This window comes from Tachypleus tridentatus, chromosome 13 (genome assembly GCF_004210375.1).
Source record: "Tachypleus tridentatus isolate NWPU-2018 chromosome 13, ASM421037v1, whole genome shotgun sequence".
NCBI classification, from domain to species: Eukaryota; Metazoa; Arthropoda; class Merostomata; order Xiphosura; family Limulidae; genus Tachypleus; species Tachypleus tridentatus.
The window spans coordinates 84,026,189-84,134,423 of record NC_134837.1 but is presented as its reverse complement, the minus strand read 5'-3'; the positions used below and the strand labels follow the sequence as shown (position 1 = coordinate 84,134,423).

The window sequence follows — 108,235 nt, the reverse complement described above, 5'->3', positions numbered from 1 at the left end:
TTGGTTTGGTTTTTGGAATTTCGCACAAAGCTACTCGAGGGCTATCTGTGCTAGCCGTCCCTAATTTAGCAGTGTAAGACTAGAGGGAAGGCAGCTAGTCATCACCACCCACCGCCAACTCTTGGGCTATTCTTTTACCAACGAACAGTGGGATTGACCGTAACATTATAACGCCCCTACGGCTGAAAAGGCGAGCATGTTTGGTGCGACGGGGATTCGAACCCGCGACCCTCAGATTACGAAGCGCACGCCTTAACACGTTAGGCCAGAATAAAATGGGAGCGAAATACGATGAAACATACAGAGCTATAGTAGGTTTGAGAACTAATTGACATCAGCTACTTGTTTAATGAAATGAAACGACGTTTCGGTTTTGAAATTACAGCTTTCTTCCACTGAACAACTTGCGCATCAGATAACTCAATACATAAAGATCGAATAGTATAAATTCAAGAATTCTACGATCACACCTACATTGTGAAGAAAAATGTATATATACATACATGCGCGAAAAAAATTAATTTCTCTAATTTGATAACTCTTCTTTTCAATAAAAACATTTCATATTATCTTCTTTATCATTTGCCTAAATAAAATGTTTTTATTTTGCAACTTAGTTCTCATTTCCTCTTTTAACATATCAGATCCCTTCTAACTCTTCTTTCTTCAAAATAACACAATATGAAAGTATTAACTTTTTCTCCTATGACAACCCCTTCATCCAAGACAACATTGTTGTAACCCTCTTCTAAACTCTTTCCAACAATTCAACGTCCTTCCAAAGACAATAATCCCAGGCCTGAACACAATACTCCAAATGTGGCTTAACCCATCAAACATACAATATTATTATAACCACTTTATTCTTATATTCAATATTTCTGTAGATACAACCTAAAATCCTATTTGCCATACTAGCAACAGCACATTGCTTGGAAGTTGGATGTCTCTAGAGATTGATCAGCTATTACGCCAAGATTATTTTCTTTCATGGCACTCTTAACCTGTTCAGTGCCGTAGACGAGATAACTCGTCCAAGCCGATCGGTAACACAGTGCCACGGAGAAGTTAATTCGTTCTAAATAATACCTAACCTTAACGCTAGATGTCAGCACCATACATGCATTAGACCTACACACAAATTGTTTAACTTTCGATCCAAAATGGCGTCACGAAAAAAGTTACAAAATGAAGAAGGATTTGAGTTGTATTGTAGCAGCTGAAATACTTGGCAGTTAACAGGTTAAAGTAATTTCCATAAAAATTATACTTATAATGCAAATTATGTTAACCCACATGTACTATCTTGCAATTAAAATCAATTTGCCATTTATCTGCCCAACTCACTAAATGAGCTAAACCCTTTGGTAAATAAACAGCATCCTCTTCACAACAAACAATACACAAGACCGCAATATCATTTGCAAATTTAAGTAATTTATTGACCATTCTTTCACCTGTGTCATTGATGTTAACCAAAAAGAGCTAAGGTCCTAAAATTATGGGTTCGATTCCCCACTTTGTACATATCAGATAACCGAATGTGGCTTTGTTCTAAAACAAACAACATTATTATGCTTATGTTTTATTGAAAGTCTGATAAGAATAAACTTAAATGTAAAAACCTACCACAATACGAAAGAAAGTTCAGGTTTCATAAGTTTGTTGTGAATTTCGCGCAAAGCTACACGAGCTGTGCTACCCGTCCATAATTTAGCAGTCAAAGGCTTGAGAAAAGGCAGCTAGTCATCATCACCCGCCGTCAACGAATAATGAGATTGATCATCACATTATAACACACCCTCAGCTGAAAGTGCGAGCATGTTTAGTGAAACAGAGATTCGAACCCACGACAAGCAGAATGCAAGTCGAACGCTCTAACCACGCTTTATAACGTGGTAAAACTAACATTGATATTTAAGTAGTCTTACACTGCTAAATTAGGGAAGACTAGCACAGATAGCCCTCGTGTAGCTTTGCGCGAAATTCAAACCAAATCAAACCAATATAATGCTAAAAACTAGGTTTGATACTAGTGATTAGAACAGTACTGACAGCCTATTATATAGCTTTGTGCTTAGCCTAAAGCAGCAAACAAAACTGTTAGCTCCCTCTTTATATATCTATTGTTTCGACCATTAAAAATTTGACCCATAGACACAGAGCTTGAAATAAGATGTTAGGAAATAACTGAAGATAGAACTTTATAGTTAAGGAAGAAGAAGAATAAACTTCAGTTGATGCCATAAACCAATTTTAACTACAACAACGGATAAACAGATAACTAAAAGTTTATTGTTGGTATTATATTTAAAATACTGTCATGATATTGTTTGGACACGTTTTTTTATGTTTGCCCTAAAACATGTCGATAACAATGTTAATAGTTGTATAAGAAAAACTTAACAAAATTATCTTTAAATACACTTATTAAATAAATATCAGAATGTTTACATGATATACCAGGTACAGCGGCATCATTGGACAAATAAGGGTGCAGACGACAGACATTCAGCAAAGTTTTGTCATGTCTTCCGATGGTGAGCTTAAGTGGCTTATATCACAAGAGTTCAGGATTTGATGTACAACGTGGGCTGAACGCAAAAAGCCAACTGCACAGATTTGCTCTGCAACAAAAACATAAAAATAAAATAAAGTTCATATATATATGTGTGTGTATACAAAGAGGTAAGTTTCTTTATTCAAATAAAAATCATTTTTATCAGTACAATAGTAATAATAATAAACATACTGCCACAAAATAAAGTGAAATATAACCCCACTGTTTACGAGAAAAAATATTTGATGATTAGTTTTACGTTTCACAACTAGGGTGTAAAAAAGCTTATATCATCACGTTTCACTGCGAGCTTCACATCTCAACAGCACGTAAAATGACGTAATGAAATGGATATCGCAGAATAAGATTTTATAAACGGGAAAAAAAAAAAACAACTGCAAACAATAGATATTGAATATGAACTTTATGATTTTTAAGCCAAAAATAATATTTGCAAGGACACATATATAAATCTTTGAATATAAGTTCACTACCCTCTATAGGATAAAGTATTGTTTACTTGGCAAAAGAGAATAGACATATACTTGTATTCGTGTGTATATATTTGCAATGGCGAATGCTTTCACATGAAAAAGCAACCGCTAATGATTGAAACTGTGTAAAATACAAATGCGAACGCTCTAAAATAATGCTTCATCTAAAGTAGCTTTACTTAACCCAGCTAGATGTTTTTTTGTGAAGTATCAGATTTATAAACAGTATTGTCGAAATTCGCTTTGAACAGTTACGTTACAGACTGACTGATGAAGAAACACTTATAAATATAGCCACGTGGTTAGGACGCTTGACTTGCAATCTAAGGGTCATGGGTTCGAATCTTTGTCCCACCAAATATGTTCGCCCTTTCAACTGGGACCGGAGTGCTAGGTGGTTAAGGCACTCGACTCCTAATTCGAGGGCCGCAGGTTCGAATCCCCGTCACAACAAATATGCTCGCCCTTTCAGCCGTAGGGGTGTTATAATGTGATGATCAATCTCACTATTCGTTAGTAAAATAGTAGTCCAAGAGTTGGCGGTGGGTAGTAATGACTAGCTGCCTTCCATCTAGTCTTACACTACAAAATTAGGGACGGCTAGCACAGATAGCCCTCGTGTAGCTTTATACAAAATTCAGGAACAAACAAACCCTTTCAACTGAGGGTTTGTTATATAGTGATGGTCAATCTCATTATTCGTTGGTAAAATAGTAGTCCAAAAGTTGACGGCAGGTGGTAATAATTAGCTGCTTTCCCTCTAGTCTTTCACTGGTACCAGTGCGCGAAATTCAAAACTCTTGAATATATTCAGTCGTTTTCATTCTGTTTTCCTTTGTGTAAAATATAAAGGTTAGAGCCCGTAAATAATTGTTTTAATACAGATTTAGCATCTCGAGTGATTTTACTAATTAACAATTTTGAATGTTCAAAAACTAACATTCAACGGAAAATAAGTAATTTATAAATGTGTTTCTGCTGTTGTATGATATGAATAAAAAACACTTGTTCTGCGCAGTTTGGTTTGAATTTCGCGCAAAGCTACTCAAAGCTATGTGCGTCAGTCGTCCCTAATTTAGCAGTGTAAGACTGGAAGGTAGCTAGTCATCACCACCCACCGCCAATTCTTGGGCTCTCTTTGACCAACGAATGATTGGATTGAGCGTAACTTTATATCGCCCCCAGAATTTAAAGGGCGAGCGTGTTTGGTGTGATGGGGATTCGAACCCGCGACCCTCGGACTAAGAGTCGAGTGCCTTAACCACCTGGTCATTGCGGCGCCTGCGCAGTTTGAGCTCGGTAACATGCAAATAGCCTGTTACGTTGTTCTGTACAAGCTCTTGTGGTAATATCACAAAACACATGTTTCTGTTGTGTTTTTACAAACAATATTATCTATTTTTTATAACACAGAAGCAACTGTTTATGAATATTCGGTTATTTATTCGCCAGAATGACACCGTTTGTGCATCATGGACTAACCTCAAAAGCTGAAAACCTCCAGTTAAAGATAAATATTTTACTTAGGAAAATGAACTAATTTCGCTGTTGAGTTTATTGTGATATTCGTATCAAACATTATAGCGAAATTCTGTTATATAAATATATTTAATTGTGGCACTTTTATGTAAATTATCGTTACTGTAAGTTTTAAATATGTATAGAAGTACAAAAGGCCTTTGTTTTACACTGCTGAATCAATGGTTACAAGTAAAGAAAAACTTTTTAAAAAAGGAAGTGATTGTAGGGATGGCTAATATAAATCCTTCAAAACCAATAGAAACAAGGTAGTAAGGATGATACTTTCATTAACCCTACATTAGATTGATATTAGCCATCCCTAAATTTACTTTTTTGTGCGTTTTTCCCTTACTTTTTTGCTTGTTTTCTGATGCAGTATTTCAATAGACATAACAAGGTTCCATTTTTAACCAAGTTTCAAATACAGTGAATTTCCATTTGTAATATTTATAGTTTATCAATTATTGTCTTGTAATTCCTGTTCACCCTGTTCTTAAGTTTTTTAAAGATACATCAAATGTCTGTAAAAAAAACTAACTTTAAGGGGCTAATGAAAATACCTTTTACACTACAATTATGTTCGTTTGTTTTTTCTATGATATATGCAGACATTTCCAGAACTTTTGACATTATATATACATTGTTAGAAAAGAATAAACTCTACAGTATTGTAAAGTTCTGATGACCTATTGAGGAGATATTTAAAATACTATTTTCATGAACAATCCGAGCTATCCCTATACAGCCACTGCTACGCCTGCCTGATCTCCACTGTTGGGTTTGAGGGTAAACAATCTCTACCCCATAGTCTGGGGAGAAAATTAATATTTCACATTCTTACCGACACTGGTATTTTTGAATAGCTTATGAAAAGTTCTAATTTTGTCATTTTTTAGCCTTCTCACTATTTTCTGTAGACGTCTATTCCTGTAATCCAAGCATATTTCATCGCAATAAATATTATGAAATAAACCCCCATAAAACAGTCCATAATGTTTATTAAAATTATACAAAGCTAAAGGAAAGAAATTCGGTAATTTTCTTGGGATTTTTAAATGAGATTCGGACAAATAGGAGTAACTGATTCTGCCGGTTTGGTAATGGCATTACATTGATTGGTGAAAGGAAAAGTCGATATTTGGTCGCAGACTAACTGCATGCGCAGTTTTCTGCTTCAAACCAATTCATACCGGTTACGGTTCTATTATCTAAAGGTTATGGCATAACACGTGTTAAGGATTTCAAAAATAATTTATGATCTAGTTAAAATTGTTGCTCAAGTTTAATGAAAAAGAAAAGAATGTTGCTGAACAAACATTAACTTTTCGCGTTCCTCGCATGTACGATGCGTTCGACAAAGTAATAAATGTCGGATTGCAATGGTTCTGTTTAATACACACATCGGGTTTGCTTCAGTCGACGCTGTTCGTCGAGAAACAAAGTAGAGACAACAGAAAATCGACTTTTGAGACGTGTACAAGCTACGCGGAGCTTAAAAACAGAATATCATGCTACTGTTGGAAAGGGTATTGAAGACCATACGGAAATGTTGGAGAACAATAATCCTTTTTGCGACACCACTAGTGTTGTTACCCCTTTTGATGGTGGTTGACATGAAGGTAAGTGGACGATGTTGAAAACCTCAGTTGGAACAGCTTTTTCTCCTTCTATTTCGTGTTGCTCAGCGTACAACATTAACTCATAATTTCTACAACGTAATTATTCCTCATATTGTGTTAGTTTCGTTAGCAGCGTCGCTATTAAAATGCACCATTCAAAGAAATAAACATTACCAGGATTCTAAGATAATATTGAAAATAAGTTAAGGTAATCTTGCAATAATCGCTTGATTAAAATCTGAAGTTTTTGGTGTGTAAATAATCACGCTTGTACATATTACAAACATGGTCATAAAGAATAAATAGTAATTACTGCCATTATTAGGAATAATCTGACAACTTAATGAGATTTTCTTGTAATTTACTGTAGGGTTAATGGAAAGAAGTTTAGCCATATACTCGAATTATCGTGAATAGTGAACGATATCTAATCTGTTACTATTAGTCCATCAATAAAAAAGAAAAAAAGGCTGTAAAAATTGGTACCACGAATCACTCTATGGACAATTAAAATAGGTTATTTAACATTATTTCTGTGTTGAATTTACAGTAAAAAGATTGTAACGGTAGCATGTCATTCTCGCAGGTTAATGAGCGTGGTTCTTAAATCGTGGTCTGTTTCACTTCGACAACTCATCGATGTGAAAGTTGATTTACATGTAATTAAAAAGCATGCGATTGCATTATTATTATTTACGATTTCCTTAAATTCACAAAATTGTGTTATTATTTGGAAAGTGTAGCTGTTTAGTGAAAAATGTGGAAAGAGAATACGGACACTTGGTTATCAGGCTCAAATAGAATTAATTAATTAAAAACTTAGTTTATATAATGTATTTTGTAAAATGTAAAACGTCTTTTAAAATTGAGGAATTAAAAGCTGTAGGGTTAGTGATGATAACACGTTTATCAATCACAAATGTGGTGGTAAATAAAGTACTTTGACTCAAACAGTTGGGCTTACTAAAACCTTGGACAGTAATACATCTAATATTATTGGCTTTCTAAAAACTTGGACAGTAATACATCCAATATTATTGGCTTACTAAAACCTTGGACAGTAATACATCCAATATTATTGGCTTACTAAAACCTTGGACAGTAATACATCCAATATTATTGGCTTACTAAAACCTTGGACAGTAATACATCCAATATTATTGGCTTACTAAAACCTTGGACAGTAGTACATCTAATATTATTGACTTGCTACAACCTTGGACAGTAGTACATCTAATATTATTGACTTGCTACAACCTTGGACAGAGTCCATCTAATATTACTAGGTTGTAAAAACCGTGGGCAATGGTACATCTAACATTGTTAGCTTGTTAAAACTTTGGACAATACGATGTAACTAGTTATACAATGAAACAAAAATCAAAATATGTCGTTTGTTTTTAAACATTTCTACCACTTTATATTTATTGCGAAGTGAAAATCTATCTACCCTTGAAAAAAGCCAAATGAAGCGCAAACCAGTTTAAGCTACAAGTCAAGATATAAAATATGACCTAGGCAAGAGTGCAGCTATGATTATTACGTTTCGGGATATTCAGTTGTTTGTATATACTAATTTTATAAAATTGTAAACTCCAATAATTCTTGATGACTAAAAACCCACTTGAAATAAAAATGTAAGATGACCTTGGAAAGTCGAAACGTTGTTCTCTCCTTATCATTAAAAATGCTAATACCTATACCAGCCGTTCTGAGATACATACATTCAATAGTTGCTTAGGAAAGATGAGACACTTAAATAATTACCGGAGATGAACTTTGACTTTCATGAAAATAATTTTTACCACTAACCATTAAGTCGTTCTAAGGTCACACTTGTACACATGTAGTAATCGACCTCACAACTAAGTTTGACACTGTTTACTGAGGTTTAGTTAAATAAATATTTAGACGATATTAGAGAAGATTTGTGTCTTTAATTCTTTCAGGTTTACAGTTGACTTGTACAGTAAATAAACTAAGCAGTGACCTTTTGATATTTATTGAAGAAGTACATAGATATATATTATTGTTATGCCTTTTTTTTCTCTCTTGTTCAAGCTACAGAACGAAACCTAATATAAAATTTGTAGTCTATTCAGTTCATTCAAGTCACCCCTCGAAGAATTTTTGATGATATGAATCAGTCTTTCTATATTTATTCTAGTCTTTAGAAAAGAAAATGTAAAATAAAAAAATCACTCCAAGCTAAAATTAAATAAATCTCGTTTAGTAAACCATATATGTGTGTAAGGGGAGCTAAACTATTAATCTTGAAATTTGGCTTTACAAGTGTTCTATACATGGTTACATTTATTTCATTTGTTTCAAGCTCAACATTTTAATAAATATCCACAATACCTCTATTCGTAGCTACACGATCTGCAGATGTCTTCAAGGTTTTATCAACTTTAAGCCCTATATTATTCTCTATCTCTCTCACACCACGCAAGAGCTCAGAGAAAACAGATACTTTCAAAAAGTTCCTTTCCCCGAAATAAATAACTTTACACCATTTCCTAGCATTGTTTTGGTCTGACCATAAGAAACATTTTTGATAAGAGAAATATTCTGCATAGAATACATTTTTTTTCAACTTTTTATTATCATCAGCAAATTTGGCAATAATACCGTTCAAAATTATAAGACAGTGACATATAAAGATGAAAAATAAAAGCCCCCAAACAAATATTTTTTATGAAGAGTGGCTTTTACCACATCCTCCCATTTCGAAAAGTGTTTAATTATTTCCGTCCTGTGTTTTCTGCGAAGAAGACAATTTTTATCATTTACTAAATTTTCATCGAATTCACAAAATTAACCTGTCTTTTAAGGTTCTTTTATCATAGGTTTTCTAGACGTTTTATTCGTAAAACTGATAATACAGGACGAACTAGAAAGCCGCTAGTTTCCCGATTACTACTTTGATGTTTTCTTTAAAATAATAATAATAATACAAACCAAATTATGAAATATCTGATCATAGGAAAGTTATTATAATTAAAAAAAAAAGAGAGTTAAAAACAGAAGTTAAACTTGTTAACTCTTCTCTGTTTAAAGGTTATAAATTAAATTTCGTAAAAATTAGGAGTCTAACACTAGAAGTTTCCCAAGCTGCTTCTTCATTTAATGTAAATAGTTTAAGGGAAAATCCGTCTTATCTTTAAATAAATTAGTGAATTTAAAAATCTACTGTGCTTACTCAGCATTCATTTTCTTTTTTGTTGTTGTGTAACTGTCTCCCTTCATAATAAAGTACCATTTGACATCCCATAAAGGGTTTTCACTGTATATAACTTTATGGTTAACACATTAAAGTGAACACAATACTGAGCGTTGGTTGATCGATAATCTTGACACTCTGGAACTATTTATGGAATTTTTAATCATATTTTGGCTGACTTGAATATTTTCTTTTACGGTTACGTTACTTGGAAGTTTGGTTTTTGTTTTTGAAATTCGTACAAAGCTACTGGAGGGCTATCTGCGCTATCCGTCCTTAATTTAGCAGTGTAAGACTAGAGAGAAGGGCAGCTAGTCATCACCACCCACCGCCACTCTTTTATCAACGCACAGTGAGATTGACCATCACATTATAACACCCCCACGGCTGACAGGACGAGCATGTTTGTTGTGACCTGGATTCGAACCCGCAACCCTCGGATTACGAGTCGAGTGCCTTAACTACCTGGCCATGCCGAGCTTGCTTGGAAGTGCTACTAGACTTATGTAGATGTTTTAATAATTTGTAAAACTTCTATCTTCTGAAAGATATAGGGTAACACATCTACGAGATGTAATTTAGGTATATGTTCTACATGTAAACTTGATTAAAAGCTGCGTTAGTCTTCTAGAAAAATACTACAGTTTTATTTTTAGTTTGGTCTGTAACTGTTAACGTTTTCATGCGCAATCTAAAAACAAGAATGATCGTGTTTAAATGAAATATTCTAATGCGTGACGTTTCTTGGAGATTTGTTTCAGTAAACCAGCTTCTGCTGTTAATTTTTAAAAAAGGGTCAATCTGTACAATGTAGGTATTCGAGCTTGTTAGTGTTATTTGTTATTGAACGTATTAAAGATTATTCAATTCGATATTTTTACATTCGTTCACTTGAGGTTTTGACTTTTGGTTAATTTCCTCCTTGTGATACAAGAACAATAAACCTCACGATTTGTAAGCATCTAAATTACGAACTTTCAAAGTGTTTTGTGAAGCTTTTGAAGAAAGAACATTATTTTGATGAGACCCCTTTGATGTTTACTTCAAACTCTCTATTGTAAAATATTCTATTCAAGTCATTTTGATGTGGATAATGTTTAAGATTTTGGTACAGTATGTTGTTGGTGGCTTTAATGTTGTAAAGCTACACAGGAGGTATCCCTAGCTCTTGTCTACTGCGAAAAATCGAGCCCCGGATATTAGCATCGTAAGTCCATGAACTGAACACTGACTCCTGGATGGGGGGGGGACGTTCAGTGTGATTGTAGATTCCTGAGAGGGAGAATCAGTTCAATGGTGAACTTGACCTTCTCTGGTCCAAAACATGGAACCAATCGCGATGATGAAGAAGATATAGCCACAGATTTCGTGTTAAATGTTTTCCTTCTAAGATGATTCTTTGTCATTTTCATTCTTTAGGACTTCTGCTTCATAATATTGTAGTATGGCCTGCTACAGCAATAAAAATAACAAATGTAAAAAGAGCAAAAATCTGCTGATCCTGGGAGGGGAGGAGATCGAAGGTGTGCGTGATTTTCCAAAATTCAATAAAATCAGATCTAAAAATTCGACACAGTGGATGGTCGCAGTCGTAATGTATGAAAGAAAAGTGAACACGTAACAGCCCTAGTAAATGGATAAAAACAAGTGATATAATACTTCGTTCTGTATATTCCTGTTAGCGTCCTCTCGTTATATAATAATACTCTTCGAGATAACTATTATTTACTGATTATAGTTTGACTAGAAATCAGAATCGCTTCATTGTGATGAGTAATAATATTTTTACAGACTATCAAAAACGGAATTATCGATTTTTTTGTTTCCGTTTTAAATAGTATGTTGTCTGTGTTGACTTTGTATTAAACATTTACTTAAACATTTCCCTAGTTTGTGTTCGCTGTGTCTCCCACCACACACACACACACACACACACACACAGAAAGGCTCAGTGGAAAGTAAAATCTGAAGGCGTGTGGGCACAATAGAGATAATCCATTATAAAGTTGTGTACTTAAGAACGAACAAACGGGTGGATTAACACTGGTAGTGCTCACCAGCCATGGAAGAACTCTAGTGTTGTATCTTACAGGAATCTAGACAAGTGGACGGGAAAAAATAATTTATTGTCAGGGTCTCTTGATAATTTATTCAGTTTGTACTTTATTATTTTCAGTGCTCCTTGGTAATTTGTTCAATTTAGACTTGCGTAGTTTCAACTTGTATCAGAATTCCTTGATAATTCAATCACTTTGTGCATACGAATTTTCAACTTTTTTCAGCGTTTCTTGATAATTCAGGTTGTGCTTATTTTAATTTGTTACTTGAGCTTATTGACACAGTAAATCAGTTTGTGTGTTAAGTGTATCTTGACTTAAAGTCCTCTCGTAAAATAATTTTTACTTCGATATTTTTGTTACATTAACGCCACCTACGTGTAACACCTTTATTAAAGCTCACAGGTTATTTTTTTTCCCAAAATAAACAGTTAAGTGCACGAGAAAAAGGAGAAAAAATAGAATAGTTATAAAGTATTCGAACTGTCATGCGGAGGTTAAAATGTTTCATTGTCACTTCCCTCTGTTTTCAGCCGCTACATTACGGTTCATGGAACGACTCTGAGTTTGTTTCTTTGTTGTTTTCTTAAGTGCAAACTTTTACTTCATAGCTCTGTCATCTCTTAACCGATTTGGGGTCTGATTGAAATGTTGGATTCGGAAGGTTAAACACTTTCGATTGATATATTTAATTATACCGAAAGTTTCATAGATTAATTTATTCCAATCTTGCCTAAAATTATTTCAATTTTAGGGTAGATTGATAGAAACCTTTATGAGTAATAAAATTGAATCGGGTACACATACGTGCCTACTACGCTTGGTATTGGTAGCACATAAAAATACAGCTAATAAAAAGAAGAAAAGGATCTCGTAGATTTATTTATTCTAATCCTGGCCAAAATGATTTTAAGGTCCTGCGACTTAAAGGTTTCCCTTTAGTTTTCAGAAGAAACTATTCTTAGTATACGTGGTTTACCAGATTAATGTTACTTAATGATACGTGTTTTGGTGGAAAAGCAAAATTTTGTCAAGTGTTCACGAAATACATTTAACAAAATTTTTAACTGGAATGTTGGCATTACTAAAAACTGGTTCTGCTGGTACTAGCTGTTGTTTATAACGCTGTAAATCAGGTTTTGATACCCTCGATGTAAAAACGCAGATAGTCTACTGTGTAGTTTTTGTATTTAACAACAACAAAAATTAACCGTTGTTCTGTGGCCATAAACGTTATTTTGTGGAATTCTGTTTTGACCTCATTTTTCTGTGGTTAAAATCCTACATCTTTCATTCTATCCTAGTGACTTTAGATAAAATCAATATTTGTAGAAGAAGCTATTCGGAAATGCCAGTACCATGGATGGAGGCGAATAGAACACAATCTAGAAGTAACTGGAACTGTGCCAACACGTTTTCTCATTTATACTGCTTTTTGTTTCCTTTTAAATATATAGTGGTTTCGAAATTAAAATTTAATTTCGATAAAAACAAATTCATTATAACGCAATGATTACAATGGATTTGAATATACATCTAACTTTTCGTTAGTTTCAACCATTACTGAAAATAGGCTGGTTTTCTTTTATATTTTGGAATAGATTTATATTACCACAAATATATGAAGTGGACCCAGGATGGCCAGGCAGTTAGAGCGCTCGACTTGTTACCTGAGGGTCGCAGGCTTGAATCCCCGTCACCTCAAACATGCCCATCCTTTCAGCCGTGGGGACGATATAATGTAACGGTCAATCCCACCATTCATTAGTTAAAGAATAGCCCAAGAGTTGACGATGGGTACTGATAACTATCTGTCTTCCCTCTAGACTTACACTACTAAATTAGGAACGACTAGCGCAGACAGTCCTCATTTATCGTTCCGCGAAATTAAAAATCAAACAAACAACAACAAACACAAGAAACAAAATATCGCTAAACAAAAAAAAACTAAGCAGAGCTGGCTATTGAAGTTGGAAAAAAAAGAAACTAAACTAGATAGGAATGGGAGTGGATATATCATTTAATCATAATCTGAGGGACTCGGGTTCGAATTCCCGTCACACCAGACATGCTCGCCCTTTCAGCCGTGGGGACGTTATAATATGACGGTCAATCTCACTATTCGTTGGTAAAAGAGTAGTCCAAGAGTTGGCGGTGAGTGGTGATGACTAGCTGCCTTCCCTCTAGTCTTACACTGCTAAACTAGGGATGGCTAGCGCAGATAGCCGTCGTGCAACTTTGCACGAAATTCAAAATAAAACAAAACCAATCGAATTGTTTTTTGGTTTAGTTTTTCGAAAGGACGTATTCGCCAAAGCCCTTGTTTCTTACACGTAGATACTTCACTGATAATTAACTATAAAGAGTGAAGATTGGAGCAACGTGCTTTATTTCTCCAACCGTTCAGTTCTTTTTAGTAAAAAAAAATGAAATAGTGAATATATGTAATAAAGCGCCAAATTATCGCTTACAATCCATCGTTAAAAGCATTTTTAAATTTTGTTATTAGCTGTTTTACCTTATAATGAACAAAAGTTGATGAGTTACAACTGCTCAACTATAATTTAGCATGGCTAAATAAATGTAGTTAAATTATTATTTTAACGTTGAGTATGGATAAATATATAAAAATAATTGTTTATTGGTCTTATTTACTACCTCTTCCTGTAAAGAGATCAAACATATATAAATATATGTCGAAAAAGGCATTATATGAGAAAAAGACTTAGGTTAACATGTTGCTTATTCTATAATATACAAGCTAAGATAAGCTCCTTTGTTCGGGTTATGAACTTTAAAAAATATGGGGGTAGATGTTGTGATAAATAGCAATAAAATTACAACATTCACACAATTTATTTATAACATATTACAGCATTGATTACCTCATCAAACGTCCTGCATGAACTTTAAGAACTCAGTGCATATACATTGCTGGCCAAAATCTTAAGGCCAATGAACATAAAGAAAAAAATATGCATTTTGCGTTGTTTGACTCAACCACTTATTTGAGTAGAGATTTGAAAGATGAAAGTAAGAAAAGGGAAAATAAAAACAAAACTTTTTTAGCATTTAATAGGGAAAATGTGAACACTATGAAATTAACCTAAATACTAGTTGGTCGAAAGTTTAAGACCATACTGAAACGAAGCGTTAATCGGTAAACAAGTAACGAAACTTGGTCAGTTGTGCTCAAGCATTAGCGTTGTTAACATCTCCCACTGACATCTCCTCTGTTACATTGGGTAAAAACATGACAAAGGCTAAAAAGGTGACAGATTTTGAACGTGGCAGTATTGTCGAGCTACAAAAGCAAGGTCTCTCTCAATGTGCCATCGTTGGTGAGACTGGGTGAAGTAAAACTGCTGTTGAAAATTTCTTAAAAGACCCTGAGGAACACGGAACGAGAATTTCAAGTGGTCGGCCCAAGAAAATTTCGCCGGCGTTGAGCAGGAGGATTCGACGAGTTCTCCGGCAAGACACCAGTCGATCGTCGAACCAGATTAAATTTTGAATTTATTTACAACATATGGAACAGTACAAAAGGTATGACAAAAGAAAAAAAAACATGAAATATGTTTTTTGTTTTGTTTTGTTTTAATTTCGCACAAAGCTACTCGAAGGCTATCTGTGCTAGCCGTCCCTAATTTAGTAGTGTAAGACTAGAGAGAAGGCAGCTAGTCATCACCACCCACCGCCAACTCTTGGGCTACTCTTTTACCAACGAATAGTGGGATTGACCGTAACATTATAACGCCCCCACGGCTGGAAGGGCGAGCATGTTTGGCGCGACCGGGATGCAAACCCGCCACCCTCAGATTACGAGTCGCACGCCTCAACACGCTTGGCCATGCCGGTCCCATGAAATATGTAAAAACGTTAAATATATACAAGTGGAAAAAACAAATATATACAAAAAACACATGAAATATAGAAAAAAAACATGAAATATATACAAAAACCCATTAAAGATATACAAAAAACAAAAAACTTTTAATTATATACAAAAACCTTAAATAAATAATAGAGAAAACAATAAAAACCAAGAAGCGAGTGTGGAGACACGGCAACTCAGAATCCAATCTCCACCCGACCCCCCACCATCGCACAAAATGGCGAGACGTCCAGCCGCCAGAGATGGTAAAAGGTCCCGGAACCCAGTCGCTGATAGTCTGCCTCAAGGCAGAGTAACTGCTTATACCTGGCCCTACCCAGCATCGAAAAGTACGACACTGGCGCCTGCTCGAAAACCAATTTGTTTCGAGTAAGCCAGATGACGTACTCAAAGATGGTTATAGTATACTGAAAGGAAAAGGCTAGATGGCCGGGAACAGGGACCAGTACATGATACAGTATGGTCTCCGCCGAGAGTGGCGGAACCCGGAAAAGGCGAGCAACCCTTTCCCAGATCTCTGCCGACGTCGGACAGAGGACCAACCTGTGCAAGACAGACTCCACCTGGGTGTGACACACTAGACACAACTCAGTCGCACCAGAGTTCCACAGTTATGAACGCTCCCTCACTGGCAGGATGTTATGCACAATGCACCAGTTGAAAGGCTGGAGGTAACTATCAACATGGTGCAGCGCGACGTGGCCCCAAACAACGTTCCATGGCAGAGCAGGGTGGTGTTGCTCGATCCTGTGGGTACATTCGGGAACCAGCAGGCGGTAGAGGGAACGGGAGGCGTCGGTATATCGGCAGACACGGTACAACACTGCTGGATCACCGCAGCAGCGTCGACGCACCAAGAAGGATGGTCAAAACACATATGTGTCTCAGGCCCAAAGGAACACCAAAGAGCCAGCACCCTGTGCCAACCAAGAATCTCGTGAGGTGACAACAGAGGTGACCCTCCAAAGACAGAGAGTAAAAGGGAGTAGACATAAGAAGGGGACACTGGGTCCGGAAACATGGGATGCCCAGACCACCCATGCGAGGCGGCAGCGTCAAGAAGAGCCTAGACACTGCCTCAGGCTTGCTATTCCACAGGAAGGCAAAGACATGGTATTTGATGGCTCGTGCAGTGCAGTCATCCAGAGGAAGGACAGCCCCCAGGTAGCAGACCAAGGGAAGGATCCTCCTCCTCGCCACCTCTGCCCTGTCAAACAGGTTAACAGGGCAGTAGCAGTAATCGTGCACTACCGAACCAACATGCTGAACCACCTTCTCCCAAGCAGTCCCAGGGCCCGCGAGAAAACGCACCCCGAAGCAAGTGATCATGGAGGGGTCGAATCCAGACTAAATGGGGAGTCAGCAGACGACGCTCATTTGCCAAATCCCCGTACATGAGACTTTGGAACATTCAGCTGGGCAGCACTGGCCCGAGAGTAAAGATGGGCGATGGTCAGCATTGAACCTAACGATGTGAAGTTCTCAAGGAACAGGCTCACATCGTCTGCATGCCACACACCGAGACCGAGTGGTACAGATGGGAGAGCAGGCACTCGATAACCAATGCATAAAGCAAAGGGGACAATGGGAAGCACTGACGAACCCCCTGTAAGATGGGAAAGGAAGACGTCAGGTACCCATTAATCAAGAGCCTGCTCGAAGCAGTCGCGTACAAGGCTTGCACGTACTGGACAAAAACTGGAGGAAGGCCACACCTCCTCAGAATGAACCACAGAAAGCCATGGTGAACTCGATCAAAAGCTTTGCTCTGATCGAGGGACACAAAGACAGCAGGGATATCCCGATCTGTGATGTAGTGGAACAGGTTCCTGAGAAGCACCAGATTTTGTTGGACACTTCTGCCTTGCACGCCACACGTTTGAGTGCAGTGAACCAAGGAAGGCAAAATCGCACCCAAACGGGCACACAGGACCTGAGAAATAATTTTTGCATCCACGTTCAGGAGAGAAATGGGCCGCCACGAGGAAAGATTTCCAGGCTGGCTGAAATCCTTACAGATAAGTGTAATTAGCCCATCCATCGTTCCCGGCGGCAGAGACCAAGTAGTCAGACAGTCGTTAAAAAGTCTGACGAAAGAGGATCCAATAACATGCCACACGTGGCTGTAAAATTCCACCGGCAGCTCATCCGACCCAAGACACTTTCCAAGTGGCATGGACCGAATAGTCGACCAACACTCACCCAAGCTGATGGGTTGCACCAGCTGATCGTGAAAGGAAGGATCGAGGGAGGTCAACAACCGAGTAATGTCATCCCACAACCCATCGTCCACGGGTGAAACCGAAAATAAACGGCAGTAATAGCCGACGCACGCGTCTAGAATGTCAGAGATGTCAGATGACGATTGACCATCGGCACGATAAGGATATCCCACCAGAGACATTTTCTGCACGACATAGTGGAGGAGGTTCAATCATGACTTGTGATGCATTCTCCTTCCATGGAACAGTGGAGCTTCAGGTTAAACAGGGGCGTCAAACAGAAGCTGGCTACATTAGCATGTTGGAGAGAGCATCCTTATTGACTGAAGGCCCTCGCTTGTGTGAAAATGACTGGATCGTTTAGCAGGATAACGCTGCAATCCACAATGCCTGCAAGACAAAGGACTTTTTCTTGGCGAATAACGTGATTCTTTTGGACCATCCAGCGTGTTCACCCGAACTGAACCCCATTGAAAATGTTTGGGGGTGGATGGCAAGGGAAGTCTATAGAAATGGCCGTCAATTTTAAACAGTGCATGATCTTCACCACTTGGAATAACATTCTAACCAGCCTTCTGCAAACGCTTATATCGACCATGCCAAAGCGAATGTTTGAAGTTATTCACAATGATGGCCGTGCAATTCACTACTGACACCTCTTGTTGGGCATTTCCTAACCTGTTTAGGACTTCTTTTTTGGTGAAAAGCTTAAGATCAGCTAGTTTTGAGGATAATTTCATAGTGTTCATATTTTCTTTATTAAATGCTAAAAAAGCTTTTTATTTTTATTTTCCCTTTTCTTATTTTTATCTTTCGAAGCTCTACTTAAATACGTGGTTGAGTCTAACAATGCAAAATGCATATTTTTTCTTTATATTCATTGGCCTTAAGATTTTGGCCAGCAGTGTATATCGCCCTTCACTGCCTGCAGACAGTTGTGGGAAGGTGACTGGTCTCCCAAGTTCAAATAAGAAAAAGATAAACGTAAAAAGACGAAAAATAAAAAAATAAATAAATAATGTTCTGTATAAGCTTTAAGATCTCAATACACATATTCTTAAAACATGATATTCAAAGTACCATAGCGAGGGTGGTTTTATAGGAAGAGATAGTGCCAAATGTAATGGAGGTAGAGGTGCTTCAAGCTATCCACTTTCAACATACAGTTTTTAATGTCCTTCCACAGTGTTTCGAGTGATTAATTAATTGGCTGTCATTGGCTGCAGAAGTCTTTTACGAGCCAAAGTTGAAAGGTCACGGGTCAAAATAGGAAGTGGGTATAACTCAAGAAGTAGCTCTTCATGTCAACTTTACGGCAGCTGCTTGAGTAGAAATGTCAGCTGAGTTTAGGTAGAACTGGGGATTGTGGCAGTCATTTTTTCATTGCATTCCTTCATAGAGAGTGTTAATGCACTCTTTGAATATACAAGACATTGATGTACCATCCTTCTCACACTGTGTGTATGTGTTATAGAAAAATGAATAAAGCACTTTTGTTTTTTTATACGGAGTTGGAACCATCTATGAATTTAATTAACATACGTCAAATATAATAAATGGTGAATGACACCAATAATGGGGACAGGAGAGTTGTAAACTCTCGAATAATATGCCCCTTGTTTCAAACTATCGTCCTACAGGTAAACAAACACGCGTATAATTAATTGTTCTTTACATATATGTATACATGTACTATGCCATAATTATTGTTTAAAATGACCCGCTAGGTCGAATTTTAACAGTGTATCATAACGCTTTTCTTGTGTTACTGGTGTTGCCATAACACTATGAATCTACATTTTACTTACATTATTGGGTATTTGTTGGCCATGTTAAACTACAAGCCTAATTATTTCACTTGTGGATAGTTGGTTTCTGCTTTAACTCTTTACATGCCTAACATTATCATCCAAATCTGTATTTTTTCTGTTTGTTCTTTCGTATTTTTAGTACATTAAAGTAAGTCAATTGTTGTTTATGTTTTACAGTATTTAAAACAACTTGGGTTTAATATCAAGTTATGCGATATTCAGAAGACTGATCAAAACCTTGCTTAGATTCAAACTAAAAATAATTGAAGTTAAATACTAATAGAAAGAATCACTGAGTTGAAAAGGTAAAAACAAAAAAGAAACGTGAAGTTGTTATTTATGCCTTTAAAAAAGGTAACAAAGACATTGCTTCAATCTGTTCTGTATAGTACTTAATAGAGATTAATCTTAAGAAAGGACAGACCAAAATGCCAATGTACGTGATGTTAAGTATTTACAAATGACTAAGTTGTTAGTATTTTGAGTAATAATTGAAGTCATTTTTAAATCAAACAACATTGTGTCAGCGCCGTCTTAGTTTCTCATTGTTCACAGTCATGTATTTATAACGTCATAGGCTCTTCAAGATCACACGTGTTGTAGTTTTAAACCGCCGAGTTTGCGCACAATGATTTGAAAAAATAGTATTGAGGATATTAACAAAGCATCAATTTAAGCTTTTAACTATCGCTTTAAGTAACTGAGCATAGTTTTTACTTGAAATAAAACAAGATCAAGTTTCTTCTATGTGTAGAATACCATTATTAATACAGTTTTACTTCAGAGTTTATTATTCCTTGTCAGCAACTATAGTATGAAGGGGTTTCATCCTAAATATGTACACCTATGTTTGTTTGTTTTTTTACGAAATAGGAAAACACCTAAGATAACATATTCTCACTATTGGTCATGTGAAATCTAGAAAAAAATTCTTAAGGTACCATTTTTTTTAGTATATCTGATAACTTTCTCAAAAAAAGTAACTTTTTTATTACAATAATCTTGAAACGCCTACAGCAGTTTGAAAGGACACAAGAACAAACTGTGCAAATATAAACCTAGTTCCAAATGTGCCAACTTTCACCTTTCTCTAAATATTTTTATACGCCTTAAAAACTGATAATATTTATATAACATCCATAATTTTCTCGAACGAACTCTCCTTTACATCAGAAACATGAAATTTACACATCATGAGACGTAAACGTACGCAAGAGGTGAAACCTCCTGTTTTTATGATGTAAAAAATTATGCTTGTATAGTTATAGCACAGCTGCTTATTGTATTCAACTTTTATACATAGTATACATTCTTTTGAAGAAACATTGGTATTTTTTGGCTTGAAATTGTCGCATACTCCCATACTTCTAGTTGTAATTTTAGGTAACAACAAGGAGCCAAAATGAGGGGTTGAGTAAATAATGTCCACAGTATATCCAGCCTTGTTTTGTTTTATCTACTATCCCTATTGACAAATTTTTAAATTTTTACTTATGCTGTAAGAATTAAAATGCGTCGTTTTGTTTAGTTGATTACCCACCCTAGCTGTTAACGATAATTTCGGCCATAAACCCAATAATATGCCAGGAGGTTTTGCCAGCCGAGGATATTTTAGTCCTAAATACAAGTCCTAAGTTAGCAATGAAAATCGGTCTTTATAATAAATCTCTGACAGTAAGTTTAAAAAATTATAATAAATTAACGTAATTATATTCGATATAGTAAGTAGCACACCAATACTGTTAGTAAGAACAACAACAAATAAACAAAATGCCTTACCCTACTTAAGAACCACACAAGACGAGTCGAAAATTAAAAGTTTAAATGCTTACTTTATTTCATTGCCAAGCCCATGATATCCAAATTGGGTGGCTTTGTTTTGCACACTTGATCATGCATTCCAACATGTAAGGGTAGCATAAAATACAACAGAATTGGCATTATTTGTATCATTACTGGGGGAAGAGGGCGCTACAGTCCGACTGTATATTTTACCATTGCCATTTCATGAGACAATTTCGTGGGTTCAGTTCATTTTACACAGATGTCTGTCTAATAATAATATATTGAATTACGTAACACCTAAGAGCTGGCTACTGTATGGATAATTTAATACTATCACCTGGAAACCATAAACTATTACTGACGATGCTGCACTTTATTTTTATCATCTACATATGGATAAACCTAGGGTAGAGGTTTATTGTTTATAACTTCACTTGTTAAAAACACTCGTGATATCATAACATATTATTTAATTTAACGGTTAAAGTGAAATTACAAGCAATATATTTCAACACAGAAATGCTACTAAAATTATATAATAGTGGCAAGATATTTTATGATAACCCTGGTACTATTTCGTTTTCCCTTTCGATTTCTCTTTAAAAATTGGCAGTGCTTAATTTTAATCTACTCGTCAGAAATGTAAAATTAGTTTTCAAGCAATAACCGAAAAGCAGGTTTTTACCAAAACCAGCAGTTCCTCAAAATCAATCAAATCTATAAAACCTCGATTTCTGTATGCGTTGACACTTTAAAGCTTGATGTGTTTTTTATTGTCTTTTCATATTGAATTTAATTCACTGTCTTTCAATTATAGTACAAGGAACTGTCTTTAATAACTGATTTTTTTCAGTGTGAAATGATTTAAATAATTTGTTTATCTGACTAAATTTCATTCAATGTCAATAAATACTCGGTTTGTTTGTTTTTTGAATTTTCGCGCAAAGCCACTTAAAGATTATTTATAAGTGATAGACTATATAGGAAGCAGCTAATAAACACTACTCATTGGCAACTGTTTGGTTACTCTTTATTAAAGAAAGCTGGGATTGACTGTAATATTATAACTCCTCCACTACTGAAAGGGCGAGCATGTTTGGTGAAGAGATTCGACTCCGCAGATTTCGAATCGGGTGCCCAAACCACAAAGTGATGCCAATACGTAATCGGAACAAATCGTATTTGGTATTTCATTGTTTGCATCTTCACAGCTGTGTCACCAAATAAGCCTTTCCGGGATTCTAATGCTAAATCGTAATTTCTTAGAAAGGGGGAACATCGCATATACACGTTTCTATGTATAACTTCTTGTAAAACAGCTAATTTTGTTGTTGAATATTTATGTTCTAAATAAAATAAAGCTTCAATTTGCACTTTTACGATCAAGTCTGATATTGGGTTAAGACAACACATACAACCATTATTACTATTATGGTATACTCTTATAATTGCCCACCGTAACTAATTATTACACCTGAGAGCGTATAACACTAAAAGTCGAATTTCGATATTCGCCATGAGAACAGCACAATTAACCAATTGTGTAACTTCGTCCTAAGAACAAGAAGTTATTATATATTTATTATGTAACTAGCTTTAGTATCCGTCCTGTGGATGGGTGAAATAAAAACTCGTTTCTAATAAAGAATAGAAAATTATGCTTCAATTTTTTTCTTAAGAGATTATACATTAAAATTAAATTGGTTCTTCTGTTACAAACACCTAGAAACGAGAACTCTTGTGAATTGGTTGAAATACAGCAGTACCACTTTACATTTACTTTGGTTTTTTGCCATTTGGGTACCAATCATATTCTATGGCCTGCATCACACATTTTTTGAATGAATGGTTTTTGAATCGTGTTTGTTCACATCACTTGACCATTTACAACCCCAACCATTTAGTATACACACACACAGCTTATCTTAATAAACATGAAATATTTAATGTTTCAGTCTAAAACCTTTAAAAGAAACTCATCAGCTTACCTATCACGTATCCTCATTATTCTGTAGAATAGCATAAAAAAGAACAGATCTTTGTTCCTTTATAAGGTTATATATATATTAAAGTATGAAGAAATTTGTCCTTCTTTCAAAATCTAAACATTTCACTGTTCACTTAATGAAATATGGCAAGTTAGTTATTTATTGACATTGTGAAAGAGAATCATATGAGTGATTGACCTTAATAATGTTTGTCAGGAGTTTGGACAGGATCTTTGTAAGCAATTAGTCGCAAGGATACGCGAAACCATTTTTAATTACTAGTAATAACAGACTTTCCAAGACTCCTAACTTTAAAAAAATCAGTGGTTAAAAAATTGCAGCAGAATACTAGATAACTGTTTGCACCGCAAACTGCTCATAAAATTAGTTTAACTACGTATTGTAAAATAAAATTTCGAACTTTTTAAATAAATGTGATTAGGCCTATAATTTTAAAAAAAAGTAAATTTTAAGTGTCCTCTGACTCAGCGGTAACTTTGGTGGCTTATGGCACTACAATTCAGAGCTCGTGGTCTGCAACAAGAACAACCATGATAGCTGACTGTGTAGCTTTACGTTTGTTTTTTTGTTTATTGTCAACCACAAAGTTACACAGTGGGCTATCTGTGCTGTTCTCCACGGGTATCAAAGTCCAGTTTTTAGCGGTATAAAATTTTAGACTTATCGCCTTGTGCCTAAAAATCAACAAATAAATCTGAAAATAACAGTTAATGTATTACCTTGAACGTCCAACGAGTTTATTCATTACAGTGTATAAAATGTTTTGACCGAAAAGCAAGTTTGTTTCTTTCATGTTGAGATTAAGGTGCTATGTTCATGGTAAAACGCAGTTAAACAAATACAGACAGCGTATAAAACATACAATAAATTGTCAGAGTTTTGCAAATTCATTCAGCTTTTTCCAATTAAAAAAGGAGTATTCTGTGTGAAAACAAAATTATATTTTGTTCTAAGTTTTAGGTTTCAATTTGAAGGTGTATATCACGTATGCGTATTTTCATTCCACGTGACTTGCTAAAACGATTTAGGCCATCACTACCTCGCAGATGTTACATTTCTGCTTGGCGTTGTAGTGGGTTTAAGCTCGATTTCTGCAGAAAATTCACGATTCCTAAAACTTCTGTTACTAAACAAGCACTTTTCTATTTCCTGCTTATCAACTTTTGATAAACAAATGATTTTGAAACGCCAGTTTAAAATGAAACAATGGTTTCAAGTTGCAGTATTAATTTCTACTCCACTCCTACTTTTACCTTTTCTACTCGTCGTCAACACAAAGGTAAGTCAAAAGTGTAAAAAACCAAAACATTTGAAATCATAAGTCACATTTTGGTGCATTTTATACTGCTTAAACATACACATAAATTAAAAGCTCTTATTCTATTTGTAATTAAAGGTGAACCTTCCAATAGTACGTGAGTTATTGGAAGTCTTTATCTGTCATATAACCATAATGTTATCCAAATTAATTTAATGTAATCATTAAAATTGTAAAATTTATCTCAAAAGCAAAAACATCCACGATAATAATACCATTACAGCAAAGCTGTGATTAATATATCGCCTAACAGTTCTTGAAAAAATCTACTAAAACGAAAAGTTTACTACTACTATTCAACTATTATTTCCTGGTTGGATTGTTGTTCTCTTTGGGGAATCAGTGTTTCGTGGGGGTTTAATTTATCTACCAATACAAATTACCTGATAAAAGTGTATGTGGTAATATGAAATTACAGTTTTACCACTTAACCGACTTAAAGATAATTTTGGTCAAATAAACACAACATGTTTGATGTTTTTATGTCCGAACACAAGATATGTTTGAATATAAAAATTTAAAATTTTTTGTTATATTTTCAAGATACAAAATTATTTTAACGATACGAGAACTCTGTTTGTCAACTGTAAACAAACTCTATTATCGTTTTGTCCGACAAATTCTGTAACCATCAACAGTTTAGAAAATAAAACTACTAATCTTTATTTTGGCCTGTATTACATTCTTTACAGTAATGCTTCTGCTTATAATTACAGGCTGATATTCAACGAAGTTGAATTTTCAAAATAGCGGGTGCTGTGTTATAGGCCATGTTAAAATTTCAAGTCATGAAGCATTTATTTAAGACTGATCAATGGTGACCATGAATGACAATTCGTTAGAATTTTATGACAAACCCCTTGTCAACAAGTTGTTACTAAAAATAATTCGCGCTGTCGGAAAAGTATCTGTAGTAGTAATGATTTAGTTAAAAGTAACTTTCGTAGTTGATGATTTCCATTACTTATTGTTAATAATTTTTCATAGAAGTGTGTCACATTTTAAGAACTGCAAATCTCGGAGTGTCCCTGTCTCGTGACTGAAACATGGCATCCAAAACAAATTGTGGAAATAGAATTTCACGTTAATCTTTCATGTACCGCCAGTCAGTGTCAGAACTTAATAACTACATGTAGACTGAACTAGCAGTAGCGAATGGTCCACGAGTACATATGGTATCACTCACTGAGGTATAGAATATCGATGAAATTCACCTAAGTTTACTAACCTTGTTATTATTCTCTCTCCACATAAGTATGACTCTTGTTGCGTTTTTCCATGGCTCGTTACCGCTTCCAAACATTACCAAACTTGTCGTTTCAAACGGTAACAAGAGAGAATCCTCAACAGCCGCGGCATTTGAAATTCTTTTAGACAGGAGTAGAGTACATTAATTAAAGATACCTTTGTTTCCTTTTTACTTGTTATATTTTGTACACAAGCAATGCCAATCATGAGATGAGCGTATACCCGATTTAACTGTGGTACTTATAAGGATCTCTACCAACTTACTCTGAAATGAAAGTTCTTTTAAGATTAGTATAAATTAAACTGTGAGAACTTTTGCATGTTCAAATACATCAATCGAAAGAATTCAACCTTCTGAATGGAAAACTGTAATTAGTTCTCAAATCGATCAGGAGATAACGGAGCTATGAGCTAAAAGTCTGTAGTTGGAAAAACAAAAAACTCAAGCCGTTCTATGAGCCGCTCATGCGCGGCTCAAAAGCAAACAAAGTTTGTATAATATCATTTATGTTTGTAAAAAAATAAATAAATAAATGCAATAAACAGTTTATCACAAAACAGGTGCTCTAGTGGTCAAAATATATTTGAAAAACAAAACAACGACTAAGTATTTCAAAATTCGAATTATTGTCACAAAGATGGTTTTACGTTTTATAGATTACATAGCAGCGACGTTGCAGAACTTTATCCGACGATTTCTAAAAATTTAAGGTAAAGGGAAAAGTAAGATTTTTACTAATGTAAAAGGTATCTTGATGTTCTAACGGATTTATTATTATGGATTTATTTTACTATCTGTTTGTTTCAGTTTAATATTTATTTAGAAATGCATATAACTTAGTGTTAAATGTGTATTGTGAAAGTCACGCTTTTTCTCTAAATTTGTAGAAAATTCTCGAGCGTACGAATCAACAACATATGTTTTACATTGTTGCCTACTGAACTTTCGAGAACTTCACCTAAAGATAATAAATCGACGCGCCAGGTGGCACAATAATAATATTGTTAGCTGGTTAAAGTCAGTATACTATAAACCTCGAAAGCTATAACTGTGATAAACGCTTATTACTCACAAAACTACAGGTATTTTACCAGAAACGTTTATAGATTTCGAACTTTACAGACTTCAGTAAATTAAATTTAGATGTTAGTATTAAATATTTCCGTCGGGAAAAAACACACGTGTGAAAAATAGAGCCAGTTAGCAGTCTCGTCAGTGAAGTTTATCTGTGTATCAACATAAAATAAATTTGCGCCTCGTGAACCGTCAATAAACTCTTCCAGGCCTGATAGAAGACTCAGTATTGTTTTAAGTTTGTAAAACTCTTTTTGTGTAAACCACTATTTGTAATAACCGTTATTCTAAATTATATTGTTGTTTGTATGTTAGAATTTATTTTTGTGTGCATCAATCTTATTGACAAATATCATAAATTTCATACATGCCTACATCTAATTAACGTCTGAATTCAAATTAACATTTCTGGCTATTCGAAATTGTAATATCTAATGTACGTAACAATGTCAACTAAACGGTTTACAGCAAATTACACAGTTAGGAAAAAGTTTAATGTAAAAAATACAATAACCGAATACAATCTAACCTATTTAAAATAAAAGCCCATGTGTCATGTCACGACGCGCTTGATTTCTCAAATTATTATAATAAAAGCCACCCAAAATGTATTTATCTAGATAGAACAATTCGATTACTGTCTGCAAAATATGATTTGGGTGACGGGGTGTAAGGGATCACTGAAACCTTATAAGTGAAGCGAGTGTTGGTAGAATAATCCTAAAGTGGTAATGTTGGATCATCTAGTCTAGCGGAAAATGCATTAAGTTTATCATTAAACGAAAAATATCGATTGAATTTTAAACGTGTTTTGTTTGTTTTTTTGAATTTCGCACAAAGTTACACGAGGGCTATCTACGCTAGCCGTCCCTAATTTAGCAGTGTAAGACTAGAGGAAAGGCAACTAGTCATCAACATCCACCGCCAACTCTTGGGCTACACTTTTACCAACGAATAGTGGGATTGACCGTCACATTATAACGCCCCTACGGCTGAAAAGGCGAGCATGTTTGGTGCGACGGGGATTCGAACCCGAGACCCTCAGATTACGAGTCGAACGCCTTAACCCACCTGGTCATGCCGGGCCAATTTTTTAAAAACTTAAATAGTTTTTAAATTTAGCTATTAAGGGTTTCAATAATAATAGTTTTAAATTATGTATATTTTTAATCAACGGACACTATAAATTAAGAAATCAAAAAATATTTTTCCAATTTGTTGTAATATATTTCATTTCATACTTTCAATACATAAACTAATAATATTAGGTTATACTTTTGTTGCTAAGCAACATGACGCAAAAGCGATTGTTGGAACGTGCTTTTCTATATATTAGAAGTCATTAATCTAACTTATTTTTACCAATGATTATTCTATGGTTACGCCACGAATTCATTTCATGAATTATCTTAATTTTTATCGGATCACAAAAGACCTCCACCGATGTTCGACTTCTCTGAACTGCACTTTTCTGCCTCTTTGTTGATAGTTTGATTTCACAAAATTTATTTATTTCTCTTAGCTTTGAAATGTGAAGTTATGGTATAGTATGGGTTAGGACGGTAGTACTTGTCCCGTCATTTTTGACGCGCTGTACGCTAGTTCTTATATAATAATGAGAAAGAATATAAGTAGAAAGACAAGTATAAATAATCGAATATATCAAAACCCATTCACTTCCGTGAAAACTTTAGTTTTTTAACCACGTATATAAATTTTTTTCTTTAAATTTTTTGTTAGCGCGTATGCAACAACTACGTAAATACAAGTAAGAGACGTTGCAACTCGTAAAAATTAAGCTAGCGATGCTTCAATAAAAACTATTCTCTGTACGACATAATTATGTTTAATAAACTATGTAATATAAATTTCATGAAGTACTTATTTTTTGTTTACATGCGATATTTGTCCCTAATTTTAAAGTAAAAGACTAGATGAAAAACAGCTAGTTGTCATTACCACCGCCAGGTCTTCAGCTACTCGTTACCAAAAAATAATGTAATTAATCGTAACATTATAACTCCCCCAAAGCTGAAAGAATGAGAGTGTTTGATGACGGGATTTTAACCCAAGACGCTCAGATTGCCAATGGAGTACCCTAACTACTATGTCATGCCAGGCATCCAATAAATGTATAAACAACATCAGGTCACACTTTATAAGTTTCACATCATAACTTTAGTTTATTTGTCTTAAATTAACATCTTAATCTAATCTTCTTTTCTTATTTATTTTCACTCAAAAACATATGAAGCAGTACAAAACTATAAGTTTTTTTTTTTTTACACAATCAAACATAACTCTCTTTGGGTGAATTTACAGGTCATTTTCTATCTTTTCAATGCAGGATGTAGTGGGAGCTTACAAAATATATGTTTTGTTAGCCTAATAAGAAAAAACAAACATGTTCTACTTTACAGTGATGTTTTTTTTTTAATTATACATGTATCAAAATATAACTTTAATAGACTGATAATACATTATAAACTTTATTTTTCTATGACATCAGAACCGGAATTGGTTAAATGATCATTTAACTAGAAAGTGAGATGAGTAAAAATGCTGATGTGTTGTGTTTACAATAAAACGTTCTTCAAGTCTTGTAAGGTTTGAACGAGTAAAACACAAACAGTTAATAAAATCTCAATTAACCATCCATACTTCTAGTTTTAAAATATTTCCATAATAAATATTTGCCTTTAAAGCTCGCCACCCGCTAGTACAGCGGGTAAGTCTACGGATTTACAACGCTAAAATCAGGGGTTCGACTCCTCTCGGTGAGCTCAGCAGATAGCCCGATGTGGCTTTGCTATAAGAAAAACACACAAGACTAGTATCCTTATTTTAGTGACTCAATATACCTCTTGTTTCCAGACGTAGATACTTCTTTGTTATATTGTATACTAATGTCTGAGATACATGAGATACGCCTTAAAGATCGCTTTCACATTAGTCGGTGAACATAATTTCCATTTGTATACGTTCACTTTTATGTTCTATGGTTCATGTTTCGCATGGTGTTAAAAGATATTTAGAAAAGAATATAACATAATTTCCATCTGCGTCAAACCCTCAAGGAAAAAAATTTTGGTTTGGTTTGTTTTGAATTTCGCGCAAAGCTACACGAGGGTTATCTGCACTAGCCGTCCCTAATTTAACAATGTAAGACTAGACTCTAGAGGGAAGGCAGCTAGTCATCACTACCCACCGCCAACTCTTGGGCTACAGGAAAAAAAAATACTAACTCATAAAAGCAAAAAAAAAAGTGTCAAAATCTTTTGGGGTGAAAATAGAATTAAAAATAATGAAACGGTAAAGTGCTCAAAATGTAATTCATGTCTCTTGATGGCTGCTGTAACTGTTTAAGTTGTTTCGTTATTATACAGAACATTGTAATTTTAAAATTCCGAATGATATGATTGATCAAGTGATGTACAATAGAAACATCACCAAATATTTTATTACAAAAAAAAAACACAAGTACAAATTATGACTGGCTAATGTGGATAAAAAATGGCAAGGTTATTATTCAAAAAATGTTCGGCGTCTTTTGCTTAATAATTGCTACAAATAACCCCTCTAGTAATGTATGCTGGCTCGGCATGGTTAGGGCACTCGACTCCATAATCTGAGGGTCACAGGTTCGGATCCCTGTCACACTAAACATACACCCTTTCAATCGTTGGTACATTATAATGTTACGGTCAATTCCACTATTCGTTGGTAAAGAAGTAGAGTAGCCCAAGGTGCCTTCCCTCTAGTATAAATTAGGGACGGCTAGTGCAGGTAACCCTCGTGTAGCTTTGCACGATATTCAATAAACAAACAAACAAGTAACGTGCAGACTTTTCCTTATGAGTTTATAATCTAAATATGCATATGTGTGTAAGTATATATACTTACATGCATATATGTTTGCATTGAGGTTCAAATATATTCTACTATCTGGCATATAATATTTACGTCATTTTTTTTTTTTTCAAATAACAAAGCATAATGGAACAATAATAATAAAACTGACTCCGTTTCATATTAGGTGTCATCTTACGTTAAAACAATCAGTTAATGTCACTCAATATAATGTATTGAAATACATGCCAGTCTCTTTAATTTTTTAATATTCTTAAAAAAAGCGCAATAATTAATTTTCACGAATCTGTCGCCAGAGGTGAGAGTTTGTTTTCACCTATGTGTGTTTGTATCTATGAATGTGTGTCTGTTAACAAGATTTATCGAAAACGACTGAATGGATTTGAACGAAAATTTGTATACATTTTGGCTACGCTCCAGTTTAAAAGTGATTAGCTTATGGAGTATCAAGGTCAGAGAAAATTAAAAAAAAATCTCAATTTGTTAAAGGAGAACCCGTTTTTACACTATTTTTTCACTGTAACTCAATCGAAAATGATATGATCTTGATGAAACGTGGTGGACGTTTGTATAATATTGTTCTTCACTGTCCTACCAGCCAAAAATGGCCCGTGTTCATTGACAACAACAGACATAAGAATACATTTTCATATGTTTTGAAAGCCGAATATGATCGATGCTGCGTGGCGAAAGTATGCGCTCTACCAAGTAGCCCTCTAGTTTTTAATCGTTTCATATGTAACTCTTTAAATAGTTTTTAGTTAATGTTATTCTTTGTTTAAGTTTATTCTTTGTGGAACTTCCGCGTAAAAAGACCCGGCATAGGTAGATGGTTAAGGAGTTCGACTCGTAATCTGAGGGTCGCGGGTTCGAATCCCCGTTACACCCAAAATGCTCGCCCTTTCAGCCGTAGGAGCATTATAATGTTACGGTCAATCTCACTATTTATTGGTAAAAGAGTAGCCCAAGAGTTGGCGGTGAATGGTGATGACTAGCTGCCTTTCTTCAAGTCTTACACTGATAAATTAGGGACGGCTAGCACAGATATCCCTCGTGTAGCTTTGCGCGACATCCAAAACAAACCCAAGCCAACCTAGTAAAAAATTGCGCTTTACAAAACTCTGGACTTTTCCTTTCCACAAAAAAAATTATCTTGGTTTACCAGGAGTCAAATATTTCATCTTCTTAATACCGTTTTCATTACGACTAAAATAATTTGAATGGAAATAATCTACTATCCATGGTTTTTAATTTACAAGTGAATATAAGGACAATGTTTCTGATTCTGGAATTGGTTTGTTATAGCTCTTAATGAACTTGATTTAAAACCCACTCATTATTTATGAGAGTATTACAGATATGAAAAGCAACCGTAACCTAAGAGCAGCATATGACAACGAGAAAGGTACATGAAGTAAAGCTATATACTTTAAATTCCGGGCCCATTATCCATATCGTATTTTAACACTAAAATCAGATAAAGCATGAACCACGTGGCTGTAGTAAGTGTCAATTGACAGAGAAGACTGATTCGAAATGTCTTTCCAACGTTGTTGTTTATCAATTACACTTAACGATTTACCAACACGTCTATTAATTCCACACCTAAAACATTTTTTTAAACTAAATTGTAGCTTGTTTGAAAATATCATATACGTGAAAGGTCAGAAATTGATTTCTGATTCATCTTGGACACGTTCTTTACAGATGCTATGTACAAAAATCTGCCATCTGTTTTTGAAGTAGATGAGAACAAAGAAAACGAGTTATAAAGTATTGCTTTCTCACTGCAGATGTAAAAAGCAAACTACAAATATATGCAAAAGAAGTTTAGTCAACGAGCTAACATTAGTCTGTTGTCTTATCACTTGGAACTTAAAACTTGGAATGCCAAGCTTTCTACTTTTTACTCTTTAATTGATGACCTGCTCACTGAAAATGTTTTTAGGCAATAAATTAGGGTTTAGAAAACCAGCAAAAAAATAGTTTGACTTAATCTATGCAGCTTTAATAGCAATTTCATTGAACAATTCCTACGCGGTGTAAAATATATGATTTAAACAATTTTTTCTTACTTTATTTTACATGTTGTATTCTTGTGATATATGTGTTGGATTAGAATAACTTGGCATCATTTTACGTTATTGTAATCTCCGAACAACTTCTGAACTCTAGAAATAACGGAAAGTTATCCATAAAAAGGGCATAACAATAAGAAGGCTTGCATAGCAATTAGTGTGTGTGTGTTTTTTTCTTATAGCAAAGCCACATCGGGTTATCTGCTGAGCCCCCCGAGGGGAATCGAACCCCTGATTTTAGCGTTGTAAATCTGTACACATACCGCTGTACTAGCGGAGGGCACGTAGTAATGCAAAACAATTATAAATAAATTAGATTCTCGAGTTTTTCTTTTATATTTTTCAACATTTATCGTAATATTTTTAAGTATAATTGATTATTATTTGAATCAATTATTTATTACAAGTTTAGAATTAGCAGTAGTTGAATCTTATTATACAGTATAAAGCTGTTAATAATTTACGAAAAGTGCTTTGATGAATTAATTTTGAAAAAAATAATTGATGAAAAAATTGCATTAATGTCAACAATTATGTGTATGTATACACATATAAAACTGTTTACGAAATTGAGTACACAGCCAATGTTATTTGTTCATTTACTGATTTCTCATAATTTACTGTATAATTGTTATAATCAGGTTTATATAACAATTTACTCATGTGTTGTCATGATGTTTAGCTTGCATGTTCGAATAATAATTCGTCCATGGATCAAGCAAAGCTGTTTTTTATTTTTTGAATAACCTTTTTTTATATGGATTTTACTTCCTTTGGCTATATCTGTTGAAAACAAGATTAGTATTATTCATGACAGTAATTACATTTTTTCAAGCAGCTAAAACAGATACTTAACTGGATTCGAACTCCTGTTTTTGCTTACCGACATAACGAATGTCACACGCCTCCTTTCCCTTATAATTTTCATTTAATTGCATTTGTCAGAATGATCATAAAATTAGAGTGAACTGTATTAGATAACGTAATTAAATAAATTACTATATTGTCTTCCAATGGAACAGCGATAGATCTATAGACTTACAACGCTAAAATCTGAGGTACGATTCCTTGTGGTAGACACAGAAGATAGCCCAGTGTGGCTTTTCTCAGAAACAATCAATCAAAATTCAACATATGCGTCGTGATATATTGAAACAGTTCATTGAAACTTGTATACTTTATTTCAATCTTTAAAAAAATGTCCTCATGCGAGTAAATTCCAACTGAACTAAGCGAACAAAGTGAAACTTCAGTAGCAGTTCTAAGTAACTAAATATAATATTATCTAGCTTGCTCAGTTGATATAGTTAAACTTGTAGGTTGCTTGATAAAATAAAAATGTAACCATATAGTGAAATTCTTCATACCAGTGTAAACCTAGAAACGTTTTCAGAGACTTATAGATATGGCCTTATAGGCAAGTTTTTGACACTGCTATTGGCAGTGACGTGCAAATGATAGTGGCTGTGGGGACTCAATCCCCTGCCTTCCTGCACTTGTGTCCTCAAAGTGTCCTTTTCTCTATGTCAAAAAAACAAAGTCAACAATTGCTTGCTGCTAGTTACTGAGGAGAGGGTAGCTTTCAGAATTAAAATGAAATGCACACAGAGACTTGCAGGTCTTTATAGCTCAAAAAACAAAACATTTGTATGCTATTAAATACATATATAATTCGTTGTTTATATTTAAATAGTAAAAATGTTTATAAGACCAAATGAATGGGAATAAAAGAGGATATGTTTGCTCATGTGGTTTTTTTTTTACCATATGTCAGTGTATCTTAACCATTTTTGCATCACGGACCCTTTGAGAATCTAAGTTGAAATCTCTAGAACCCTCCCCAAAAAAAATATACATAGAACATACGCGCACACATACACACAAAATAATGAAGGAGAAAATGGATTTTTCTTGATGACGAGAAACCGACTTGAAATAAAAATGTATCTCAGAACGGCTGATATAGGTATTAACACTTTTTCTGATAAGGAGAGAACAACGTTTCGACCATTTTAGGTCATCTTCAGGTTTAGAAAATGGATTTTTGCCACAGGTTCATGAACCCCATGAAGTTCTTCCATGGACCACCGGTTAAGAATCCGCACCCTAGGTGTACCAAAGATAGCCAACAATTCCCGTAGTCTCCTCCAATACTGCCCTTCTCGTTAAAACAAAACACACAAAAAACTTGTTTCACGTTGCTTAAAAAGTTCCCTATTTGTCAATACGTCCCTGTATATTACTGATATAACACGATGACTATCTGTGTTAGCCGTCCCTAATTTAGCAATGTAAGACTAGAGGGAAAACAGTTAGTTACCACCACCCACCGTCAACCTTTGGGCTACTCTTTTACCAACGAATGGGGGGATTGACCGTCACATTATAACACCCCACGACTGAAAAAGCGAGCATGTTTGGTGCGCTGGGGGATTCGAACCCGCGCCCCTCAAATTACGAGTCGAGCACCTTAACCACCTGACCATGCCGGGCTGATAGTGAATATTGAAACATATTTTATAGTTTTTCCTAACATGAAAAGCAACACTTGAGTATTTACAACATTTATGAACTACATGTTGTATGTTAAATTATCTTGCTTTTCATCGATTATGTTCACGATGGCATTAAAATAAAGTTTTTTTATGGGATACTATTTCTGAAAAACTAATTTAGAGACTTATAATGCAGTTTTATATTTTAAATTACCCATAAAAATTATATTTCTTGTATCTGAATATTGCAGGAGGCTAGGTGTGCCTATGTAGTAATATTGATGGCTGTCTACTGGATGACAGAGCCTCTCCCCCTAGCGGTGACAGCATTACTTCCTGTGGCATTGTTTCCGCTTCTACAAGTAATAACAACTGATAAAGCATGCTATCCATATCTTCAGGTAAGTTCCCGACAACTCTGAATGCATTCTGCGACGGCCTGCAATGTGCGACAGTATAAATATATGTATTTTCAGTAATATGTTTATAGATTGATAGAGGTCGCAGTACTATACGTGAAGTATATATAAATTTTCCAAGAATGAATGAACCGTAACTTTTCTTCAAAATACTCGAGTTCCTTGAGGATGCATATATGTATTCTGTTGTCAATGGCAGCTTAGCTGACAAGAGTTTCAAAAGCTAAAAGAAAACGTATTTACCATACTTCTTTCTTTGGACAAGCCAAGAACGTCAGCGTAATGGAGTGACTCAAAAAGTACCATCACATGCAAACGTGCTTGCACGCGCGTGCACACACATTTCAACATCTGAAGCTTACACTTGGTATTAAGTAGTGATCCTAAAAGATCGCATGAAACTGTATAAGACAATCTAAACATATTTTCCATAATACCTCATAATGAACAAATCTTTCCTGGTATTCCTCTTACCTTTTTAAACTAATACTAAGTTCGCTCAAAAGCAGGTCAATTGTTAGCAGAAAAACTCAATTTTTCCAAATGTACCAGTCAAAAAAACTAATATAAGGTCAATGATGGGTCTACCTCTCTAGACGAAAGTCTGTTAGTTACCTAGTGAATTTAACATTTTGGTCACTAATATTCAACAGACCAATGAAACACAAAGAGCTTTAGAATGGTAACAACTAAAACATTTACATTCCTAAAGTAGTGTTTACTTGAAGACATTGTCAGGTATCTCGAAAATAAAGTATAGAATAAGAAACAAGTTTTGTAAAAAAAATTAATGAAATAACTTTGAAGAAAGAGCTTCCTTATCATAAAACAGTTGAAAGAATTATGTAACTTTTGTTATACTCAAATTGACGTGAAAGTTATTTTGAAACACAATATCAGACTAAAGAAATCCGCTACAAAGCGCGTGTAGGCCCTGAATGGCCAAGTGGGTTAAGGCGTTCAACAGGTAATCTGAGGGTCGCGGGTTCGAATCTCCGTCGCACTAAACATGCTCGCTTTTTCAATTGTGGGAGCGTTATAAAATTTCGGGCAAAGCTACACGAGAGCTATCTGTACTAGCCGTCCCTAATTTAGCAGTGTAAGAATGGAGGAAATGACAGTTAATCATTATCACCCACCGCCAACTGGTTTCGTTTGAAGCTACTCTTTACATAACTGACGTCAAACAACGAATAGTAGTTTTGGATGTGAACTTTCTGCGTCCAACAAACCATTCTTTCAATCTTTCCGTTCATAAAAACAATTTATTCAAGCTCTGGACTACAGAGCAGCTTCAAGAGAGCAAATATTTAATTTGCCAAGGATCAGAAAGGCATTGAATCATTCAACAGGCATATTAATCCATTCTCCAATCAAACCTACTTTCATTTCCTTCGGGAACGTCAAGATATAGTTAAAGATTGACTTGTAATGGTTAACGGTTTGGAGCTTATCAGTCTCCAAGAAGTTTCCGTAGTGCAGACTAGTCTTTAAGTATAAGTAAGACGAACGACTTCTTTGTGCCTTGCATGTTCATTGGGAAGTAGAAAAATAACCCTTAAAATTATTATAATATATTCCTTATTTCTATCTTCCGCAAAAGTTCCACTACAATTAACTTGAAACTTATTATTGAGTTGTGTGATTTAACTACCTTGCTGTTTAGTGCCTTGTTTACTCACCAGGGCTATAGTTATTGCATTATAAGGTTTTTTTAGACTATTTTGGGTTATTTGCTAATGACCAAGCCCATATTAAAAAAACGTAGCCCATACAATGGTGAATTGGGCACTTCTTTGTGACCTTTTACAATTATACAAAATACTTGTGTACATGCGTTTTACACTTTCGTAACTAAAATTTCCAGATTACTCACTTTTATTTTTAAAAAATCAGTTTACAATATGAGAAATCAAAGTAAAGAAATCTAAGTAGTTATTTCTTGATTTGTAGCTTGTTTTCGTGTCATTTATGTAAAGTACTTCACATTTAAAAGCGAACGTGAAATAAATATGAACATTTTAAATAAAATCTTTCTCATTATTTTGTATTACCTAGTGACGGCAGTAAAATTGAGATTTGTTGTTGTTGTTGTTGACAACAAGAACAATGAGGTTGCTTCAAAGATAAACACCCAACAGTAATAAGTAAGTTTTGTGAGTTGTTTTTAATAAGTGAATTGTTTAGAAAATCATTTTCAATAGGAGACTGACATAGCATGTCCACGTGGTTAGGGCTCTCTACTCAGAATCTGAGGGTCGTGGGTTCGAATCTCCGTCACATCAAACATACTCGCCTTTTCAGTCGTGAGGTCGTTATAATGTTACGGTCAGTCCCACTAGTCGTTGTTAAAAAAAGAATAGCCCAAGAGTTGGCAACAGTGGGTAGTGATGACTAACTGTCTTCCCTCTAATTTTTTTACTATTAAATAAGGGACTGCTAGCGCAGATGCCCCTCGTGTAGCTTTACGTGAAATTTAAACCAATATGTTAATTATGTCGGAATTTTTATTTTTTTAACAAACAAATTGTTTCGGAGATTCTTATTTCAGTACGAATAAAATATTTCGGAAATATGTTTAGACTTTCTTTGATACTAAAATGTTTTACAGTATTTTCCTGTTTCGATATGCGGCATGCTTAAATAAGTAAAATCGATTAATGTGAAAATATATTTTTAGAATGCGTTACTGTTTTCTATAGTTTGGGCTGTATCATTAAACATTTTAAAAGAAATTAGAACCCACTAGTCTCATCCAGCATCAGATTCTTGGTTGATTTTCATTACGATTTTTAGTTTTATGTAGATTATCCACGTTTATGAAGTCTGTGTCGATAAGATTTTATAATAGAATTTTTAAAGGAAAACGTAGCAACTTTACTCAGTGTTCCAAAATTAGATGTTACAAATCCTGAAGAATATTAAGTTATGAATCTTGAAAACTTTTAAGAGCCAATATTAGCTACTTTTCTCTTTGTGTCAAGCCTAAATTGGTTTATGTCCCATCAGGGTGCATTTAAATCAACAATAATAATACCTGTAACGTTAAGTGTCCTTTACATAACATCATTTTAGCGTCTACTAACTAGCAAACAACACACTACTGTGTAGAAGTGCGAGTGGTTAAAATAGGTAACTCCTTCAGGCGGTCTGGTACCTTCTTCGGGGTTAATAGTACCATTTTAGGAGCTACCATATGATATAAATAAACTAGCAAATACTTCCTCTGCACGTCTTTGCAACTCTATGAAACTAAGATTTATTATTAATTCTCTCTCCATTTGAATTACTCTCGAAGATTGTAAAAATACTTTTTCTATCCACAACATCGGTATATTGCAAGCCAAATATTTTAACGTCTCTTAGAAAGCAAAAAATAGACTTCAGAGTAAGCCGTACTTCTATTTTCAGTGGTCACAAAAATTAAATACGCCTTTAATTATATGGATAATTTCACCTTTTAATTTATTCATAGAAGTGTGCTTGATCCCTGCTATGTGCTTTGTTTTTTTTTTAATTTTCCGCAAAGCTAGCCGTCCGTGATTTATCAGTATAAGACTAGAAGGAAGATAGCTAGTCATCACTACCCACCGCCAACTCTTGGGCTACTCTTTTACCAAAAAATAGTGGAATTGACCGTCACATTATAAAGCTCCCGCGGCGAGGATGTTTAGTCTGACGGAGATTCAAACTCGCGACCCTCAAATTACGAGTCGAGTGCCCTAACCACTTGGTCATTCCCGGCCTATGTGTGTTTTAGAATATCTCTTTTAACTATAATGGTTCCGGGTATGGCGAAAGGTGAGCGCGCTCAGACTGTGAATCATAAGATTCATGGTTCGCGAATCGTTAGTGCAAAATAGCATCTCGTTCTTTGAGCATGACTGAGTAATAAAAGCGAAACTCAAATCCCATTATTCTATCATAGAAATAGTTGGCGGTGGGTACTTTTGATTACCTTGTTATCCATCTAGTTTACAATTTCAAAATTTTGTATATTTGTCAGAACGTATAAAATAATAATTTATTACAATGAGACATTTAAATCATACGGCCCGGCATGGCCAGGTGGTTAAAACACTCGACTCGTAATCCGAGAGTCGCGGGTTCGAATCCCCGTCGCACCAAACATGCTAGCCCTTTCAGCTGTGGGGGCGTTATAATGTAACTGTCAATCCCACTATTCGTTTGCAAAAAAGTAGCTCAAGATTTGGCGGTGGGTGATGATGACTAACTGCTTTCCCTCTAGTTTTACACTGCAAAATTAGGGACGGCTAGCACATATAGCCCTCGTGTAGCTTTTCGCGAAATTTAAAACAAATCAAATCCAAGTCATATAACCAAAAATGGAAAAATCACTTAAAAGTGTTTAAACTATAATACAATATCTCATATGTTGTGGTTTAAATGGTTTTGTTTGATTTATTCCATAAAAAATTTGAATTATATTATTTCTATCGGATATTTTCAGGAAACGAATATGCTCTTCATTGGAAGTTTGATTGTGGCCCTGGCGGTGGAGTGTTGTAATCTACATAGAAGAATAGCGTTGCGTGTATTGGTTTGGGTTGGAACAGATCCGAAGTGGTGAGTGAAATAGTGTCATTTTTAAAAGGGTGAAGGTTACATTTTACTAGCATTTCGGAAAACTTTGATTTGGTCCAGTGGTGGCCGTAAAGCATTGCTGTACTATCACGATTTTTACTGTTTACAGTAATGCACTCATAAGAAAACGTTAGCAGTGAGAGTAGATTATGTGCTAACATAATTACTACTTAAATTTTACAAATGATAATCGAACTAACCTATGACATTTTCATGTTGTTTGAAATAGAAGAAATACGTTATATATATTGAAATACTACTTGGAGAGCAGTAATAAAATACATTTCTGTAACTATTCCTGTTTTTCACACATCTTTTTTTAATTAAATAAAAAAGTAAAAAAACAATAATGTGATGTTATAAATCAGTTACTCTACTGATTTTGACACAACCAGTATGCTTACAATAACTGACCTCAACCTCAAGGTACTGTCTTTGCAAAGAAACGTCATTTAAATTGACGTCACGTTATAAAATAACTCAGTTATTTTTATATATAATGAGCAGAGTTTTACACTGAGGCTAATTGAATTATTATATATCTAAAAGAGCAAAACATCTTGAATCACATCATCATAAAGTATTTAAATATTGCTTTAAAGTAGACGTTCTCTCAGATATTTGGATCCTTAAATTACTTTGTAAAGTGAGCTGACTTCATCCGCCATATGCTACATCTCACACGGTTAATAATGCTACATTTCATAAACTTTACAAGACCAGTAATAACATCACTTGGATCTGGATTATTAGGGAGCAAACTCCGTACTTAATTTATATAGCTTTAGAGTTATAAAATGTTATTCTAAACATTTTGCCATGTACTAAACCCTCAACAGAAAATAGTTGGACTCCTACACATACATACACACACACACAGATTATAAAATAATGATAGTAGTATACTCTTACTGGTATAAGAGACTAAAATATTAATTGTTTAAACTATTTTCAAATAGCAAATCCAAACTCGTGTACATGTATTTTAAAACGCAAATAAAGTCATTTCAAACATACATATATGCACATAGATTATGAAAATATAAGGTATACACATAAAAGTCTCGTGAACAAGGGATAATTTCTTACTTGAGATTCATCGTGATTGTTAGGGATTATTTAATATAGTCTCTAGTACTTAGTATTGATCAGTTCAAGTCAGGTCTTACAGTATGTCAAAAAATGTTTAAGTTAAACAAGGAACGTTTTCTATCTAAACAAATATTTCTTGCCTAATTTACTTTTATCCTCTTTACTATCTATCCATTTAACCTCTTTAACTTTCTATGATATGTACAAAAATAAGGCTTTGAAAATTACATTTCAAAATTAAAGTCATCACTAGAAGACGCAATACAGAAGGAAAAAATCAACTCGGAGGTAATTCATTACAATTTTCTATAGCCCTCTGTCGAATTATATTTTTCTAATTAAATTTAACAATCGGGAAGTTTGAAGGCTTATAATACTAAAAACTGGATTTCGACATCCGTGGGAAACACAACATAGATAGACAATTATATATGTAAAAACGGCTGGTTTGAGTTGAGAAAAAATATTCTCAATCCAAACCAGTCGTTCTTACATATATATTTTTCTCTACAAGTGACTTTTCTCATCATCACTGATTATAGATAGACAATTCTATAATTTTGCGCTTAACTACAAAACAAACAGTTTACGATAGCTAAGTGTTTAAAATAAAATTCCTTTGAAACTGTTGCATTTAAAATGACTTTTAACCAACAGTTATAATATCTAACTCATAAGCACACAAATACAGTTTCTCTTTAGGAAAAATTTGATTAAGATCTGTGATTATAATTTGTACCACAGTGTTGCCTTTGGTTTCCAAAACTGTAATTTAAACCATGGCTACCAACTACCCAAAAATCTTTTTCAGCTGCCCTGCAGACGATTTGAAAACCGGAAATATTTCGATCATTTACATTTACAGCTAGATATACGTGTATCGGACATGTTAACACCATAAAAATCTTTTATACGCACCACTTATAGCATCAGTTGAGTCAGGAAAATAAATATTGCAAAAGGTTCTTCATCCGTATTTTCTTTCAAGTTCAGCACAAAGCTACACGGTGGGCTATATGTACTTTGTCTACCAAAAGTATCGAAACCCGATTTCTAGCATTGTAAATCCGCAGACTGTGCCACTAGGGAACGTTTACCCGGATGTAATTTTATTAGATAATAATTTGTTTGCGAATGTTGTGAAATCGAGTTGATTTTGCGTTATGAAATTCAAGCTAAACCTATATTTCAGGTTAATGTTGGGATTTATGCTAACCACAATGTTCCTTGCCATGTGGATCTGTAACACTGCGACTACCGCCATGATGATGCCAATTGTAGATGCTGTCCTGGTTGAGATTTGTGGGAATGATGAGGAAACACCATGTGTACAAACAGTGCAGGTTCCTCCAGGTAAAAAACAGCATTTTATTTTTATTATTATTATTATTGGAAAAGCTATTGTGCCATGTATATTTAATTTTCTAAATTAGTTTTTATTACAACGTATAATTTGTGGACACGAACAACTTAACTCTCTTAGCTTCTTGGTGAAATTGCTGTCTTAAGAATGTAATTATTAAAAAGTAGAAAAAATAACCCCAATCGTGTACGGGTTTTTGGTTTCAGTCAGCTATTAATTCGCATTGGGCTTATTTAAAGTTCTCATGATTAAGTAATTAAAAGGCCCTGTTAAACAGTAATCATTTGCAATTATGTCTCCAAACGCGGAGATAGTTATTTTTTTAAATAAGAGTTCAGTAATCAAAAATCAGTTGTTGTTGGTTGTTAAATATCTTAGATGGAGGAGAAAGGACTTAGAGCTTGAAAAGTATCTAAGTAAATTAATAATTGGTTATAGACCCTGGTAGTTCAATCAATTAACTTTATCAAATACTCATAATCATAAAACATCAAGAGCACGGCTAGTCTCCAGATAAAACGTAACAATGCTATCGAAAGAGTAATTACTTCCGTATCTAACTGGAATAATAATAATAACCTCTGACAAGAGATCGGATGTTGTTTTTTAGAGAGATTTTTATTTAAGAAGTTGAGGCTGTGTATTGTTTCACCGTGAACAACGTATTTCGTAAGAGTGTTGCCTTTGTTGAATATCTCTCGTGGAATCCTGACCCTCATATAATAATTATAATTCCAAATAAGAGAAGAACTTTCACCTTAGTTTTGGAAATCATTACAAGTATATTTTTAATGGTTTGGTTTGTTTTAGAATTTCGCGCAGAGCTACACAAGGGCTATTTGCACTAGCCATTCCTAATTTAGCAGTGTAAGACTAGAGGGAAGGTAGCTAGCCATCACTACCCACCTCCAACTCTTGGGCTACTCTTTACCCATGAATAGTGGGATTGACTTTATAACGCCTCCATGGCTGAAAGGACAAGTATGTTTGGTGTGACGGAGAATTCGAACCCGCGACCCTCGAATTACGAGTCAAGTGCCTTAACCACCTGGCCATGCCGGACCTATATTTTTAATGGAAAACTATTAAATTAATGTTTGTATAATTAATAATTTGTATTATGTATTTGCTTTCAACTCTTAGCTGGCCCGGCATAGCCACTCGGATGAGGCACTCGACTCGTAATCCGAGGGTCGCGGGTTCGAATTCCTGTCAGACCAAATATGCTAACCCTTTCAGCCGTGGGTGCGTTATAATGTGACGGTCAATCCCACTGTTCATTGATAAAAGAGTAGCTCAAGAGTTGGCGGTTGATGGTGATTACTAGCTGCCTTCCCTCTACTCTTACACTACTAAATTATGGACGGCTAGCGCAAATAGTCCTCGAGTCGCTTTGCGCGAAATTCTAAAACAAACCAAATCTCAGCTAACTTTCATACAATATTTAACAGAAGTAGTTTTTTTTTAAAATGATGTTTAGTGTCATAACTTGCTTATAAATGCTTTTCGAATGTACCTTCAATACAAATCTTTTTAAAATCATTAATTTTCAAATATATAAATCTTCAGTATTATCAATAATAAAACTTTAAGGTCACTTTTTTATTTATTTTTTTATTTGTATCAATGTCTTGTTGTCTTTTTTTAATTATTTTTAAAACGAGTTTTTCATGTTAGTTTGTTTGCACATCTTCCTATTCCCTAGTGGATAAACTATAAATTTACTGACTTACAACAGTAAAATTCGAGGTCCGTTTCTCGCAGATAAGCCACTGTTGTTTTGCTCTAAAATAAATAACAATGTAAGCAGCATATGTAACGTAGTTTACCAGTAACGACAGTTTAATATGTTTACCTGATGAACCTTATTTATGGATCAATAATTTTAATTTGATTTTCTACTTTTTGTGTGTTGTTATAAGGCATTGCTAAGATTAAAAAATGGAAGAACGTATGCTTATTACAATCGAAAGTGTAATAACTGGAAAGTCCCTTTGTGTTAAGTGGCAACTTTACCAAATTACAAAACTAAAATATGGGGTTCGGTTTCACGAGCTTGACAGAGTGCAGATCGCCCACTGTGTAGACTTACACTACTAAAACAACAGCAATAAGTTTTTATTGATTACGTAATAAAGAGTGTGTCAGTGACTAATAAAAAAAAATTTGGTGACTCTATTCAAGCAAGAGAGTAATCGCGTCTGGTGCGAGAATACGCGTCAATAGAATCAGAGACGACATTTTACACAATCGTGGAGCACAAAACTTTTGGCTTTTCTACAAACATTTACTGTACATCTGTTGACTGTCTTTGTCATAGAAAATACATTAAGCCATTTGCAAAATTTGTTTCTAAACTTCACGTTTTCGAGGGCGAGTAAAAATGCTCTGCTTGTATACAAATTTTAAAAGTCGTTTCGCTTGTATTTGCACACTTATTGGTTTGTTGTTTTGCTGTCGATTGTCAACAATCATACACGATCACGTATTTCGCAGACGAGGTTGATAGAAACGAGTAAAAGGAGAATTAAAAATTTCCTTTCTTTGACCTTTAAATTTTAAATAAATAATATTGTGACGTAATTTCCTCGGAAATCCTGAAACGATTTAATTAAACCTTTTGTGAAAGATGGAAAAAAGAAAATGTTAAAACACGACGAGAAAGTTAAATATCGTATAGATTTTTGTTTGCTAAGATATTCGTTTTTGACAGATACAAAGGTAATGTACAATAGCTTAATTTTCTGTTATTGTATTTAAATAAAGTTATTAACTGTTTTTAGTTGTCGAAAACGAAAATAAAATTGGCGACATTGTAAAAGTGATCAAACACGGAGAAGAAGCTGATCAGGGAAAAGAACCCTCCTGCATCATGTAAGTTTTAAAAAACTCCTCTCATCCAATCATGTGTAAAATGTTTCTTCTTGTTAGGTACTGAACAAAGTAAAACATTTATGTAGCTTACATTCCGTAGCCTGTACCTAGAACGTTTTTTAATGTAAAAAGAAAATTTTTCTATTCATGTATCCATTATCTCGGAGTACCAGAGATAAACGACTTTATAACGCCAGAATACTGGTTTAATTTAATTAGACACTCGACGTTTCGCTTTACAGCTTCTTCAAGAGTGTTCGCTAAAACACAAACCAAAACTGACAATAGAAAGTAGTTTTTTAAATGTCTGAGTTAAAACAACATTTTAGTATTATGAGGTCATTTATTTCTAATATTAATATATCTTCTACACACTAATATGCACTATAGAAATTAAATAATTATCTCCAAGTAGTGGTGGATCTACTAACAAATAAATAAATCTATGTTAAAAAAGCAAAAGCATAAGAACAAAGACAATTTTTATTTAACTACAAATACCTAACATGTTTCCTATAAACACAGGAATTTTGAATATGCCACTCCTGATGAAATTTTGAGCATTCACTTTTTGGTACTTAATATCTTTAAGTATTAATATTTGTTTAATATTAAGTTCACTTTTCATAAATTTATCAATCATTTATAAAAGTTTTTCAACTTAGAGACTGCTTGGTTCTTTAACACTATAGTATTGTATGCCGTGAAATTTTACCTTTCTTGTCGTCATTATGTGCCGTTCTGTTGGTCATCTTTCTGATTTGAAAAGCAACAGGATAATAATGCATTAATCCAACAAAGTTGTTGAATCTTTCCAATCAGGTGGCCCCATATGGCCAAGTACTTATGGTGTAAAGTTGTTGAATCTTTCAAATCAGATGGCCCCATATGGCCAAGTGCTTATGGTGTTTCACTTCCAATTCCCGTTCCACCAAACATGCTCCCCCTTTCAGCCATGTGACGTCAATTTGCTCAAGAACTAGCAATGGGAGAAGTTGACTAACTGTTTTCCCTATAATCTTTCACCCCTAAATTAGTGACGACTAGTTTTGCGTGAACTTCAAAAACGAACATACTTTCCAGAAGGAGTGAAAAAAATTATATATTTCACCAGAATTACTTCAGAATATCACACGTAGAATTACTCTGACTAAAGAGGTACAATTTGAACGATGATGGAATTTGGCGACACATCAGTATTATATGTTTCTTTAGTACACTAATTCTAAAAAGTGTTTACTAGATGTCGATTTATAAAAAATAACACATTTGTAATAAAACATCATACCTTTGGTGTATTGTATTTAATCATTCGATCAGGGCAAGCTACCTAATTAGAAAGAAACTAAAAATCAAATTGGTGATGAGTATGGCTAACCAAATATACTTTTCTTGCGTTCTTTATCACTCTTAAGGACATCTTCTGAAACACCATGATTTGTGCATGTTCTGTTTCTATAGACTGCCAATAAGGTCGTAATTTTTATATTCTTGTTTGTTTGTTTTTGGAATTTCGCACAAAGCTACTCGAGGGCTATCTGTGTTAGCCATCCCTAATTTAGCAGTGTAAGACTAGAGGGTAGGCAGCAAGTCATCACCACCCACCGCCAACTCTTGGGCTACTCTTTTACCAACGAATAGTGGGATTGACCGTCACATTATACGCCCCCACGGCTGGGAGGGCGAGCATGTTTAGCGCGACGCGGGTGCGAACCCGCGACCCTCGGATTACGAGTCGCACGCCTTACGCGCTTGGTCATGCCAGGCCATATGTATATTCTTACATTTATGCATACCTTTACAGCTGAATAATTCTAATGGATAAATTAATAGTTTAAACGTTACATATATTTCAAGCCCCCTATAAATATAGGGTGACTATGATGAGTAAAAGACATTTGAGAAAACCCTATATATTGTTTCATTGGATAATTATACAGCAAAGAATGTATATTAATTCATGTATTCATTCACTATTAGCAATCACCATATTACTTGGTCTCTAGTTTTTTCTTTCTATTTTCAATTATTGACAAATGTTAGGTATTCTATAGATAAATAAATCAAGTATAAACAGTTGTACCAAAATAACAGATAATTTAAAAGTTTGTTTATGCTTTGGTTTGTTTTGAATTTCGTGTAAAGCTATACGATGGCTATCTGTGCTAGCCGTCCCTAATTTAGCAGTGTAAGACTAGAGGGATGGCAGCTAGTTATCACCACCCACCACCAACTCTTGGGCTACTCTTTTACCAACGAATAGCGAGGTTGACCGTAACATTATAACGACCCCACGGCCGAAAGGGCGAACACGTTTGGTGTGACGGGGATTCAAACTCGCGACCCTCGAATTACGAGTCGACCGCCTTAACCATCTGGCCATGCCGGACCTTGTTAATGGTCATAAGTTTCTAAAAGTGGGGAAAATTGGGTTTTGATTAATTAACAGACCACTTTAATTTTTAAGAAATTTCCAATAGCTATAAAACGTATTTTGAAATGAATAAATGTTTTGTAAGAACTCTAATAAAGTTTATAATCAAAACATGTTATTTATGCGTCAAATGCGCGTGTCAAATATGGCGTAGGTTATTTTTAATTAATAATTAAATTATATCACGCTCTCTTCCCTCACCGATTATGAGATTCACGTGAAGTGACACGTTGGAGATCTGAAAACACTTTTTAGTGGAACATTGTTTGATGTGATACTGTTGAATGTATTGTTTGTTTGTTTGTTTGTTTGGAATTCGCACAAAGCTACTCGAGGGCTATCTGTACTAGCCGTCCCTAATTTAGCAGTGTAAGACTAGAGGGAAGGCAGCTAGTCATCACCACCCACCGCCAACTGTTGGGCTACTCTTTCATCAACGAATAGTGGGATTGGCCGTAACATTATAACGCCCCCACGACTGGGAGGGCGAGCATGTTTGCTGTTGAATGTAAATAATAAAAGGAGATTAAAGATAATGAAATTCCTTCCTGTGCTGTCTTCAGCTTTATAATTAGTAAAAGAAAAGGGGATACATTTCACGAGTAAGCTGACATAGTCACATAAACAATTAAAATTTCTGTAACCAAACCGAAAATAGAAACTGTTGGCCTAACTTAGACTTTTACTCCACAGACAGCACAACCACACACACCATTCACTTGCGACGAAGATCATGTATTATCATGCAGAAAAATACATCCAGTAAATTTTGTAAACTCTACATTTTTCAACTTTTAAATAAATTTGTTGAACTGTAAATACGTTTCACCCACTAAAAATATATATATATGTTTCTGAAAACTGGAAATAACCAATGATTTCAAACTCTTTACGAGGATACCGTCTCTAACATTGAGAGTCCTTTGTTTTGAATTTCGCGCAAAGCTACTCAAGGACTGTCTACGCGAGAGTTCTTTGGCAGTAATAGTATCCTACTGATGTAAACAAGATAGTTCGAATTTCGTTATTCTTGTAAACTATGAATACAAAGCAATATATTTTAGGTAATACTACTGCTGTTTTTGTTGTAGCAATTTAGTACTGACTATTTCATTTTAGTAACAATGAATTTGTTTATATACTATTTTCAATTTAAAAATACTATTGCTTATAGCGGCTTTAGTTTTACTAAGGTTTCTCAGTTACACACCAGCAGTGTTATTGTTAGTCACCGACTTACTGTTAGCCTTGAGTTTGATATTTGAGTCTTGAGATTTAAAATAGTCCAACATGGATTCGAATTACATCACATCATGTTTTAATTCAATATTGACGGAAAAATCTTACTTGTTGCGATTAGAACGCTAGGCACTCATATTACAAGCGCTCGCTTCAGCGTTCGCTACTACAATTAGCGTTTATAATTTTGGAATCCCCACTCTCAGCAGCAAATAATGTCGAAATAAAGATTAATTTAAAAGCCATTTCGAAACCGGCTTTCCATTTTCGACAGTCAAGCTTTGTAAAAGTGTACACACTGAACTTCACCTTTTAGAGTTACAACACTTTAAAAAAAAAGAGAGAGAGAGAATATACATGCATCAAAATGTATTTTGTTTTGTTTTTCTAACTCGAAAATAATAGGGGATGCTGAAAAGTTTGAAATTCTTTTGGAAAACTTCAATGCTCTAGTGTCAAAAGCGGTAAAGCTGGTAAATGAAATTGTGATGATCTAACTGACAGGTTCATAATATTCAGGACAAAGCCAAAAAATTACTGTTTTAATTTGGGGAAACAGTAATAAGACTGGATATTTTATGCATAATACGCAAAGTTTGTAAACAAAAAGTACTACAGAGTTTTAGTTTCGTTTTTGCTGTTTTTATTTCGGATACAAAACCACCATATTAATTGATTAATTCTAAAAACAAGATGTTAAATCTTCAGAGCCATCATGGTAGCGCAGCGGTAAGTTTGAGAGCATATAATGCTAAAAATCGGATTTCGACACTCGGAGTAGCTGTTGCATAGATAGCCTATTGTGCAGTTTTTTTCTTAACAACAAATAAATAAAAACAAAGCTTCACAAATAAGTTTATTACAGAGAACCTTCAAGAGCATTTTAATCTTAACACTCAAACTTGTTTATCTCCGCTAGGACAGCGGTAAGTCTTTTGGATTTACAACGCTAAAATCAGGGGTCCGATTCCCCTCGATGGACACGACGAATATCTCGATGTGGCTTTACTATAAGAAAAACACAAACTTGTTTATAAGGGCTATTTTATAGTAGAATCAAGAAAATACATTTTAATTTATCAGTAAGTTGCTGCTAAAATTGAACAGTATGAAATTCATTATACCTTCAATAATTTTTATTAAAATATATCAATACATTTTGCTCGGTATTTAAAAGCGCTCGTGACACCGTTGTTGTTTTTCTAATTTTTTAATAATCATGAAATTTTCTATTGATTACTGAGAAAAAAAGTGTTTATGAATCTCGTAATTATACAGCATGTGTAATAAGTAAAATTAATTCAAATAAAAATAACAGTTACGATTATAAAAGTAAATAATTGGTGTTAAAATAAATAAATTAAAATTATTTTTTTATCCTTACCCTAAACATGTAATTTTAAATAACTTGAATAAATCTCATTGTATTTACTTTTCACTTACTTAATCTGGTTTATTAATCTAGTTATTATAATTGAAATTTGATATATTAGCGCCAAGACCACTACTGTGTTTGTCGTTAATCATTTGGCCGAATGAAGCTTAGTCCGTCGTATTGCCGAAAGACTTTATCGGCTCTGAATATGGCAAATGTTGTGTGGTTAGTAAATCAACATACATTTCTCTTTACGTTCACTCAGTTTCTTAACATTAGGAATATTGTAATTTGGTTTTATTTACGTTATCCAGTATTTCCAACGGACTTCCTAAAGAGCCAGAGAGAGAGACGGTATTATTAACAGAAAATGTAAATCCTGTGAATAAACGAAAAGAACGGAAAACTTTCAGAAAAATTCTTTTCATCAGTGTAGCATTTGCCGCTAACATAGGTGGAACTGCGACATTGACAAGTGCGGGCCCAAATCTTGTACTAAAATTTGTTGTGGAAGAGTGAGTATAAGCTGTAAAGATGTTTTTCTTATTGTTTGTTTTTATTTTCATTTTTTTAGGTCTATTAGTTTTAGTAATTGTTTGTCTAATGTTAAGAGTTAATAATGAGTAGAGATTAAATACTTTGTATAATTTTATTAAAATTGTGTCAATAATTTGTAAACCTAAGCAAAACCTTAAACTTGTAGAAGATAGATCTATATTATAGTTTGTGCTTGACTGGTTTAAACGTATACTAGAAAAATAAATTAGAAGTATTTAAGTTAAATTCTAAAACGTTAACGTTTTTACAATTATCTCACTATTATTACATGTGTAATACATATTCTTCACAACTACAGTGTAAGTCTAAGATGCAGTTTTTTTAGTAGGTTTTAGGTCAGGCCTATAACCAGAATGTACGAGAAGTTACAATAGTTGAGTAACATTATGTAAGTTTTCAAGAGATAATTCAAAATAGTTTTGCCCGAAAAGGTTAAGTTTTAAGATTGTCTATAACTTGTATGATTGTTGTTACTGGTAGAATTTGTTCTCGACAAAGTAAACTGAGTATTTGGAGATGTTTTTCAAAACGTAGGTCAGCCACTAACGGGTCAGGAATGAATGCTGGTATATTATTCACTTTTTTTTTAACTCCACTGCTAAAGCAATCCCAGATAAGAGAGTAAAAGCAGTTAACTCTGTTTTGGATAACCATGTTTTAATTAATATTTAGAAAATTATAGATGTGGTGTAAAACTCAAATTTATACCCGATCCTTTAACCGTCAGTTCTAGTCATAACATAATGCATAATATAAAAAATTAGTCTACAGTAAATTCCGTTCCGAAACACTGAAAACTGTAGTCGCAACTGGCTCTCATATTTGAAACCAGTTAATTTGTTTTTCAACTCTGTCAAAAACGAGATACTATAATCATATAGGTTTAATAAGTACATAAACAAACAGATTATTATTGATAACAGTTTCAAACTAAAATTCCATATTACGCAAAACGCCGAAGACTATAAATATTCAGTGGCGGCGCCAAAATGAGCCAAGCCCCTCTCAGCCCCTCAATATTGTTGCCTACATATATTCATAAAATATGGAAAACACAATCGTCGTTATTGCTTAACAATTAACATCAAAGAGACATAGGTCTGAAGAACTCAACGTCTTCATTAAGACGGAAATATGTGTCATGGGTCCCATAGCAACGTACTGAATTCACTGAAACTCATGAGCTGTATTGCCGCTCCCTGTGTAATGCCATTCTATCTTGAGCTTTGACGAAGATTAGACAACCACGTTGATTTCAAGTTACAACAGATCATCATGGATTTTACTTGATAAACCAAAGGTTTCATTTATCTTTTATTGAAAAGTAAAACATAGCATGCGTGTATAAGTGTATTGTGTATAGGTCAAAACTATGAAGCATTTAGCCGGTGTTGTGTCCTCTGTGAGATCATTTTGCATTGTGTATCAGCCATCCAAAATTGTGCTGATGATTGTGGTATACACTTAAAATTGTGACTTACAATCCAATTAATGTTATACTTATGATTAGGTCATAACCATACATGTTAACTGACCAAACAATATTTCTAAACAATTCTAGAATGAATTTTGAAACTGTCATTAGGCTATTTAGAAGTGCCTAATTTAATGTACTGTAGTAGTTACATTATTGTAACAGGTGCTTGTCACACTTATGATAATAAGAACAATATCACAATCACAGTTTGGCCTGTATGAATAATGTGAACTTATGAAGAAACCAGCCTTTCTGTGAAGGTCAACTGCAATTTAGACATTTTGTTTTGGTGATACTATGACCATTCAATATCCAGGCTGCGGGTTTGATTTGTTTGATCGCGAGATTCCCGCTTCGAACGTCTTAAGCGTACGATCACCGAGCCGCTGACCATGGTGTACGCTCTGCGTACGGCTAACGATCGGCTCAGCCCGATCGAGATCCAGATGCCAGCCGCACGCCACCCACCCACCCCCTGCTCACTCCCATTAGCTCCCCACAGTTTTACAACATGCCCTATCAAAGCTGTGTTTGTGTTCCTTAATTAGCCCTGTAATTTTACATTATCACTACCCTCTAATTAAGTACTTGTGCTATATGGTTAAAGATTAACACTTTCTCTAACAGTATTTCACGGATATGTTCTGGATTTTCATGTGCTATTAATATAATTTGGTGATTTCAATGCCGCAAAACAGTTGTTCGTAATGTTGAACTATGTTTAGCTGTTATTTGTTGCTTATTCATGAATTGACCCAATAGTATATATGTTATATCATTTTCCTTAGATTTCAATGTTTAAAATGAATATCATTTGTAAGCCCTAATGCCAATATAAGGAGAGAAATTCCCATTCGTTTCACATAAACTAACACAACTTGGAAGTAAAAAGTGATAATAGCAGTCAGCCGACTCGGGGGTCACTTTGACGTTCTTGCGCTCAGTATAAAAGGGAATTATGTTTGTTTACGCGGCTCTCGCTCTCTCTGGTACTCGGCCTCACACTGGAACACACACTCAGTTTGGATTAATAAAAGGAAATCAAAATCAGCGACTCGTTTTCAAACAAGGACTCCAACACACAAGACAAGAGTCAGGCATCACCCACCAAAACATAAACCGGTCATACTACACATAGGGTTGATTATGCAACACTACCTGTTACCCAAGAAGAGGCAGCAAGTAGATGGTTCTACAAACACATGTGGTGCAAGTAAGGAGGACAGTGGTGATTGTGATGGTGAGAATGTGGATACGACTAGTGCGGGACCCCAGCTGCAAGAGGGCACCACACACACCCAGGATGAAAAACTACCACCAGGACCCAAGGACCTGAGCCAGCTTCTAGTTAGTGGTCCTACCTGTCCAGACTTAAAGAGATACCCGGCCACAGAATACAGCAGCCACTCTAGGTCATTCAATAAGAATTGGCGTGATCAGCACTCTTGGTTGGAGTACTCTGTGACCCAAGATGCTGCTTTGCATGTCATCTTTTCAGTCACACACATTTCAATAAAACTGAGAAGTCCTTCACCCATGAAGGCTTGCAGAACTGGAAGAAGGCGACCACATCACTGAAGTCTCATGATAATACTGCAGGACGCAAGTTTGCCATGCAAGCTTGGGCAGAGTTTAAATTGCAGAAAACAAAGGGTGCAAGGATTCAACATGCTCTCGATGCAAGCCATGCTAAAACTGTGGAGGAAAACCGATATTACATAAGAGCCATGATAGATTTATTGCTCTACACAGCCTGCCAGGATGAAGCCAAGAAAGGTCACAGAGAAAGTAGTCAGTCAGATAACTGGGGCAATTTCCTGGAACTTCTTGACATGATTTCCAGATATGATGAAATCGTGAAGAAGAAGCTGAGTGGTCCTGGCAATGCCAAGTACACGCACCATGATATCCAAAACGAACTGCTTGACATCACAGGTGGAATGATCAGGAAGGATATCAGCAAACAGGTCATGGAAGCTGAGCATTTTGCTCTAATGGTGGATGAAACAAAGGATGTGAGCAAACAAGAACAGCTGTCCATTGTGGTAAGGTACCTCCACCAACAGAGCCTTCACGAGGAGTTCATGGACTTCACAGCTGCTGAAGGTCTGGATGCAGATTCATTGCTCAAGAAAATCATGGAGACTGGCTAAATGTGGTATTGACCATAATGCCTGCATTGGCAAGTGCTATGACGGAGCTGCAGTCATGTCAGGGCACATCAGTGGCGTACAGGAGAGTCAGGAGAGAGATGTCTCAGGCTGTGTATGTCCACTGCTATGCACACAGGCTCAACCTTGTGTTAGTTGATTGTGTGCACAACGTCCAGGCTGCAGCAGAGTTCTTTGTGACAATTCAGAAGCTGTACAAATTCTTCTCTACATCGGTTGTGCATGAAGAATTTCTAAAGGTACAGAAAGAGCTTGAACCCGTGGACCAGTACATATAGTTGAAGCGACTGTCAGACAAAAGATGGGCCTACCAACATGCTGCTTGTCTGGCTGTGAAAAGAATCCTCCCTGCCATTGTGACAACCATAAAGTGTATTGTGGAGGGGGACAATGAATCAAAGGGCCTGTGCATCCTCCTGGATCAGCAGTTTGTAACCATCTAGTGGCCATAGAAAAACTACTGCTGATGACAAAACAGCTATCAGACCACCTCCAGTCACCTGACCTGCAGCTGGCCTCTGCAGAGGACCTAGTACAAACTGTCATCTCTGGTCTCTCAGAAATGAGAACTGAAGCAGTATGGAAAGACTTGGAAGAGTCTGCTGAGGATATATGTAAGAAAGTGGGAATATGCACTGAGACGGTGCATCAAGGTGGACAGCGATCTGTCCCCAGTTGTCCAGACGAATTCATAATCACGTCTAGAACTGGCCAAAGAGATGAACCAACACCAGATGCCAGGAGACGCACCTTCTATGCCATCATAGACAGCATGCTCAACGAGTTGAATAGAAGATTCTCCTTTGATGCCTGCGGTGTTCTGATGGGTGCAACTGCATTGAATCCCAAACACTCCATATTTCTGGAAAAGCAAGCACACTTAGGAATGGCAGCAAACTATGGTGTGGCAGAGGATGACCTTGCAGTGGAGGTCCACCAGTTGAACCGGTTAATTGCCAGGAAGAAAGACAAGGGGCAGGATGTATACACACCATTGGAGCTTGCAACCATGCTGGAGCCATACAAGGATGCCTTCATGGACCTCCACAAACTTGTATGCATCGCTGTGAGACTGTCTGTCATTTCAGCTGCCTGTGAGAGAAGTTTCTCATGTCTGAAGCTTCTCAAGATATACTTGCGCAACAGCAGTGGTAACAACCACACCAGCAACCTTGCTGTCGTATCAGTAAACTTCAGGAGGGCAAAACAACTCGATATTGATACTGTTATAGACACATTTGCTGCCAATCACCAGAACAGGCGCATTGTTTTGAAGTAATATTGACTATAAACACAATATGGTGAAAGATAGTTAGCCTGATAGTGATCTTACTTTTCCTCAGAGTGTATTAACTTCACATGGGATAATTCGTTTCTGCTATGTAAACTATGTCTTTATGTTATATTTCTTTTGATTTGTAGCTTTACTCTTAATGGTATATTTAATGTTCAATCTAAGCTAATCTTGATTTTCTTTATTATTATTTATTACCTTGGGTAGAATTTAGGTGAGCTTCCTCTTTTGCATATACGCATATTTTCATAAACAGATTATTTCTAATTTGTAATAATAAATTATTAATCAGAGTATGAGTTTCTAATGAAAACTGCATTGAAAATGTAGTTCAAAATAACACACCTTTCTGAAATGTACCTTGGTATTTACATTATTATAATTTACCATTTATACTTCATGTTGATGGCATTTTGGGAAGCCATCAATTATACGAAAGATCAGTTTGTCTTATAAAAGGTACGTTAAATACTTTTCGCCCAGTTGTGGCAGAAACTCGGAAGAATTTCATTATTATCGTCAGACACACTGTTCACAGACTGTATGAACTGATAGACAAATGCGTAATACTGTTAAAATAATCTTAACCCTACTTACTACTACTGTGCCCTCCATAATAAAAAGTCAAACTCATAAGTCTCGGAATTTTACACTCAAACTACTTGCAGTCACCGTTAAAAAAAACAGCTCGTTAAATAATTTTACGCAGAGAAATACGTCGACTAAAACTAATATTGTAACTACTGTACTTAATCATACCATAACAAATGCAAAAAGGTCCATGCTGAATTATGGACTTAAATTTGTCCTCACTGGACCAAACATCAGTGAATTTTGTCCAAATGGATCGTGAATTATTTTTCGACCCTAAAGGTTCCAAGCGTATTTTCATACAAGTAATTTAAGTTAAAAACCAATAAACACTTACCTTAGGAACACGATATAAACAACACCAACCTACAAGGTAAAATCACACAAAATCAGTGCCACTAAAAACCCCTTGTACAACTTGCATTCTCAGTGGGTCATTTCAACCACTTTATTATATAGGTAAATGTAGTTTTGAAATAAACAAACTTTGAAGAACATGGTGTTATCAAACCATCAGATAAAAGAAAATCTGTGGTCGTGTGATGTAAGGATCTTTACCTCCAGGAAGCTTCACATCACTTGAGAGACTTACTATCATACAACCCGTTTTGAGACTTCCTGCTACAGAAATATCATGAAATCATTACCAACAATGTCAATGAACTAATTGGTGCTGAGGGACTATTTACATCTGCTAAAAATTTGATATTACCAATTACCGACTCTGTAACAGGTGTTTCCTGCTTAGTGCCAAAAATTCATAACTTTAACAATCCTGGTGAACCCGTTATGTTCACCAACAAAATTTATCACTCCAGTTATTTAGAATGAATAATGGCTCCCATCATCCACTCATTCCATACTTGTATTAAGGATACTTATTGTGCCATTATACTCTTCAACACAGTTACTTCTAACACCAAACTAGACTCGGTCTTTCTATTTACTATAGATATCAAATTATTGTATACTGTATTTTACAACTTTGAGACATTTTTTTACAAACGTCCCGAATTTCACTCCCCCTGACACTTTTATTCGTTTAGCAAAACTAGTTTAAAATGCAAGGGGTTATGTTTTGATAATGAATCCCGTAAGCACGTTAGCAGTATGGCTATAGGGACTAAAATGGGACAAAATTTTGTAAACGTTTTTGTTGTATATATCACAGAACACATATTTACAAAGTATGATGGTCCCTTACCCTTCATGTACAAGAGATGTATGAATGGCGTCGTTTGAATCTTCACAGTCAAATTCCTAAACCAGAATCATTTATTCATTACGTAAATAACTTCCATCCTTCACTAGCCTACGAATATAGCATCTTTCAATCAAATATCAGTTAGTGTTCATTATAAGCCTAAATACGTACACAAAGGTTCACATTTTAATTCCAACCACTGAATATACAAAAAAAGAACATCCCAAAATCCCAATTCATTAGGATACAGAAATTGTGTAGTGAACCTGATGAATTCAGTGACTGCTTAACAGAATTTGAATGACTTTTCCATGATCCTGAAAGAAACTGTAACTCTGTTGTAAATTAAGACCACAACTCCTCTTCATCGGTCATGTATCAAACCACCTCTTATCTTTGTGTACCACATAAACAACAAACAGTTTAAAGACATTATTCTAAATACTTTTCACATTTTAAAGGAATGTAGCATCCCTAAATGTATATTTTGCAAGACTCCTTCCATAATTCCTTACTGTTACGATATCAATATTGGAGGGAAAGTGATCATTTTCCTTTCATTTTGAGAGATACCGGCCGCAATCGATGCCACCTGACCCGCGTGCCATGATTGAAGCTGGACCAGGCTAACTGGCACTCTTTCAGAAACTTTTCTCTCAGAACTTGATACTACTGTCATCTGTAAGCCATTGATAGATGAATGTGTGTCAGCAGTGACTGACTGTATTGTCCAAGTAGCTACTAAGTATATTCTTAAAACTTCGACGCATTTTCCACAGTATCCTCGTCCGTAGGAGAATCCTGCCTGTCATATGGCACGGAAGGCTCAAAAACGGGCCTGGGATACCTTGCTTAGGCATCCCATACTTTTAAACTGCATTGCTTTTCAGCAGACCTGTGTACATGCTCGGTGAGACATGAAACCCAGAAAGGCTTTTAAGATTAAGTACACAACTAGCATCTCCTCTACCACCAACTTCAAAGTATATAGGACAATATTTGGAAAGTCAGTGAGCAGTATAGTTCTGCCCCCTTTCGCTCTTGCTCTCCGATGGTCAGAAAGTTGCTGATTTCCAGAGAATCACTGATACTCTCGGCAAAAGCCTTTCTCGTGCATCTAGCACTTCTGCTTCATTCCCCCACCTCCTTAGCCATCAAGACTCGGGCAGAACGATCGTCTCTTTCCTTTTATGCTTATCGTCTTTGTGACTGTAATTGCCCCTTTACACTGGTGGAGCTCAAACTTGCTCTTCACCGATCTGACAGCACATCAGTTGGACATAATGTTATTCACTACGAGATGCTGTGCCATCTCTTTTCTCCTCTCTGATTGTTTTTAACAGGATCTGACAGGACAATGATTTTCCTGATGCTTAACGTCAGGCTATTATCTTCTCTTTTTAACAAGCCCGAGAAGAATCCTAAGATTTCTTCAAACTGCCGTCCAGTTACTTTGATGAGCTATCTCTGTAAGATATTAGAGAGGTTGGTTAATACTCGTCTTGTTTGGTTCTTCAAGTCAAACTACTTCCTCTCAGCCACCCAGTGTGAATTTTGACGACAGTGGACCACCTGATTCGACTTGAAACGTCAATCAAGGAAGCCTTTCTCAAGTGACATCATCTTATTTCTGTTGTGTTTTTTACCTTAAGAAGGCTTATGATACTACGTGTTGGTATGGCATTTTGCGAGGTCTCCACTCGTGGGTTGCGTGGCGATTTGCCCATCTTCATCGAAGCTTCTCTAATGAGCCGGCGATTTCACGTTTGTGTGGGTTAGACACTTTCCCATAAGAACTTGGAGTACTTCAGGGCTGTATCTTGAGTGTCACACTTTTCATTATAAAGATTAATGCCATTACTGGACAACACTCCCCTGCAGTTGAAAACAGACTTTATGTCGTATCAATCATCAAGCATGAGGTCTATTGAGCAGCAGCTACAGACAGCCCTCAATTATTTACTGAAGTAGACCATAACAAACGGATTTACCTTTTCTCTCTCACTTTAAAACTATTTGCATGCACTTTTGCCATTAATGGGGTATTAACCAAAGCTTGGTCTCTGTGAAGTTGTATTTTCTGTAGTCTCCGAGGCAAAGTTCTTGGGGCTTGTACTTGACAATAAGACGACTTTCACTCCACACATCAAGTAGATAATCGTCAAGTGTACAAGGGTACTGAACATCCTCCGTATCCTCCACTCCACACATCAAGTAGATAATCGTCAAGTGTACAAGGGTACTGAACATCCCCCGTATCCTCTCTTGCACCTCTTGGAGAGAGAATCGATTTTCTATGTTAAAGATCTATCGTGTCCTCATTTGATCAAAATGACTGTGGGTCTGTGGTCCAGAACCTCAGCCTTAAAAATGTTGGACCCTATTCACCATCTGAGGCTTCGGCTCTGCACGGGGATTTCTGCACTTCTCCATTCCAATGTGTACACTGAGTTTCATGAGTCTCCTCTACACCTCCGCAGTTTCCAAATGTCATTACTGTATGCGCCAAAACTTCGATCCTTACCACAGCATCCCACCTGGTGTTGTTTTCCTTCCTCAGTGGGCCATACTTTTTCAGAATAGACGGTCTGCCATTGTTCCTTTTCGACTTCGTATCCACGCATAACAAGGTTTTCCCGATAAAACCTGCTATTGGACTTTGGCCGTTTTATTTCCGTAAAGATCGGAAGAAGGAAATTGTCATAACTAGGTTATGCAATGGTCACAGGTTTTTTTTTAACTCATCGCTTTCTTTTACCTGGGACTGATTCACTAATGTGTAGTCTGTGTGGCACTCAAGTCACAATAGTCCACATTTTACTGTCATGCCATCGATACGACCGTAAGTGGTGGCACCATATTAGACGTGTTTTTCGCTATGGATTTACCTCTGACGTTGAACAATGTCACTGGCGATGGTGACACTGCCCACCTTACAAATGTTTTTAATTTTTAACGGCCATTGAATGTTTTAATTTTATTTAAGTTTTTATTTGACGTTGGACCTCTGTTTTTAACTTAATTTCCTTTGACACTTTATAATACTTTTACTGTTATTTTATATTTCACCGGTTGTTTTACACAGATAGCCTAGTTGCTTTGCTTCACAAAACGCCAAATGAAAACAACATCAATATTGAAAACCGTAATTCGCTGCAACCGTCAAGAACCCACTTCAACAAACACAAATGCTACTGTAAGTAGATATCCTTATAATGGAAGTTTATGCACATGTGGAAAATTAAACATAGGAGAAACCAGCATGGTAACAGCAGAACGTAACCAAGAACATTTTGCAGATAATAATTTGTGACACAGGTGAACCACTGGCTCGACCCTTTAATTTTCACAATTGTACTTTTGAAAAATTTAAAACTTGTTCGTTAGATGATTGTTTATTTTGGAATTTCGCGCAAAGCTACACGAGGACTATCTGCGCTAGCCATCCCTAATTTAGCAGTATAAGACTAGAGGGAAGGCAGCTAGTCATCACCACTCACCGCCAACTCTTGGGCTACTCTTAGCAACGAATAGTGGGATTGATCGCACTTTATAACGCTCCCACGGTTGAAAGGGCGAGCATGTTTGGTGCGAAGGAGATTCTAACCCGCGACCCTCAGATTACGAATCGAACGCCTTGACCCACCTGGCCATGTCGAGCGTTGTTCGTTAGAAGGCCCCTGCAAACAAACATATTTGGTAAATGAACGTTTTAGTTTTTTAATGTTATGTCCTTTTGTTTTATCTTCTCATAAAAATTGTGTATTTATCAAATCAGTTTTTATTTCTTTTTTTTTATAACTTGCATCATATATTTTTACCAAATTATCAGATTTGTTTTTTTTTAAACACTGTAATACGTATGTATATTTGTGTGTGTGTGTATCTTTTTATTGTTTGAAAGCATTGTTATAGATATTTATTTGTTATATTTGATTTAGAACATTTTCGTTTCTGAATTTACTGTCCGCCTAAAGATACCTGAAGGTCAATATATCTACAACAGTATTATAAATATATGCATGTATATACACTTGTAGTTGGTCTATTGTTGTCTTCAATCGTTTAATCAACAGCATATTTATTTTAATTATAAATACGGGCCTGGCATAAAACTAAATGTACTGCTTTCTCTGTCCATTTACAACAACTGTGGTGTACCAAGGTGTTTGTATTTTTCGATATTTTATTAAAAAAAAAAAAAGTGTTCCTAGAACCTCCATATGTGTTGAAAATTATTTAAACTTTTTATGAGACAGTGAATGATCAGTTTAGAACTACAATAAATCACTACTAAAGATTAATTTTATTTTAACAAAATGCTTTTCTTTATCACAAGAGCTGAAATATATGAAAGTTGTAGTTGATAATGACTATCACGTTAATTTACTTTTAGGAACAGTTTTATTTCACAGTTACTGGAAGAAATATTTCATAATTTTCAGAATATACCAATTCGGGGAAGCACTGTAATAGAAAACTGATTAATTTGTAGGATGAACAGTACTTTGCTTTTTTACTCCTTGGAGTTTGTTTGTACATTATAACTAAGTACGCTGTTCTTATAGAGCTAGCTTTATTACAAGTCAAATTTTTAAACATCTGGACTTCGTCTCAGAAAGTTAAATTCTCATAAGTTGTATTAGTAATCACGTATTCAGAATAACTGTTTTCCAACCAAATAGGGCTCTCTGACCAAAGTAATTTGTGTTGTAATACTTGACTCATTTAAGAAATTAATAGGTAATTTTTTTATTTTATAAGTTTTACTTTAGATCATTTATTATGATGTTAAGATAACAAAACTTGCAGCCAACTGAAAGAAATAAAAATTAATGGCTATGACACACTTTAAATATATTATTTTTATTTCTCCTTGTGAAACCTACACAAAGTATTATACTATTTCGAACAGGATGATGAATATTTGATAGAAATGTTTAACTAATTTTGTTTTTCCACAGGTTATATCATGGCAAGCCATCTGTGGACTATGCCAACTGGTTACTATTTGCAGCCCCAGCTGCTATTGTTAGTGTTTTGTTATCATATGCAGCCTTCCAAGTTCTTTATTTTCGTAAAAAGTGAGTTTCAACACTTCCTCCTATGTATGTGAAGCACTAGGTATAATTAGTTTCCCTTTATGAGTTCTCTGTCTATATACGTACATATATGGTGTTTTATAATATACACTACTACTTAAGCACTATTTTTGTTAACTCAGTAAACAGCAGTATTTTACCTTGATTTTTGAACTATTCATATGGAAGTAGGTTATATATTTGCTGGCAATATTTTACATAGCTAACATTTTATATTTCAGAAATATCCTTTTGAAAGAAACTAATAATGATCATAGTGGCACAGGTGATACATTTTCTCCAGCAAGTACTTTAGGGCTGTTAAAATATAAAATGTTAAGTTGTTCCTTTATGTGCTAAACTACTATATTTAATGGTGGCTTTTTGTTTATTCTATCTGAATAATTTACTTAAAGATCATACCCATCAGGAAGGTATCAATATACATTTAATTAAGCATAAAATATAATTATTTTTACCATAATCCCAAAAATTATAAACCTCAATTACAGATTTTAGGGATGAGAAATATATTCTCAGAGAACAAGCTTTCCTTATTTATGATCCGCAAGGAAAACATTGAATTAATTACTTCAAAAGACAAGCAGTTTTTTTTCAAAGCATATAAGATTATGTCGTAAAACAAAACAAAAAGTATTTTACTATTTTTAAGCTAAAATAACCAAGAAAGTTTCTGTTGATTAGCAAACTACATATTTAATGCTCAGCTTCACCAGGTTTGATTAGCTCTAAAGCCTATTAACAGAAGCTGCACAGAACTGATACTTAGCAGCCTCATTTCCATGTGTGAACATCATGGCTTCCAAATGCTTGGTATGTCAAAGTGAACCAGTTAAAAAGAAACATTAATTGAAAGTTAATGTTATATTCTCTGACACTGTGCATTAGTGTAATACACTGTTACCATTTTACTAACTTTTTGGCAAAAGTACAATGGTCTAAGATGTTGATGAATGATCTCAAATGATAGCACTAATATAGAAAGTGAGCAGATGAAGTCAAAACTTTAAACAGACATCCATCATCTTTACATTTATGACATACAGTTTATTTATAAACAATGTGCAGTCAGCAGCTTGAATGCGTTAGTTCATTATAATGGTAGTTTTCGTGAATTATGCGAGAACAAAATAAATTTAAAACATATTTTGCCGTCATGTGATTAACGAAAGTCATGCTCATTTAAATAGTTTTCCAGAACAAAATCTTATGACCTTATACGAGCAAGTTGGCCATGACCTGTAAACATAAGTCACTAAATCAAATACAGTTAGGCCACATGGAACTTTTTTTTTTAATGAAAATTAATTACACACACAAACAACACAGAAGTACATTACCTGCATATGGTTTTATTATAGGAAAATTACAATACTATACCTAAGAGTGATTCAATCCATATTATTCTCTGGGTTAAATTAACTTTTGTGTGGGTCATTGTGAACATTAAGGTTCCCTAAATGTTTACTATTATGTACATGATCTACATTTATTCCTCACTACCTAAGTCTAATGTCATTTAAAAATTGATGCCCACTGATTTATTTCTTACAATTAGCATACAGCAACACTGGGGCACATTTCTTCATGAAATTTCCAGGGCCTAATATTTTGTGATAAGACACAAAATTGATGTATAAGAAATAAAAATAAGTCATAACCCAAACTGTTTGAATTCACTGGCACTTCATAGATTGAGAAGGTTTTGATGTTTGTCTGTTGTTTCATGATTACATTTAGCAGTTTAAAAGTATTTTATATTGTAACTTTGTTTTGTATAAATCTAAACTTGGTATCATTATGAGATAAACCACTGACTACTTCAGATTACTCTTCTTACAGTTGTGGAAACCAGTCCAAACAAAATGAGGCTGCAAGGAAAATCATCAGGAATAAATATGAAGAACTTGGACCAATGACGTAAGTTTAAAAAGAAAAATTCCTAAAAACATTACCTCAAATCATTGGGATTTTGTTTTGGGAAATTAGAAAAATTTGATGTTCTTTGATAAGATAGTTTTGAATTGTATATGTACAAAGTTTTGAGGATCATTTAAAGTTTATTTATTTTGAAATTTTTCTTGTTATGCAAAAGTCACAGTGAAATAGTATGAGTTCTGAAAATGAAAGTTCTCTAGCAAATGCTAGAGTTAACCTTTTCACTCACTTGGATTGGAACTTGAACCAAATAAAAACAAAAATACATATTATTATCATGAAAACTTTTGAACCCACTGTCCTGAAACCAAACATGAGAATGGGTTTTGTTTGTTAGAGAGGTATAATGTAGTTGTTAAAAGTGAATTACTACTAATGAGTTAAACCTTTATTTCAGTTAGTAGAGCACTAGCCTAATATGTGACAACTTTCTGGCTAAAACCTGAATAATGTGAAATAAAAATTGTAAGAATAAATTAATATATTGATGCAATATCATTCATTATAGCATTCCTTTTAAACACAAATCAGTTTTTATTCATTCTAGCTATTATTCATGAAAAATTAAATTTAAAAACTTGTATTAACTGAGTATAGATACTGATATTTTTTCTCTTTAATTTTTCAACATTTTCTGTGTTTTTCTTATTACTGCATTCTATTCTGATCTACTTTTAATGCACTATTTGAAATCTGTTTATGAAACTTTTCCCTAAAAACATAGTTTGTGAAGCTAGGTTAGTTTTATTAATTTATCTTAATAAACTTCCCAATATATTAAGAAGCTTTTCAGTTAACTGAGTTTCAAACTTTAAAGTATATTCAGTTGATATTTTGGGAAATTTGATTTGATAAAAGTTACTTTCAATTTTGATATTGAGAAAAGTTGAACTAAAACATTTATCAAATTGAATAAAATATTTCCATGTTATAATTTGCATATCAATTTCTTTTCTTCTTGTTTAGATTCCATGAAGGAGCTGTTTTAGTTCTGTTTATTTTGTTAGTTTGTTTATGGATGTTCAGAGACCCCCACTTTGCCAGAGGATGGGCCACTTATTTTGGAGATTAGTATGTTTTAGTTTTTATTTCAAACTACATATAAAATAGTGTCTAGCAATTAAAATGTAGATATTTTTAAAAATGTATTTGCTTTTCTTCAGTTAGAATTTGTTCATACAAAACTAAGTAAAATTTATCAATCTATCATAAAAACGTTTCAAAAGTTTAAAATTACAGGAAAACCTTTTCTTAAATTTAAAGTTTCAAATATGCATTAATGTTCATTAGTTTTATCTTAAATAAAAAAGAATTGATGATTTCCTAGGTCATAACTTAAAACATCAAAGATTTATATCTAAAAGTAATGTATTTTAAAAAGAAAGTTATATTTAAAATAAATATTAATATGATACATTATTCACAAATGAAGTTGGGGGAACTGAGACAATTGTATATTTTATCTTTTTAGATACTAATTTTATTATAAAACTTTTTTTAATTACTTATGTCATATAATATTTGTTGATTACAGCAAGCCAAAAGATGCCACTGTTGTTATGTTAATAGTGTTACTTCTGTTCATAATACCTGCCCAACCATTTAAATCTGGTCTCAGTCCTGCCTTAGTAACATGGCCTGTAATTCAACAGAGAATACCCTGGGGAGTGGTTCTTCTGAGAGGAGGAGGCTTCTCAATGGCAGAGGCAACTAGTGTATGGATATTTTTTTCAGTATTTCTTGTCACTGGTGGTGTCATTTCACATTAATTCAGTGTGGATTGCAATTTTGCATGTTAGGTATTACTATTTCAGATAACAGGAAATCTGGATTTTAATTTAGTAGTTAACTGAATGTTACTATGTATTATGTTATTTGCCAACAAAATTAATACACACAATTTTCTTTTTTAACTCAAATATATTTTAATATACAAACAATATAACTTATAATAATGGTTATTACTAATAGTTATTACAAATGATGGTTTATATACGAGTTTTACAAACTTGCACACAATACTGATTCTTATATCCAGTCTAGAACTGAATATTTTACTGGTGACCCAAGTCCATAAAGAGCAAATTAATTCTGAGTTGATGTTCTCGCACCTTATTTAAGCTACCTAGCTAGCTATCACTTGTTGATTGGCATCACACTGCTTTCAAGTTCACTTCTTACTGATGAAGATATTTAAAGTCCTTGTAGAAATGATGTTTGAAATAATTCACTGAAGTTGAATGGTTTGTAACGTTCCTGGTCAAATTTTGTAGTTTTCCAATAAATAAATGTTAATCACAATTATAGCTTTCTAGTCCTATAGCTGTCTAGTAATAATACCATTTGTCTCTCGACTTGTCAGTTTTTATACACCATTCACACAAGACTAGAGCATTCATCAAAGTTTGCTTGGCAACAATACTGTCAATCACTAGTATTACATACACGCCTAATACATTGTTGATTCTTATGCTCAAGAACCTTCTACAAATTTCAAAAATTTCTGCAACACACAGTCAAGAATATGCATAACACCTAAAAAAGAAAACTGTACAAAAACAAATGTAGAAATTAAAATAAATGTACAACAGTAAACCTGTTACATATAAAATCTAATCCCAAACAGTTTTGCACTTTCTTGAAGACGATAAAAAAAAATAATTAGTAATAAAGTTTAAAACCTATTACTATGAAAATGTCTACTGATTAAATTAAATATTAAGTAAAAAAATATAGAATGTAGTTTATAAAACTTCATGTAATTGATTTTTTTTCTGAGACCATATTTAATGTGTCATATAAATGTGTACAATAAAATACGCTGTATATTAAATTTTGCAAGGGATCCACCCATTGATTCAGAATGTACACATAATGATATATAAACTTAGTTGTAATGTTAAATAATATTCCATATACTAATTAATACTGTAATCTGTATAACGAAAATCAATTTTATACATTCCATAGGAATCAGGCTTGTCTCGATGGTTAGGGCATCAACTAGCAACTTTGCAGTTTTTATCCATTGAAGGTGTCATTGTGGTAATTTCTGTTTTGACAGCCTTCCTCACAGAATTTGCCAGCAATTCTGCAACTGCAACCATCTTGCTTCCAGTAGTTGCAGAACTAGTAAGTTGTTGATATTATTTAAAACATAAAAACTAGGAATACAACAAAAGATGATTTTACATCCACAGAAATCAACATTATGTACATAAACTGCTTGTTTTCTCCAATAGTGAATGTATTTTATTTGAAAACAAAAATCTGTTAACTTCAATTTAGAAAATGTATAAATTTAGTTATTTTTGTCATACTTAAGTGAGGTATTTTGTTACCCTTCCAGAGGATTTTGTGAAATTTTTATTTTCTAGTTTTCTCTAAAGCATATGATTCAAATCTTTAAAATTATTCTGAGAGAAAATATTTTTGTTTTGCTAATTTTATTTCCAATATACTTCTCATTATGTAAGCTAGAAAATAGATTAACAATAGGCATGTTGCAAGAAAGTTCTGAAATCAATAGTAAATTATTTAATATTTTGTTACATTACTTCTACAAATTCTAAATTGTTTTACAAAGGTAACTGATTTTATTTGTAGTTTGCAGTGAAGATAATTCTTAAACTGTTAAGTACAAAAGTTTTAAAGAAAAAAAAATCTGCAAAATTCATTATTAGCCTAAAAGAAATATCTGATTTTATGACACTTGTTAAACCAAGAAGCCTATTTTATTCAAAAGTTTCATAATTAATCGGGTATTAGAGAAGAGTCACAGTCAGGTATTCTAGCCAAAAAATTAAATTTCCTAAGAACAACCAACACAGAAATAGAAAACAAGTATTTAAAGTTTTGTTAACTCTTGAGTATACATTGTAAACAAGATGCAAAACTGTTAATTATTCTAAAGTAGCATAACCATTTTGTGTTGTATAAGAAGGTAATAAATGTTGTGTAGCATTTCTTCATGTGTTTCTGCATGCCAATCATCAATTTAATGGAACAAGCAAAAGGAAAAGCTTGTATACTAAACACCATAGAAAATAATTTTGGAAATATTATCATTGACATTATCAAAGCCAGATATGGCACACTGGTCAGTGTGCTAGGACTATGGACATGAACGTTTTATGCTTATCCATATCCCAATGGCTTAGAAATAAGTCTAAAGGCTCCCAATACTAAAAACTGAGTTTTGATATCTGTGATGAGCATAGCACATATACCCTTTCATGCAGCTTTGTGCTTAACAACAAAGAAACACAGACCACTGTCACAAAACTCACTGTAGGTTATGGTTAAATCCCTTTATTTAGTTAGACAAGTGTAGTCTACAAGTTGACTGTCTTCCCTGTTGTGTATATCAGTTGAAAATTACAGACTTCTGTGTACATGTAGCTCTTGGGATAGTTACTTTGTGTGAAAACTCTAAAAAGAAACTGTGCAGATGAATCAATAATTGTATTTATTGACCTACTTTGTTTGAGAATTTCAAATGTAATCCAACACTTTTTTCTTATTCTTTATAGGGAACAACCTTAGAAGTCAATCCCTTATTCCTGATGATTCCAACAACCTTAGCATGTTCGTGTGCCTTTATGCTTCCAGTTGCAACCCCAGCTAATGCTATAGTGTTTACACATGCCCAGTTAAAGGCAGGGGACATGGTGAGTATCAAAATTATTTTGTGTACAATTATTCTTATCAGAATTAAGTTATCTTGCATTATGACCATAAAAAATATTTTATTTCACTTAAACTTAATAGCTTTGACAGCTTGCAACTTTACTACTTTTCTATATGTTTACATGAAAGTGCAGTTTTATGAGAAACAACTTTAAGTAAACTGAAATCAGCTACAATAATTAACAAACCTGCATGATTTATTGATTTTGAAATTTTCTAAAAGAAAAAAACAATATTTAATGTTTATAAGTGTCCTTCATAATTTGATCTTGCTAAACCCTTTCAGCATGGTTGGCGACCACAGTCAACTAGAAGGCTCAGTGTGGCAGGCAACCTTCCTTTATTCCTGTTATTCTTATGTATTGAATTTAACATATATAGCATTGGGTACAGTCACTGAATATTTCAGGGACTTTTAAGTTATTGCTGAGATATCATGCTTTTAGTATTGATACCGTAATTAGTTGAAGTATCAAACATATATATTCAGTGCCATGCCAAACATTCAAAGTTGTTATTCAGTGCTGAAAGGGTTAATGCTGTACACACTAACATTGTTCTTCCCATACTAACATTATTAAATTACTAAATGATAAAATATTCACCCTTCTGGTGAATTCCTAGAATTTACAGCTATTTAAATTTTTTGAGCCTGTTTTTCATTTCATAAAATTCTTTTACTCTCAAAATGAGAGCACTTTTATGTTATGGATATTTATTACTGATTACCTCTGCTACCAAAGGTGAATGGAGGTTTATGTTTTATCCCTACATGTGCATTTGTCAGCAAGGTTTTTCAGAAATAGCTGAATGGATTTGCACTATGATTGAACTTATTTGTTTTCTAAAAATCCAGCCACATCACATACACACCCTTACCCTCATCTACACAAGTAGTAAGCCTTTCAAAGAATTTCAGAAGATTTGACAGGCAAGATTTCTAGCATAGGAAATGAAGTTGAATAAGAAAAAATAAAAGAATCTGGTTAATAGACAACATTGAGAAGTCAGAAAAATTAAATGTTCACTTGTGATAGAGATTAATACACAAGACATCAAGTGAGAAATTAATACCACAGAGAATCATTATTCTTTAAAAATTTAACTGTGTTGAAATTTCCTAATCAAAGTTACGTTTTTGCTGTTCTTGATGAGAACGTATGTTTCTCGACTTCCTCAGCTCTGATAAAGGACTTAACATTATGACTGTTGTGTTTCAAAAGTAATTCAAAATGCAGAAATCCATAGAAAATACAGTTCAATCAACTTTTAATACTGCATAAAAATAAGCATGGAGGTTCAAGATGTGTACAGAATGGTGAACATTCCTTCAATAATTTTTCTCAAGAGTGTATTGAACTGTTTCTCTGCTCATGTAGAAATTGCATGTTTCATGTTCAGGATATCTTATACTCTTTATGTAAGATTACTGAGTTAGGTACTGACTTAGCTTGTATAAGAATTCTCTAAACCTCATGTATTCATTTAGCTATTTGCAACTTCCCAGTAAGTAGATCTAGACCAACCTCAGAAAGTTTCAGTACAAGCTGTTAGGTTTAACTGCCATTACATTTTTCTGAAACCATGAATTTATTTTTAAGCAAGCAAAGTGTCTTTTTAGACATATTTTCTGTTAATAATCATTTCTATAGATATCTCAATATCTGAACTTGGTAAGTTTAAAATGTTCATATAACTCGCTTTTACTTTCAGTGGTAGCATCATGAAAGTTGAATTTCATAAGAAATGAAACAATGAAAAAAATAGTAATAAATGGGCATTATGTCAAACTAATAGTACCGTTAACTACATCTTCCTTTACTGGCACATAATGGGTTTCACGATAATAGTATTTCAAAATACAATGTCGTATGAGATTGCCTCTGAAACCTTTCACTTAGTTAAATGTTAATTTTGCTGATAAAGATAGCATGTGTATTTTAGATATATCTTGTTGAACTTAGCTGTATATAAAAATGTTTTCTTCCAGTCTATTCATTAAAAAGTAGTTCTAAATAAAGTTTTTCATTCACATCTTTTTAAATAATTCAAGGTCTATTTTATTAAACATTTATTGAGAAATAAAAAACATTATACAATATTTGATAGAATAAGCTTTAATGGAAGAAAACTGTGGTGTTTAATATACAACAAAAGGTAACTTTATGAAATTTAAGAAAATCAGTATATTTATTGTCTAATAATAAATTTTACTTAAATTTCAGATGCCACCTGGTTTGGTAGTTAAGATCCTAACCATTGGAGTGATGCTACTGAACGTAAATACCTTGGGAAGAGTTGTTTACAACTTGAACATTTTTCCAGAATGGGCTCACCAGAATCTGGAATCTCAGCTTTCAAATATAACTATGTATGAAGTTAACAATTCAACTAAAATGATCCCTGATGTAATTTAAGTTTGTTTTTGTATGTATCACTGAAGTTGTGAGTAATGTACTGAAATATACTTCTTACTAAAGAGTCAGTCAGACATTGTAACTGATATGTTTGAGGCTATTATCTCTGTCAATATTACTTTTAGAAATACAAATCCAGCCACAGTTTGTTTTTAATTTTAACTTATGGAATGAAAGTCTTCTAATGCTTTTCTAGCCTTTAGACAAGTGTATTATGGTATTGGTATATCAGTGTTATATATGTCAACTTCTTCCTTTTTGTCATTCGTTTACAACTTGTAATTTGTATATAAGTGAGCTAGTTTGGAAAGCAACTTTCAGTGTCAATCATACTTGTTAGTGCCATATACTGGGATGCTTTTAACATAAATCTTTCAGTCAAGTTTAATATACTTCATATGTCAATTTAGAATGTATCAACCAATTTTAAATATTACTCAATTTGTATTTGTTCTTCCAGATTTTATGAGTAAAATAATGTAAACATTCTTTTACTCCTGGTTTTTGCCAATCTTAACTCTTTTGCTATTGATTTGGTGGATTGCACTCACATTGTAACCCCAAAGTGACCACTAGTTTCAATAGTGTAACTTGTAACATGTTTTTTTATTGTTGTGAAATTCAAAGCTTTTAATAAACATTACATCTTTGAGACAAAGAAATTTTTATAACAGATTTGTCTGTAAATACATGGAGTCAGTATTTACTACTCCAAATGCAGAGTGATTTTCATGTCAAAATTAAAAATACTTCATCTGACAATTTTCAAATGTTATTAATGTAACCTCTTAAGTCTTCCAAATTGAATGTTTTTCTTATTAGAAAGACTTATTTCCTCTACCCTCACTCTATAAAAGATCAACCAGGTGACTGACTGCATAACCATAAAACTTTGAAAGTTAAAAAATGCAAAATAAAATGAATAGTACTGTCCTTTTTAACATCAACCACAAAGTTTCAAAGCACTTCTCTTGAGAGTTCCTACTTTTAATCTTTTCACATCTATTTCCTATTTATTTTACTGTGAGCAACTAATAGAAACCTACTGAATATAAAAGCAAATGCTAGAAGTGAGATAAAATGTTACATACACCACAAAGTCTGGAGCCAATCCAGTAAATTGTGTAGCTATTTGGAACAAGTGCTTGTGACTGTGTATATACATTAACATTACTTATGGATAAATATTAAATGTTTTCTTTAAATGTAGAGCAATATAGAAAAACAATCATTTCTAGTACTTACTATGTTAGAAAATGAATTTGTACACACTTGTCATATGCCTCATTTACTCTCTCTCACATAAAGAAGACAATTTTTATTTTTTTCAAAGCTGCATTTTAGAAAGCTAAAACATTATCATTTTGCCACATTGGCATATATAAAACCACTAATTTATCTGGCTTTCTAACTAAGCTGTATGTGGGTTAAAACCTGTAATTTCTGTTCTGAACAATGACTTAGTCAACAGACTTCAATATTTCCAGAGAAATTACAAATGACAGTTGGAAATTTATGTAGTTTAGAATAAGTTATTTCTTTTGGTATATATATAGGGCTACACTGGGAGGTTTATAAAATATCTCGGCAAGTCAAAAAGATGCAAGTTTTTTATTTTTGCTTAGAAATGTCTGGAATTTGAGTTTTCAATTACTTAATTAAAATGAGTTTGTATGGTAGATGTAATAAAATAATTTGAGCAACAAGACAAGACACTTCACACAACAGAAAAAGCAAATTTAGTTTTTCCTTTCAAATTAAGAAATCAAAACATAAAACTTGAATTATAAGCTTTATGTGCCAGTTTTAATGATGTACGATGATAAAGTCTAATCAAATTTTGAAAATAAACATTATGAGATGCATCATTTTTCCTCTCACTAGCAAAAGAGTTAATGTGCAAGACCTGTGAAACCAGAAACTTATTTTATCCAACCTCACTGCACTAGTAAATAGTAATATGAAATAATTTGAAAAGTTAAAGCTGGATTTGTTTTAAACATCTTGCCAATAATATTACCTGTAGTATTTATCTAGAATGATGATTCAGTTTTTAAAAGGCAACTATTCATTAACTTAAATTCCATTCTGTGAATAACTAATATTAATTTTGTAGTATTAATGTATGTCATGAGAATTCTAAAATAAATATTAATCCATTTGTGTTAATAAAACTTCCCTCCTCCTACTGTTGAAATGTATCTTCCTGACAAGTGTTTAGCAATAAATGTTGAATTATCAATTTAAGTGTTTACAGAACCCTTTCAAATTTTAAATACAATTTTAGCATTTTGCCACAAAATAAAAATACTTCACTTCTTTGCTTACTCGACTAACACTTTTATTTACACACACACACACAAAATAAAAAACTTCACAAGTAGATATATACATAACTAATTATAAGATGATAAATGTGTATCACATTTTTTTAAATGATGCAAAATATTACAAATGATTTTTTTTAAAATGGATCTTCACAAAAGAACCTGTCTAAAATATCTCTCTTCAGAGGTAAACAAAGAAAAGTGCAGTTTTCAGAATTCTCTGGAGAAACTTCATTATCTACTAGAAGTTGAAATATTCAAGTTTGCCTGTTCTTGATCATTTATAACCTCTGTAACCACTTGCACTATCTTTATGAAAATTTATAGTCAGTTCGTCAATGCTTGACTTCTGTAGTACGCACGATTAGTTCTTTTATAGATTCCCAATTAACGTTATATTTGTTTCTTTCATTTTAAAGAACAAACAACAGTAATTACCAGTTACTTTGAGTTCATTTTTACATGCATTTTCTGCATGTAAGTTTGCTTATAAACCACTGAAAAATTTTTAACTTAGTGTACGACAAACTTCATGTTGTTCTTCAGAGAGCATACTAAAAGTTGGGCCACTGTGTTATTTAAAATTCTAAACCCTAACAATAATAAACAAGTGCATAATTTATAAAAACTGAATTTAATATGAAATTCTGACAAAAGTTTAGCTAATTGCTTGGAAATTCCACCACTTTTCTGCTCACTTTATTCTGTTTTTGAAGATAATTCCTTGACTAAAGGCAGAGATTAAACAAAACAATGAATTTCCACCTAATATACTAGTCAGCTTCTCCCAAAACCTTCAGCACACAGTCCATATCATTTATCATCTAATCCCAAGCAATGTAGTTGAACTAGGTTTTATTTGGTGTTTATTTCAAATGAAGAGGTAAGTAAAATATAAAGACTGTAATTAATTCAATATATTGTATTTTTTTTAAACCATGAGAATGCTTATTCAAATGTATGTGTATATATCTTCAGTTATATATCAATATATCTGATAAATGGAACCAAACTTAATTTTTTGAACTTATATAGGATCTGACTTATCTGTTATTGCATTTTCATGTTCCACTTGAAACAATCTTATGATTCTGAGTTACACTGGAGTAACTCTTCATGTAACTGCTGAAGTAATAAGTCAGGGAGATGATCAAACTGGAAAAGGCAAAAGAATGCCCCAATAAACATCAAGAAAAAAATTAACACTTTGTGAGTAACATTCATTAAAGGACAGTTTGCTCAAATATAACTACCTTACAAAAACACTGCTGTTGCAAAGTCTGACGTTTTATTGGTATCAAATAACTTTTGTATATCTTCTAGACGTAAAAGACTGAAAATACTCATTCAGATGTTACTTACTTTTCAAAACACCACAGAACAGATGGCAAAATCCAAATATTTTAAAACATTTATGAGCAATATAAACTATGAAGTTATTTAATTAAATTTCACTGTTTCTTTAAAATGAGAAGCTGCAAACTCAGTCAATTTCAGGCTAAAGTAAGACTGCTGCATCTCGATAGCAAAAGACAAAATACTAACCTTATTGTTAAGAGCAAAAAGACATTGCATCATGAAGAGGATAAGAGCTCATAGTTCTTGATACTACTGCAGAGATAAACAATTCTTGCTTACAAAATCCACTTAAAAATCTTTCTCTTCCTTGATGCAGTATGTTATCTAGTAGAATGAAATCATTAAGTTTTAACTTCTCAATCCACACTCATGCAAACTACTCATAATATTTTCAATGCTCATACATCTAGATATTTATCTAGTAACAATTACCTGTTACTTAAATATATACATATTTTGTAAGGACAATTTACTGGACAACTTCTATTCAATTACATATAGCGCTAGTAAAGATATAATTAAATCCTGTTCTTAATTAGTTGCTACTAATTCTGTTATTTCAAACAAGGGAAAACCTCAACAGCCATAGGATTTGGAATTCTTTCAGGCAGGATTAGAGTAAATTAATGTACAAGACCTTTTATTACCTGTATTTTTGTATGCCAGCAATACCAAGCATGCAGCACATATATTTGATTCAATTTTATTACTCTTCAAGATCACTACTACCCTACTCTTAAAATGAAATTATCTTAGGCAGGATTTGAATGAATATCTTGGAGTGTGGTTAAATACATCAGGTAAAAGTCCAAAACTAACTAGATCTCAAATCAGTCAAGAGATGATGGAGCTATGAGTTAACAGTTTGTATTTGAAAAACTCAGCCATTCTGTGAGCATTCTCCTACATTGAAAATAAACTTCTGCTGTTACAGTAGCTTTTCCCAATTCTACTGCCTTCTATATGCACAAATTTTCACTCACCACTAGATACCATAAATCACTTGCATAATAACATGCCACACAACTCTTGGCACAACTGACTCCCTCTATATAGCTTAGTCCATCTTCACTTCAGATTGAGCAACAGAAAAAGGAAAAGAACTTTGAAATTTAGTTGGGAGGCCAAGAGACCACTCCCTGAGGAGGATATTATTGGGTCATGATAAATATACTGCACCCAAATTCAGGACACCCAGTATATGATACACCAATAAGTGAATGTATTGGCTATTGCACCAAAACAGGAGGTCCAACATTTTGGCTATTGCACCAAAACAGGAGGTCCAACATTTTGACCAATAACCCAAAATCTCTTGCACATCCAGATACACACCCCCAATCAAAAAAAAGAGAAGCATCTGTGAATAAGTGCACCCCTAAATGAGGAGGCAGAACAGACCTTGAGATTCCACTGGCCTAGTAGTCCCAAGAACCCTCTTGCTGGATGAAGGATGAGTTGTTGGAATGGAACACAACCAACTGATCTTTGGAGGTGGAATGTGAAGGAGCTAAGAGCAGCCAATTGTCCTTATAATGGAGAAAAGAACCAAATCCTGACAGCCCAAACACAAGAAATCAGAGTTGGTAGCAATCCCAAAAGACTGACATGCAGAGGTGATTCATCAATAGACCTGAAAATAATCTCCCTGTTCTATGGTACCTTGTGGATGAAAATCCATAACCACTTTAGAAAGAGAAGGATGTGAAATAGGAAAACAGCAGAGGAGGAGAACCAAAAGAAAAAAAAAAATCCCTTTAAAAAGAACCCAAAGATTGACAATAAAAACCTGCAACATAAAACAATTTGAGGAAAGACATCACCCAGGTACTGGAATCAGAACCTTGCAGATGCAGAAGAGAATCCAACTGTTAAGAGTCAAAAAAAGGAAAAGTATACCTATGGTTAGATACAGCATGGTAATCCATATGATGTGTGCATCGAGGCATAGTGACCCCAGAACCTAAGTGGTCTATAAACCTAATGACATGAGCCCCAATATCTGATGTGGTGGGTGAGAACAAGATGTTGGCCCAAAAGTATCTCACTTATTGAAAAAAAAAGAAAAAAAAGGAGGAAAACAGACAAATGTAACATACCTGGTTAATTAACTCCAAGAAAGAAGAAAGTTTGGGTGCTTCTCATGGACCTAAACATGACCATCTGACAAAGGGGAAATGGGGGATAAAAGGTTGTTGAAATCCACATGTTCAGGTAACCCTAAACAAGATACAAGAGTAAATCCATAGACAAAACAGAAGCTTACATGAAGGTTGTCAACTCCTGACAAACCAAAGTTGTAACAATCCCTGCAGACATTGCTTTTAGTGAGATTAATTGTAGAAGAAATAGCAGCAGCTGAAGTTGTAATATGAAACACAGAATCCATTTCAATTGAGAGTGAAAGTAAATAAGTCCAAACAGAAAGCTCCAAAGAATTATTTATTATAATAAAAGACACATAATGCTGCCATGTACAAACTAAAATTTAAGTACACAATTGTAGAATTTATAAAAACCCTAAGATCTCATGAAAAAAAAAAACTTGTTGAAAATTCCAGAAAGGAAAACATAATCAAAAAACACAACTGAACACCATGAATGACAATCAAGAAGTAAAATCATGTGGCAAGTTGTGCTAGTAGTTGCGTCATGTTCCTATTGGTGGAGGGTTATAGCATGCTCATTTCATGCTGTCACACAGCTGCTTCACATGAAAATATGAGGGTAGGAGAGAGTTTTTAAGGCTAGTGACAAACAAGAACTTTCACATACAGAGAAAAGCACAAGTCAGAAAAAATATTGTGTAAATGGGAGTAAAATATTCTATTGGAGTACAATATTTCATCAAAATAGTCATTAAATAAAACTGCATTCTTTTAGCTTTTACTTAAATTATTGAAATCTTAAGTCACTTCTACAAACAAACAGTGTTAACTCAAAAATAACTTTACAGGCAATAGAAAAACTACACAAATTGAACCAGTTGCATGGTTCTGTTCACATATTAAAAGTCAATCTTTTATATATGTATAAATCATAAAATAATTTTTACAGACATAGTACAACTACTTTAAAAAAGAAAAACATTCACAAGATTTCCACTACAAAAATATTTTGGAAGAATTTGTACTGATATTAATGATAAAAATGCTTTGTGTTATATATGTGGAGAATATTCATTTTGCCCTGAAGAAGCTGAAAGTATGTTTGCAATAAAAAATAATTTAAGTTTCACCTGTAAATAATTGTTCATTAGATTACAAAAGCATGATACTCATTACTTGTAATATTTAAAGACAAACAAACAACAGCTACTATCTAATTTATGACAACTCAACAGTACACAGAATTTAGGATATTTATGCACATGGGTGAAAATGTGTGTAGATCGCTTATTACTAATACTTTAAGAAATATTAAAAATCCAATTAATTAATACTCTAACTACTATTAATACTCAATAGGTGGCTCTGTGTTTCTTCAGTAATTCTGAAAAGTAAATAGAAATGTCAGTCAAGTTTAATATTAAATATAAGAAACAGTCTACCTCATTTTCCTGTTCCACTTTTATTTCTTTCAGACCCAGTCTTGACCTCAGGTCAGAGTTTTCATTTTCTAGAAGCATCAATTTCCGTTTTAATATTTCATTTTCTGACAATAATGACAGTTTCTGTGAGAAAATACAAATACTTTGAAATACTGAATAATGCAGAAATAAGGGGATTCTTAAAGAGTTACACACTTGCATGTATAAAAATAAAAATACAATAACAAAGTATAACTTCCACTACTGCTTTCTTATTAGTTATGTTACAGCTGATTATTTCTTTGAAAATATAAAAATAGAAAGTATGTAAACAAACTTAAGGTTTTCCTTTCACATAAAACCTATTCAACACCACAACAAGCAAAAAACAAACAATACTGTCTGAAAATAATTTTAAATTCCTCACTTTCAATGAAATACTATACAGTTTGTTTTGAGTTTTGTGCAAAGCTACATAGCTATCTGCACTAGCCATCCATAATTTAGCAGTGAAAGACTAGAGAAAAGACAGCTAACCATCACTACCAACCACCAACTCTTGGACTACTCTTTTACCAACAAATAATAGGATTGATTGTAACATTATAATGCCCCAGCAGCTGAAAAGGCAAACATGTTGGGGGGGGGAAGATTTCAACCCATGACCCTCAGATTGAAAGTCAAGCACCCTAACCAACTAGCTATGCTGGGTCATACTATACAGAAAAGATTAAAAAATGCTGAGTACACTTAGCTTTTGTTTATCAGTTTAATTTTATAATGTCATCACATGAAAATTTTTAGATAATTATTTTTAAAAAATGGGGAAACAGTACCTCTTCCTCCAAAACTTTGACATGTAATTCTAGCTTATCCAATTTTGCTTTCTTCCTGTCTCTGGCAGACTGAGCTGCAACTCTGTTTTGTAATTTTCTGTAAAAAGGAATTAATTTTTCTATCACATATAACACAATACCATACCAGTATGATAGATACAGAATATAAAATGTTTTTTTTCAAAATAAATTAACCTGTTATTTTAGTTTTTTGTTACTTGTAACAAAGTTACTTGAAAGAAAAATTATGAAATACACAAAACATTATTTTACATTCTAAAAAAAAGAGTATATTTCAGAAAACAGTTTATACATTCTCCAAATTACAATATCTTTTAAACATACAATGAAGTCCCATATTAACTAAGATATATCATAATACAGAGTGTTCAGAAAGTCACTGTGCACTTATATATTTATTAATAGGCATGTTTCAATATAGAATACAGGAGGTAAATATGAATGACAATTATAAACAATGTTGAAAGTTACCCCCGTTGGCATCAATACAGGTCTGGATCCTTCTTATTTTGTTTCCAAACACTGCTATCAGTTGCTGGCTTGAAACAGACAATAAAATATGATTACAAAACTGCACAGTGACTTTCTGAACACCCTGTTTTATGTTTTGGGACAACAAGAAACCTACTGGTCTATCTCAGCTGTCCCACCTGTTAAATTAAATTACTATATATTTTTCAAAAATCTTAAAACTAGTCCTCATCATTCATATACTTATCCAGCTCTCTCTTAAACTCACTTAAATTTACTGCCTCCACAACATCTAAAGGCAATCATTCAAGAGGCCAATCACGTTGAAAGAAAAATATATCTCAGCTAACATTTACATTTATGTCCCCTAGTCCTCGTATTCTGGTCATTAAAAGTATGAAAAAAAGGATGCATCAACACTACAGATTCCCTTTATAGTCTTAAAGAATTCAATCAGATCCCCTCTAAATCATCTTTTTTCAAAACAAAACAGTTTCAGATTTTAATCTTTCCTGGTATGACAAATCCTCAATCCAGGGCACCATTCTAGTAGCCCTTTCTAACAACTCAATGTTCTTCCTAAGCTAAGGAGCCCAAGACTAAAAACAGTACTATAAATATGGCCTAGCCAGAAACTTATACAAAGAAATTATAACATTTTCAGACTTTTATTCAATATTTCTGTTAAAACAACCAAAAATCCTATTTTCCCTACCACTAGCCACTGCTAAAGTTTTACATTGGGATTATTTTATGGCACTCTTAAGGTTATTCCTATCCAAGTTATTTTTATAATTCAAATTATGATAACTCACTTGCATTTATTATAAAGTTGCAATTTTCCTATTCAGAAAATGTACTTCCAATTAACATCTACACCCCTGTGCAAATTAATGGAAACAAGATGGAAAATTACAATTTTTTTCAATTTTTTGTGTTTTATTTCTGAGAATCCAAAATTATTCACAAATTAATACATGATATGACAGCCTTTATTTTTCAAAAGATCATTAATCCACTTTGGCATCGAGTCCACAAGTTGACTGCAATCTTTACTAATTTTTGGATTGCGGTACCACACCTCAATTATGGCCTCAATTAGCTTATCTTTCATAGTACAGTCCTTTCCGTGAAGTCTTTCTTTACAAATCACTCAAAGATTTTCAATAGGATTTAAGTCTGGAGAGTTTCCAGGCCAGTCCAGCACCTTTATTCGCATTGTACTCATAAAATTCTTCACAAGTTTCGATGTGTGGCATGGAGCCAGATCCTGCTGAAAAATGCCAGATCCAACTGGAAATCTCTTTTTCAATTCTGGAACGACTCTTCTCTGCAAAACTTTGATGTTCTGTGGTCCTCGCATCATACCTTCTACGATACGTAAGCCTCTGGTGCCATCGCAGCTGAAAAAGCCCCAAAACATCTTCTTCAAGGGATGTTTATGAACTGATCAATGCAAGATTCTCAAAGTTTCTCAACTGGAGATCTGAGAACATGCAAATTTCTTTGACACTCTATGAAGAAATGAGTCTCGTCACTGAATAACACCTTCCTTCACTGTTCTTGCATCCAGTTCTTGTATTTCAGACCCCATTGATACCATTTTTTCTTCATTGAGTTGGTAAGAAGTTGTTTTTTGATTGGTCTCCTTGCCCTTCTAATACAATAGGGCTGGCATGGCCAAGCATGTTAAGTTGTGCAACTCATAATCTGATGCAATTTCGAATGATGTAATAAAATAATTTCGTCATATATCCTAAAATAGACCGTACTGCAAAAGACAGCTAATGATGACATCTGTGTGAAAAATGACTATTAAAGAAAATCAGAGAGTTCAATGAGCCTACACAGGTCACCATGCTAAAAATATTGTAAAATGACCATTTGTTTCAATTAATTTGCACAAGGGTGTACCTCCTCTAACATAATTATTCTCATTCAGTGCTGCCCTCTATATGCAAAAACAAAATTTTGCACATGCCATATGCCTTAAATCTCCCATTTAATGGAACTGACTGATTGTCATGCAAATTATCATACAACAACCCTCCACAAATAAAATTATGACATACTCTTTTGATTATTCAATTTACCAAAATATCACTCCATTGTAAGGGAAAAACTGGAAACACTGGTTTTAGTGAAGGGTGTTATGAAGTAAGTACCTAACAGAAAGACATTTTCAGTAAAGGAAAATTATAACTTTCGATACAGCACTTTACCTCTTCTTACATAAGTAGTTATAATCCCACACTGACTAAGTGAAGGGACCAGTGCAAGTGAAATAAAAATGCACCCTTTGAAAGCATTAAAAAGACACTTCCCAAAGGGAAATCTCTGGAATTGAAAATCAGATGTGGGAAAACACAAAACTTCTAAACAAGGTATACTCTTTGCCCATCATAGAAAGATGTTGCATACATGAGTAGAGAAATGGAGGAGTACATCCAAGTGGGAGAGAACTATGGCAAGATACAGATCCAAACCATACAAGTTCATGAATATTAATGACAGAAAATATAAAATTAGATAATATTAAAAAAAAATGTGCCCCAAGGTGTAAAGTGACTAGGATGTGACAGACCATACACAGCAAGTCAACTGCAACCATGATGCTAGGAACTGAAAACCACATTGGGGTAGGATGATGATCACATTGTTGGTAAGTTAACTACAATCCAAAACCTGACCATTGGAAATTGGCATCAATGTGGAGGTAGGAAAGAAGACACCATCTTTACCTCAAGTTCATAAGATCAGAGGGTATCTCATACCTCCCCCTCGCACACACACAAATGATAATGTGAAAAAATGATTGATCAATCCAGGAATCTTACATCTGGCATCAAAAGAACATGTTTGTGTAAACTATCTCAGGCTGATTTGAAATTGACAGGAACCTACCCAAGCACAGTAACAGCCTTGGAATAAGACAATCAAGGGATAGCAAAGGAGAAAAACCATAGTAATCTGCAAGTACCTCCACCATGATCTAAAACATGGATGGAGTAACAAGAGTGTAAACGAGTGAGGAAATGTCTGTAATACACGTGCAAGGTCTTATGTTTAAGTGGTTCAGCTGTAAATCTAAAACCCAGCTAAAATCAAACAGGGTTGTTCAACCCAAAATAGAATAAGATGTAAACTACAGCACCTTGGACTGGTTTAAGTGTTCAGGTGTGAAAGGGATAAGACCTATCAACAGAAGACCATTATCCTGAAGCCTCCTACTGAGCGAATCAACTTTGGAGAAGAGCATCGGGAGAAGAGAAACAATTCAAAATACGTGGAAGCAGTAAACCCAATGTCATAGGGAGCAGAGGAAGAGTAAGAGGAAAATTCAAATTAAAGACTTGAATGCACACTGAATAACAGAAAACACCTCCAAGTGTATTTGAAGAAAAGTGGAGATGATGTTTAAAAATGCATATCCCAAATAGACTGGAATGTGAGATGCGTAACAGGAAAATGGTATCCAACTACCCGAGACATCTGTGGAAGGAGTAGAAGAGTATGTCAAGACTACTCAGTTTGGAAAGAAGAAATGGAAACTAGATGTCCAATGAATAGTGCTGGTAAAATCCACCATATGTGTAAGTCTGATAAAATGTAGACTACTGTACAAAAGATATGGAATCATAACATGTCCAGACATCAAAGCTCAAAACTGATACCTAATCACTTGGTGAAAAAAAACAAAGATAAAAACATGTACTGTAGGTATAAAATCAAAGGCATATAAGAACAGGGAAGACCAAGAAGAGATTAAGATGGAACAGATTGCTCCAGAACACTAATAAGCATCCAGCAAACAAGAGAATGAAGGAAACCCATAGTGAAGACAGGTAAAGGATGTGCAGGTGCCAAACATACCAAGTGAATAAAGGTGACAATATTTCAGAGTGAAACAAATGAGCAACTAAAAAAAATGTAATATGGCATTGCAGATACCCTACAGTATGTCCAGGAGTAGCCTCAAAAACATACCAGTAGAGAAAAAGAACTAACTGTAATACCCTATTGGCAGCAGATAGTAAACAGAAGTGCCTCACCCTAAAAGATCCTAAAAGCAAAGAAGCCACTTGAAGGAGGAGGTATCCCATGAAAATTCTCAAACATAAGTAGAACACCAAAGAAAGGAGGTGGAAAGTAAACCATAACTATAGGGTGTAAATAGGATAAAACAAAGCTAAAAACCTTGGTAATTGATAACATAGATGGGATTAACCAAGATGCAAATGAAAAATTCATAAATAAAAACTGCCAGATGGTAAACTAAAGCAAAAAGAATTAAAGCCTTTATTGGGTGAAGCTTGTAAGTATCCACTCTCAAAATAGAGATGAATGTACTCATGAAATAATGTCATGAGAGTGGAAATATACAGTGAAAGGTGTCTAAAATAATAACTGAAATAGGCTTAGCATACTATGCAGTAAAGACATGGAAAGGAATCCATGAGCAAGTTGAGTAAAACTGACAAAATACAAGTCATCTGAAAATGGGTTCAGCCATTAAAGAAGGGAAAGCATTACTTAGGTGTAAACATTAAAGGGTGGACCCTGACTTATTGTCTCTCTAAAACAAATTAATGATAAGAAGTATAAATTATAAATTAAATGATGTCAATTGTAAGGAGTATAAGCTATAAACAACAATGAAAATGAAACATTCAGTATAGCGAACAAATGTTAGGACCCACGTAGTAAAATAAACACATGTACATGATGCTGTGTTGAAGAAAAGATATTTACCTTATTATTACCCAACCCTTAAATAGGACCACAGGTAAATTAAAATTAAGACTTATCAACTTATTCAATACAGGCTCAGACCCTGGGACCAATCTCAACCATTTTGTGCTTGCTATAGTTTCTTGCTATAACTTTTAAAATAGTAATAAACTGTTTACAGAATTTGACAGATTATCAGATTACAATGTCTTCATACATAACAGATTTTTTAAAATTAAGTATTAAGGTTTCTTTAAGCAATGTTTTTCTTGTGCCTTTTTTTCATTTTGTACGTTGGATATGCAGCATGCTAAATAATTTTCATTTTGAGATTAAAAATACTTTTATACAGTAAAAAATTTTTAAATTTCATGTGCAAAATCCTTATAATGTCCAATTAGTTATTAAACATTTCTCAAGAAAAACTTTATACTTTATCTATTATTTCCACTAACAAATCTCTGTACGAGTTCAGTCAATTTGACCAATTCTGTAACCACTATAAAAAAAATTAGGAAATAAATATAAATGCCTTTTTTATTCTAGAATATCTGCAAATTATAGCAAGAAAACATAAATGTTCAGACTAAATAACTTAAATCTTATAACATTATACATTTATATATATTATTTTTAATTATATTGACCTTTCAGCCATGCCTGGCTAACAATGCAGAAGTTACAACATAGCACATGTGCACTCATGTTGCTGTATCCAATAATATAAACCTTACCAGGTCTTTACAAAGTGACCTGGCTTTGTTTTAGTGGACTAGTATTCTATAACATACACTTCAGATCTCACATATAAGCTTGTGTATTTTAATACATTATATATGTACACAGTTTACTAGTATTTACAAGCAAGCTCTTAAACATTTTTTTTAAAACATAAAACAGTAAATAAAAACAAAAAGTAAACAATTATGTCTTCTAGTCAAAACCTTTGTATTTGGTTGCTGCTTGCCATAGCTTGCCAAGCCTTAAGATATTTCACACATGGAGTATAAGAGCTTTTTTTTTAAAGATTTTGTATATATATATTTGAATAACCAAAGAATAATAAATTATTATATCAATACCATAGAAATCCATTATAATTTATCAAGTTTAGTAACTAAGCTGCATTTGGATCTAAAACAACATCTTGAACAAGCTAAAAAAAAAAACTCTTGAAGAGAGTACAAACTAAATGTCATAACACAAGAAATGCCAATCGAGAAATTATAGTCCAGCAGAATTGGACATGCATCAAAAAATATTTTGCACTCTTATTGGTGGAGTGTTGTATTGATTTGCATATGAATTGCAAGGTAATCAGTCAATTCCAAACAAATGGGAGAATCAAGGCTTGTGGCATACACAAAAAAGTTTATATAGAAGGCAGCACTGAATAATAGCTATTTGTGTAACCAGAGGTAATGTACCATATCATAAACCCACATTCCATTTATTTGTCCAACTCAATGATTTAAAACAATTTCTAAAGTATCAGCAAAGTAACATAGCTAGTAACATCCAAGACCTTAATACCATCTGCAAATTTAAGTTATTTATTGACCATTCCTTCATCTATGTCACTAATGCAAGTCAAAGAACATTAATCCAGTTTGAGTGAACTTTTACATGGCACCTTGTCAAATGCTATCTGAAGATTCAGATACATCAAATCTGCACCTTTACCCTAATCTACATAAGCAGTAACTGTTTCATAGAATATCAAAAGATCTGAAAGACAAGATTTTTGCCTTAGTGAAACCATGTTGACTACCAAATAAAATTTTAAACTTTGTTTTATGACTTCACAAAGCAAAAATGGAATGACATTATTAACTTCCAATCCTTTGGCACCTGCCCACTGTACAAAACAAAAAAATGTGTCTTGCATATCTAATCCTTTACCTCCTTCAAAATCCTTGAAGAATGTTATCTGACCCAGGAGTCTTATTTTTTAAACTTATCAGTTTTTTTAAAAAGCTCAGAATTAATGTAATCATGTCATCTGACCCTGCCTCTATCTATCAACTGTTCAAGATTAGGAATACTTTCTAAATCTTCACAAAAAAAAAATAGGACTTAATAACCCAGCCCTTTTGATAATCATCAGATACTAGCTCCCGTTATCAACCCTCAAGGATCCTACCTTACATTTTATTTATCCTTAATGCACTTAAAGAAATCCTTACATTTAACTTTTCAGCCAATCTTTCTTCATACATTCTTTCTGATGCCCCAATTTCCTGTTTAACCAACTTTCCTGATCTTCTATAATCTTTTAATTTTTCCATCATCCCAGTAATTTTAAGTTTACTAAAACAGTGATAAATTTCTTTAACCCTTAAACAGTGGCCATCATCAACTGATGTTACTACCTACAACATTCCTACTATTTAAAGGTTAATCTCTCTCTCTTATACCCCTCTTTGAGCCAACCTCCTCTTTCAGTTGCAGCCACCATTTTCTTTCTATAGTGAATGTTCATTGAATATTTAAAAATTGATCCTTAAAGATTTTTCACATCTAATCTCCAAATAACTCAGCTGCTCAATTCATACCAGACAATTCTTGCTGCTTCCCTTCAAAACTTGCTTTTTTGAAATTTATAACCAAATTATTGTTCCTTATCTCCATATGCAGCAAAACATTGAACCTAATAAAACAATAATCACTTACAAATAGGTGTTCCCCAATTTCCACTCTCTTGATAATTTCTATATTTGATGTTAACAATAAATCCAAAATAATAATGTTTCTAGTAGCTTCCCTAACTAATTGGTGAAGAAAACCATCTTGGACAGTTTCCAAAAACCTTCCTCCATGGTTTCACTTCAACATTTTCCAATCTACTTACTTGAAATTAAAATCACCCATAATTGTGATCTTATTAACAGATGAAATATTTTACCTCACTGTACATTTTTTCACTAATATCTTTAGTATCACCTGGTAGTCTATAATAAATTCCCACTAAAAACATTTTTGCTTTATATCTCTTACACAAACCCATTATCTTCGATATCCTCAACTTCAACAGGGTGTACCTCACATTTTACATACAAGGCCACTCCTCCCCTCTCTTTAGTATTATTTCTCTATTAAATAACCTATAACCCTGTATTTCAAAGAAATTTCTGTCATCAAAATCATCTATATGTAACCACATTTCAGTTATTCCAATAACATTAAAGTCCTCAATTCTTACCAGTGCCCTAAAGCCATGCTTTCTTATACTTCCAGCATTACAATAGTAACAATTAAGCCTATCTTTATAAATACTTCTGTGTTATGGGATTCAGTTACAGCTTGTGTTTTAGGGAAATGCTCTGAAGTACCTGAAAAGCTAACTGTTGAGTGTCCAATTAAATAGCAATTCGTTGTTATAAGGTACTTTATTTCTAGTATCACTTGCAAGATAAATATTTATATCACATAAGTTATTTAACCCTATTTAACTATATACTATAAACTATAGCATATGAACAGCATCTACCTGAAATTACCTGAAAAGCTAACTGTTGAGTGTCCAATTAAATAGCAATTCGGTGTTATAAGGTACTTTATTTCTAGTATCACTTGCAAGATAAATATTTATATCACATAAGTTATTTAACCCTATTTAACTATATACTATAAACTATAGCATATGAACAGCATCTAGCAGCGCTGATATGACTAACAGTAACAGTAAAACTTAAAATAGTAAAAAGTCAAAGACTGGTAGGATACATTACCTTCTTTTAATTTTTTGTTCTAAGGTAAGATGGTCAAGGCGATCTCTTTTCTTAACAGTTACATCCACAGCTGATTGGCTCTTTTCTTCAGAGTCCTGGCCTAATACGACTTCTGTTTCAAGAGTTATTTCATTTTTCGAAACAGACGTTCCAGGAAGAGTGGTAACACTACAACATAAGCCTAACGAACTTAAGGCACTAATATTTGGAGACGTTATTACGTGGGAAGATTTTTTTAATACCTTTGGGGCAATTTGACCTACAGCATCTGCTATCACAACAGCCATTTCTGAACATATTATTGAAAATATCTAATTTCAGGTTAAAATTTTAGCTTTAACTTAAACTGTAAATTAAAGCTAAGCATAATAACGTGAAATAGGGTAGTGAAACTAGATTATAACTTACGGTACAGTTACTTATAAATATAAATATTTTGATTTATTATGATACAACATCTTTTCGACGTTAGTATTACTACATATTAATCATAGTGGTATAAAAGGAAAAGATTGACCTCTGGAAACTACATACACAATTTTTTTTACAATTAAACACTGATATCAACTGCTGAACCATCACAGTAAGTGAAACATTTTTCAGGGGGATATATTACGACCTTTCAACGATTTACACATGTAAACATTTCATTGGTTGGTACACGGACGTCACTAGCTCATACTGGTGGAATCTTCTTGTCGTCCTTTTGTTATACTTTATACGCATTACCTAGAATTCCTTAAAACTTTTTTCCTGATTTCTCTAAAAAAAAATCCTACAACTGAAGTGTTATATGCATGTATTAAACTAAATAATCTGGATGTATTAACTCTGTGTATGCACAAACACGCTGTAGATTTAGCTATATACGTACAGATTTCTTCAATGTCTTTATATGTTTAGGGCCTGGCATGGCCTAGCGCGTTAAGGCGTGCGCTTCGTAATCTGAGGGTCGCGGGTTCGCGCCCGAGTCGCGACAAACATGCTCGCCCTCCCAGCCGTGGGGGCGTTATAATGTTACGGTCAATCCCACATTTCGTTGGTAAAAGAGTAGCCCAAGAGTTGGTGGTGATGACTATCTGCCTTCCCTCTAGTCTTACACTGCTAAATTAGGGACGGCTAGCACAGATAGCCCTCGAGTAGCTTTGTGCGAAATTCCAAAAACCAGCCTTTACATGTTTTACCATGTTGATTTAGGTCAATTTATTCTGCCATGTATATGTTTTCTACGTATAACACAAACATAAAAAATCCATTTTCTTCACATAAAAGATTCTTCAGTGGTACAAGATTGTTTGTTTGTTCTTTTGAATTTCTCGCAAAGCTACACGAAGGATATCTGCGCTAGCCGTGCCTAATTTAGCAGTGTAAGATTAGAAGGAAGTCAGTTAGTCATCACCATCCACCGTCAACTCTTGGGCTACTCTTTTACCAACGAATAATGGGACTGATCGTCACATTAATACGTCCTCACGGCTGAAAGGGCGAGCATGTTTGGTGTGACGGGAATTCGAACCCGCAACCCTCAGATTACGAGTCGAGCGTTCTAACCGTTTGGTCATTCCGAGCCTCAGTGATGTAACCCAAATTGCTCTGAAGTCAGTATGTGTTGTTTCGGACAGTGAAAACGAATTGTTTGTCCACCAGGATTATATACGAACAACCATTAAAATAGCCATTCACTTCTATGGCAAAGATGACCAGATGAATATTCAAATTTCTTATAAATTATTTCACAAGCTGATAATCTTACTTTTGCAACTGTTTTTTGTTGGGTTTTTTTACATTCATATTTTATTTTCGGCTAACAATTAATATTATATTTTGAACACGAATAACATTTTGAGTCAGATACTAGCTTTTAGTGCAAAATCATATCCACTAACACAAAATGCATGTTTATATTTTAGCCATTTTACATGTAGTAATTTAATGATTTCATTCTTATAATTTTCTAATATTTTCTAAACAAAATTCATCTTATTTCTTTTAATAAAGCTATAAAATAGCTAGCCCTCTCTAATTTCAAAGTGGTAGAATAGAAGGAATACAGCTAAGCAACACCATCCACTACCTACTGGTGGACAAATCTTGTTTGAGTAAATAGTGTAAATAACTGCCACTCTTTCAATGACCCAAAGTGCACAGTACAATTTTTGCTCTCTAACGGGACGTGAACCTTAGTTCCACTGTTTGGCGCACTAACCACTGAGCTATGCTCAATCCAAACATTTTAAGAGCGGAGACTTTTGTAAGCCATTTCATTTACTTGGTAATGACATATGATGACAATTTGGTCATTGATGACTTTGAGGCATCTATTTCTTGCAGCATCTTCCTTTCTGTCGTTATCATAAGGTTTAATGTAGTATGTGATTTATTACACTGTCAAATATCCTAAGAAGTGCTAACTGATATATTGTACAACTTATAAATCACAAATATTCTTCTTTGTAATTAAACTAATATTACTTGTTTGGATATATTTCATTGGGAAATGTCTCCCTGGTAAATCAACCATACATTTACACTTGTTCAATGCTAAACTTTCGGGTTCAAATATTCACAGTGGACAAAGTACGAATAATTCACTGAATATATCTGAATTTCTACATAATTGTTTGTATGTTAAATAAAATTTAGAATTGTCCAAGGAACTTTGGTTCACTTTAAATTACTACTGCAGACAAATATATAAAATTTTAGCTTGGGAGTGAAAACAATGGACTGTTTATGTGCAGTGCGAAAAAGAGATGGTAACTTCCGTAATTTGCATTTGGTATTCTGCAAAGTACTATGGACACAATCTAATGTTCTTACTTTCTACTGCAGTGGTAGGACCAATGTGTGAAGCACACTTCCCTGCTAAGAAAAGAATGCACTGATTCATTCTTAAGTGATCTATTCAAGTGTGGATGTTGTATTAGCACTAAAGGTATGTTCACTGGAGTGGCGAGAGTGCACACTCTATTAGTATCCTTGATCTGAAATAACAGGATTTAATCTTTTAATATTTTTAAATCATCTTCACATTATGACTCTCATTGACATAAGAGTGTTAATATGATTTGAATGTGCAAGGTAGTAATATTATGTAACATGAACAGAAATAAGTATCTCTAATCAGATGAGATTTCAAAAATCAGTTTAGTGGTAGTTTGAAACAGTATCAGACCACCATAAAGGTAATTTCAGCAATTTTGATAGTTAAACAGAATAAAGAAATACGTCTTAAAGGCAAAAACTAAATCATTTTGTATTTAATAACGCTTAACCCCATTTGATTCACTTTATTCTGCATCAACAAACTCTTTTCTAGCTTCTTCCCCCATGTTATTCAGTTTCTAACTAGAATAATTACTGGTACGATAAAAAAAGGAAAGATATGTCAATAACTAATCTCAATGTTGGTGTTACGACATTGTATTACGACCTAGAAAGTATAAAAGACTTTCCAGAGCACCTGAAGTATCTAGCTGAGAGTTGTTCAAATAATATTAACTTGAAAGAGATATGTACTAAATGAATTACTCAAGGGGTTTGTTGAGATGTTTGTAGGACTGTGCAGCAGATTAGGTCGAACAACAATCATACGTTATCACACAGGTACAGGAAACACTTGCTATGTAAACTTTCTTAAAAAATCAGAGATATATCAAATGGTGAAAATGCGCATTTGTTAGATGACATAATAATATTATACAACACAGTGAATGCTTGGTCGTATCAGAGATGATTGTAGACTTTTCCTCTTCCGCAAAGAAATACATGTCTAAACTTATTGGAAAGTACCCATTCATTTGGTACAGTAGATCTGGGTTCTGAATAATGACAAGTAGAGCTGTATGATGAAAAGAAGCTTAAGATTGTTTTTAACTTTTGAGAATTCCATGTCATTCCAGTCGGTCTATGTAACATTCCTAGAAGTTTTGAGTGTTTAATATTTCTTCACTACCTTTTATTAGTCAAGTGATGAAACACCAGTATACAAGTGGTTTAACGACTCGTATTATCGGCTGATATGACGAATTCCAAAATGCACTGAGTAAACTGCAATGGGAGAGATGACTTTCTATATCAGGGGTGTACAACATTTTTCGTCGGTGGGCCATATAACCAACTTCATCAATCAAGCGGGGCCACTTAAAAAACAAGCTTATTCGTGTACATGCACAATAAATTAAAAAAATTCTCAAAATGCAAGCAATAATATTTTATATTTTTGCATGAGTGATCATTTTAGTGCGACACTTGAAATTTAGAGTCCTTGCAGAGCTTGTCAATATCAGCTTTGACAGAAGTGGTTGCCACTCTTAACTGACTGGTCAAATGTTCATCAGTCAGCTGACTTCTACATTTGGTTTTGATGAGCTTCATTTTGGAGAAAAATTGCTCACAGCAGTAGGTGCTACCAAAAAGGGAGGCAATTCTTTGTGCATGACGGGACAAATTGGGAAACTTTTCACGTATACAGAGTTTGTAAAAGTCTAGCAAACTGTTTTCAGAGAATTTCCTTTTAGTGTCCATGTCAGCCTGCAGTTCAATGAGTTCCATTTGGCAATCATCAGGACTGTCTTCCACTGCCAAATCAAAAGGTTGAGCAAACAATTTCAATCTAATTTCAGTTTGTCTGAAATCTGGAAATCTGTTTGCAAACTCATCACGCAGCTTTTGTACACTGGTTCCATATTTGTTGCAATCCAGATTAGGAAATTCCAGTTTCCTGGTTGCAAGACATGTAAAATGGGTCAATATGGCTCTTCTCAACTGAACCTGGAAAAGTTCCAATTTCTTCTCAAAAGCACAAATATGCTCAAACAACTTATTCACAAGTTGACTTTTCCCTTGTAGTTTTAAGTTTAAATCAGACAGATGCTGTGTAATGTCTGTGAGGAATGCTAAGTCATTCAGCCAGTTCTCATTGCTCAAGAAGTCCACATTCTGACGTTTGCTCTCCATGAAGAACTTAATCTCCTCTCGCAGATTCCAGAATCTCTTCAAAGTAGCAGCTCTATTAAGCCAACGTACAGAAGAGAAGTACAAAACATCTGAATACTCACTGTCCAGCTCATCTAAAAAAGTTTTAAATTGTCGATGATTTAATCCTCGTGTTCGAATATAATTTACGCATTGGACGACATTTTTCATGACTTCTGCAAAATCCAGAACTTTGGTGCACAAGCTCTCTTGGTGAATAATGCAATGGCTTACAACTACGTCTTGTGCTCCAATTGCAGTTAGAAATTTCTTGGTGAATCCATTTGTCCTACCTGTCATGAAAGGAGCACCATCTGTTGTAACACCACATAATTTATAAGGATTCAGTTCAAACTTTTCTACAACCTTAAGCACTTGTTCACAAATATCCTGTCCTGTGGTTGTGGAGGAAAGGCTTGCCATATCTAAAACTCTTCGAAAACATCAAAGCCTGCAGTAACAGCTCTGATGAAAATGACAAGTTGGGATGTGTCATTGATATCAGTGCTTTCATCCAAAGCCAGACTGAAAGCTTCACACGAATTCAATCTCTCTTTCAAAGTTTCTTTGATGTCCTCTGAAAGATCTTTTGTCCTGCGTGAGACAGTAAAGCGGGAAAGGCTAGTTTGCTCCACCAAATATTTTTTCTCTGGACATGCATATTCTGTGAATATTGTTAAACAATTTTAATAAATTCTCCATCACTGAAAGGCTTTCCCTTTTCTGCCATACATTCACAAAGCTTAAAACTCAGTTTTGTCACCAGTTCTGAATTTTTCTTGAAAGTGGTAAAAACACCTTGTTGCTTTTCAATGGATGTTTTAAATGTTCAATTTTGTCCTTTCGTGCCTGACCAACAATTTCATCAAACTGGGAGGAGTGCTTAGTTGCGTAATGTCGCTTAATATTGTACTCTTTCATGACTGCAATTGTAGTTTGACAGACGAGGCAGACAACACCTTGATTATGTGGGACAACAAGATATTTTGTGCACCATTCACTGTTGAATAACCTTCCCTCATCATCAATTTTCGTTTCTTAACTGTTGACATTTTACTAGCCCTGAAATCAAAACAAAATTATTCTCACGAAAATAGCAAAGTAGAAAAAACATAGAATTTATTTACACATGGAACCTCTTATGGACAGAAACACATGTTTCTAAATTGGCATCCCGATCATAGCCTTCCGGTACTTAAATTAATTGAGAATAGCAAAATACAGTGTGAACTCGCCTATTCGCGGTTCGCCATTCGCGGCCCCGCATATTCGCGGGTTATGCGCGAACTGCGTTTTTGTAGGTCACAGAGACTGAAAGGGCTTTTCGAGGAGATTTCTGTTGTATTTACTCAATCAAGCCGTTTTATCAATTGTCGTCTTCACCAAACAAGATTGGACTGCTATTGGCTGACTGCCTCAGCTTCCCAACAACGCAAACGGCAAAGCACAGCCCGGTAACGCACGGTACAATTTAGTGAAATACATAACAGTATGCAATATTGCTACATTATTACTGCATCAATGAGTATAAGTATCATTAGTGTTTGGGAAGCATTTCATATAGTATATAATCGCATACATATACGTTTTAAAACTGCGTCCAATATTCGCGGTTTTCGCTATTCGCGGAGGGTAAAGAACGTAACCCCGCGAATAACGAGGTCACACTGTACATAGAATCAGATGCATCTGAAAGCAAAAATTTTAATAAATTCAGTAAAGTCACAACAATATGCTAAATAATAATCAATTTACCTTCAATCTCTTGTAGTAACTGTAAAGGTAATAAAATTTTCACCAATAATGAATGACGGACAGCAGAGGTTAGGGAAAATTGTCGCCAGCGGGCGAAGGCGAGGTTCAGGACATGACGTTGAGTCGTAGACAATAGTGCTAGTGCACGTCACCTATTCATGCCCTAAGGAGGCCGACCAATCGAATTCGGCCTGCTCCTCTCTAGCAAAGATAATTTTAGAAGTTTGTCGAGTCGAGGCCTGGGAATCCCGTAGGATCGATGCTTTTAAAAATATTCCATTTGCGTTGGATTACAGATCAGGCCACATGGTTAGATTACACCAACTAGGGCCACACTAAATGGCTTGGCGGGCCGGGTTGTGGCCCGCGGGCCGCCTGTTGCACACCCCTGTTCTATATATACGTAACAAACTTGTCTTTTAATTACTTGTTTCCAGCCGAAGTTGAGAACCGAAGACTGGTATTTCAGTGTATGAAGAAAATTCTGTTTATGCATGTGAAAGTCCTGTTTATCACTCAATAGTCAGTAAAGATAGTGTAAAGTAAGTGTATTGATGAAAAACCAGTCTATACCTTTCAACTAATTAGCAATTAGTGTTATTCGAAGTTTTGTTTTGTATTATAGATTATTTGTGGCCATGTTTTGGAAGATAACCACACCACTGTTTTGCACTAAGGTTGATGCACACTTCGTATGAGAATAAGAATGTTAAGCTGCATTCCAGTTTCTGAAGTACATTTTGATTTATTCCACTCATTGTCGATATTGTTACCAGTGATAAGGCAATTGGCACAGTTTTGTAACAGACACAGAGGGGCCAAGTACATTATCATTAGTGTCATTTGTACATTGAGTATTTCTCAATTTTGATACTAGTTTGGTTTTTGAATTTCGTACAAATTACACGAATTTCAACACTGTGACAGAAAAAGAATTACATACAACTGTAGTATTGTATCAAATATAACCACTATTATTTGTGTGAAGGAAGGAATTCACCATTCATTTGGACCATACATTATTGATATGATTAATGAACTTTAAAAACTCAATAGGTATAATTACACTTTTGCTTGTCATCCTACAAAAGTTCAACTTTATTGTATGTTGCCAACTTAGTCAGTGGTAAAGAAATACTAATGGATTATCCAGCTAACCTTAAAGATCATGTTTATTCATTGACTGTTCAGATCCTGAGTACCATACAATGACTAAAACTAAAGCAGTGGAAGTGATACTAACCCATTCAAAAAGTGATAATTCTGCATTTGTTATGCACATTCTAGATCAGCAATCAGGAACTTTGGAAAAACAACTGAAGCATCCAGACATAGTTTGGATGATTCCTAGCATTCCCATCAAAAACTTACAAATGCAGCACTGATGTATGCAAAATCTAGTAAATGTATAGTCAGTTATGTCATGCCAGCATGACATTATACTGCACAATCATCATCACACACCAAAACATAGTGGCAAACCCGTGATACAGCTAATGTCCCCCAGAGTTCAGAGGCAGGGAATTTTCTAAGCTTTGAATAGTTGTTTGTTTTTTTACTTTCGCGCAAAGCTACACGATGGCTATTTGTGCTAGCTGTCCCTAATTTTGCAGTGTAAGACTAGAGGGAAGGCAGCTAGTCATCATTACCCACCACCAACTTTTAGGCCACTATTTTACCCATGAATAGTGGGATTTACTATCACATTATAACGACCCCACGGCTGGTGTCACGGGGATTCGAACCCACAACCCTCAGATTACGAGTCGAGTACCTTAACCACCTGGCCAGCTTTGAATAATATCAGGTTCTGAAAACACCAGGAAGTATCACAAACTATTGTCAATGTGTGGAAGCCGTTTCTGGTCACATTCGGGTAAAGATGCTATGTAATTATGAAGACATTATACTCAATGTTCTTCTCAGAAAAACCTCAGTTAGAGAGAAGTTGTCTTCCCTCTTGAGAGAACTGCCCCGAATATAGCTGTTCTTCTGCTCAAACTTCAGCAGGGTAATCAAAATGTGATAGTTATTATCAAGTACTTCGCCAAGAGGGCTGAAGATTATCCATTTAGTTGACATGCTTTTGCAGTTTATCATAGATGTGTTGGAATGAATTCACACTTTGGCGCACGTGGAGTCAGTTGATTATTATACAATTAGGACATTTGACCGATAGCAAAAATTGTAACTGGGAGGGCAGTGTGGACATTATTATTCAACTATCAAGTGGTGAAACATAGATAGGACATTTTATGATAATCGTTCGATCTATTTATTTGAGTTGTAGTGAAATTTCTGTAGAGCAGACCACGCAAGACTTACTAAAGACATAGCTAGGGCATCCGATATTGTTAATTGAAAGACCTAGGGAAATTTGCAATTGTAATCAAATGTTAATGACAACCGAAGATTCTATCAAATAAGTTGAAAGAGCTTTGCAATCATTTTTTTACCGATCATTCGGGTTAATTTTAGTTCATATGTTGGAAAAAAATTGCCAATGAAGCAACCAAAATATTAATAACCAAATTGTTCAACTATTATTTTGCATCAGCTAACTACAGTCTTTGAGCTTATTGCCATGTTGCAAAATATTAAGTACACATTTTCAATTTCTTTCTCGCAAGCTGAAATGGGAGAAAGAAGAAACAATCGATTTGACCAAGCTAAACTATGGACTTGAAATGTGTTGCAAAATAAAAGTTGTCAAATATTCATGAAAAAAGAACCTTGGACATAACCTGTGAAGAACAACTAATACTGTCTGCATATCAGTGATAGTGGAGAGGATTCTCACGTAAAGTGATTCTAGCTAGGCAAATGTGTAAGTTTAAATAATTGTGTTCGGGGGTGCTAAATGTAATCTGATACCACTTAGTTGGAAAGTTGTTTACTCAAGACAAATCATACATGATGAAAAACTGTATGCACAGGTAATCTTTCTCGTAACATTTTACGTTATTTGACAAGTCCTCGATCACTGGGCATCAATCACAAAAGAAAGACAAGTCCACCCTAATTGCTGGACCAATCACTCGATGAAATTTACAACTAAAGCAAGAAAGAAATTATATCGAGTCCAATTCTACACTAAAAATATACATTTTATTTAATATAATGACTTATAAAGAATGAAAAACAATAACATTAATTACTAATTAATAACCCCATAAACATTACTTACTTAACTTTATAGACTTTTGCATTGTGCATCATATTTCTATCTGGCAATATTATTAGTGCAAGGAGAGTAGTAATTATAACTTACATGTAGTTAGTGTATGGAAGTTTTGTACGCAAAGATAATTATAATCAGCCATTTTCCAAAAACGGGAAAGTGTTGAGCCAACACAGACCTGGAATCGGCACTTTATTAAAAAATGCTTAATAAAAAGTGGTAAGTTGCCACACAATCCGTATGAGTGAAAGTCTTGCAAGATGCCATATCTCCATGTTGTATCATAAGCTTTCTCTAAATTAAAAATAAAAACAAGATGTTGTCGTTTCAAAAAGGCTTCTCTGACTGATGTTTCAAAGCAAATTAAGTGGTCTATTGTGGAGCGTTGTTTTCGGAACTTACACTGAGTGGATGAGAGAATGTTGTTTGATTCAAGGAACCAAAGAAGACAAGCATTAATCATCCTCTGTGAGGTCTTACTGAGACACCTCGTCAAAGCAATTGGGTGGTAATTCAAAGAAATCTTTAGATCCTTCCCAGGTTTAAAAATAGGGAGTACAATAGCTTGGCACCAAGCATCATGAAAGACATTCTCCTGCCATATCTGGTTAAAGACAGCCAGGAGAATAGTAAAAGAGGCAGGAAAAAGGTGGCATAGCATCTCAATGTATATCATCAGGTCTAACTGATGTATTGCCAGACCGATAAAGAGCAAATTTGAGTTCCACCAGTATAGGAGGGCAATTGTAGTCATAGGGATGATCAGTCGAAAAGGAAAGAGGCAGATGTTCAACTCGTGTTTTAATAGCTAAGAAGGAAGGAGATGAGTTTGAAGAGCTAGATACACGAGAGAAACATTCACCATAAGTATTAGCAATGCTCTGAGCATCAGCAACTTCATGGCCATTGAATATTTAAGATAGTGACTGAGGACGTGAACAAACGGTTTGTTTACTTTTTGGGGGTGTCAAAAGAGGAAGACCCCATGAAAACACCTGGGCTCGAATAAGGTGAAGTTGGGCAATGACTGGAAGATGTGGTAGGGACAGAGATAGAAGTAGATACTGTTTCGTTAACTTTGATTTTGGAAGGTACTAGATTGAGATGCATTGCTAAGGATTCTGTAGGAGGCACGGAAAAGTCTGGACTCCTACTGTAGTAGCGGAATGGATTACAGCAGCATAAGTCCCAGATGGAATTGGGAACAGTAATATACTGAACTGTCTTTAGACGTTGTACTTCTTTCTCTTCTACCCACTTAGGGCAAGAAGTAAAATAGGAAGAATGTGGGCCATTACAGATAATACAATACAGTTCTAGTTGGCATTCAAAGGCATCAGTCTTTACCAGCACAATGGGTACCTGTCAAGGAACCACAGCAACATGTTTTCGAATAACCAAATTCTTGACAATGAAAACATCTAACAGGGTTAGGAATATAAGGCCATATCTTACAATTTAGATATCCTGCCTTGATTGTGGTAGGAGGACGTGATGTTGTAAATGTTAATATTAGAACATTTGTCAACTCCATAATCCCATCTCCATGAGTAAAAATTCGGCACACGGCTGTAACACCTTGGCTGGTGAACTGTGCAAGGATCACTGACTCAGAAATGGTCTTTAAATCTCTCTCAATTATAACTCCTCTGGAAGAAATTAAAGTAGAATGAGGAGTAACCTCAATGGCTATATCCCCAATGGCCTTTGATTTCAAGAGGAATTTGGGATGTTGTGATGAAGATGTTTCCACTAAAATGTCCCCAGAACGTAATTTTTTTACCGATTTAGGAGATCCAGCAAGCCCTTCTAAATAAAAAAATGGAGACATCTGCCCTAAGGGTTTTCAGTTAAAAATATGTATAATTAAATATTGTGGAACAGATTCAAGTTGAGTGTTTGACAGTCGTTTGCCTGTAGTCGGATTTTTCTCTACTGTCATGCTTTTTTTTTTATTTGAGGAGTATCCATAATAAAAAAAGAATATTTCAGTGCCCACTGGCCCCACCCACTGTGGAGCCCAACGAGGGGATGCACTACAGTGATGCCTGGGTTTCATGAGCACTATAGCTGAGCACCAGTATCAGACATAATATCCACTACACCCGTTGAAGACGTCCTACGCTGGCACTCAGTTGACCCTGGCCCAATTGAACTAGCCAATCGATCTTGGGGGCCACCTATGATTGCCCATCTACAGGAATTTAAGGCCAAAGTGGTGTGTTGGAATTGGACCCCTCAACCACCAGGATCCTCTCCTCCCCTTTACGGATCACCACGCATGGCAAACATACAGGTGGATGTTTAGATCCCAGAGGAGGTAAACTGAAAGTACAGAACCTTCTTATGGAGGTCCCTTTACCACAAAAAGGAATTCACATCGAGGTACAGACATGTCAGGAAAAAAAAACTTTTCTTCTTGCGAGAATGAAGTTAAAGTCGTAACAGAATTAGAAGTAGTAGTTAAAATAACACCATACTTTTGTTACTATGAATAAATATCTAGTTTATTTATTTGTTCATTTGATACTTTTTCTTTCTTTAACTGTCTGGCTTTGATTCATTCTCTGCAAAATAAATTGGGGAACCTTTTGTGAATATTTGTATATCAAAACATATTACCACTAATAAACTGATATTACTCATACCATTGTGTCATTTCATACTGATCAATATAATCCTAAAACTAAAAAAGGTATGCGAAAAGTTCTCTCTGGGTTTAGAGTACACTTAACAGTTTATCATTAGAAAAAAGAAAGCAATACACTATATCTGTGTAAACAGGACTAGTATTTTTATTTCCACAAAAAAACCCAAATCCAAACTTTACACATAGGTATGTACACAGTTCATTATAAACGAGGAAAGGCATTTATAAAATAAGTTTTATATATTACTGATGCAAAATATTATATTAAGGAAGGAAATAATTCTGAAAATGGGTCTTCCCAAGATGATTCATCTAGAAGATTACCAAATCCTGAGGAGTCAGCATCGCTTAAAGGTGAACACAAGGACAAGGCAGAGTCATATCCAGAATCACTCCTAGATGGAGACATCTTTGTTTTCATAGACTCTAAAATATCTGAATGACAAACAGGTGAACAGACAGGAAAAATATAATCTTTAGAATTCTCTGCTGAATCTTGATTAACTGCAATTTCTGAGAGGTCATCTACAGTAATGTCCATAGTTTCAGAAGTTAAAACATCCTGTTCTGTTAGATCTTGATCAAGTGCATCCTCTGAAATCATTGGAATGGGCTCATCAGTGGAAGTAAAAACACTCACATTATTTTTAAGAGAATCCACAGCTGATGTATCAGTGCTGGACTTCTTGTAATACACATGATCAAATCTAATCAGTTCTTTGATGGATTCCAACTCTTCTGCTGTGGGCCCCACCACTTGATTACTGAAATCTTCACTTTTTCCATTCTAGAGCATAAAAAGTGATACTTACTTTGAATATTGAAATGATACACAGATTAAAAGATACTTTAATTATAAAATTCCAAGGACTATATATTATACAAAAAAAATATTATACAAAAATGCACTACCAAATCAATTTAATTAAAATGCATTTTATGCTGTGTAGCATCAAAATAAATGTTTTACCACACTCCACTAAAGTAAATGTACAATTGAAGCCATTTTGTAATATACATTTTAGGCCAAGGAATAAACCACTGCAAAATTTAATTGCCGATTCATACATTTAACTGACAAAAGATAATTTACTGTTAATTCCTGGTGTTTTAAAGTTTTTTTCCCCAACAGGAAGACAAACATTAAAATAAAAACATATCTACTAAACTTTCAATGTGGTAGCAGTGGGTTTCTCTTACAAATAACTAATTTACTGTACAATTATTATCTAGCCTTGGCATAGTTATTTTACAGTCATATATAAAGTGGTGTTTATTTATATTGAAATGACAAATTAAAAAAATTTTTAAACAAATACTGCATTCAAAAGTATGTGCTTTTTTTTTCTTTTAATCATAAAGTTGCTAGTTCAAATGCTCCTTTAAACTTATGTGGCTGCAAGCCTTAAACAATCAGTTCAAGAAACAATTTCCTTGAATTTAAAATGCATCTGAGTGGGTTCATCTTGAAAAGCCTATTAAAACATACCCGCACACTGTCAGAGCTGGATGAAATAGAATGTTCTGATTCTTGAGTATGCTGGAGTAACTCTTCACTGTACTGCTGAAGCAGGTCAAGGAAGTCATCAGACTGGACAAGGAAAAACAGTATTATTGTAAGCAACAGCATGGTCAAGTTTTGAAAAAAAATTTAACATTTGTATATGATATTGATCAAACAATAATTTGTATACAAATAACACACTACTTTACACCTGTTGCTAACTCTGAAGTTTTGCTGGTACCAAGTTTTTCTAAAAGACACCAAACAGGTTGCAAAAAAACAACCTAATTACAGTTTACGAATGATTCAATTATATGAAAAAAATGTCAAGTTCAACTCTTTCCTTAAAAAAGATAAAAATGAAAATTAAAACAAGTCAAACTACAGCAGTAAGATATTCAAGATGAAAAACAAAAAAGTACTAACCTCATCATTACTGGCAAGAAGATGTATTGCATCATCAAGAGAACAACTGGTAGATCCTGTTCCTTCTGCAGAGGCCCATTAATAAGCGATGCTTGCTTAAAAGATCTACTAAAGTCTTTCTCTCTGTTGATGCAGTTCTTCATCTGTTAAAATAAATTTCTTTAAATGTACCTTCTCAGTTGACACTCATATGGATAATCAAAAACATTCATTACACATACTACTAGATATTATTTCTCAAAGTAACTTTAAATATTTTGTTCATTACCTACAAACACAAACAGCTATTCTAGTTATTTACATCTCTGGTATAAGGTTATTAATGTTTTCATTAATCCTAAATATTTCCTGCAAGACTATTAAGCTACTCAAATAGAATTCAAAACACAAAATCTTGTTCTTCCTTATTTATTATATATTTCATTACTTACAAAGATAAACAAAAGAATCTCTAAATGAAAGTGTTACAACTGCAAATAATTTTAAGCAATAGTTATGTTAAAAAGTTACTGGAATTTAAAGTATTCTGTCAAATTAAATGATACTTACAACTAATGTTATGGCAGATAAACAAGTTAAAAAAAAAAAGAGTGAAATGGAAGTATAACCATTAACATACTAACAACTCATCAAGAATGCTTTATCATCAGAGAGCAACTGTACAAAATATTGTAAAGAAAGTAAGGATATAAAAATATTCCACGTAACTTGTTTCATTCATCACTCAATTGAAATATGAGAAAAATCTATTAAAAGGAAGTTAAGAGTAAGATTTTTTGCATTGAACCTCAAAATATGTTAGCAATAATGGCAAGATTTAGTTTTTTAGTCAAACAGTTGTTTTATTCAAAATGCATGGGGGGGGCTCCTCTTTATGACTTAAATATATTTACTTATAAACAATAGCTATCATCTAATTTCTGAAGAATAAAAATTAGTATGCAGCCTGTGTGCATGATACTTCAATTAAAGATGAGTTCATGGTAAATCAACGTCAGTCAAGTTTAATATTAAATATAAGAAATAGTTTACCATATCTTCCTGTTCTTCTTTTATTTCTTTCAGACCCAGTCTTGATCTCAGGTCAGAATTTTCATTTTCAAGAAGCATCAATTTCCGTTTTAATGTTTTGTTTTCTGACAATAATAACAGTTTCTGTAAAGAAACACAAATTCTATAAGCAACTGAATATTGTACTACAGGGTGTTTGGAAAGTCACTGTGCATTTATATATTTATTAACAGACAAAACTGCACAGTGACTTTCTGAACACCCTGTACAATCATTCATTAAGAAGTTGTACATTTGTAAACAAAATCATGCAAGTAATGAAAAGTTTTTAATTACTGCTACCTCCTTAAAATAACAAAAATGTATGTACTAAAATATGCTGATCTACGTGTAGACAGTCACATATATATAAACAAAGCTTTACAGTATTTCAGTTTAAACTACACTGCATATCATTAACAGACTAAAACAGTACATATGAAGGAAACCCCATATTGAAATTATAAACAAATCTCAATTCTTAAATGAATATTATGTACACAAAAATTTAAGAAAATTAGATAATTAATGTGGCAATTTAAGCCTTATATATTTTTCAATCAAAAAGTACTATCATCCTACCTCTTTCTCCAAAACTTTGACAGTTATTTCTAGCTCATCTAGCCTTGCTTTCTTCCTGTCTCTGGCTGACTGAGCTGCAACTCTATTTTTTAATTTTCTGAAACAACAACAAATGAACTGCGTGCGTGTGTGTATGTATATATTAGTTATTATAACCTAAATGCAAGCTGAAACAAAAATAAATTTGAAAATAAACAAAAATGTTGCACTAATTTAAAAAATCCCAGGGTTAATACCTATAATGTGGTATATAAAATGAACCTTAGGTATTAGAGGTTGTTGTTGTTTTGAATTAAGCACAACAGGCTATCTGTGCTCTGCCCACCAAGGGCATCAAAATCCAGTTTTTAACATTGTAAGTCCGCATTTTATTATACCTGTTACTAATTTTTGAGGTACATGAATACAATCTAGTTAAAAACAGTAACATCAATCTCTTATAAACATTACCTAAAATAAGTTATGCTATTGTACTTTTCACACTCTTTATCATAACAATGCCTTTTTCATGTGCATGTGAGATCATTAACATTATCAAAATAAAGACAAAATACACTGTCACCCAGTGGCAGACTTACAGTTGTATGGACCATGGGGCTAATAATTTTTGTGGTCCCTACATCCCACGTAATTTTACATAGAACAAAATTATCGATGTGCCCCAATTCAGATTACAGGTCCTGGAGCTAAGCCCCCTCTGGTCCCTACCTCAATACATCACTGATTTAGAAGAATGGTAAAAATATTTCTTCAAAAATATCTTTTAAACCTCCATAAAACATTGAAAAATGCTACTGAAAACTTATTGGCATATAATTATTAGTTTACTGTGGTTTTATTTAGATCACAGCTAATAATAAAATTAGCATCTTTTTCATTTTGAAATAAGTAAACAGCACTTAAATTGCTGACACAAGCTACTGAAATCAGAATAAAAAAATTTTAATATTCTAAATAGCACACATTTGAATATACATGTCTGTATTTTATTATGGCACGATAGCTTCTTCTACACATTTATATTATCTAATACATTATACCAAGAAAAACATGGATAATTCTAAAAGTACTAACTTAAGAAGTAAACAGCCAGGAATGAAACCATTCAATCAGGTACCAAAATGGTAACATTTTAACATAATAGCTTTTGAGACTATTTATTTAGACTGAAATTATCTTTATAATGGGTATCATAAAATAACTGTTAATGTTAATACATATATTAATAAATATTTTTTTTTTTTTACTATTATAACCAACATACAACTAAGCACAAGTTGATAGTCCTGGATGGAAACAACCATATGCATAAAACAAATCAAACCTCTAGTTTCCATGTAAATAAACTAACTAGTTCAAAACTCCAAAATACTTTTATAAAATATATTTTTACACAATAATAAATTTCACTGACTGCATCAAAGAGTATGGAATTCTTTTGAGGTATATCAGTAAAATATGTCTAAAGTATCAAATTAAATACTTATTATACATTAGCTATTTAAATGGATTACTCTGCAAAACTCTGAATAAATAGCCCAAAATATACATAATTCACAAATGGTGTGACCTCTGAATATAGCAAAATTTTAGTCCTCATTGTGTAATAAACAAGATACTCTGCTACTACTAGTACTAGTATATTAGAACATAAATAATCTACTTAAAGACCAAAAATACTGATTACATAATCTTACCTTCTCATGATTTTTTCTTCAAAACTTAGATGGTCAAGACGTTCTCTTTTCCTTGCACACATAGCTGATTGACTCTTACTCTTTCCCTCACTGTTTTGGTTTAATACGTCTGATTTAAAATCCTTTTCGCTTTTCAAAATAGACATTCCACTTCTAGGAAGTGTGGTAATGCTAGAGCAGAGGTTTAACGAGCTTAACGTACTATCAGGAAAATTTGTAACCTCTGAAGAACATTTTTTTAGTACTTCTGGACCAATTTGGTTGGTAGCATTTGTTATTACAATGGCCATATTTGAAGATGTAAGTAACAAAATTTAACTTTAGCTTAATTACTTTGCCTAATGTAAATAAATCAGGTTTGGGAATAGTGGGATACGGATGATGCAAGACTTGATATAATTACAAGTTATATTGTCGTTCTGCTGATAGTAATATAAATATAATTATAACGACAGTAGTATTAAAAATAGTACTATAAGTATAAAAATAAAATTAAAATTAGAAAACTTTAAAATTTAATGTTATTAATTAACATCACACATTTCATATGCTCTTAACATTTACCTTCATTGTTACACAACCATCCAACAACTGACTATAAACATTCTCTGCAAAATTTTGTCGACGTGTCGACAACTTCCACTTGCCAACATTTAATTGGTTGCTCACAGACGTCACTAATACTCATACATTCTATTTTCGTAAAGGTTTCGATCGAGTAAGGATAACGAAATAACTTATTTAAAGATTACTAGTAATATTTTTAAGTTTATGAAGTGTTTCAACTAACCTTGAGTTTTCAGGTATTTTATAAAACTTTGAGAATCGATACCGACTTTTTCTTAAATACTTAACCTTGCTTTTACATCGAATGGTGTCCATAATTTATAATTATAAATCATTTCCAGACAAACTGATTCTGTAAAATCACATTTTTATTTAATTTTTTTGTATTGACATCCGATTCCGGTGTTTTAGTTTCAGTGCGTGCCGTTAAAACAAGTGGAAAAATATAACTAGTGAAAGTGGCGTGCGGAATGAATAAAATAATAAGCACGGCTAGAAATATCGTGGTTTTACACACCAGTATTAGAACAAAGTTTTCGTAACACAATATATAATATTTCAAGTTACCTTGTGGTTCTAAAACATATATTAATAGCACATGAATAAACGAGCATATATTACATTTCACGCACTCACCTTCTGCATTATTGTTCTGAATTAACGAAATTACTTATGCGTCGTAAAATGGTACATCATGTTTTTTCTAAATCAGTATTTTA

The 108,235-nt window shown here is 34.0% G+C and overlaps 3 protein-coding genes across 6 annotated transcripts; 1 reads left to right on the top strand and 2 right to left on the bottom strand.

The window, feature by feature from the left end:
- Window positions 1–5,751: 5,751 nt before the first annotated feature.
- LOC143238313 (Na(+)/citrate cotransporter-like) lies at window positions 5,752–75,288 on the top strand. 2 transcript variants are annotated; one of them, XM_076478414.1, is made up of 13 exons: window positions 5,752–6,194; window positions 35,532–35,681; window positions 40,171–40,286; window positions 42,589–42,749; window positions 45,543–45,633; window positions 50,996–51,196; window positions 62,941–63,060; window positions 64,921–64,998; window positions 65,983–66,087; window positions 66,551–66,731; window positions 67,987–68,148; window positions 69,549–69,686; window positions 71,931–75,288. In XM_076478414.1, exons 1-13 carry the CDS (start codon window positions 6,084–6,086, stop codon window positions 72,120–72,122), a joined length of 1,806 nt encoding a protein of 601 aa, XP_076334529.1. In that variant the 5' UTR covers window positions 5,752–6,083; the 3' UTR covers window positions 72,123–75,288. The 2 variants fall into 2 exon arrangements, with proteins under 2 accessions (XP_076334529.1, XP_076334530.1); XM_076478415.1 differs by lacking the exon at window positions 5,752–6,194 and adding an exon at window positions 24,265–24,475.
- LOC143238314 (X-box-binding protein 1-like) lies at window positions 66,917–89,823 on the bottom strand. Of its 3 annotated transcripts, none has more exons than XR_013020514.1 (5): window positions 89,128–89,823; window positions 80,174–80,270; window positions 79,359–79,481; window positions 67,978–75,604; window positions 66,917–67,564 (listed from the first exon to the last, which is right to left on the bottom strand). XR_013020514.1 is itself a non-coding variant. In XM_076478416.1 (4 exons), exons 1-4 carry the CDS (start codon window positions 89,412–89,414, stop codon window positions 75,533–75,535), a joined length of 579 nt encoding a protein of 192 aa, XP_076334531.1. In that variant the 5' UTR covers window positions 89,415–89,823; the 3' UTR covers window positions 66,917–75,532. The 3 variants fall into 3 exon arrangements, 1 of the variants encoding a protein (XP_076334531.1); XR_013020515.1 differs by adding an exon at window positions 75,995–76,132 and having other exon boundaries at window positions 66,917–75,604; window positions 89,128–89,813; XM_076478416.1 differs by having other exon boundaries at window positions 66,917–75,604.
- Window positions 89,824–101,811: 11,988 nt separating this feature from the next.
- LOC143238312 (X-box-binding protein 1-like) lies at window positions 101,812–107,655 on the bottom strand. The gene is made up of 6 exons (XM_076478413.1): window positions 106,950–107,655; window positions 105,253–105,349; window positions 104,653–104,775; window positions 103,621–103,763; window positions 103,180–103,281; window positions 101,812–102,477 (listed from the first exon to the last, which is right to left on the bottom strand). Exons 1-6 carry the CDS (start codon window positions 107,237–107,239, stop codon window positions 102,402–102,404), a joined length of 831 nt encoding a protein of 276 aa, XP_076334528.1. The 5' UTR covers window positions 107,240–107,655; the 3' UTR covers window positions 101,812–102,401.
- Window positions 107,656–108,235: the final 580 nt, after the last annotated feature.

Excerpts from the sequence above, each read along its gene's own strand:
- LOC143238313 (XM_076478414.1), top strand. The coding sequence starts at position 6,084 with ATGCTACTGTTGGAAAGGGTATTGAAGACCATACGGAAATGTTGGAGA. Across the intron at positions 51,197-62,940 it reads CTAAAATTTGTTGTGGAAGA|GTTATATCATGGCAAGCCAT; the intron begins GTGAGTATAAGC and ends GTTTTTCCACAG. Across the intron at positions 66,088-66,550 it reads GCCACTTATTTTGGAGATTA|CAAGCCAAAAGATGCCACTG; the intron begins GTATGTTTTAGT and ends TGTTGATTACAG.
- LOC143238314 (XM_076478416.1), bottom strand. The coding sequence starts at position 89,414 with ATGGCTGTTGTGATAGCAGATGCTGTAGGTCAAATTGCCCCAAAGGTA. Across the intron at positions 80,271-89,127 it reads GAACAAAAAATTAAAAGAAG|AAAATTACAAAACAGAGTTG; the intron begins GTAATGTATCCT and ends TCCTTTTTACAG. Across the intron at positions 75,605-79,358 it reads AAGTGGAACAGGAAAATGAG|TTTGATCATCTCCCTGACTT; the intron begins GTAGACTGTTTC and ends TGCCTTTTCCAG.
- LOC143238312 (XM_076478413.1), bottom strand. The coding sequence starts at position 107,239 with ATGGCCATTGTAATAACAAATGCTACCAACCAAATTGGTCCAGAAGTA. Across the intron at positions 105,350-106,949 it reads GAAGAAAAAATCATGAGAAG|AAAATTAAAAAATAGAGTTG; the intron begins GTAAGATTATGT and ends TTGTTGTTTCAG. Across the intron at positions 104,776-105,252 it reads TCAAAGTTTTGGAGAAAGAG|AAACTGTTATTATTGTCAGA; the intron begins GTAGGATGATAG and ends GTTTCTTTACAG.